Source organism: Alosa pseudoharengus, unplaced genomic scaffold (genome assembly GCF_046254945.1).
Source record: "Alosa pseudoharengus isolate Yale_2024_CS ecotype anadromous, Long Island Sound unplaced genomic scaffold, YU_APseudo_1.1 YU_APseudo_1.1_scf_3, whole genome shotgun sequence".
NCBI lineage: Eukaryota > Metazoa > Chordata > Actinopteri > Clupeiformes > Clupeidae > Alosa > Alosa pseudoharengus.
This window is the reverse complement of record NW_027468718.1, coordinates 5,904,640-6,048,818: the sequence shown is the minus strand read 5'-3', so window position 1 is coordinate 6,048,818 and position 144,179 is coordinate 5,904,640. Positions and strand designations below refer to the sequence as shown.

General features: G+C 41.7%; 3 protein-coding genes and 6 long non-coding RNA genes across 10 annotated transcripts in view; 8 read left to right on the top strand and 1 right to left on the bottom strand.

Moving 5' to 3' along the window:
* Positions 1 to 30,210: 30,210 nt before the first annotated feature.
* On the top strand, positions 30,211 to 33,427 carry LOC143099564 (E3 SUMO-protein ligase ZBED1-like). Its single transcript, XM_076262507.1, has 2 exons — positions 30,211 to 31,098; positions 32,542 to 33,427. Exons 1-2 carry the CDS (start codon positions 30,239 to 30,241, stop codon positions 33,152 to 33,154), a joined length of 1,473 nt encoding a protein of 490 aa, XP_076118622.1. The 5' UTR covers positions 30,211 to 30,238; the 3' UTR covers positions 33,155 to 33,427.
* Positions 33,428 to 35,063: 1,636 nt separating this feature from the next.
* LOC143099563 (uncharacterized) lies at positions 35,064 to 37,681 on the top strand. Of its 2 annotated transcripts, XM_076262505.1 has the most exons (4): positions 35,064 to 35,087; positions 36,024 to 36,170; positions 36,299 to 36,391; positions 36,799 to 37,681. In XM_076262505.1, the coding sequence occupies exons 1-4, from the start codon at positions 35,067 to 35,069 to the stop codon at positions 37,120 to 37,122; spliced, it is 585 nt and encodes a 194-aa protein (XP_076118620.1). In that variant the 5' UTR covers positions 35,064 to 35,066; the 3' UTR covers positions 37,123 to 37,681. The 2 variants fall into 2 exon arrangements, with proteins under 2 accessions (XP_076118620.1, XP_076118619.1); XM_076262504.1 differs by lacking the exon at positions 35,064 to 35,087 and having other exon boundaries at positions 35,155 to 36,170.
* A 10,665-nt stretch (positions 37,682 to 48,346) lies between these two features.
* Positions 48,347 to 96,193, bottom strand: LOC143100084 (uncharacterized). Its single transcript, XR_012981827.1, has 3 exons — positions 96,117 to 96,193; positions 49,733 to 49,817; positions 48,347 to 49,356 (listed from the first exon to the last, which is right to left on the bottom strand). It is a non-coding gene; the product is annotated as an uncharacterized LOC143100084 (long non-coding RNA).
* A 2,679-nt stretch (positions 96,194 to 98,872) lies between these two features.
* Positions 98,873 to 101,517, top strand: LOC143099562 (uncharacterized). Its single transcript, XR_012981660.1, has 4 exons — positions 98,873 to 98,935; positions 99,707 to 99,871; positions 99,953 to 100,022; positions 100,190 to 101,517. It is a non-coding gene; the product is annotated as an uncharacterized LOC143099562 (long non-coding RNA).
* Positions 101,518 to 102,439: 922 nt separating this feature from the next.
* Positions 102,440 to 104,652, top strand: LOC143099561 (uncharacterized). The gene is made up of 4 exons (XR_012981659.1): positions 102,440 to 102,501; positions 103,273 to 103,437; positions 103,519 to 103,588; positions 103,755 to 104,652. It is a non-coding gene; the product is annotated as an uncharacterized LOC143099561 (long non-coding RNA).
* A 1,239-nt stretch (positions 104,653 to 105,891) lies between these two features.
* Positions 105,892 to 108,465, top strand: LOC143099560 (uncharacterized). Its single transcript, XR_012981658.1, has 4 exons — positions 105,892 to 105,953; positions 106,659 to 106,823; positions 106,905 to 106,974; positions 107,154 to 108,465. It is a non-coding gene; the product is annotated as an uncharacterized LOC143099560 (long non-coding RNA).
* Positions 108,466 to 109,406: 941 nt separating this feature from the next.
* Positions 109,407 to 111,638, top strand: LOC143099559 (uncharacterized). The gene is made up of 4 exons (XR_012981657.1): positions 109,407 to 109,468; positions 110,239 to 110,403; positions 110,485 to 110,554; positions 110,740 to 111,638. It is a non-coding gene; the product is annotated as an uncharacterized LOC143099559 (long non-coding RNA).
* A 1,239-nt stretch (positions 111,639 to 112,877) lies between these two features.
* On the top strand, positions 112,878 to 115,434 carry LOC143099558 (uncharacterized). The gene is made up of 3 exons (XR_012981656.1): positions 112,878 to 112,939; positions 113,645 to 113,809; positions 115,058 to 115,434. It is a non-coding gene; the product is annotated as an uncharacterized LOC143099558 (long non-coding RNA).
* Positions 115,435 to 142,117: 26,683 nt separating this feature from the next.
* The window catches only part of LOC143100076 (uncharacterized), a 14,797-nt gene continuing 12,735 nt past the window's right edge, over positions 142,118 to 144,179 (top strand). Inside the window, exon 1 of the mRNA XM_076263016.1 lies at positions 142,118 to 142,305. Coding sequence (XP_076119131.1) covers positions 142,125 to 142,305 — 181 coding nt within the window. The 5' untranslated portion in view covers positions 142,118 to 142,124. The remainder of the gene's footprint in view (positions 142,306 to 144,179) is intronic.

The window sequence follows — 144,179 nt, the reverse complement described above, 5'->3', positions numbered from 1 at the left end:
AACATTTGGTGTATTTCTGATTCAATTTGTGCAAAACTATGGCCTGCATCGCTTCCGCGTTATGGAGGAAATGCACGTCTTCTTTGTGTGTTTCTCGCGTGTTTTCACATGCTTCCTGAAAACTTTGAAAAAAAAGGTTGAGCTTGAATCGAAGCTCTGGGTGTCTGCCAACTAGTGGTGAAGAGTACAAATGAGATTTTACACTGTACTCGCGTCTATCGTCTGTTTTATTCAGTAATGACGCTTGTCGCAATATTGCGACATGGGCGGTTAGAGGGTTAAGGTTTTAAATGGCATGCGCCTCAATACAGATGCAGGCAAAACATCAGTCCTAGTGCAGCATTTGACACTGTAGATCACAACATATTACTACACACTGTGAAATAATTTAAATATTCTCATGAGTGAATGTCTATTTCTAAAATGATACAGGGTTGAATCAAAGAAGTTTAATGTCCCATATCAACAGCAAGTAGCCTACACCATCATAACAGGTTAATTGTAGTACAGGAGAAACTTTTCAATTAATACAAATTAGAGGTGAATATCGGCCAAAATGAGCTTGTAAATATCGGCATATCGAATATCAGCTAAAATTCAATATTGTGTATCCCTAATGAAAACATTAGCCTGTTTCATGTATGTGTTATAACGTCTTGGCTTCCCATTTTAAATCCTCAACTTTGTCAAAAACGATTCAGAACAATCTACTTGAAGTTTCAACTACCATTTAAAAATGAAACAGACAGCACCGTTTTTTTATGGCATATTGATAAGACCACTTGACATTTCATGCAAAGTACAATTGACCACTATAGATATTGATGTGGCTGGAGTGATTGATTCAGAAACATTTTCTAGGATTCTTTAATGTATCAGGAGGCAAATGCAAAGTGGATTTTTAGTTTTGTAGAAGGCAGTGACAGAAACAAACCGGTTGGTTAAACATATGCCAGAGCAGCTCCTCCTGGTATAATTTCTTAATGTGAATTTCTTAAGTGAACACTGCATATGCGCAGTTTGTTGTTTGTTATGTGTAAGGGTTCAATCTAGTGTCAAGGAGTGGGTATCCCAGAGGCAAGAACGTCTCTCTTAAATAGTCTACTGAATTTGACATTGCTTAGAGCTTGCACTGTCTTATGGGGCATAATTAGTAGCTTAGAATATTGGAAGGTTGTTGTTTCAAAATGTTGTGGACATCAACTGGGCATTAATACACTTGGTTTAATTTTATTTTTTTGCAGTGTATAGCTGAACAAACTGGTTGGGTAATGGCAGTGGATGGCAATGGCAATTGAGTGATAGCTGTGTGGTGGTAGGCTCTTTTGTAGGCTTCACTGTGATTAATGTCACCAATTAGTGCGTGGACCACCAATTAAAAAGTGGAGATTTTGTTTTCGAGGGCATGACCATAGATAGCATAGTCTTTTCAACCAATATGTCTAACAAAAATATGCAAACTTAAAATAATACATAAACCTTGTTTACTGTCCTGTCTTAGGCCTACTACACCCCACTTGTGGCCTGTACTTTTAGATGGTGGATTTCTCAACAAATTACCCTGTCTAGCTCTCTGACTGATCAAACGACATAGCTTTTGTTTATGCCATTGTAAACAGTTCAATGTCATCATGTGTCTCATACATTCAACCTCGCCAAATTTAGCAGGTGTGTTAAGACGCAAAAGGTGTGTTAGGCACAATGTTAGTTTCCGGGTCATAATTTTATAACTATCACTAAAAAAAAAAAAAAAAACACCAGCCGCCACTTTGTTACACTGTATACTTAGCCCACTACACGCACACAAGCGGCGGCAAGGAGAGGGCTAGGCGTCTGCAAGCGTATTCGTACCGCAATAATGGACACATACCGTAACATGGGAGCTAAAATAAAACTGACACGCTCACGCCACGCAGGCAGCGTGCAGTGGCCAAAATGCGCAAGGACGCATGCACGTTTGTGCAAACCTGCACCTAGAACTTTCATCGGAGAAACTATTCATGGGTTTCATCAGGTGCCTTTCCACAGGTGTATTAATCAAGCACCATGCAGTCTGCATTGATAATCAAGGTGCTTGATTTTATACACCTGTGGAAAGGGACCTGATGAAACCCATCAATAATTGAGCCTCACCCTAACCCCCAAACGTTTTAAGTTAACGGCATGAGCGATTTCCAACATTTTAACGACATAAAAAACAACTAGAAATATCAGTTATGTCGTCAGCAGTGGTCAAAATGCTATACTATAATAAAGCCTCACTCTAACCTACACAGTTTGTTATGTTCACGGCATGAGTGATTTCTAACATAACAAAAAACAAACTCGAATGTTGCTGGTTCCAAATGTGTCAAACCCATAACTTCTCAAACACGAATGCAAATTAATTGTAACCTTAACTTAAACCAGTGCAACATCGGTTAACGCTTTAGTTTCTCGGGAAATAGTCTTACACTTCAAAATAACTCACTAAAGACAGTAACGTTACTTACTGTTCGTTTGCCAGGTGGCAGGTCGATCAGGGCGTTTCGGCTGCTCGCGACCTAGAATATAAAGTCACGTTAGCCAAAATCAATAAATTAGAGGAATCATTACCCATTTGCTAGCATTTCCTAGCTTGAATAACGACAACACAACCAAAAATACCTGGTCAACCTTTGTAACATTAGTTTCTTTACCACATTAATTACAAAATAAGCGTAGAGGTAGCCTTCTCTTTTTCCTCCTAAAATGACAGATGCGGTCATATGGACGCTGCTAAGATGCTAACGTTAGTGCTAGGTTCGCACGAGGACCACGTTCAGATTCGACTCGTGACTCGTAAAACCAAAAAAGCTCCAGATAAATACAGGTGTTTACCTTATTTTTCTCGGATTAGACTATACATTACTAAAATGCAATGACGAATCAATACATGTACAGTATGCGTTAGATTGTGAGACAAATTAACTTACCTCCGTTCACATGAAACAGGCAGTCGAACTGAACTTTTTCACCAAGCTAGCTAACAGGTGAAATAAATGTCCACGTTGACGCCAACCACACAAAGGCTGTACTGCTAGATAACACTACTTTATAATGCATATGGTTCTCACTCGAAATACAATTAGCCCATTTAAAACTAAAATACTGAATAAACGCCATGCACTTCTTGCTTGCCCTGCACAACTCTTCTCTCCGCCATCATCATCTGATCTGACCACGGATGATGAGCCAAACCATGCAGCGTAGTAACCTTCCGCAACAAGTTTGTGTAGTTGAATTGGATGTTTGATTTCGTTATTGAATTGTTAGCTAAAGTTAAAACATGTAAACGCAAAACTTCACTTATGATCCACTCACCAAGATGTCGAATACTTCACCATGAAATAAATCTGTCAATGTGTGTGCCCTATTTGGTTTAAGCGGATGGATTCAAATGTGACAGTTGAGGTAAAACAGCAGCAGCAGAGCCTACGTCTCAACACAAAGTAGTCCACAGGCTGACAAGCTTGCTGAACAACCCAGACTGCGAAATGTATTTTTATTTGGGCCAGGTCTTCGCTAAACGGACCTGGGCCGGGCTCATTCTTTCCAACGGCCCAAATACCGTAACAGATTGGAATTATGGATCAGAGACAGATCTTGACCAGAACTGGTCCAGTAGCCTACAGTTATTAATGACTTGGCATTTGCTGCGGATCTGGCCCAGATCACATTTTTGTTCCAACCATTCACTTAATCCGCTGATTCTAGCACAACTCTGAAGCCAGTTAGATCAGCTAATTAGTGAAAATAATAATAATAATATAATTTATTTATATAGCACTTTTCAAGCACAAAGTACAAAGTGTATCAGAAAGGCATCTATATACCAATTATGCCCTTGAACATTACAATGCCATCCTTATGGTCAGCTCACACTGTAAGGAAATGTCCAGTAAAAAAACAGTGTTCCATGACTGTGTTCCAAGGCTCCATGACTTTGTTAACACAGGGCATCTGAACACAGAAAACAAATTTGATAATTTTCAAAACAATTTGAATGTTTTGAGAGAAAAGAATAGTCAATCGGTCACATTTGACCGCAAACAAAACAGGAGGGTTAACTCTAAGTTAATGTAAAATAACAACATTAACTTCCTGTAAACTAGGAAACAACTGGCAGGATTTCCAGGATCTTAAGAGCATTTTACACATGATTAAAATTAACTCTTGAAGTGTTAATGGAACTTTTCCCAAATTTGACACTAGTGATTTTACTGTTTTCCAGACAATAAAAAGAATAATCTTACATGTGCTGTGTAGATTTCAGGTTGGTTTATGCCTTCCCCAAATGCAAAACAATACTATGATAATAGTCAAAGTCAAAGTCTGCTTTATTGTCAATCTCTTCACATGTCAAGACATACAAAGAGATCGAAATTGCGTTTCCTACTATCCCACGGTGGAGACAAGACATATTTAACCAATTAGGTCCACAGACAAACATAACATTCAAGTAAACAATATAAAAAGTAAAAATAAGAAGGCACATACAATGAAGAAATAAGAGCAGCAAAATTTGGTTGCAATTGTGCATACAGTAGACAGTCAATATAATAGTGCAAAAGTCAGGCCAATAAATGGCTGAGGTTGACCTAAGTATGCAAGTGGCATAGTGGTGCAAGTTATGTAAGAGCAGCAGAAGTGTGTTCAGAAGTGTTCAGGACAACAGGACAACAACAACAAGTTGCAAAGTGTGCAAGTGTACAAGTGGAGTAGTGCAAGTGCAGTAGTGCAAGGCAGCCATTGTGGGTCCAAAAGTGCAGGATGTTATGTAGCTGAGGGTGGAGGGGGGAGAGAGTTCAGGATCCTAACAGCCTGGTGTATGAAGCTGTTGGTGAGTCTGGTGGTGCGGGAGAGCAGGCTTCTGTACCTCTTCCCAGAGGGCAGTAGATCAAACAAATTGTGAGCAGGGTGACTTGCATCACTCACAATTGTGGTCGCCTTGTGGGTGAGGTGGGAGGTGTAAATGTCCTTCAGGGAGGGGAGTGAAGCACCAATAATCCTTCCAGCTGTGTTCACTATGCGCTGCAGGGCTTTCCTGTTGTATTCAGTGCAGCTTCCCCCCCACACAGCGATACAGCTGGAGAGGATGCTCTCAATGGTGCCTCGGTAGAATGTGGTCATGATGGCTGGTGGAGCACTTGCTCGCCTGAGTTTCCGCAGGAAGTACAGGCGGCGCTGAGCTTTCTTCGTCAGTGATGCAGTGTTGGTGGTCCAGGAGAGGTCTTCACTGATGTGCACCCCCAGGAATTTAGTGCTGCTCACTCTCTCCACTACAGCACCGTCTATGGTCAGTGGCAGGTGTTGGGTGTGACCTCTCCAGAAGTCAACAACAATCTTGGTCTTGCTGACGTTCAGCAGGAGGTTGTTGTCTCTGCACCACGTGGTCAGAAGGTCGACCTCCAACCTGTATCGAGTTTCGTCGCCCTTGGGGATGAGACCCACCAGAGTTGTGTCGTCAGCAAATTTCACTATGTGGTTGTTGCTGTAGGTTGCAGTGCAGTCATGCGTCAGCAGGGTGAAGAGCAGCGGACTGAGCACGCAGCCTTGGGGGGCCCCCGTGCTCAGTGTGATGCTGCTTGAGATATTGTTGCCAACACGTACTACTTGAGGCCTCTGACAGAGGAAGTCCAGTAGCCAGTTGCAGAGGTAGGTACTGAGTCCCAGTTTGTCAAGTTTGCAGATGAGTTGTTGTGGTATTATGGTGTTGAATGCAGAACTGAATTGGATGTAAATTAACAGGAAAGAGATGAAAGAGAAGAAAACAATTAAGTTTGATTAAACAACAATGAACAGAGTGTAATTTAACATGTCTCTTTTGAAAGCAAAGTGCAGTATTTTAAAATAACAGGTTTATAATGTTGAAATCTGGGTGTAAATTAACAGCAAACATTTAGAGTGTGAATGTGCAGGTGTTCCAGGAATGCTGAGGATACAAACATACAAAATCAGTAAAATGAAGGACTTGGTAGAATTTGAATGCTACATTGGAACAGTACCCTGGAAATCCAGAGTTCTCGCGAGAGCACAATAGAATTGTGCACGTTACTTTTACCCCTTGCATTCCGGGGAACCAGCTAAACTGATGAAGACAGCGCTGCAACATTGGAGGACGGTACACATTGGTCGTAGTGTTATCCGATCGTGTCGAAGTCCGAAATCATTCAGAGTAAACATGGTGTAGTGTTATCCAATTGCGTGCAGTGAGATTTTTAAATGCATGCTTGTTGCCGCCCCTCGAGTTGGGCCATTACATTGTTCGTGGCCAGACCCTTAATCTTTCTAGATTACCAGGGTCTGGATTTTCCAGGCTATTGGAACAGTACATCAGTGGGACTTGATGACAACATCCTTCAAATAGTAGCCATTAGGCTATAAGGATCCCTCCATGAGTTTGAGAAACGATGTCAAAGTCCCTTCAGTAGAAGCAGATCGGCCCTATTTTAAAAACCCTCTTGGCTCTAATGAAATAAATTGCTTATTCATTTACAGTATGGTTCATCTCCTGTGTCTTAATTTTCTTGAGAATATTTCTATATATAATTAATGTTTTATTGCTTTTAAGTTTGATATAGGACAAGACAACAATGATAACAGTATAAAATGACACAGTTTATTCAAAATATGAAGTCATAGGACTTAATTAAGGCATAATAAAGGCCCGGGATACAGGACAGTGCAGCAGAGTCACAGTGTGGAAAGAGCTTTAAAAAAGAAATATGATAAAAAGGGGTAAAACAACAGTAGCTCGGGCCTGAAATAACCGGGTGAGATAACCACACATCAATCACAGCATCAATCACAGCATAGGCAGTGTGCACAGAGAACAGCCTGGTTTAGAACAACAGCGGCACACAGACATGTTTTTTTTACAGCACATTAATTACAACATCGGCAGTGTAAGGTGTCAAAGCACAGGTGCAGAACAACTGCCTGGTCTAGAACAGCAGGACATCAGGGAGGGAGGAACAGACATGGCATACAATTATAAGCACAGGTGCAGAACGTCAACAGCGGCACATCAGGGAGGAACAGACATGGCTTTTTTTAAACAGCACATCAATCACAGCACATTCAGTGTAAGGTGTGTAAGCACAGGTGCAGAACAACAACAACAGCCTGGTTTAGAACAGCGGCACATCACAGACAAGGCATACAATTATTAATATTTCACAGCATAAGCAGTGTGAGGTGTCAAAGCACAGGTGCATAGGCAGTGTAAGGTGTCAAAGCACAGGTGTACACAATGCAGTGGCATGACAGTATGACAGTCTGAGGCAGCGTTTCTCAAACTGTGGGTCGCGGATGACATGCCAGGTGGGGCGCAAACTGACGTGAAAAACAGGAGTTTTTATTTTTATTTTTTATCTGTAGCCTAGGCCCAGGTAGCACCCAATGCGCAATGGACGCACTTTGTTATTCATAGGGAAGCGCTGGCAGCGTCAAGGCAGCTTAGTTAGTCCCGACCTGAATAAGATTTTGAACGAGGTTGTGAGAGTGGTGAATTTCATCAAGACCCGGCCCTTAAAAGCGTGTCTATTCTCCGCACTGCGAGGAGATGGGAGCTGACCAAAAGGCTGTATTATTTCACAGCGAGGCAAGGTGGCTTTCCCGAGGTAAAGTGTTGTCGCGCGTGTTTGAGCTCCGAGTCGCCTCTTCTTGGAGGAAGAGCGCATGTTTGAATCTGCAAGCACGTTCACTAATGAACATTTCTTGACGAAGCTGGCCTATCTTAGCGATATATTTGGAAAGCTCAATGAGTTAAATCTCGAGTTACAAGGCAAAGACAAGCACCTACCTCACCTAGCAGATAAGATTACTGCATTCACAAAAAAACTTGAGGTATGGGACAGGCGCCTCGATCGCGACAGTAGGCTATTATGCCTTTGAGAATCTGAGTGAAATCGCTGAAACGTCTGATTCGGGAGCCACTCTTGTGATCCCATGTATTAAACAGTAGGCCTACATCACATCCCTGCAAAGTTTATTTCAAAAATATTTCCCAACCAGCAGTGCTCAGTATGACTAGATTATGGATCCATTTAATGCAGCATGTTGGTATTTCATTGAATATATTGTACAATGCTGTAAAATATTGGCCTATGCTTCCTAATATGTTGCTGGAAAACAGAAATATGTGTGTTTAATTTACAATGGCACATTATGTATTTATTTATTATTATATCTGCAGCACCAGCTGATTTTAACTCTGCTGAAGAGGATATATTTAGAACTTGTCATTATTTCAATAAATTTGACAATTTTAAGCTTGACCTACCACTTTCTTAGAGCGATGAGGGACAGGTGGGGCTCAAAAATGCCCCCTTGATCAAAGTGGGGAATGAAAGAAAAAGTTTGAGAACCACTGCTCTGAGGGAAGAAGACAGTTGTATGACAGTGTGATACAGGTGAGGCTACCAAGTCCCCGAAACTGTCCATGATCCCATCCTGAGTGTGGACCGGTGTTGGTGAGAAGCCTCCACACCACGGCAAGGTCCCGGTCTTTGTGGAGGTAGAACTAAAGAACAAAACACACACACTGAACTATATACACTGCACCCCGGCATAAGGGTGAAGTGAGTCCGGTGCTCAACTCTTGTCTTTCTCCCGCATCTCCCTCAACCAGTCCTCCACACTCCTCCCCGCTGCCGCCGCACAGAAAGTCTCCGACTTGTAGCGGGAGTGTCCAGTCTCCTTCCGCCTGGGTTGTCCACACTGTCCGCACACATGTGGAGTCTTGGCCCTGCTCCCCTTCCTCCACCTGTAGTACAAGGTGGAGTACGGCACATAGGGAGGAGGAGCAGTGGCAGGGCCAGCTGTTGCAGGGTGTGCTGCAGCAAGTGGCGGAAGGAGCTGTGCCGCTGGTGGGAGGAGTTGTGGCGCTGCAAGTGTCTGAGGGAGGATGGGGAGTGGGGGGGCGTTGAGGAGCACCATCACCCACTGCCGGGGCTGCCAGAGGTCCTGGGACTGCGTGGCCCGGGGATAAGGTCCTGCTGCAGCTGCTGGGGGAGGTGGTGCCGCTGGCCGTGGCATGATGAGTCCGTGCACCACCACCTCAGCTGGGGGACGATCCACCGCCGCCGCTGCCACCACCACTGCTGCCGCCGCCGCTGCTGAGCCCACTGCCGCTGAGCCCGCCGCTGCAGCTTGTCGTGGTGGTGGTGGTTGTTGTCGTGGTGGTGGTGGTGGTTGTTGTCGTGGTGGTGGTGGTTGTGGTGGTGGTTGTTGTTGTCGTGGTGGTGTTGGTTGTGGTTGTGGTTGTGGTGGTTGTCGTGGTGGTGGTGGTTGTCGTGGTTGTGGTCGCCCCTCTGCTGCAGCGCCTGGTCCCGGTGCCAACACAGTCCTTGTATTTCATACAAATGAATGACCATGCCCGTTTCACCCGTTTCACCTACCACTGGGAGAGGGTCCTCTGGTTCAGCTCGAAGAGAATATGCGCCCGAGCCGTCAGCCTCTGGTGGCCAAGCACCATGTCGCGGATGTAGTGATAGTGCAGCAGTATGCACCCCCAGCGTGTCCTCCGGCTGCCGTACACTCTGGTGCCAGAGGGGTAGAGGTGGCACAGCTGGGTGCACACTGCTTCCACCACGCGACTGGCACTCGGCCAGGTGGCATGCCCAGAGGTCTGTCCGACCAGGCAGCTGCAAAAACAACATTGACCATAATGAACGTGATGGATAAGTGACATTTGAAGATTAGGCTACATTTCCACATTATTATTTTTTTCTTTTTTTTTTTCAAACTTAGCCTTACTTACCGTTTCAGGCGATGGCGAGGAGGGTAGACAACTCTGGCCCTGTCGTACGGTGACAGGGCCTCGTAGAGCTCAATGAGCTCGTCCACCCTCCTCTCGGACAAGGCCATGTCGCTACGCAGCCCCACTAAGGCCGTGGCCAGCTTGACCACGGCCAGGAAGCCAGGCTGGTCATCCGGTCCTCTGAGCTCCTGCATACACACACAGGCAGAGAATGAATACATGTAGTGAATCTGAACGGTGCTGGCTGGGTGTGTAAAAGGTGAGATGCCAGGGTGAGGGCAGTGTTTGTTTACTCACCTCAGGAGCTGGCTGAGGTGGCGGAGAGGACCGGCCTGGCGAGTGGGGTGCGGGCTCAGGGGTGGGCGGACGTGATGGCTCGGGCGCAGGTGCGTCATCAGCTGGGGTCCCTGACCGCTGATCCCTCAGAGGTGTGAAGTCGCCCGGAAGCGGGATGGTGAGGTCATCCACCTCCTCGTGGGCGACTTCAAATCCATCCTCAGAGGGTGGGGCAAGAGGAACGGCCCCATCCGCGTCCGGAGTGTCAGGGTCCATGCTGATGTCCTGCATGGGTATCAGATTGTTGTTTGATGATATACTCTTCTACTATACCCACTTATAAGCAAGTACAAATCATGTACTGCTCTCATATACTGCTCTTTTTCTCTTGAAATACCCTACTTCCATGTCAGGTTTTCTCAGCCTCTTCCTTCCTGAAGATGGTTATAGTGCTTTTAATTAATGCAATTTATCAAATCATAGAAATATCTCTTATTACAGATTGTTGAAGACAATTGGATGGGATTATCCTTTTTTTCTAATTTTCCCTTCCTATGCAAGAACATCTGAAGGGGCCGCATGAAACCTGCTGGCGGGCCTGATCTGGCCCCTGGGCCTTGTGTTTGACACACCTGGTCTAAATTATGTTTGTCTCTAAACTAAGGCATGTAAAAAGATTTAAAGATTTAAGCATTTAAGTTGCCAAATTTCTGTAAGTAGCAGCACTGAAAAAAAATAGTATGTGGGGTAGTTGGTTTTACTTCAGGGTTCGTACACCTATTCCAAGATCAAATTCAAGCATTTTTCAAGCACCTTCAAGGTCAATTTTCAAGCTTTTCCAGCACTTATATGAATATACTAAACTCAAAATGATTTTTACTTTATCATTTAGAGATGGTTTTAACAGAAAATTGTGTTTGTTAATAGCAGGAAAAGAAATTAAAGGAAAAATGTGTCACCTGTCTGGAAGTAGACTTTGCTTGCTATCTAACTGGCTGAAATTTAAATAAATAAATAAAATAAAATAAGAAAATAATCACTCAACAAATAACTATTCTTTGCTGAATATGTGAACTCAAACTAATGTTAAGGCTCGCTCTTTCATGATAGTCAAGACTGATTAGGTCTCTTTCTTGCCTACAATGGCATGCAGACAGGCCTACATCTGCTCCATCTTTAATTAAGAATACTGCTTCTCCTCATCAGAGTAGTGAATGTTGCATTTACAAATTCACCCTTCGCTAAGTCCCGCCCTCCTTAGTTACTGTTGCTATGCCTGACAAGCTTTAGCACCCTGCACGTCTACTACATAGGGGGAATGTAATTTACAAAGACATCGTACCACACTGAAAGCTAATATTTTGTCACTAGCAACCTACATCTGCCCTCTGTCAAATACAGTTGGAATTTCATTTCTGAAAAAAACCATTCATGAGTTATTTAAGCAGAAGTCGAATGTGCGTTTTGTTTCATTCGACTCTCCTGGCCAGAATGAATGGAACAGGCATGGGGGACGAAAGAAACATACCATTTAAGCTATGTACTTCCCACAACTTCAATATTTGACATCATGAATGGTACTTCAAATAGGTGTTATTTTAAATAGATTATGGATGGTTATGGAAATATCATGCAATATGCCATTTTTTATCGTTAGAACAATATGTGTTCCCAATTATATTGTTATATTTCTATAGTGTAACATGTTATTTCACTGTCCTTTACGTGGGTTAGGGCACCACACATCCAAATAAGTGCACTTCATGACCCACAGGCCTTCAGTCTCTACAGGTTAACATGGCAAAACTCGAAAAGCTTGCCAGACCTCCCGTGCCTAGTGACAGATTGCTAAGCCACGATTGGCCTGTGGCGGTTTTCGGGTGTGGCTTAGCGAAGGGTGAATTGCAGGGTCATAGGCTGCGGAGCTTGTAGCGTTTACCTTCTGACACAGTGAGAGTCACACCTTTGCCTATTATTTCCCTCTCTTCTCCTAACTCTTTCTCCTCATTTCCACCTTTCTGCCTGATTTCCCTTCTCCTGTCTCCTGTGTAAATAACTGACCAATAATCAATATTATGCCATCTATCATATAAATATCTACTATTATCTACTATCTAGGCTACTATCTATATGCTACTATTGGTCCAGACTCTTAGCCTGGGTGTCCCCATGCTGCCTTGCGCGCAATTTGATTCACGCTGTAAGGCAGCCTGGAAACCATGGAGCAAATTTTCGCCTGAGATAGGGAACGATCACAGAACAAGGGGGAAAGCAAAACGATGATGTGCTATGCACAAACGCATTTGATAAGACATCCGTGGCACCCAATAAACGGATCTGGGCATTTTTTTCAAATACGAGAAAATTAACGTTTGGTAAGTGGTGGCGCTAGCCAGGCTATTTCCCCATCTCAGGCGAAAATTTGCTCCATGGTTTCCAGGCTGCCTTACAGCGTGAATCAAATCGCGCGCAAGGCAGCATTCATTCTTTAGGACATATAATAGCTCAACTCTGAGTCAATGTCGGAGGCATCTACAACCTACAGCAGGCCTACGTGTTGCGCGACGGTGCGTGGATGCAAGGATAATTGTCTTGTCAGCTATTTTTAGTTAATATATGAAACAGAATTTGAAGAAAGAAAGGTGACCTCTATGGTACATATACGGCCATAGACATGACTGGTGCGGTTTTGCATTCACATACCATAAAGTTTCGTCTCCTTCTTCAACCTAACTTTCTCATCCCAACTCATTCCATGTAGCCTACAGAAGGATTGCAATAATAATGATAATAATAACTTATTACTATATTGCAGATTTCAGTGTCCACCATGCATACTAGTAGTAGTAGTAGTAGTAGTAGAAGGCAAGCAGTAGGCAGTGTACTGTACATATCTATCAAACCACCTAGATGGTGAGGGTGGCGCAAAACAAGGTCAGGGATCAGGGGTCAGCCTTCATGCATAATAGAATGTTTTGTGGTCGGAAAAAGTTTGAGAACTCATGCATAAGGCTATTGATTTGAAGGCCCGTTGAAACTACAATAAATATGTCTAAAAATTAGGTTTATTGTGTGTGTGGCTGTTCAGTACTGTTCATATTGACATTTTAAAAACAGACTTAAAAAGTAACGCAAAAGTTACTTTCTCTAGTAACTAATTACTTTTGATATACAGTAATTGGAAAGGTAATTTAATTACTTTTGAAAGAAGTAACTAGTAACTGTAACTAATTACTAATTTTCAGTAACTTGCCCAACACTGTCAGGCACCCACCAACACATAAAGTCAGGCACACACCCACACATAAAGTCAGGCACCCACCAACACATAAAGTCAGGCACACACCCACACATAAAGTCAGCCACCCACCAAAACATAAAGTCAGCCACACACCACACACCAACACATAAAGTTGGGCACACACCAACACATCAAGTCAGGCACACGCCACCAACCAACACATAAAGTCAGCCACACACCAACACAGTCAGCCACACACCAACACATAGTAAGGCACACATAAAGTCAGCCACACACCAACACATAAAGTCAGCGATACACATACATTCCACTCTGGCCCGTTTCTGGCCACACTTTTAACATTACCGTTCATAAGTTTGTGGTCTTTCATGGTTTACACTAGTAAGTGTGATTTCTAAAACCAAGCTTTGTATCATAAATGTTTTTTAAATAAATCATTTTATTTTCTTACATTCTATTTTAAAAATAATTATTGTAAATGTTTACCTATTTAGGTCATATGTTTATTGAAAATAAACACTAATTTTCAGCATTTATGGTTTCCTGGTTTGATTCTCTTTGAATTGCATGGTTGCTGTTGGGCGCAGATATTGAATATGGGCCAAATTAGTTGTTTTAACAGGGTGTCTACAGGTATAAACAACTTTTTAAGACCTTTTAATACCACTTCTAAGTGAAATTTAAGACCAAACTTATGATGGAAAAGTGGAAATATACAGTACTTTTTCCAAGTTCACACACTGATGTCTGTTCAAAATGAACAGTAGGCCTATGGTAAAATGACAATAATCGGTTTTCACTCATTTGACCTGAGCCCTGGTCATGGCAGACTTTGGGGTCATAGGGCACACTAAGATGAACCCCCCCAGTCTAAGGATGGGTCCATGGTTTCAGTTTCTATCGCAGACGTGCACATGTATGCATTAAATGAAGGCTCATACCACACGCACATAATTGTATGACTATGTTTGATTTGATGACACCAAATTAGCAAGTATTTCTTCCTGATTGCCGAAATGTTCGTTTTCTTGTTTTCTGTCGGTCTGCGGTTCCTTGGTCAATTGCTCAGCAAATTAGCAGACGATTGACAGAAGGACTGGACATTAGACTCCACAGCTCCACGGACCAGCAGCCCTTGTAGTTTGAGAAATGCTGATGTAGGCTATCAACCATTGGAGGTAGGACTATATTGCCATTAGCTACTTCACCTCATTAAAAACTGTAGACAAACGGGCTCTGACCTAACCATAGACAACGCAGCGCATACCGAGAATATTCTACCTGGCAGAACAGATTCATTCATTCATTCAACCTTTATTTATTCTCGGAGGGTCATTGAGGGAAGCCCTCATTTTCAATGAAGCCGAGATTACAGAAACACTACAGATAACAAAAAGACAGAAGATGCCGGACGGAGCGGCGTAGTCGCCAGCGTTCCCGCGACATCAAGACAAACAAACAAATTTACAAAATAACAATTGACGCACAAGACAAAAGATGCCTGATGGAGCGGCGTAATCGCCAGCGTACCCGAGACACCTGACGGTGGACATACAAGACAGACAACAAACAAAAATGAACAAGTAATAAAATAAATAAATAAGAAATTAAAATAAAGAAAGGTCCGTGTTAACTTAGTCCAACTCTAGCTGTGTAATGGCTGGGGCAGAACTTCGGTAGATGAGATGGCTTGTAGTTGACACGACAGAGCCAGTTGGCCTACGCTCTGGTGAGACGCGCTCATCAGACCATCGCTGTTGACAGGCACTAGGAAGAGGAGTTGATGAGTTGTACCTGAGTGAAGGGACACAGGGATACAGGAGGATACCATCCTCTGTTGTCCGCTTGATGACAGTGCGGCCGGATCCTCGATGGATGTAGCGTTTCCTGCGTAATATCCCCGTTGCCCGGCAGAGGGGTGGAGCACATTTTCGCTGATAGCCCCGTTGAAAGATGACAACTGCAAAAGTTGTAGGGCAGTGTATCGTAGGGCCAACATCAGCAAGGCATGCTCACACTGACACAGTCCAAAGAGAGCTATGAACAAGCTGCGTCCTTCTCTTGCGTTAGGCCAGCTGACAGTCCACCGACTAGATCAGTCACCAATGTCACAGCTGAGAGTCAACCGACTACATCAGCCATTGAAGTTCATAGATTGAATGAGGAGTCTTACTCCCAACTGACAGTCAACCGACTGAATTTTGAAGATTGCCTGTATTTTCGCGGTGACACGACTAAACAAATATTTAAGACCCATCCAATCTGAATTTAAGACAATTTAATACTTTTTAAGACCTTATTTTTAGGAAAAGTGATTTAAGACTTTTTAAGGACCCGCGATCACCCTGTTTTAATATAATCTGGCAGAGTTGTGGCCTGTGCTCGGGAGACATCTGACTTTTCAATGGCGATATTATGGCATGAATATGGGCCAATTTAGGGTCTTCTCCCAGATAGCAAGCATAGTCGGCCCGATTCTGGCTGAGTGCTGGCAGTGTCGGCTGAGGTCCGAGTCGGCTGAAGCACAGTAAACACAGTCGGCCCGATCCTGGCTGAGTGCTGCCACTGTTGGCGGAGTTTCAGGTCGGCTGAGGCACTGTCCCCTTGAATGGGCCGACACTGGCACGCAGTAGTTGGGCTGATTACGGAGTTTCTTATTTGGCCCGATTGGGGTTTGATGGGCTGCTGCCAGTTTTCGAAGCAATCTCGGCAGACGGATTTCATACAGTGTGTGGTCCGATACTTCAGGAACGAACACTGATCAGTATCGCGGCTGTTGGCGGCAAAAATGAAACATTTAGCGGCAGCCGGACACTACACGTACATGGCCCAATTCTGTAAAGTGACTGTCGGCCCATTACATGTGGAAGAGCCACGAGCAGAGCAACTGTTCAGTTTGAAACCAGGACGGCGCGAATTCTGTCTCGTTTTGGACACTGCCTGTGGTAAGTAACATGCACTTTAACTTTACCTGTTATTATGGTTATGGTTATGGATTTAGCAGACGCCTTTGTCCAAAGCGACACATAAATACAAAGCAACATAATAATATTTAAAATTGAACAGGGAACAGATTAGAATGTAGGTCAAATATAGTAAGGAGAATAGTTATAATACACAATAATATCAATTCAATCAATAGCCTAATAAAAAAGCAATGGAAAAAAAAGGAGAAAGGCAATAATAAAACAATAATGTCCATTCAATCAATAATATAAAAACAATGACATGCTAAGACTACATTAATAATAAACAATAATGTCAAATTAATTAACAGCCCAATTAAAATAAAACAACATTATACAAACCATAACACATAAGCGCTTAAACAACTAAGTATATGTTGAATAGGAATGTCTTTACACCCCTCTTAAACGACCCAAAACTACCACAGGAACGGAGAGCACTGGCCAGTTCATTCCACCAACATGGAACCACTGAAGAAAAGAGTCTGGAATTAGACCCAGTTTTCATGACTGGTCGACACAACATAAGCTCACCAGAAGACCGCAGTGGGCGGTTGGGGATGTAAGGCTTGATTATTGAATTAAAATAACTAGGAGCAGATCTAGTTAGTGTCCTATAGGCCAAAGTGAGAGATTTAAATTTAATTCTGGCTACTATAGGGAGCCAATGGAGAGTAACTAGGAGAGGAGTTACATGTGTCCTCTTTGGCTGATTGAAGACCAGGCGTGCTCCAGCATTCTGAATCAGCTGTAATGATCTTGTTACACAAGCGGGTAAGCCAGCTAATAGTGAATTACAATAGTCCAGCTTAGAGATGACCATGGTCTGAACAAGAAGTTGTGTGGAATCTTGTGTCAGATAAGGTCTGATCTTCCTAATGTTGTAAAGCATAAACCGACATGATTTTGCAATAGAAGCTATATGCTCAGAGAAGTTAAGTCGGTCATCAATTACAACGCCCAAGTTTCGTGCCGATGTAGTTGTAGTTAACAAACAGCAACACTAGGGTGGTCCTTATTTCGAAAGTCTCCAATTGTCATGCTCTTAACCCTTCAAATTGTTCCTATATATAAGAAAATACAGCATGCCAATTTTTATGGCAGTAACATAATTTCTGGTAGCTCAATAGCTTTAAACTTTCAGATGATTTTGATGATTTTCATAAAAACAGATAATTTTAATTAGTATTGTAACTGGCTAGTAAAATTCCAAAACAATCTCCATAAAAGCATCTAATGCACCATATATTCCCGAATATGTATTTTAGATAGATATTTACACATCTCAGTTTACTTATTGTAGAAACTAAATCCAAATTAATCCATCCATGACCCGGTTTAGCAGATTTACCTTTCCTGGTGGAATAAATACATTTCTATTGAGACACTCTACCTACCAGTTTTTTTTTTTTTTTTAAATCTGTTCACCTCATAGCAGATGTGCTTCACATTGTAAATGCATCATTACTGTCTGGCACATTTCCTAAGTCCCTGAAAACAACTGTTGTAAAGCCCCCTTCTCAAGAAGAGTAACTTAGATGCCACCATGCTAAACAACTACAGGCCCATATCCGATATACCTTTTCGTCTCTAATCAAGTAACCATTTTCCTAACATCAAATGGGTATTTTGATTACTTTGTCAGGTTTTCGGGCAAATCACAGCACTGAAACAGCCCTTAAGGTTTTAAATGGCATGCGCCTCAATACAGATGCAGGCAAAACATCAGTCCTAGTGCAGCATTTGACACTGTAGATCACAACATATTACTACACACTGAAATAATTTATATATTCTCATGAGTGAATGTCTATTTCTAAAATGATACAGGGTTGAATCAAAGTGAAGTTTAATGTCCCATATCAACAGCAAGTAGCCTACACTATCATAACAGGTTAATTGTAGTACAGGAGAAACTTTTCAATTAATACAAATTAGAGGTGAATATCGGCCAAAATGAGCTTGTAAATATCAGCATATCGAATATCAGCTAAAATTCAATATTGTGTATCCCTAATGAAAACATTAGCCTGTTTCATGTATGTGTTATAACATCTTGGCTTTAGGGATGCACGATATATCGGCGGCCGATATATTATTAGCCGATAAGTGAAAAAATGAAAATATTATTATCGGTCCGATAACAGAATTCTGGCCGATAATTTGTCCTAATATAGGCCTACGTAAGGTCCGTCTGGCTACACTGAGCTACTTGAGCTTGGTTGGCTATACTTTTTCCTCAATATAATGTCAGCGGTGTGAATGTAGGCTATTTCACCACTCTAACAAAATCTGTGGATATGCGTTCATTTGGGAATCTGTGCATCTCAAAATCCTCTCGTGAATGATCCGCCATTTAACCTTAACAGAGCGGAGCTCAGCCCTATCTAGAGCCGTCTTGTGCTGGTGTGTTTGCACTTTACCGCGCTGGTCGGGGAAACAAATAAACAAACTCGTTAGTGGGATGAGTACATAAGTAGGCCTAGTTCTAAGTTGTGTTTTAGTATTATATTTGCATTACTTTAGCTTGGGTTTTGTATTATTACTTAGAAATATGCTAACCATTCATACAGGTCATCATAATAAGTTATTAAAACCTTCGGGGCTAACGCCTTTTATTTCTGCTGCAGCAGGTTGTGCGCAACAGAGTAGACGGACATAAGATACAGTCTGAGGAGTTGCAGCTTTATTCAGTTATCCGCAGTTGAAACTAAACCTAAGTTTCCCTCACAAACTCTGATTTGGTCGCTATACTATAGCTTATTCTAAGCTGAGCCGTTTATGAGCGTTTAGTCCTAAATGAAAACGATTCAAACTCTAGCCACTCACTCGCAATTCACTGACGTCAGGTTCACTTAAAGGAGCCACACATACTGTAGGGCTAGGCTACTGTTATGCTGTTGACTGCCGTACTATTGAGGACATTTGGTGGTAGGTAAAATTACTGCAATACAATTATGCTTATTAAATGCTTTCGCCAAATCACTTTTCACATTTTTTTTTCAAGAGTAATATTATCGGTTATCGTATCGGTATCGGCCACAACAAACCAATAAATATCGGTTATCGTTATCGGCCCTAAAATTCCATATCGGTGCATCTCTACTTGGCTTCCCATTTTAAATCCTCAACTTTGTCAAAAACGATTCAGAACAATCTACTTGAAGTTTCAACTACCATTTAAATGAAAAAGACAGCACCGTTTTTTTTTGTGGCATATTGATAAGACCACTTGACATTTCATGCAAAGTACAATTGTCCACTATAGATATTGTTGTGGCTGGAGTGATTGATTCAGAAACATTTTCTAGGATTCTTTAATGTATCAGGAGGCAAATGCAAAGTGGATTTTTAGTTTTGTAGAAGGCAGTGACAGAAACAAACCGGTTGGTTAAACATATGCCAGAGCAGCTCCTCCTAGTACCTCCTGGTATAATTTCTTAATGTGAATTTTTTAAGTGAACACTGCATATGCGCAGTTTGTTGTTTGTTATGTGTTCAATCTAGTTTCAATCTAGTGTCAAGGAGTGGGTATCCCAGAGGCAAGAATGTCTCTCTTAAATAGGCTACTGAATTTGACATTGCTTAGAGCCTGCACTATGTCTTATGGGGCATAATTAGTACCTTAGAATATTGGAAGGTTGTTGTTTCAAGATGTTGTGGACATCAACTGGGCATTAATACACTTGGTTTAATTTTATTTTTTTTGCAGTGTATAGCTGAACAAACTGGTTGGGTAATGGCATTGGATGTAGGGCTGGGACAACATGTCGACGTAATCGATGACGTCGACGCAAAAAATACGTTGACGCAAAATATGTGCGTCGATTCGTTAAGCATAATGTGTGCCGCTAAATTTTTTAAATTTTACACCTTCAGTGTTTGGCTGGGGGCCACGAAATCATTGAGCTGTGCTTTTCACGCACGCAGCCTTTCCTTGCCCCAGCCACTCTCTCTTGTAACGAGCCCGCTGTCCCTCCTCTGCATGTGCATTTAAAGGAACACGCCACCCAAAATCAGTAGTGATATATGTTCTTACCGTAACTTTCACGAGTTGAGTCGTACCTCTCCCGCGTCGGTAGGTGCACTCAAACGCTCTGTCGCGCGGCGCGAATATGTTAGCATGTTGCTATGCTAGCGGGCTCTGCCGTGGCCGTAGAGAGAGGCACATAGCAGTATTCAAACACCTCCACGTTTTACCTACTTAAATACAGTTGCACGAGTAGTTGATGAAAAATGTTAGGGCACACAACATGAAACGTGACGATTTTCCAAGCGAATAAACATGAGAACTACAATGTGTGGCGCAATAGCACTTGGGAGTACTTCGACCTAGCGTGGTAATATTATTAACACCTAATTGTAGATCCTATCCACCACAGAGTTTAGAATCCATGCTGGATCGACCCTCAGCCTCTCCCTCCCCTCTGAGCGAGAGAGGCACACACACTAGAGATGCGCTGATGGGCTATTATTTCAACCATAACTGCATAGCAAAACGTATCATCCATCAGCCATCCATCAGCACCAAAGTTTGTTGACCAATTTTCAAAACTGCACCTGCCCACCATCCGCTGGTTGTTTTAATGTAGGCTATATGGGTGATGCAGCGCTGCTGACGTGAGGCTAGAAAGCCCTTGCCTGTTCTAGAAAGACTGATCTAATGCAGCAAATATATTAAAAGGCAAAAGTCGTACATTGGCTAGGCCTATCCCCAGAATATCAGCAGCAAACTCAGTCTCTGTCGCGCAAAACAGTCTCCAAATAAAACGCACATCGGCCTGTTGCCTATTCTGCCAGCTTGTGACAATATATCGTCCAAAATGCTTGATTGCATTGCATTCTCCACATTTTTAGCTACATTTTCATGTATCAGCATTTTTGTTCAGTGAATCTTTTGTAAATTGCTTTACAATTACCGTCGGGCCCTTGTCAGCAGACTTCGGCTTGCCTCTTGCCATATTCACTCCTTGTCTTCCGATGTCATTTCTGAGTCATCTACAGATGTTCACCTCCCTAAATAGAACCAACTTCAACCTGTGTTATATCCTAGATGAGACTGCCTGGGTTATTTTGTTTAGATATTAGCCTAAAACACATAATTGTAGCCTACCATTCAAGGAATAGGCCTTTAAAAGAGAGACAGAGAGTGATATGACTAAGAAATGACATCGGGCGATGGCAGTGCGAGATGTTTAGAACGTAAGAGCTAAAACTTCTACAAACTCACTAACATCCACAGCGGAAAAAGAAGGTAAGAAAAATAGTCGGAAAACTTAGATGTGTAAGGCAAGCAAGCAAGTTTGGCGGTTGTTACTAAAAATGTGAACATGCACGTTGCATTGTTGTGCGGTGGACTTTCAGAATAAATGGAGTCGGAGTTTCTTTAATATCGAGGCGTCATATTTGTCCGATGGCCTGCTATAAAATGAATTGCGATGTCTGTCTGAAAAAGACGCGCTCGTGCAGTCAAAATGAATGGGAGTCTTCAGAAGAGGCTTGTCAGTCAACCTGACATAACAGTGTGTAAAGTAGCCTATAATGTGAATGACTTGTTATTTTATCAAGGATTTCTTTCTTTTTGCAAAAAATAAAGTACAATAGGCATTAATTAGTAGGCCATGAGCATGCTGAAATTATGTGGCAAATTGCGTTTTTTATTACAATGATAAAATGGTAAAAGGACGTGACCGAGCTGAGGCAAGCCAGGCAATAGGCCTATAGGCCCGACGGTAATTGTAAAGCAATTTACAAAAGATTCACTGAACAAAAATGCTGATGTGGTACATGAAAATGTAGCTAAAAATGTGGAGAATGCAATGCAATCAAGCATTTTGGACGATATATTGTCACAAGCTGGCAGAATAGGCAACAGGCCGATGTGCGTTTTATTTGGAGACTGTTTTGCGCAACAGAGACTGAGTTTGCTGCTGATATTCTGGGGATAGGCCTAGCCAATGTACGACTTTTGCCTTTTAATATATTTGCTGCATTAGATCAGTCTTTCTAGACCAGGCAAGGGCTTTAGCCTCACGTCAGCAGCGCTGCATCACCCATATAGCATTAAAACAACCAGCGGATGGTGGGCAGGTGCAGTTTTGAAAATTGGTCAACAAACTTTGGTGCTGATGGATGGCTGATGGATGATAAGTTTTGCTATGCAGTTATGGTTGAAATAATAGCCCATCAGCGCATCTCTAGTGTGTGTGCCTCTCTCGCTCAGAGGGGAGGGAGAGGTTGAGGGTCGATCCAGCATGGATTCTAAACTCTGTGGTGGATAGGATCTACAATTAGGTGTTAATAATATTACCACGCTAGGTCGAAATACTCCCAAGTGCTATTGCGCCACACATTGTAGTTCTCATGTTTATTCGCTTGGAAAATCGTCACGTTTCATGTTGTGTGCCCTAACATTTTTCATCAACTACTCGTGCAACTGTATTTAAGTAGGTAAAACGTGGAGGTGTTTGAATACTGCTATGTGCCTCTCTCTACGGCCACGGCAGAGCCCGCTAGCATAGCAACATGCTAACACATTCGCGCCGCGCGACAGAGCGTTTGAGTGCACCTACCGACGCGGGAGAGGTATGACTCAACTCGTGAAAGTTACGGTAAGAACATATATCACTACTGATTTTGGGTGCCGTGTTCCTTTAACAAAATATTCACGATTGTTGAAGGATTGTTATTGCCACATAGAAGCAATGCATAGAACATGGCGGGCTAAATTGCTATTAAATCCGCTTAACATTGTGACCATGCTGCGCAAATTTGTTCAAAACTGCTGCATTAATTAAAGTTAACTCTGCTAAGGTCTCATCACAAGTACATTGAGGAGACCAAACTAAGTTAAGTTATGCAATCAAGCAGTATCTCAAAGCTAACATTAGAATACTGTTCGGATGTCAAGTTTAGCATGCTTACTTACATCTGCTTGTCAATTTCGTTACTCATGTAGGGCTCATTTTATTGACTATTGAATGTTTGCAAAATCCCGATGTAAATGTAAAAGTGTTTTCCAAGACTCAAAAGTGCTTGTCCCAAGGAGAAATAGGTAACGCTTTAGAATAACATGTGCTTATTAGGTATTAACAGTGCATAATAAGCAGTTAACAATTGATTACTAACAGTTAGTTAACTGTTGTTATCCTTTAATAACATTAACTAACTGTTAACATGCAGCTTGTAAGTGATAAGCAGCCTTTTAAGTTACTTACAAGCATATTTGTTAACAGTTGTGTTAACAAGCAGCTTGTTAATGCTTGTTAATGGTGTATAAGACAAAGAAGTGGATAACTAATACGCTTATAAGACCTTTCTTACCTATTTGTAGTAAATTTTGCAGCCCCCCAATCTAAAGCGAGGACCATGTAGCCTAAAGTTCCACAAGCCCAACCTTCTATCTCTCTATCTAGCTTGGTTTAGCTGTGAGAAATACACCTTCAAAATTGTTGCAGTGAGCAGGAATCGAACCCCGGTCTCCCGCATCAAAGAGTGCATCGCTACTTGTTGAGCTACTCTTTTGTAGGCTTCACTGAGATTAATGTCACCAATTAGTGCGTGGACCACCAATTAAAAAGTGGAGATTTTGTTTTCGAGGGCATGACCATAGATAGCATAGTCTTTGCAAGCAATATGTCTAATAAAAATATGCAAACTTAAAATAATACATAAACCTTGTTTACTGTCCTGTCTTAGGCCTACTACACCCCACTTGTGGCCTGTACTATTAGATGGTGGATTTCTCAACAAATTACCCTGTCTAGCTCTCTGACTGATCAAACGACGTAGCTTTTGTTTATGCCATTGTAAACAGTTCAATGTCATCATGTGTCTCATACATTCAACCTCGCCAACTTTAGCAGGTGTGTTAAGACGCAAAAGGTGTGTTAGGCACAATGTTCGTTTCCGGGTCATAATTTTATAACTGTATCACTAAAAAAAAAAAAAAAATACCACCAGCCGCCACTTTGTTACACTGTATACTTGGCCCACTACACGCACACAAGCGGCGGCAAGGAGAGGGCTAGGCGTCTGCAAGCGTATTCGTACCGCAATAATGGACACATACCGTAACATGGGAGCTAAAATAAAACTGACACGCTCACGCCACGCAGGCAGCGTGCAGTGGCCAAAATGCGCAAGGACGCATGCACGTGTGTGCAAACCTGCACCTAGAACTTTCATCGGAGAAACTATTCATGGGTTTCATCAGGTGCCTTTCCACAGGTGTATTAATCAAGCACCATGCAGTCTGCATTGATAATCAAGGTGCTTGATTTTATACACCTGTGGAAAGGGACCTGATGAAACCCATCAATAATTGAGCCTCACCCTAACCCCCAAACGTTGTAAGTTAACGGCATGAGCTATTTCCAACATTTTAACGACATAAAAAAACAACTAGAAATATCAGTTATGTCGTCAGCAGTGGTCAAAATGCTATACTATAATAAAGCCTCACTCTAACCTACACAGTTTTTTATGTTCACGGCATGAGTGATTTCTAACATAACAAAAAACAAACTCGAATGTTGCTGGTTCCAAATGTGTCAAACCCATAACTTCTCAAACACGAATGCAAATTAATTGTAACCTTAAGACATTGCAACATCGGTTAACGTTTTAGTTTCTCGGGAAATAGTCTTACACTTCAAAATAACTCACTAAAGACAGTAACGTTACTTAACTGTTCGTTTGCCAGGTGGCAGGTCGATCAGGGCGTTTCGGCTGCTCGCGACCTAGAAAATAGTCACGTTAGCCAAAATCAATAAATTAGAGGAATCATTACCCATTTGCTAGCATTTCCTAGCTTGAATAACGACAACACAATCAAAAATACCTGGTCAACCTTTGTTACATTAGTTTCTTTACCACATTAATCACAAAATAAGCGTAGAGGTAGCCTTCTCTTTTTCCTCCTAAAATGACAGATGTGGTCATATGGACGCTGCTAAGATGCTAACGTTAGTGCTAGGTTCGCACGAGGACCACCTTCAGATTCGACTCGTGACTCGTAAAACCAAAAAAGCTCCAGATAAATACAGGTGTTTACCTTATTTTTCTCGGATTAGACTATACATTACTAAAATGCAATGACGAATCAATACATGTACAGTATGCGTTAGATTGTGAGACAAATTAACTTACCTCCGTTCACATGAAACAGGCAGTCGAACTGAACTTTTTCACCAAGCTAGTTAACAGGTGAAATAAATGTCCACGTTGACGCCAACCACACAAAGGCTGTACTGCTAGATAACACTACTTTATAATGCATATGGTTCTCACTCGAAATACAATTAGCCCATTTAAAACTAAAATACTGAATAAACGCCAGGCACTTCTTGCTTGTCCTGCACAACTCTTCTCTCCGCCATCATCATCTGATCTGACCACGGATGATGAGCCAAACCATGAAGCGTAGTAACCTTCCGCAACAAGTTTGTGTAGTTGAATAAGTTGGATGTTTGATTTCGTTATTGAATTGTTAGCTAAAGTTAAAACATGTAAACGCAAAACTTCACGTATGATCCACTCACCAAGATGTCGAATACTTCACCATGGAATAAATGTGTGTGCCCTATTTGGTTTCAGCGGATGGATTCAAATTTGACAGTTGAGCTAAAACAGCAGTAGCAGAGCCTACGTCTCAACACAAAGTAGTCCACAAGCTTGCTGAACAACCCAGACAGCGAAATGTATTTTTATTTGGGCCAGGTCTTCGCTAAACGGACCTGGGCCGGGCTCATTCTTTCCAACGGCCCAAATACCGTAACAGATTGGAATTATGGATCAGACACAGATCTTGACCAGAACTGGTCCAGTAGCCTACAGTTATTAATGACTTGGCATTTGGTGCGGAGCTGGCCCAGATCACATTTTTGTTCCAACCATTCACTTAATCAGCTGATTCTAGCACAACTCTGAAGCCAGGAAGATCAGCTAATTAGTGAAAATAATAATAATAATAATATAATTTATTTATATAGCACTTATCAAGCACAAAGTACAAAGTGTATCAGAAAGGTATCTATATACCGATTATGCCCTTGAACATTATAAGCTACAATGCCATCCTTCAGCTCACACTGTAAGGAAATGTCCAGTAAAAAAACAGTGTTCCATGACTGTGTTCCAAGGCTCCATGACTTTGTTAACACAGGGCATCTGAACACAGAAAACAAATTTGATAATTTTCAAAACAATTTGAATGTTTTGAGAGAAAAGAATAGTCAATCGGTCACATTTGACCGCAAACAAAACAGGAGGGTTAACTCTAAGTTAATGTAAAATAACAACATTAACTTCCTGTAAACTAGGAAACAACTGGCAGGATTTCCAGGATCTTAAGAGCATTTTACACATGATTAAAATTAACTCTTGAAGTGTTAATGGAACTTTTCCCTCCAAATTTGACACTAGTGATTTTACTGTTTTCCAGACAATAAAAAGAATGATCTTACATGTGTCGTGTAGATTTCAGGTTGGTTTATGCCTTCCCCAAATGCAAAACAATACTATGATAATGTTAATTGGATGTGAATTAACAGGAAAGAGATGAAAGAGCACTCTAAAAAATGATGGGTTAAAAATAACCCAAATATAACCCAGCCGCTGGTTAACTATTGGACCAACACCACATTGAGTTATCCTAACCCAATGGTCTGGGTACATTATTAAACCCAGCAGATTGGGTATGATTCTAACCCAAAACGCTGGGTTATATCAACACAACATTAGTTAAATTGGCACAATAGACTGGGTAAAGGTAACCAATGTGCTGGGTTATAACTATATACATGTTGAGTAAAATTCACACAGTATATTGGGTATAGATTCAACCCAAACCACTGGGTTATATCAACAGAACTGCTAGTTAAAATTACCAGTTGTCGGGTTTTCCAAACCCAGTATTTGGGTTGCATTGAGAAAAAATGGGCAACAGATAGCCATGCAATGAAATAAAACAGTTATTTCATGAATTATTTATTTGACAGTTTACTTTATTTTTGAACGGATAGCCTACTCTAAAAGCAGCATCAGCATGTGATAAGTTACTTCCATGAAGACAGCTAGATTCCACGGTCCATTTGGGGGTCAGCCCTGTCAATCAAAGAAAGAAAAAGAGTGAATTAATCACTGCTATTTACAGAACCTTATATCAAGACTTTCACAAACCATTATCAGTGAATGATGTTGACAAACATTAAAAATCCCCCAGGAGACAAAATATTAGAGCAACACACTCGGAAACCATGACCACCTCATGCAGTTGTTTAACAGCAGACTGACAAACGTTACGTTCAGTAATGTTAACGTTAGTGGCAGTGATAGTTCTACCGTTAGCTAGCTGCTAGCTCATGTTAGCACATTCAGTTCGTGAAATCCAAGTTGTGTGTAACATTAATGTTACCACCAAAAACCACCCAGTAAGTTACATGGCTATAATATGAAGCTACCATGAATGCATTCATATGTTGTTTGGCGTGATGATTACCGTACGTGTGAAGAGACTACTTCGACTGTATAGCCTACATTAGCTGACACACATGCTGCACTACCACGCATAGATATATACACTAGATGTCGCCTTCTGCTTCTCAGCATGCGTCAACACCGCCGCCATCTTTGTACAGGGATCTGAAGCGCTAAACTAGTTATCCTGTATTGTCAGCGTTATTACCTATTTAGCGACGTTTGGCCATCCCCAGCGATAGAAAACCTTTTTAGCGATTAGCGACAAATTTGGGAACTTCTCACAATGATGGCAGATCGGCTTCTTTGTTGTTGAAACGTAAGAAAATCACCTTTCTCATGGCTTTGTCATTTATGAATTCAGCTACATCTCGTTTGCCCACGGCACTGACCCATGATTATAAAAGTAACGACTGGCGTAGCCTATGTAGTAGCAGAGGTAAATGTTCTACAGATCTACAGCAAATTCTGGTGAGATTACAACTTACATGAGTAAACGAGACGAGGGGTATGTGGCCTCAACCAGAGCCTGCCTAGAAGAGCCTGTTTACTTTCATTGTTATCGAACCTGGTTGCAGTTTACTCATTGTTCCTCTAGGGGCCGCCGCTAGCTAGTGCAGAATGAATGGGAGTCTATGGGGCTAGACGGGTAAAATGTATCTTTATTATCGTCTTAAGCTTAGTTTTCTCTAGACTCAACCATAAATACATGCCTGTCAGTTGGAACAACCCAAAAAACTAGATAATTGCTTGAGATTTTGACGATTTATGGTGATTTTATTTTCGCTAGATCTTTGCCCAGATTGACGCTAATGCATTATAGAGGAGTGGATCACTGAAGCAAGATGGCGTCTCGATAGACGCATTCGTTCCAATGAACAGCAGTAGTCAAGGCGACATCTAGTGTATATGTCTATGCTACCACGAAGCATTTAATTACAGTAACGTTAGCATACCAACCGTCTGCTAACGTTAACCTAGCCAGCTGTTGGTATGCTAATTTTAGTTCGTTTTAAAAGTTTGTTTTGTTTCTGTTCAGCAGTTCATACCCAGTGAACACAGAACTATGTTTTTAAGAGTCTGTCCTTGTGTAGATTTAACATTAACATGAGCAGTAATTGTAAGTTAATGTTAGCTAACGTTAGCTGGCTTGAATGACACAATTCTTAACCTGCTTGAGGCAGAACGAAATTGGCAGGCAGAATATCAATTCATATCACGAAGGGTAGCTTCTATCTCCGGGTGGACTTTTAAAATCCTTCTGAATAATAATAAAAAAAGTTAAAAGCAGATACATACCTTCCAAAATCGCCTGATTTCCACTGCATGTTGACAGCTGCTGGACTGCATGGACGGTTGAAAGAATAACGATTTCCCCCGAACTCTCAAATAACTATGCAGCTGTGTTAAAGTTACCCTGGTGCTGGGTAGTGTACTCACGTCAGGTGGGGAAGAGGAGGGGCGCTGTCCTAAATTATCAACCCAACAAGCTGGGTTACAGAAAATAACCCAACATGAGTAAAAACAACCCCACACAATGACCCACCAGTTTTAACCCAGCGTTTGGGTTGAGAAAATAACCCAGCATTTTTTAGAGTGAGAAGAAAACAATTAAGTTTGATTAAACAACAATGAACAGAGTGTAATTTAACATGTCTCTTTTGAAAGCAAAGTGCAGTATTTTAAAATAACAGGTTTATAATGTTGAAATCTGGGTGTAAATTAACGGCAAACATTTAGAGTGTGAATGTGCAGTAGTGGTGTGTCGTTCGTGAACGAGCTGGCTCTATGTGCCGGCACTTTGAAATGAACGATGGGTGCCGGCTCACCTCTGGGAGCCGTCCGTAGATTTTGACGTTCATGTTTAGAACGTTGACATTGCGCTGAGATGATAGGCTGCCGATCGCGTTTTACGCCACTACTCGTTTGCATAATATTAAACATAACCACACCGCTGTCATGTATTTGCAAAAACTCTGCTTGTTCTGCCTTGTTCTGTTTTTCTTTTAATAAAATAAATGTATGCCTGCCCAACATTTCTCACACATTGTTTTAATATGACAGCAGCCAATCACAAAAGACAATAAGCAACATTCTAAAACAAAGCGGGAACAATAGATAGAAATAGAATTCTAAAACAAAGCGGGAACAATAGATAGAAAAACTGACAGAATGATGGACGGTGGACGTAAACGCTCCAGTATTTGGCTTCATTTCAACAGCATCGGCGACAATACAAAAGCGGAATGTAGGCATTGCCATTCTAAACTTTCATACCAGGCAGGATCCACCAACAACCTCCACAGGCACTTAAGGTTGGTGCACCCTACAGAACAGCTGGAAGGACGCAGGGATGCTCCTCCTGACGAAACCGATGTATGCGCTGCTCCTGCTGCGGCGGCTGCCACATCTGGAGGTAGCAGTAATAGGCCAATTCAACAGAGCTCATTAACTCAGTATCTACCGAAGGCAATGACACCGGTCAGGCAAAATGTAATAGATGAGAAGTTAGCTAAAATGATCGCGACTGATTTCCAACCATTCTCTATAGTAGAAGATCGTGGTTTCATTGAGTTTACGCATGCCCTCAATCCGATGTACGTACTCCCAAGTAGGAAGACGCTTTCCAACTCAACAGTACAACGGCTCTATGAAAGAGAGCACAGCGCAGTGAAGGACAGAGTGAGAAATGCAACAGCAGTGTGCCTGACCACTGACTGTTGGACTTCAAGGAATACCACCTCATTTATGTCTGTAACCTGTCATTACATTGAAAATTACAAAACAGTGTCGTCTCTTCTAGAGTGTTTTGAATTCAGTGAAAGGCACACAGCCGAAAACCTTGCAGACGAACTTAGAGTGGCGAAAGAGTGGGAGGTTGACAAAAAAGTGGTTTGCTGTTCAAGCGATAATGCTGCAAACATCACAAAAGCAATCAGACTTCTGAAGTGGAGCCATCTTCCGTGTGTTGCACACACTATAAATTTAATAGTAAGAGATAGCCTAAAGGTGATGAAGTCCACCACTGATAAGTTAACGGCAATAGTGGAGTTCTTCCACAAAAGCGCTGTGGCCGCGGAGAGACTGAAGTCAACCCAGAAGCAGATGGGGGTGCCTGTCCTTCGGCCCAAGCAGGACTGCGTCACCCGATGGAACTCCACTTTCCATATGTTGAAAAGGGCAATGGAGTCAAAAGACGCCATCGTATCGACACTGGCTATCATGAATTCAAACATTGAGCTACTGACCCAAGAAGAATGGCTGGAGATAAAAGAGGCCTGTGCTGTTCTGGAGCCTTTCGACCAGGTGACTGTGAAGATCAGTGCGGACAGGTACAGTAGACGATTTATTTATGGAATTCTGTATTTGTTTCTGTTTGTTCGAGAGACATTAGTGGGATATCCCAGAACATCCTCACTCTGTAATTTGTAAACAATAATCTGGTGTTTTTAAAATCAAATTCAATCAATCAATCAATCAGATTTATTTATATAGGCCTAGCACAAAACTTGACAAATTCAAGTGCATGAAACAGCTTGACCATTGGGCAATCCCACCACAAAACCTTTCCATAGGCATGCAACGTTTATCACATAAAAAGTGGAATATGAACGCATTTCATTACACCTGACAATTAAACGGAGCTGCGGCTGTTCGCTGATTCCTGAGCTCCCAGCGCAGTGTTGATTTGCGTGTCTTTTTTAGATGGTGAGCGTAAACGACGGAAAGCCCTCTAATTGGACGGGCGAGACTGACAAGTAGACGGGCATAGGCCCGTCCAGGCCCGCCCGTGGCTACGCACATCATTACTAGATCCACGAACAGTAAACGTGCACTCCTACACTCAAAAACGTAACGCAAATAATCCATTAATCTGGACAGACAAATGTATTTACAGCAACAGCAAAACGATGGCCAAATCAAAAAGTAAACATAGCAGATGAATAGGCTAGGCTAGTAGCCTATTCTCCTGGCACAGTGGCCATTGAACCACAAACTGATAAACAATTAGTTAAAATAATAAAATAAACACATAGGCTACTCACCAGTTCAGAAGTTAACTTTCAGCTCAGCAAACCCGTTAACAATAGAGTTGAAAAAGAAAAAGTCCTATGTCACTCTCGTTGGAGAGAAGGCTATGGTAATCCACCCAAACAGAGCCTCCAGGTGTAGGCCTATAGGCTAACTTCTCTGGGTCACCGGTATCGTTGACATTGCTAACGCTAGGCAGCGCTAACTCTTGACGAGCCATTTTTAAAAATAGATTTAATTTAAGCAAATTGGACTTGCGCACAACCAGTTCCCTATTTTCTATTATTTTTTGAGCACCACGCTGCTGAAGGCTTAAATAGGTTAGCTGGGACAATCCTTCAGGAAGGAACACTATGCCTAGCACTTAGTAGTCAACAATCAGAATTGATGAGCTAAAAAATGACTGAACAAACAGATTTCCCAGCAGGCAATGTTCTTTTGTTATTTTGTAGGCCTAAATGTTGAGAAAAAATCAAACAAAATAAAAGTAATTGCGATTATGATTCACAGTCAAAGTATCATTATTAAAGTCCAACATAGGCTAAATTAAGAAAAGGAGAAGAAAATATATAGCATATATATATATATATATACACCAAACTACTTTAAATAAGCACTTATTGTGAATTTGCCTCAATAAATAATACATATGTTCATAAATATGTTGTTGAATAAATATGTTCATAAATATAATAAATATGTTCATAAATATGTTGTTGAATTATTGTTATCTCCTTTTATAGTTATGTGACAGCCTCCAAGATGATCATACTCTGTAAGGGTCTGCAACGAGTTACTGCTAAACTCCAGAGGGATGGAACAGTAACTTTGGAGAAGGTCATAGAGTTGGTCAATGCGCTCTGTGCTTCAATGGAGAGAAGATTCCACAGAATGGAGTTTAACCCCATACTGGCCGAAACAACAATCTTGGACCCAAGATTAAAAAAGCTGGCCTTCCATGACAGCAGAGCTGTTGAGGAGGCAATTCAGAGAGTGACAGCAGCAGCTCGAAGCAGTCTCAGCAGCCAGCAGTCACAAACAAGAGAAGAGGGAGCACAGGCTATCGAGGAGCCATGCACTGCTGTGTGGAGTTTTTTTGACCAAAGGGCAACAGGAGACATAGAAAGAAGGAACCCCACAGCAGATGCCATGCTAGAAATCCGGTCATACCTTGAGGAGCCCCTCATCCCAAGGTCAACAGACCCACTGAGCTGGTGGGAAACCAAGGCTTCAGTGTACCCTCGCCTCACAAAAGTAATGACAGGCAGACTTTGCATCGTAGCAACATCGGTCCCCTCAGAGAGAATCTTCTCAAAAGCGGGACAGATCATTACGGAGAGAAGAAAACAGGATTAGTGGATCGAAGCTGAAAACTTTAGCTTTTCTCAATGCTAATCTTTCTTAACCTGTTGAGGAATAGGCTACGGTCACAATATTAGAATGTTCGCAAACCAAGAGTTCTGCATGCGACAATTAATTTCAGAGATGTTCCCTGCTGAAACTATATAATTTGCGTAGGAACCAGGAAAATAATTCACTCCTCAACAAATTAAAGGCATTTTTTAGGGGTGCACCAATTGCAATTCTATAAAAAAATCTGTTTTATATTATCTGTTACTGTTACTTAATGAATGTTTTTATAGCCTAAGCATTACATACATAAATGAATGAATAAATACATGTTTTCACAGCATCCAATGAAGTGTTTAATTATTGTAATGATTTCAATTAAAGTGTAGTAGCCTACAAATCCATTTAATTATCATTTATTCAACAGGTTATTATTATTTTTTAGAGAGAGCCGTTTAAGAGCCAAAAGAGCCGGCTCTCATTGCTGAGCTGAGCCAAATGAACTGGCTCTTTAAGATGAGCCGTAATTCCCATCACTAATGTGCAGGTGTTCCAGGAATGCTGAGGATACAAAATCAGTAAAATGAAGGACTTGGTAGAATTTGAATGCTACATTGGAACAGTACCCTGGAAATCCAGAGTTCTCGCGAGAGCACAATAGAATTGTCTCTGCGAGACACACTGGCAATGAGCATTGATGCACGTTACTTTTACCCCTTGCATTCCGGGGAACCAGCTAAACTGATGAAGACAGCGCTGCAACATTGGAGGACGGTACACATTGGTCGTAGTGTTATCCGATCGTGTCGAAGTCCGAAATCATTCAGAGTAAACATGGTGTAGTGTTATCCAATTGCGTGCAGTGAGATTTTTAAATGCATGCTTGTTGCCGCCCCTCGAGTTGGGCCATTACATTGTTCGTGGCCAGACCCTTAATCTTTCTAGATTACCAGGGTCTGGATTTTCCAGGCTATTGGAACAGTACATCAGCGGGACTTGATGACAACATCCTTCAAATAGTAGCCATTAGGCTATAAGGATCCCTCCATGAGTTTGAGAAACGATGTCAAAGTCCCTTCAGTAGAAGCAGATCGGCCCTATTTTAAAAACCCTCTTGGCTCTAATGAAATAAATTGCTTATTCATTTACAGTATGGTTCATCTCCTGTGTCTTAATTTTCTTGAGAATATTTCTATATATAATTAATGTTTTATTGCTTTTAAATTTGATAAAGGACAAGACAACAATGATAACAGCATAAAATGACACAGTTTATTCAAAATATGAAGTCATAGGACTTAATTAAGGCATAATAAAGGCCCGGGATACAGGACAGTGCAGCAGAGTCACAGTGTGGAAAGAGCTTTAAAAAAGAAATATGATAAAAAGGGGTAAAACAACAGTAGCTTGGGCCTGAAATAACCGGGTGAGATAACCACACATCAACCACACATCAATCACAGCATCAATCACAGCATACGCAGTGTGCACAGAGAACAGCCTGGTTTAGAACAACAGCGGCACACAGACATGTTTTTTTTACAGCACATTAATCACAACATCGGCAGTGTAAGGTGTCAAAGCACAGGTGCAGAACAACTGCACTGAAAAAAGTGTTTCTGAGCATGTGTAGATATAACATAAATTAAATCTGTGAAATTAACAATAAAAATCTCAGTTTGTATCTTTACATGAAAATGTATTGTTTGAAATTAATCTGCATGTGTTCAAATTACAATAAAATTGTGTGTTTTTTCATTTACATACATTATTAAGTTATCCCAGTCGATATTCTCAAGTACAAACACTCAACAAACAAAAAGCTTGTTTAATTTACGCTGTTCCGTACTCCCGCCAACTGGCACGCATCCGTTGAAAAGAGCAGAAGAAGACCACCGCATTTCCAGAGGCTGGGTTTATGAGTCCACTGAACGTTAAGGTAAGAATACAGTTTGCCAAGTATTGATACCTGGTTATATTTATTTTACTGTCTATGGTTAGATTAGCTTCCATCTTCAAGTTAAACTAAAAGACTCTAGAACAGTACAACTAGTCGAGTCTTTTTGTTTAATTCGAAAATGAATGTTAACGTTAGCAAGTGGCCTTACTCAACTAGTGGACTTAGCCTAGCACTACTAGTCGTGTGTGACGTTAAAACAAAATCCTCGCCAAAATGCATTTGTGTAAATACTCGAGTCAAACGTTAGGTTAAAAGGATATTGACAAAGGCTGCACTTAAGATTGACGATGGTTTAGTTTTCTGGTTAAACGACTTCTTGAATTAGCCAAATTAGAACTACATTTGCTGCCGCTAGGGTGCGTCTGGATTTCTAGGCTATTCTTAAATGGGCTCGCGAATGGGCACAGCCAACTAGCTGCTAGCAGTGATAAACTTGTGTGATAAGGGACCGTAACACTACAACCAACTGCCCGTGGCGAACCCATTCAAAAAGCCATTTGACCCGAAAACTAAACCATGGTTAATCTTAAAAGTGCAGCCTTTGTCATCAATATATTTAATGTAACGAAAGTTTGCCGTTTTTACATCATTTAAAATAAATCCAAGGTACACATAATCATACCTGGGAACAGGTAACATTTAATATACTAGTATATCATGTCAAAACGATCAAATGTTATAGAACTTTCTCGAAGTTTAGTAAGATAAGGAAAGGCCAACAATGTACATGTAAGACTTAAGTCTATGAGAGGCAAGGTCTTTTTGTAACCAGTTCTGCAACCAGCAGACTGATTTATTCAGTGTGGTCTTTGGATTAATTTGTCCATGTCTTTGTTCTGTTTCTCTTGCCCATGTGTGTCTGTCTCATTATGTTTCTACATCTCCATGTCTTGTCTACATCTCTTGGTCTCTCAGATCGAGAAGGAATTCTGCAGGATCACACTGAAGCTATTGCAGTCCTGGGCAAGTTGGACCAACACACACCCAAGCTGTTGCCTGTACAGGAGGAAGGGTGGAGCCGTTGGGAAGAAACTTGATGAGACCCATGACATGTTAAATGAGGCATGTATTTACAACAGTGTGGTAGTAATTAGTTGTATGTAGTAGCTTTCTGATGTCTGTAATGTCATATTTTATATTAATCTCATATTTCTCGTATTAATTAGTAATCTCATTCCATATTTTTGTAGGACGACACAATTGAGTCGCGAAGAGAAGTTGTGATTCGAGGACTCACACTCTACCTTGGTGAAAACACTGGAGAGTTAATGAAGGACTACCAGGTAAAGAAGATATTACTATGCATGAAGGACACAAAGTATAATCAAGAATAAAAAAAACACAAAGTTCAGGACTTTTTTCCATTGTGGTACTGATAATATTTCAGTATTTAATTATTAAAAATGCTGATGTGTAACCATTTGTATAATTATGTAGTTAACAGAACCAAATATATGATACTCTTTATACTGTATAAAGCTGCATTGCTTAATTACTCCAACAAATTGACTTAAAATGGCCTTAAATGGCATTTGATTGAACTCTGTAATACCTGTAGACACCCTTGTTAAGCTACAATACTACTCAAAAGTACCACATAACAATGTGATCATCTGTTTGGAGAGGGGAACAAAGAGTTATGCATCCTTCACATTACTATACAATAAATAAGTCTTATTGTATTTCACAGGTTTTTAATGATGACGATGCTGCGACCATCCAAGAAGCTATTACTACATTTGCCCTCGGCATCTTTGTTGTCAGCAAAGCCAGGGATGGTCTCCCCAAGCAAGCTGGAATAGCCATCGAGGGAGCAGAAGTCCTTTTTGGTATCCCAGATGTGGCACATGCTTGCACCTATCTGATGGGCCTTATCTATGCCTTGGAACTGAGGTACCCTAATAAACTGAAATACACGTTTGAGGTCTTTCAGAAGATCTTCCTAGAGCTAGAGGATGCAAACCAAAAACTGTCCTCCAAAGTCCATGAACTCAAGGTCTGTTTGCAAGCTTAAAATCTATACAGATGGTGTATAGAATGTATTTTGATTTGTTTGTAATAGAATGTATTTTGATTTGTTTTTTTGGCTTTTGTCAAATAAATGTATTTATTTGAGCTAAATGACTTCCAAGTCTTGTTTTGGGTTAAGATGCATAATTATATCTGAGATTGTTTGACTCATGTGGGTTGCTCAGTTTCCAGTGTTGGGCTGCAACCAATGAATTAATCTGTCGATAGTCTTGATAAATTGATTTGTGGATTCGTCCATACAGTGTAAGAAAATGGTGAAAAAAAAATGTCCTAAAATGTCTTGTTTTGTTCTGATCACCAGTTCTCAATTTAAAACATTCACATCAGAGAATCTGGGATTCTTCTTAAAAAAAATGATTTAAAGAAAATTCTAATTGCTGACAAATTATTTAGTTGTTAGCAACTAATTGATCAATCAACTAATCGTTGCAGCTCCTGTCTTTTTATGGTCTACACTTGGCTCCATGGCAGCATATCTTGACATGTGATAAGAGGATTGTCTTTTCGAACACATAGATGACACATACTTAAGTTTTTAAGTAGACCAAACATGATACAAAATATTGTGCCTGATCTACTTAAAAAAGGTAAGGCAACTTTTTGCATCAGATTATTATGTATATAATGCAAGGCTAGTCTTTGTATAGGCTACTTAATTTCTTGAATGTAAGACATGAGTTTTGGAAGTAAAGTCTACTTAACTTTGCAAGTAAAGTCAACTTAGTTTAATTAAGTAGAATTTACTCATAAAATAAGGTTCAGTCATTTACAAAACTAAGTTGACTTTACTTGAAAGATTAAGTTGAATTTACTTGATAAATTAATATTGACTTTACTTACAAAACTCATTTCTTACACACAAGAAATTAAGTAGCCTATACAAAGACCAGCCTTGCTTTAACTACATATTAATCTGATGCAAAAAGTTGCCTTACCTTTTTTAAGTAGATCAGGCTCAATATTTTTATCAGTGTGCCTGGTCTAGAACAGCAGGACATCAGGGAGGGAGGAACAGACACGGCATACAATTATAAGCACAGGTGCAGAACGTCAACAGCGGCACATCAGGGAGGAACAGACATGGCTTTTTTTAAACAGCACGTCAATCACAGCACAGTCAGTGTAAGGTGTGTAAGCACAGGTGCAGAACAACAACAACAGCCTGGTTTAGAACAGCGGCACATCACAGACAAGGCATACAATTATTCATATTTTTTTAAACAGCACATCAATCACAGCATAAGCAGTGTGAGGTGTCAAAGCACAGGTGCATAGGCAGTGTAAGGTGTCAAAGCACAGGTGTACACAATGCAGTGGCATGACAGTATGACACTCTGAGGCAGCGTTTCTCAAACTGTGGGTCGCGGATGACATGGCAGGTGGGGCGCGAACTGACGTGAAAAACAGGAGTTTTTATTTTTATTTTTTATCTGTAGCCTAGGCCCAGGTAGCACCCGATGCGCAATGGACACACTGTGTTCCCTACTTCATAGGGAAGCGCTGGCAGCGTCAAGGCAGCTTAGTTAGTCCCGACCTGAATGAGATTTTGAACGAGGTTGTGAGAGTGGTGAATTTCATCAAGACCCGGCCCTTAAAAGCGTGTCTATTCTCCGCACTGCGAGGAGATGGGAGCTGACCAAAAGGCTGTATTATTTCACAGCGAGGCAAGGTGGCTTTCCCGAGGTAAAGTGTTGTCGCGCGTGTTTGAGCTCCGAGTCGCCTCTTCTTGGAGGAAGAGCGCATGTTTGAATCTGATTGTTGCACTCAGATTTTGCTCAGTTTGTCTACATCAGGGGTGTCAAACTCATATTGGGCAGTGGGCTGGATTTGTTGGAATGAGACCTTGTAGGGGCCGTCATTGTCATAGTCATCATCATTTTTCTGCATGGGTATCAGATTGTTGTTTGATGATATACTCTTCTACTATACCCACTTATAAGCAAGTACAAATCATGTACTGCTATCATATACTGCTCTTTTTCTCTTGAAATACCCTACTTCCATGTCAGTTTTCTCAGCCTCTTCCTTCCTGAAGATGGTTATAGTGCTTTTTATTAATGCAATTTATCAAATCATAGAAATATCTCTTATTACAGATTGTTGAAGACAATTGGATGGGATTATCCATTTTTCTAATTTTCCCTTCCTACGCAATAACATCTGAAGGGCCGCATGAAACCTGCTAGCGGGCCTGATCTGGCCCATGGGCCTTATGTTTGACACACCTGGTCTGTCTCTAAACTAAGGCATGTAAAAAGATTTAAAGGGGTGGTTCAGGATTTTGGACATAAGACCTCATTTCCAAGTAAGCAAGTGTGATATTCATCAGTGGAGACAGTTTTCAACACGTTTCATCCAGTCTTTGTAATTGCAGAGTTCGCAGGTGCTAGGCTAGCGCAAGTCAACGGTATGTGCTAGCCTGCCACTAAAGACAGTCTTACCCACTCCAAAGTACACCCGAGGCAAATTCCAGACAATCGATGTAAATGTCTGTGTTGATAGAATAGTGTAAGAAATACAACTACCCTCGCATCGCGTTGCAATAGTTATACTTTGGTAGTTGGTAGTAGTCATTTTGCATCTCAGCAGCGGACTAATATTACCAAGGCTACTACTAAGTATCCCCATTGGAGTGCGCTTTACTGTTTACTTTTCGGCGCAGTACTACTAACCGGAGCAAGTATAATTCCGTCGTGGTAAGAAACTAGTCCCTCAAAATGGAATGCGATCGTTGAAATGCAAGGATAGAATAACGTTAGAAATAACAGTATCAATACAGACATTTACATCGATAGTCTGGCGTTATAATTTATTTGCCTAGGGTGTACTGTGGAGTGGGTAAGACTGTTTTTAGTGGCAGGCTAGCACATACCGTTGACTTGCGCTAGCCTAGCACCTGCGAACTCTGCAATTAGAAGGACTGGATGAAACGTGTTGAAAACGGTCTCCACTGATAAATATCACACTTGCTTACTTGAAAATGAGGTCTTATGTCCAAAATCCTGAACCACCCCTTTAAGCATTTAAGTAGTCAAATTTCTGTAAGAAGTACAGAAAAAATAGTATGTGGGGTAGTTGGTTTTACTTTAACTTCAGTTTTATAGAGTTTCATTTATAGTTGGCTCTCTTCATAGTAGGCATTGTAAACAAGCCTTACATGGCTGCAGGGTTGTAATTTTTTTTTTGTTATTTTTCTCTCTTCAAAGACCAAACCAGCGCTTTCTCGAGTCAGGAGGAGTCTGACGAGGAGCCTGTGAAGCGCAAACCAGTCCTCCCTAAGGCGCCTTCCATTCCACCTCTACCGTCAGTGTTGCGTGAGGCCATTTCCTCATCAGAAATATCTCCTCCTAGTCAACTTGCCTCTCTGCAGCCGTTTCACGCTATTGGACCTCCTGAGCCATCCTACCATCTTGCCCCTCAATCGTCTCGGCACTAGGGATGTAACGATTACCGGTATAATGGTAAACCGCGATAAAAATGTTGATGATAACAATTACCGTTTTCATTTCAAATATCATGATTATCACAGCTGATTACCATGGTGTGGAAACAGTGTGTTTAATCCTTCCCAGCTTCATCCAAGCCTGCTTTTGACATGGTACAATGAAACTGGTGCCCTACTGATTCTGTTATGTACTTGATGAATTTAACTGTGGCACAAAGCCAATTAAACATGACAGAGGAAAAAGTGAACGGGACAACACACAACGCCACGGTAACGTTATGCTATGAATTAAGAATGCTCAGCTCAGCCAGGTTTGTTTGTGCAGTCAGGATGTAGGCCTATGAATGTGAATGAAAATATGCCCTTCTCCAGTAGCAATAGGCCACCTTAAAATGCACCAGAATAAAGGAATCACATCTTCAGAGTAACCATTTTTTTACCCTCCCTCAGCACCCCCTCTATGAGCACCCCCAGGTGCAGATGAGTTCCAGCGTCCCTGGTTAAATGTTGCACCTTTGATAAGGTTTTGCCTATATATTGTAATATAGTAAATGCTGTCACACTTTTTGAAACTATTTCAGCTTGTGTAGGCCTATTAGTGCTTTCTGAACATATTGAACACACTTTTAAAAATACCGTGATAATACCGAAAACCGTGATAATTTTGGTCACTATAACCGTGAGGTTAAATTTTCATACCGTTACATCCCTACCACACACCAACACATAAAATCAACCACACAGCAACACAAAGTCAGGCACACACCACCACATAAAATCAACCACACACCAACACAAAGTCAGGCACACACCACACACCAACACATAAAGTTGGGCACACACCACACACCAACACAGTCAGCCACCCACCAACACATAAAGTCAGCCACCCACCAACACATAAAGTCAGCCACACACCAACACAAAGTCAGCCACACACCAACACATAAAGTCAGCCACACACCAACACATAAAGTCAGCCACACACCACACACCAACTAGGGATGTTAACCGGTAGCCGTTTAACCGGTGGTTGACCGAATCAACATTGACCGGTTAAAATTTTCTGCCGCCGGTTAAAAAAAACAAAAACAAAAAAACACATCTATTTTTATATACATCTGTTTTTGAATAAGAATAATTAAAAACACTATTTTTAAAGCTCCCGAATGCCAGCCAGCGTCTGTTATTACACTGCGCACACACATGTTATTGGAGTTGTATTGTATGGGGCGATATGATCACTCAATATCTAAAAATGATAAATGTGAGCATGAGCCGCCCCACGGCGGAATTTATTAAGCGCAACCACAGCACAGTGCCATGGCTCTGCCGCAGCAGAGCTCACGTAGCCATTCCGAAAACAATTTATACCGGTTACTATAGTGACTATTTGTACGCCTTACATGACAGGTCCTGTCTGCGCAGCTAAAAAAAATTGCCACTATTAACCTAAATAAGGCTTATGTGAAGCATGTTACCCATTATGTAAACAGTTAGAACATATAGGCCTAAAAACTTTTATTGTTAGAAAAAAAAAAATGAAACTACACAAATCGTTACAAATACAGACAAATGGATAAAATTTACCTTTGATGGGCTATTTGGCGCCAGCTTAGAATGTTTACTTAGAACGTAGCCTATTCAAAAAGCACAAAGCAGACATGAGGTAACAGAATTAGAGACTTCAAGACAGCCGAGCCATGCCGAAAAGCGCCGCGTGGGAACACTTCTCAAAACTCAGCGAGAATGATGTCAAGTGTTCGCTATGTGACACCACTTTAAAATACAGCGGCAGCACATCAAATATGATGTATCATTTGAAAGTGCGACACCCTCACGTCTCAACCAGCGGTGAGCAACGAAGCCAACCAACGGTCCAGTCTATGCTTGGGGGTAGAACATGTAACAAGCAGCGGTCACAAATCATTACTTTTGATAGAAAACGCCAAACCATCACGCCAAACCATCACCTCCAGGATTGAGCATCGCTTTGCCAGCAAGAAGGGTGAGATCCTCGCTGACCTCTCTACTGTCAAGAACGCTGCCATCACCATGGACTCCTGGACAGCGCTCACCACGGAGTCCTACGTGACGGTGACATGCCACTGGATAGACCAGGACTGGCAAATGAAGTCAGCAGTTCTAATGACTAAGAGTATGGCAGGCAGGCACACAGCGGACAACCTGGCTGCATCGCTGAAGGAGGCTGTTGGCCAGTGGGGGTTGACAGGGAAGGTGGTCGCTTGTGTCCATGATAACGCAAGCAACGTAGTGGCTGCCAACAACCCGGAGAGAGTGGACTGGATGTCGGTTTCTTGCTTTGCTCATACCCTGCAACTGGCAATCAATGACGTATTCAAGATCTTTGTCCATAGAGTGATATGTGCTGCAGGAAAACTAGTGCGCCATTTCAGCCACAGCACCGTAGCGTGTAAGGCGTTGGAGGAAAAGCAAGAACAGATGAAGCTCCCGAACCATAAGCTCATCCAGTCCTGCAAGACTCGGTGGAACTCGGTCGTGGACATGTTCGCGAGGCTGCTGGAGCAGCGGTGGGTGGTGACTGCAGTCCTGTCCGACCGCACCGTGACCAAGCTGCCAGAGTCTTGGAGCTCACTGACGAATACTGGGGAATAATGGGCGAGCTTGCACCCCTGTTAGAAACCCTTAAATGTGCTACAACGGTCATGCCATCCGAGAAGACCGTAGCAATCTCCCACATTTACCCCATCACCTACAGCATCGTCAAGAAACACCTGCTCGTTGCTGCAGATCACCGGCCTCGGGTGGCGGAGTTTAAGAGGACGGTTCAACGATCACTAAGTGAACGCATGGAGGTAAGTTATTTTGTCTGTAGCCTAGTATTTTAATTAAGTAGCCTAATGTCATATTGCATAGTCAATCATTACATATTTAATTATTAATACAACCATGCCTATATTTTATTAGGCCTAAAGTAGGCCCATTATATTTTAGTAGACTATAGTAGGCCTGTTGTTATAAAGAAAATTGATTAATTAATCACATGTATTCTGTAGGCATGCAGCCTATGCTTACATGTTCTCTGGCTATATTAACAATTAATTACATTCATTTTATCTACATTCTTCGTCAGGTTGACAGCGAACGCTTGGTTTCAATAGCCAGCGCTGATCGCTTCAGCCCTCAACCCACGGCATAAACACCTCCCGTTCCTGTCACCAGCAGAAAGAGAGGCAGTGTTTGACAAAGTCAAGCAACTCTGTGCTGACGTGGAGCACGCCACGGATGCGATGGGTGAGGAGTCAGAGGACGTGCCTGGTGCCATAGGAGAAGGGGACGGTGCGGTGACAGCAGGTCCATCTGGCTTGAGCTGCAGGGAGAGTGCGATGGCTATTCTACTGGGGAACGACTACAGCACAATCGATGCCGCGGCGGATCCTCAACTTGAGGTGGACACATACAGAAAAAACAGCCGTCCATCACTTGACAGCAACCAGATGGAGTGGTGGAGGGCAAATCATCCGCGCTTTCCCCGGCTGGCGAGCTTGGCAGAGCGCTACCTCTGCATCCCCGGAACCTCTGTACCATCGGAGAGAGTTTTCTCTGCTGCGGGCCTTGTGGTCAATCGCCTGCGCACACGTCTAACTCCGGAGCATGTGGACATGCTCGTGTTTTTGAATAAGAATAATTAATAATAAATAATAGTGTGTGTGTGTGTGTGTGTGTGTGGGGGGGGCAGTTGTTTTTCTTTAGCTTAATGTAGGCCCTTGGCCTATTTCACACGGTGTTTATGTTCATGTTTGCCGTTTTAAACATGTTTCAAGTTCAAGTTCACCGTTGAGTCTCTTGAAAATAAAAATAAATTTAAAAATGTAGAAATGGTTCTGATCGTTATTACACCATTCTCACAATCATTTTGATGTGAGAAGTTAAGTGTTGCGTGTAGCCTATTGCAATCCTGACTGCAATATTGTGACAAACTTCACTTCTTGTTAGTGGCTGCGTGTTGACTATGGCATGATGATAATTGTAACAATGTAATGGCAAACGAAGACAGGAAAGACTAACTTAGCATATGCCTACTTGTTGTGTTTTATTATTCATCTGTACTTAAATGGCATGATGACAGGAACTTATTGCAAAGGATTTTGTGCAGCACGCTACAGAGGCTGTTGGCAATCGGTACGTTTTTTTACGAAGACATTGATTAATATACTTTCCTGTAACACCACCAAATGTAGCGTTCTCTGTTTGTGACTTTGTAACGTGAGCTTTTTATAGCCCGAGCTCGGTGCCGCGTTGCATGGAAGGTCGACGTTGTGCGTAATGTGTGCCTGTGCGTGGGTGCGCAGGGAAAGCAATTATTTTTCTCCCCAAAACAAAACCCTTATTCCTCCACAAGTAGTGGACAATGATTGGGGAAAATGTATAATACAAAGGGCACGAACTAACATTGTGTGACGGGAGCCTAACCATTCTAAAATGGGGGGATAACTTGTTTCACGGGCAGAGAAAGACGCGCGACAGGACACGGGTATCATAAATGGCAGTTATAGAATTTTTGGTGACCGACTTTAACCGGTTAATGAGGCTCAGTGGCCGGAACACCAACACATAAAGTCAGCCACACACCACACATCAACACATAAAGTCAGCCACATACATACATTCCACTTTGGCCCGTTTCTTACCACACTTTTAACATTATCGTTCATAAGTTTGCGGTCTTTCATGGTTTACACTACTAAATGTACTACTGAATATGGGCCAACTTAGTTGTTTTAATATAATCTGGCAGATTGTGGCCTGTGCTCGGGAGATATCTGGCTTTTCAATGGCGATATTATGGCATAGTTATGGCATGAATATGGGCCAATTTAGGGTCTTCTGGCTCTCTTCTGGTAAAGCATGGGCATTTTCTGGCAGCTTTCTGGCGTGCTTTTGGCAAAACTGTTTGGGCCGGTTTTGGCCCTGCATGCCTGGTGGTATGATTGACAAAACTAAGAACAGTGTTTGGGCCATAAAAGGCCCGTTACAATTTTGCTATCTGGGTCAGCAGTGGTCAAAATGCATTGCAATATGGCAGCTGAGTGGAGGGACTTGCCTAAAAGGACTACTTGAACTTGCTGGTTCAAGGACGCATGCATGTGTGCAAGCCTGCACCTAGAACTTTCATCAGAGAAACTAATATTTAGGCTATCAGACAATTAAGGCCCAATCATGTAATGAACCGCAAAAACCAAACAAAAAACAATAGAGCCTACCAATAGAATCAATTGTGACAAAAATCATATGGTTAAAGATCAATGTAAATTATTCAAATTACCAAAAAAAAAAAAAAAAACGGCACAGCGGCCACTCCCCGGTCGCAAGCCAGATTAAACGTATTGATTTATCTCCTCGGTGACTTTGTCAGACATGCTATTCTTCCTCACTGCTCCTAAGACATACAAAAACATACAAAGCAAAGAAACAAAGAGTAAATATTATATCAATATTCAAAGATTCTTTATTAGCCTACATGACATTATAGTAAAATGCTTGCAGTTTGCACAAACAAATAATAATAAATGTGACTAAAGTGGTGGAGTGAGTAGTGAGTGAATGAATGAGAGAGTGGTGATTAAGTAAATTACTGAGTGAAATATTAATAATAAAAATAATAAAATAATAATATAATTTATTTATATATCACTTTTCAAGCACAAAGTACAAGAAAGGCATCTATATACCGATTATGCCCTTGAACAATAAGCTACAATGCCATCCTTATGGTCAACTCACACTGTGGAAATTTCCAGTAAAAAAACAGTGTTCCATGACTGTGTTCCAAGGCTCCATGACTTTGTTTTAACACAGGGCATCTGAACACACAAAACAAATTTGATCATTTTCAAAACAATGACTTTTTGGAGAGAAAATAATTGTAAAATAACATTAACTTCCTGTAAACTAACAGGAAACAACTGGCAGGATTTTCAGGATCTTCCCCTTGTTTAACGGCAGACTACAATAACAATACATTTCTGTTATTATCATTTTCCTGTTGGGTAACAACAAAAAAACGTGACCTTCGTGTTAGTTACAACAGGTCTTTCTCTTTCTACAAACAAGTGCCTATTGAGTTCATCCTCTCTCAAATCAGTATTTAATTGTACCCTTGAAAAATATTAAATTAACCAAAAAGTTGGTTAATAACCACATTAGACTATTTTCACAAGAAAGCTGGTTTTAGAGACACCAACCTTACATTACAGAAAATAATGGTCCAATTTCTTAGCTCTTTCATACATAATAGCATATTAGCCTGGCTCCGCCTGTCTACGTACTACCTCTCGATTTCTTTTCCCTACAGTACTCCGTCTGGAATAGCTTGATTCGCCCTCGTTTACTTCGGCTTCTGGCCTCCAAACCAACCAGCGAACAGAGGGCGTCCCTGAGAGCGATTACGTTACACAGGCATGGTGTTTCAATTACTACGTCCCCGCCCCCGAAGCAGACCGCTTGGAATACATCAACATAGGGAACGAAAATGCTTATAAAATGTTTGCGCAAATGTGAATAAAAGGCACCAAATACGGTTGGTGTGAGTTCCTGAGTATGTTTGATTTAAGCGACCATTCCATTTCTAATTTTAGCTCTTTCTAGTAGTTTAGGCTACTAACAGGAGTGTCACGAACAAAGTCACAGTCGAGCTGCCTGCCTGTGGGGTTGCAAGCTTAACTTTACATGTTCGTCAGATAAACTCATACCTTAATTCTGTCACTTGAAAATACGAACGTATTCCCTTCCACTAAGATGACATGCTGGACTATTTTATACCAGAGAGGGTTAAAGCAGAGCAATCAAGGACCTTTAGCCTAAAAGGAAGTTCCACAGTTAACGTTATTATTATGCGTGTCCTTCACTGGGGTATTGGACGTGAATTGTGTTGGTAACATAGCCTAGTTTTGGGATGAGTCAGTAGGCTAGGCCTAACATAAAGCCTATATTTCTTCATAACCGTTGAGTTAGTAAAAGGACTCAATGTCCTGTGAATTAATAACTAGATGAAATGTGTGACTTATCAATGATAAGATGCAAGCTTGCTTGCTAAGGGCGTGATGCAGAGAAACTTCTCTGTATGGCGAAACGCTAGTTGTTCGTTGTAGTTGTTCATCAAAGCGGGTTCAGAGGAACTCCAATGATTTTAAACCTCAAACTGTGCCTTCCCACCCGGAAATAAACGTTTGCCTATGAATCTAGGCCAGACTCTGCAAAGTCAGAGAGTCTGGTATCCAGGCTACAAGCATAATGGCACCAAAGATGAAAATTTGGAAGGAAAAGGAAAGGAAAGGAAAAGTCCTGTCTATCTAAAGCATATGCCAGTAATGGTATACTAAGCATAATTAAATAATTAAACATTTATTTAATTATGCTTTATTTCATGTCAAAAGATAAAAAAATCAATTTTTTCACATCAGTTACTTATTTGTTTAACATATTTTATCACTTTTTAGTAAGCATTCATATTATTTCACATCACTTACTTGTGGTTTAACAGTCATTGTATTTCATGTAACTTATTTGTGCATGGTTAAACATTCTTTAGATTACTTGTGGTTTAACAGTCATTTTATTTAAAGTCTATATGTCAGGTTAAAAAAAAACATTTTTGAAAAATTAAGAGACATGAAGCAAGATAGTAAGTAGTGATTTAGGAATATGTAGACTGACTCGAATCCTATTTCAGGATCAGGGAATAAGGTAAAGAAGAATTCTCATGAAAAACAAAAACATTGCATTAGACTTCTGCATCACATATGTATAGTAAAATGTAGACACAATAGAATTTCGAAAATTTTATTTCAAAGGTCAGGGAATAAGGCACAGAAGAATTATCACGGAAAAAACAAAAACATTGCATTGGGCTCGTGTATCATGTATGTATGTAAAAAGCAGACACGTTATCTAGTAGTATTTCGAGGTGGCTGAATAAGATACAGAATAATTATTATAGAAAATAAAAATATCAAATTGGGCTTGTGTATCCTGTGTGTATGTGAGAATGAATAACCTGGCAGATTATGTCTAGAGGAATGTAAAGTACAAGGAAGAGTGTAAATGATAATCAGGGAGGAAACCAAGTAACATTCATGAAAAATCAAGTGACATTCACTTTGCTTATTTGTGATTGTGCTTAGGTGATAGGGTACTAGGATTCATGTAGGGGAAATTTGTGCCCAAAGTGTCCATTGCCATTGTGAAAGCATGGGGATATTGTACATCCCACCATAATGCCAATCTCAAGTTGTGGTGTATTCTGCCGTGGTAAAACAGAGTTGAATATCCATAAAGTACGCTTTAGCTATAGGCTTTTAATGCTACCTGGGACTCTGAAGTAATCAAAAGCCTCCCATAAAAGACTATGTGATACTGACCCAAAAGCATTAGCCAGATCCATGACTACGACATGCAGGTCTCTCCTCTCGTGCTTCGCTCGCTGAATCTGGTGCCAAATCATGCTGGTTTGCTCTAAGCACCCGGAAAAGCAAGGAATTCCAGCTTTTTGCACCGAGGTCTCAATTAGTCCTTTCAAGGTAACTGGTAACTTACAACAATAATGTAAAAATAGCATCTGGACACATTTCAACCATTGTAAAGCATGTGTAAAATACTCATCATTTTCAGACGAGGGCTTAACGATAGTCCATCAGTTTTCTGAGCAAGGTGGAAACCTCGGTAGGGGTGTTACTTCTGTTCTTGTCATTTACCCTTGTCACCCTCTCAGGATTGATATCCACAAGACACCTAAAAAGATGATCACCTGATATATAAATCTGTACAGCATAATGGAAGGCAGCTGAGACTAAGTTGGAATTTGTAACGTTAACACACTTTTACTCAATAGAGTTGTATGAAGTACAAGTATTGTGTTGTGCAGTTATTACAGCAGTATGCAGGATTGCTGTCTGTCTTCAGAGGCCGCAATCCTGCATAGTACTGCTTATAACTACATGGTACTGCATAGTACTACACAACACAATACTTTTACTTCATACAACTCTGTTTAAAATATAAAAGATAAGACAATCCCCCCCCACACACACACAGGCACACCACTCCCACCCCCAATACATACCACAAATAAAACAAATTCTGGTTTGAAAGTGTGACATGAACTTACCTCTGGTTGAATTCAAATGGTCACGCTGCCTCCTCTTGATATGGCAGATTCAGACTGTAAAAGGTGGAGACACATGTGGTGAGACCTGTTAGAAATGTAAAAGGTGGAGGCATGTGGCAAGGCCAATTAGAAATGTACATGTAAAAGGTGGAGACATGTGTCTCAAGGCCAATTAGAAATGTACATGTAAAAGGTGGAGACATGTGTCTCAAGGCCAATTAGAAATGTACATGTAAAAGGTGGAGACACATGTGTCTCAAGGCCAATTAGAAATGTACATGTAAAAGGTGGAGACACATGTGGCAAGACCAATTAGAAATGTACATGTAAAAGGTGGAGACATGTGTCTCAAGGCCTGTTAGAAATGTGGCCATGTTGGACCCTTCACAAATGATTCACGATTAAACACTGTCTTGTAACCGAAGACAGACAGGTGGAGTTGTGTTGATCCAGCATCTTCCACACCTCCCATAACACTCCCGACTCCAGCCAAATGTTGCATCCTCCTTACCATGTCCCTCTTATAGTCCCTCTTATAGGTGTACAAAGTACACAGAGGGCTACCCATCCCTTCCACATTGTGTCTTTTGTGTAGTTCACACACAAGTGTTGTTCAAACTTTGGAAACTGAAATCTTTTTATTTTTTGGAAACCTAAATGAGTGTCAGACCTCCTTTTTATGTTGCAGTGTCACCATGCCTTCCTCCCAGTCTTTTTTGCATTTGTTCCTGTTCTTGTTTTAAACACACATTGAAAACTTAATAAAAATTCTATTGAAAACCTAACATGTATCAGTCATCCTTTTCATAGTCTCACCAGCCGGCTGAAATATTAATAAGTATTTTATTGAAATAGTTGATTGCTTATTGAGTTACAAGTGTGTTATTGAAACAGTGGGTGTCTTATCTTGCAGTATTAATCAAATTTTTCACATTTAAGTTGTTATTGATTCTTATTTAGCCTATGTGTTTTTGACATGTTTATGGCTTAGTCTTAAAATGTTACCAAGGCTGTGTGGTGGCCACCTTTATGCTATTTCTCTAAAAGAATTGAACAGATTTAATCCATTGATCAAACTTTTAAAATTTAAGCTGTTAGGCTACTGAATGTAGTCTGAACATATATTTATATATTTGCTATACGTTTATTGCTAGTTTTACAATGATCAAAGTTGTGTGGTAGATTTGGGGGGGGGGGGGGCACCTTCATCTTCATCTCACCAAACGAACTGAAAAGGACACTGGATCTAATGTCCACACACAAAAAGGATACAAAATGCATAGCCTACGTTTTGACAATGTAAGTAAAGTATATTTAGCGTGATACAGGCAAATGTAGGAATCCAATAACCGCTCATGTCCAGCAAGGAAACAAACGTTCAATGTTAGAACTACCAAAGAACATATTTTAGATCGATGTTGCAAACTAATTATACTCGCAATATATAATTGACACTATAATGTAAGCATGCTAACACTCGTTTTTGGTTTGTTGTAATGTTTCCCGTTCAATAATGCACTCGCTGCTGTCTATCCCATTGAAATAACACGACACGCAAAGAGCTGTTTGGAACTGTTGAAGCGTACGTGAACTGCGTGGCGGCGACTTCAAAGAGTGTCGCAACTCTCTTTTTCTATGGCTCTGCTGAAAAACCATTTTGTGGAATGATGCATCATAGTTTGAAAGCAACGATGTGACTCTCTGGTAGGCTAGCATAGGCCTATAAGTCACATCACGCTGTCTGCCACTTGTCTGTAGCTGATCGAAATGACATAAGCCTAAAGCTTTGATAAGGCTATATGTTTAGCCTATTGAATAGCTCAACGATATAGAAGACAAACCATGTTGTAGAAAGATACATCATCATAGGAGATTTGCAACGATGTGACTCAAAAACAGTCTTTGGTAGCATAAGTGATATCGCTCTGTCTGCCACTCGTTGTCTAGCTGTATGGCACGTCCTCTGAAACGTCCTTAAATTCGGGACCATTAGCCTATCGCTCGTTTCAATTTGGGACCTTGCAGTCGGAATTGTCGTTTGTTAATTCAGAGTCACGAGTCCAAAGTAGCCTGGGCTATTCGAAGCATCAGTTTATTGCACATACTTTTTATTATGTCATTTTGAATTTGAATAGCCACAACATACCCGTGTTTGTTGGCGTATTGTTGCAAAATCTGCGGAATCATTGTATGCAAGCAAACTGCATACAGGGAGTCTTTATAGTTGAGGTCAGACATGATAATCATCTAAACATCTTGCGTCTTAACCCGTGCTGTGCCCTGATTCAGTGCTGCCAAAACTCTGCTTACCCTCTCTGCCTCTGGTCCTGTGCTGTGCTGTGTGAGAGAGGGAGTGGCGAAAGCCATTGTTTGCTTCTTTTACCGATATATTTAACAGTATATTTTGCTTTTTGTATCAAAACTTGGCACTGCACTTACTCGTGCCCGTAGCAAGACACCTGCCAAGTTTGAAATCAATCGGACTAACGGTTCAACAGATATGCAAGCCTACAGTGCTGTGTATAAGGGGAGTGGAAACAGTAGAGCGGAGAAAGCCCATGTGTGTTCCTGTTACCGATATTTTCAACAATATCTTTTGCTTTTCTTATCCAAAAGTCAAATTTGGCACTACACTTACTCGTGCCAGTAGCAAGACACCTGCCAAGTTTGAAATCGAACGGACTAACGGTTCGAGAGATATGCGGCACACACACTGACACAAAGACAGACTTTCCTGCCAAGTGCTGGCAGTACAGGGGACGCAGGGGATACGTCCTCCGCAGTGTTGAAGAGACGACAGTTGTCCCCCTTACTTTTGATAAGGGAAAAAAGCCTTATAGATACATTAAATAAATAATAACCTATAGCTTTATGCTAGGCTACATAACCCCGCCCCCCCCATTAATACCATCATGTTACTATTCACAGCCATCTTAGACTGCACAATCTCGTATTCACTCTGTTGGATATCTGAAGCCAGTTTGTCTACTAATAGTTCTTGCCGTCAATCTTTCTGTGGCAAATCTGCCTGCACATTTGCGGTCGAATACTGATCACATGTCCCTTGTGTTACTGTGTGTAGAGAATGACCTGAAACAGTTTGGAATTGCTAAAGTGTTCTCAGAGACTCTAGAGGAATTAAAAAATCTTGAGAAAAATGGAATAACTGTTGGCGGTGAAACAGTCAAAGGGGGTTTATATTATATTGCAGGAGATGATTTGGGGTCATATAGCATTGGTGGGTTCACTGAAAACTTTAGCCGTTCTGTGTACCTTCTTTTGCAGATAATGTGAAATCACAAGAACCGAGTTTGAGAATGATCCAAATGTTTGCGGTCCATAGCGCACTCCTGAAAGGTACGATTCTGCACTCCTACAAGCTGAAGACGGACAAAGCAGTAGAGGCATAAAGGTAAACTCTGTTTGCAATGCTCTTGAGTCTTTTCATGTTTGCCAGCCTGGTCTCCCACCCTGTTTAGGCCATGACATATTTGAGGGTGTCTTATCTTATGATGTTGCACTGTACTTGAAGTACTTCATCAAGGAAAAGAAATGGTTTACACTGTTGAACCGACGCATCAAGCAGTTGAAGTACAAGGTATCTGATGCTCTCACATAGCCATCTGCTGTCAACTCTGAGGGGTCCAAGCTTCCTGGTCAAGCTATCCAGAACTGGAATTTATCAAGGTTGCAGCCTGTGTTAATTGTGGTGACAAAGTCCAAAATCCAGAAGATGATGTGTGACAGTTAATTCTGCAGCTTAAATATGTTTTTTTTATATGATTTGTGCACAAAAGTAGCCTATCTTGATATTTTAATTCAAGAATATTTGGAATCAAGAAAGTGGTTATTTCCTGAGACTACACTAAAACCCAAACACCATTTCATGCGTCATTATCCGGCACTAATTTTGAAATTCGGCCCCTTGATTAGAGTATGGACCATGCGTTTTGAAAGTAAACACAGTTACTTCAAGAGATGTGCAAGGCATTTAAAAAACGTTAAAAACATATGCCTAACATTATCCGAGAGACATCAAATGTTTCAGGCATATCTTTCAGCTGGGCAGTCAGCTTCTGCAAGTCAAAGCCAGTTGTGCTTTTTATCACAGCCTTTACAGTGATGCAATTAAACAGTGAGAGAGTTTGGCTTTTCAGAACACAATACTAGTGTTTCCACAGACATACAGTACAAAGGTACTTCATATAAAAAAGGATATTTCCTTGTGTCAAACAATGATGAGTCCATCGAGTTCGGAGAACTTCTCATTATTTTAGTTCAAAATGATGCAGCTGTGTATTTCGTGGTGGATACACATAAAGCTGACTATCATTCTGAATACCATCTGTACTCAGTGACAAAACAGAGTACAAGGTTGCAATGGCTTGACCTCAATGACTTGGTAGATTTTTATCCATTACCATCATACATTGTTGATGGACACCAAGTCATTCCTCTGAAACACAGTGTGTTATTAGAATAAACATTGTCTTGATCGCTGGAGAGTTAGGGTAACTGTACAGTAATGCATATTCTTAACAAAAGATGCTATTTGGTAAATGTAAAAGTGACACCAGTTTCACTTTTATATGAAAATGTTAAAAATAATGTAAACGTGTAAATCCTCACTCATAATATACTCAAGTTGAAACAGTGTGTTGACGAAATAACATGATCCCAGTCACTGGTGGAGAAATCATACTAAAATGTATGTTTAAGTAGTAAAACTGATAAAATACAATTTGAGAAATAGTTTTTCCCTAAATCCTTACTCAGTCGAAGTCCAAGTTCCTTTTATTTGTATATACTGTATTGATACTTGACTAATTGTAAATGTCTTGCATTTTGAGAACTGATATCATTATTTCTTATTCTAGAAATGCCTGACATGGAGCAAACATTTCTACACAGTGCTATAACTGAGGTCCTGCCTGACCTCTCAGAGATCAATAAAAACATTCTAGAACAGCATTTACAATCCCTCGGGGTCGAGACATCTGACTTTCAGTTCATCGAGGATGCCGATTTTCTGACAGCGTTAAAGGACAATTCCGGCGCAAAATGAACCTGGGGGTTAATAACACATTTGTACGAGTTCGACCGTTCGCTGGGATTTATTTTCATGCTAGTCGAATGTGACCAGTTTTATTGCAAACCGCTAATTAGTGTTTAACGCTAGCCTTCGGGGCACACGTACAGTAGAAAGAAATCGCTATTTCAGTAGCATAATGAGGGTCTCTACATGTAAACCGAAGCATTGAGAACTTTGTAAGTGTACAGGCAGTTTATTAAAAAGAAACACATTACCGTTCACGTCTGGTTCACATACAGGCAGGCGCCTTGGGAAAACGAAACTCTGGGATGTGAAGTGAATCTCATGTGAAACGTTGTTGCTGAAAGAAAGGACTGTGCAAAAGAGAAGCACTGAACGCAACAGGAGACATAAGAGATGGCAGGCTATTTGAACGAATTTGAAGACATCGAGGATGAACCCTTATTGGACGTCGGAATATAGCCTACCAACGAAGAGCTGCGGAGCTCCGTGAAAGGGCTATGAGAGAGAGAGAGCTACCTGTAGTCAATGCTGCACACAGCCTCGCACTTCTAGAAACTGTAGGCTACCTGCGGACATTGTGAAGCTATAGCCACCGAAGAGGAGTGCCTGTGTTGCATGGAGTGGGACCTGTTGCGTCTTGACCCCCAAGAGACGCAGTGTTTTGTAGAGTCTGAAGATTCCCCCTCATTGATAAACAGGGCTGTAGTTGAAACTTTTTTCCATGTCGCGAAAAGAAATTGGAGGCGGCGATCCATACCAGAGAGACCAGATGGACATCCACTAAGTAAGTACACTATACAAGTTATGTTACATCGGAGCTTATTTCTGATAGGCCTATATTGAGCAAATTACATGATTTTAGTTCACATCGCCTGCCTGTATATGTGAACAACCAGACGTGAACGGTAATGTGTTTCTTTTTAATAAACTGCCTGTACACTTACAAAGTTCTCAATGCTTCGGTTTACATGTAGAGACCCTCATTATGCTACTGTTTAAGTGTGGTGCTATTTTGAGCCTTTTTAGTGGTATAGAAATAGCGATTTCTTTCTACTGTACGTGTGCCCCGAAGGCTAGCGTTAAAAGCTAATTAGCGGTTTGCAATAAAACTGGTCACATTCGACTAGCATGAAAATAAATCCCAGCGAACGGTCGAACTCGTACAAATGTGTTATTAACCCCCAGGTTCATTTTGCGCCGGAATTGTCCTTTAAGGCCCATTCAAGCCTGAAAAGTACTTGCTGCTTGGAAGTTAAAATGTAAGTCAAGTTTTGTAGTACAGCAGAGATCATCAAATGGTGGACCGCGGTCCGAGTCCGGACCCTGACGTGACCCTATCCAGACCATAATAGCCTAATTTAGATTTTCATGTAAGATTTCAAAGCTGCGCTAAATGTTTCGTAGGTTAGGATAACAGCATTTACTTCAGTAGCTTCAGGAACCATCATTTCGCTTGCTACTACTCAGCCAGTGAAATCTGTGCATTCTGATAAAGTCGAGTCAGTGAGTAAAGTTATGGTGAAGAGACTAACCTGAAACGAGCTAGGAGACGGGACGAGAAACAATCAGATGGATATCAAAGTTAGCGATAAGTAAGCTATTTTCAAATCATGGATTGCTCAAAGAGGAGAAAGCTAGACAGCGAGAACGGAGCTTTATATAACGATACAGGGAAATACCACGCAAAACTGTCACGTCCATAAACGGCAACTAAATAGGCTGCCATGGCATCGCGTTTGCGCGGATTTGCCCTGGACCGACTCTTCTACATATTCTGAGACAGGCGATTTTTAAAAGCACCAATTTGAAGCACCTCTACTCAGGGCTTAAAAAAAACGAAATTATTTTTCAAACGTTCCGTTCCGAACGGTTCAGGTAGGCCTATGTTTAACGTTTTCGTTCTTGCATGCGTTCCGCCACCAACATATCGGTCCTGAACCGGTTCGGAACGCAAAATATCGTTCGTTCTTAAAGTTCCGGCAGTGTTTGGCGGGCCTATCAAGTCTATTTTTGTGGACTTTACCTTAGAATAGACGTACTCATTATTTCCCCTTGATTTAGCCTATACCGTAGCTATGCCCAAAAATAATAAATCACAGGCGGCATCCAAAAACATTCAGATGGGCTATCCATCCCATAGCCTACAGACTTACTGTAGGCCTAACCTATGCCTATAAATAATTTCTTATCAAAAATATTTCTGGATACGTGCTAAACTCCTTACCTGGTTGTAGCCTAAGTTTTATCCATATGGAGATCTTCAAAGGCTTGCGCTACAATTCCAACCCTGTTTATAAACGAACCTGTCTGTTGCTGACAAGGCCTATCTCAAATTTCCCGTTTAACTCTTCTACATAGAATAGGCTATAATTGCGCAAACATTTCAAATCCCGACTTTAAAACGACAAGGCGTGGACAGGCAAAATAGGCTATTACGCATAGGCTACAAACAATTTCCAAATCAGTTTCAGTAGCCTACGCTACGAGCTGGCCTAAGATCCGAAGTGGCAGACGGATAGGTTACATTACAACAGCAAGACAAAATATACACATTTGGACCAAAGGTCCATTTATTGTTTTTTTTTTTTCAAACTACAGAAATCAAATTAGGCTGAATATATAGAGAACGAAAAAAAAACGTTATTAACCGGTTTTGTGGATTTCAGAATAACGATTCTGTTCCAGAACAGTTGAAGACCATTTTGTTTTCGTTTCCGCTCCTCGTAAAATTCCGTAAAATTCCGTTCGTTTTCGGCATTTTCGTTCCTTGAACCGGTTCGGAGCCCTGCCTCTACTAGACAAAGCATATATTTTGAGCAAGCGGTAGGCTACCCATTCAACAATGAACTGAGACCACAGAATATTTTACGATTTAAGAGGGCAATATGATTGATCCACCACAATCTAGTAACATCCATTTACTTCCCAACAACGAGATGTTCCTGGGTTTCCAGGATTTTGGGTCAACATAAAACAACTAAAAAAATTTAATTAAACTTGCTGATTGATGGGATCAAGGAACCAGCTGTGGAATATCCATCCTTGTCTCAGCTCAAATTTTATTTTAAGTTCAAGTTAAGATCTTAAAAATAGCCAAGGCAATATCGTTAATATCACACCGGAATTCTCCTTTAAGTATTGCTGCCCCTTTCCACTGCTCTTCATGTTGAGTCTAATTATAATAAAAGATAATTGCTTTCACAATATTAATTTATCTCTCTCCATCACAGCAAGGTTACGGCCAAGGTATCCTGCTCTGCTGTCCGACTGCAAGTGTTCCTCCGACTGCATCTATCTGAAGTAGAGTTGCCAGTGGCCACCAGTTAAAGGTGCAGTCTTGTGATTTGAACCCTTTATCTGATGGAGAAATGGCATGGGAACCTTTTCATCTGATGGGGAAATGGCATGGGAAATTTTGTTGGATTTTAAAGATATTGTGGGGCTTGTGGTTGCTCCAACACACACAGATGAGTCAATCTTGAAGACAAGATTGCAGGGCACAGGTACCAATAGAGTATCAATAACTCTTTCCTGATGTTAAAATACTACCAAAACATCATTATTTGGAGCATTATCCACAACTAATCAGGGCTTTTGGTCCTCTTGTGGGACATTGGACCCTACGATTTGAGGCGAAGCATTTTTAAGCAATCCGACACACTAACTGTTTCAAAAATGTGCCCCTCTCCCTAGCCACTAAGCATCAGCTAATGATATCCTATCACTTGAGTGCCTCAAGTTAAAAACCGGTCTTGATATCGCAAAGGTCTCAACAGTTACTGTGGATGTTTAGAAAGAGGAAATAGGACAGACTATTGAGGAGAAATTCCCCAGTACAATTACGGGTAACCTTACCAATTATTTATCAATCAAAGGTGCAACCTTTGGGGTTTATAGATCTACAAGTGGACTGCCTGATTTTGGGGAGATTCTTAAAATTTGTGTTGTACATTGTTTTGATTGAGCTTGAGGAGCTGGCAGATGGCCAGAGCTTTGGTAGACTATTTTATTGGAACACTCAGAATGGTGATATTAAAAAGACACATTATCATAAGTTGTGGTGATGTTAAAATTCAATTTTAATTGTCTTGCTTAATAAACATTTCCCATTTACTCATTCACAGTGTGAAATGGTTGTTCCTGCCACAGTGGAGCTCAGAATCAGACTAGGCGAAGACAATTTGCAGAGATTGATTCTTCGAGACTGTATACCAGAGTCTGTCAGCGAACTTGCACTACACATAAAGAGTCAGTGTGGAATAGAAGGGGACTTCAGACTTTGGATCCTGACTTTGATAATGTACACTATAAAACCTAATTGTACATCTTAAAAATAGAAACGATTTAACCTGACTTAATACTGATTATTACACAGCTTTTCAGAGTGCTGCAGAAAGTTCTATTCAATTGAATGGGTATTCCCAACGTTCGGCGGTCTGTTAAATCTATATAATCACCGGCAAAGTATATAATCATCGCTGTCAACGGGTTTTGTGCTTCTGATTAACGTCTTTCATATCACTCCGCAAGAAGTCTGTTCGCTTATCGGAAATTCAGAGCCGTAACGTAGCGACACCTGGTGGAACAATGGGCGACTTTCCCATTAATTTTAACATTTACGGCAAGTATGAAACTTTTGAGCGCTGGTGAGCGCTGGTGGCCAGACCAGTTTTTGACTGAGAAAACAGAAAAAAGAAAAAGGGAAACGTGTAGGCCTGCTGACGAAAAGTCAAAGAGGCATAAAGTTTTGAAGGACAAAGAGGTAAACAAAATAGAGGAGGACAGACACGAACTGCAAACCAAAAGGAGCACTGCATGGGCGATCAAAGTGCTCAAGGACTGGTTAGTGGAGACGGAGATGTCTGAAAATATGGAAGAATACGAAGCAGAAAATTTAAATAACGTTTTAAGATCGTTTTATCCTTCTGTTCAGAACTCCACAGGTCAACCATATTTCGTTGTGAGCTACGTTGCCTCCGATGCGGAATATGCCGTTACTATGGGAAATTTAACATTCTGAGCATCCGGCATTTAAGTCCAGCAATAACGTGTTTAAATAGGTCATCAAAGGTCCCCGCAAGGGTGGACAAGATACCAGCCAGCATCATCCTCCCATCTCCAGCGCTGACATAAAGCGACTTAAAGAATTGGCTGCCCTCTCTACAAATAGAGCCTTAGGATTGGTCTGGGAGGTTTGGTTAGATGTTCAGTTACATCTTGCATGGCGAGGCAGGGAAGGTAATAGATACCTGACCATGCAATCTTTTGAAATTAAAAAGGATGAGAATGGGAAGGACTACATCACGCTGTTCCACAACGAGGAAACAAAAAATCATAAAAACCCAAGAGACCCGCAACAACAAAACTACCGTGGGTGTATATTTTCTGAGCCAGGCAACCCCGACTGCCCAGTGGCCAGTTTTAAAGCATTTTATTTGCATCCTCTAAGAAAGGATCAGTCGATCTTGAACCAGCAAGAAATCTGGTATTCCAGAGAGGCAATGGGTCACAATGCCCTGGGGCTTATGATGGCCAACATCAGCCAAGCAGCTGCAATTTCTCGGCGCTACACCAATCACAGCCTGAGGAGCACCGCAGTGCAGCTGCCGTCAATAGCTGGACTAGAAACGAGAGACAATGACCGTCACCGGGCATAGGTGCGAGAGAAGAAAGTCTTATTATGAGAATAACTTGTGATTTTGTCAGGCCAGTAGAGTATCTTATTGAGTCATCACAGTGTACCTACATGTATGTGCCAATTCTCACATCAATACAGATGCTGTTGAAGAAACAGGATATATGTGAGAAAATCAAAGAGACAACTTCACAGTCTGATGTGGAATCACGTCGACCACCAATGAGAGAGCCATGTGGCGCCAAATGTCGAAGAAGGTGTACAGACCATATTACAGAGGAAAGACAGAGGGAGATATGGAGTCAATACTGGGAGATGACCTACACAGAATGACGATCATGGATGTTTTACTCAGTTACCCCAGTGCCAACCAATTACCCCAGTGCCAACCAAAAGAACAACAACCGGCCCAGAAAGTCGCCGTGGCCGCTTATTCATCTACCGCCTGCAAAACCAGAAAGGAGAGCCAAGACAGGTCTACAAAATGTTTTCCCTGTCATCATTGGGCTACCACCCTAAAAATGACAGTCTAGTCATATCCATGGTGGGGAAGTTGAACACCAGGCCACTGGTTCCATTCAAGGATCAGAGAGGAAGGCAGGCTGCAGTTAACAAGATGGACATGAAGACCCTTGATGACCACATTGAGTCCTTCCATCCTTGTGTGAGCCATTACAGACGGCATGCCCCAAAATCGACGGTACCTGCCAAGTGAAATCAAAATAAAGATGATGCATTCAAACTACCTGGATAAAGGAAACGCCTGCTCCTATGAAGCATACAGGAAGATTGTAAAAGACAAAAAATCAGCTTTGGCAAACTTGGGGAGGAGCAATGTCAGGACCAAAGATTCTAGAGCGGAGCTCTGTTCTAGAATCTTTGGAACACGCTGAACATGCGAACTGCCACACAGCGGAGACTGAAAGCTCAGATTGCCCAGAGTGCCTAAGGTGGAACAAACACAAGCAGTCTGCCCTAGAGAGCCGGCAAAGCTACCAGCCAGATGCAGAGAGGGACTGGCCGGTGTTCTGTCGAGTTGAGCTGCTTTGTCGAGATGAGCTACCGTAGCATAATTCGATAGAACGTATCTGTCGATCTGCGCTACCTATCTAGTTGAGCTATCTTATTTTCTTTAGTGGCATTGGGCAGTCTTAATAGACGGTGGGCCAAGGGGAGATTTCGTATTTTCAGACGATATAGGGCGGGGGATAAACAGTTTTTTTACATAACCGCTACACTTTTCAACAAACCAAATGAAAAATTGTTGAAATTTGTTGAAAAGGTAAAATTTCTCCAGGTGTTAGTGGTGACGCGTAGATAACGTCTGACCAACCAATTTTCATTAAGAGATTTTAGCCCAGGAAAGATTGAATTTCACTCATTCTACCCATTTATGCTAAATATTCAGCTTGATAATACACACAAAATGTGTATGTAGATGTTGTCCTTTCTTACCGTTTATTTCAACCACTTTATGTCATACGTCATCAGGCATTTGTTTGACATCTTTAACAGCCTACATCATATAAGATATTGTATATTGTAGCCTACCCTTCATTTTCTCAACTTGGTGAACACAACGTCATAGCTTCCTATGAGTTGACAACACTCATCCACTATAAAATAGAAAGCGTGGGGAAAAAAGTGGGGCTTTCGGATATGATCATTCTGAGGTGCAGGACAAGGTACTGTTTTACATTTGCAATATGGCCTAAAATGTAGTTAGGTTACAGAAGAGCATTGTGATCACACATAGCATATTTCTCCCCATTTCGCACTAAGTAGATTGCAACTAACGTTGACTGCATTAGAGATGCAGATGCAAGCCAAACTCGCTTGCTTTATTGAAGCAAGCAAATCCCCACTCAAATTGTAGCAGATTTGTAGGGGAATCTTCTGCCATGCGTGGACCTTGTGTACGGCATCAACTAGCCTATTGGTCTAACGTCCTGAGAGAGAACGCAGAGAGAGCAACGCCAACGACAGTTGACTAAGACAAGAAGAAGAGCACGAGAGAAGATACACGACTAGACAAGAAGAATAGAGCAAAACCGCAATTAAACGAAGAAGTGAAGAGAAGTGAAGCTGTACATGTTGCTGACCCTAAAGCACATCCTTTATCATATTGTTTAAAAACCCAAATGTTTGAAAATATTTGGCATAGGCTACATGGCACAACTTTATCCAGTTAGAACTAGCTAGCAGCTAAGAATGTCTCTGCTATATGCCAGCACAACTGGATCAGAATAGCATTAGGAATCTAACTCAATTGGCCAATGTAAGTTCTAAAAATATGGAATAATTAACCCCGTTAGCACTGTTTAACACAATGGCTTGGACGTGCAAAGCTTTGTGGTGCGCTGCTTGATAACAGGGCACAGGTCCTGCAACATTATCGTTTACAGCATGCTAGCAATGTTTCGTCCATTAGTCCACTGCCATGCCTGTAGACTGTGTTTGTTTGCACATTTCAGTCAGTAAATGCACTTGATATTGATTTGACACGGTCACACACTCATGTGCAAACACATGAAATGTCTTTAAAACTCTTGCCACCAAACATCAGCACAAGATGGCATTTCACCTCAATGCACCATCATTTTTTGTACACCCAGTGTACAAGCCTCAAGAGTCACCTCTGTCCAGGTTGCTACTCTGGCACAAGTGGCAAAATACTACATTGTTACCAAGACAGAGAGCCAAACTGTATAAAAGGTTTCCATAAATGGCACAGCATTTAGTTTCTGCAGGCCAGGAAGGAGGACTTCCAACATTTTGTATGATTGAACAGATGCTACTAGTGAATAAGTCTGTTAAACTGTTTCCTTTCTTTGCAGTCAGTACAACACATAGTACATAGTACACTTGAGATCGTACGAGCTGACTAATACTTCAGACTTCGCTGTATTCCACCCATCAGAACTGAATGGCACAGTAAGTCTGTCAGCATATGCTACTGACACAGCAATTGCTATTGACACAGAAAAGGCATATCAATGTTTCAAACTCAGTTTGAATCCAATCAGTTGTCAAATGTTGTTTCTCAGCCCTGTCCCTTTTTAAAGGTTGCATTTTTATATACAGTTTTGTTTAAAAAAGTGGATAGGGTTCGTCGCATCGTGGCATACCACGAAACATTTGCCTCAGTGGGGAAAAAAAACCCCACCATCTCTGTATTGTGGCACGAGGGAATGGCTGGGCGAAATGCAGAGGAAATTACATCACCATACACAACTGCATTGGAGAAGGAGCGGGACGTAGACCACACCATATTGTGGGTGGACCACTGCAGTGCACAGAATTAGAACTGGTGCCTTCGTCACTCTTGTGAACAGTGACGCCATTTCAGGAGGACATCACGCTAAAGTTTTTTGAGAGGGGACACACGTTCATGAGCGCAGACAGTTTCCACCATGGTGTCGAGCAGCAAATGAGGACCCATCCAGGTGGTGTGGTCTACGTCTTCGAGTACTTGGTGTGAGTGTTGTGGCAAGCTCCAACTCCTCATTAAATGTAGGTTTACTAATTTGAAATATCTGTCCCATGCAGCATTAACTGCAGAGTCAAATATTCAGTAAGTGCACAATAGTCTGGTGTCGCATCATCTAAGTGTTTAATGCTACAACCCCGTTAACAAAAGACAGATTTATGGATTGAGATATTCCATATACTCTATATGGATGGTATTCACATATTATTTATCAGGGTTTCCAACAGAGACAAATGAGATGGGAGCAATGCTGTTGAAAGTGTCTAAGCGTCCCTCCTCCTTTCTTTAGTCAAGAAGCCCAGGAGTCATGGCCAGCATTATATAGCCTACCTCTTCTGCCCCAAGAGCTTCAGGAAGCTCTGCAAAGAAAGGATCCATCTATAAATAAAGGAACAAGTCCCATTTAAGAGCACTGTTAATTCAAGTGTTGTTCGACAACATAACAAAGTATTCATGGTATTTAGTGTTATCCCCTTGATTTATGCTTCAATAGTGTCAGGAACATGCATCTAGATTGCTAGCATATGTTTACTATTACTTATTTTAATTATCTGAAAGCTTTCAGTCTAAAGATGATCTTTGATTGGTGATCTTTCAGGTATTCAAACCATAAAAGATACACCGATGCCCTGGGATGTCTGATCACTAGGTTTCAATTCATGAAAGACCACAGCTCCTCTGGCTATGTATGTATCATTCCTTTGTATTTTGATATTAACAACTTTTTACGCAACATTTCTGCTGAGTGAGCTTCATAACTTTGTCTATACCTACAGGAAACCTTACTGGAGTGCCTAAGAAACAAGTTCAAAAAAGAGAGGTCTCCTTTGCTGAACTTAGCAATTGTCCAGGATAGTGCTGGGCGGTATACCGGTTCACGCCGTATACCGGTGTATATTTTCGTTATGATATGAATTTTTAATATACCGTCACACCGGTGTATTTGATTACACAACGTTTGGAACGCTGTGCCGCGCGACAGTGTTTCAGACACAGGTTTTTTCACCTGGTGGGTCGTCTACTTCCACCCTTTTACACGGCACATGAACGGTTAGAGAATTCTTGTCGCAATTCAAAATTCCACTGGAGCTCCAAACAAATTTGTACACGCAGCCTTACAACACTGTTTACAGCTCTTGGTACACAGCTAATTTAGATACACCAATGGTGTGGGTGCTTGAGATTCTTTAGGAATTCGCCGTCTTGGTTTGTAGAGAAGTTAATATTAAGTGACACATACACGCAGGAGGACGGAAACACAGGACTGGTGGTAATAGGGGGTGTTCCGATGGCTGTGTTAAGTTAGCTATCGTTAGCTAGCTAGCTATAACGTCAGAAAGTTGAGTAAAGTTAAAAACAGATCAAACAACTTAGCACTTAACGTTAAGTATATCTTACAGTGGGCAGTGCTTCGACTTGGCCGGGATGACGCGGTATCACGTGACTATAATTTGTATTTTCCCAGTGAGACGCTGCAACAACCCAAACAACCGGTAGATGGCTCAAGTGAGCAGGGTGTCTCGTAAAAAGAAATGGAGCCCTGAAAACCCTACACAGACTTCACTACAGACTTTAGCAGACTGATTTAGAAATAATTTAATAGCCAGAAATATGCCTGCCCTGCCCTAATAAAGAAATATTTGGTTAACTGCGAGTGAATCCCGTTTGCAGCCGTAGAAGAAATGCAGGACAAATTAAACATTCTGGTTTTCTCCGAGTGCAACGATGATAGGCAGACATCTGGACAAAATAGAGAGCATATTAACCTCCGTTGCTCAGCCAAATGCCTTCCTGTTACGTCCTGTTATCACGGAGTTACAGGCGATAAACGATTTTTGATGGTCACAAGTTTACTTCATTAGCGGTTTATTTTTTGATTATTAAAGAGTGTTTTTCATTTAAAGGTTTGACTTCGTGCTTATTCAGTAGAGCATTTAGTGTTCTTTTTTTTTATTTATTTTTATTTTTTTTTATTACATTTGGCTGACGCATTTTTAACCAAAGCGACTAACAACATGGTAAACAGTTTAAGTTTTAGAGCGATTCTCAACAATATTAGGACAATTTAAAAAAAACATAAGAATAAGTACAGTAAGAATAAGTGCATCAGTGAGTGCTGTTTTTAACAGTTACGTGTCCGTTTAAGACGGCTGGTGAGTGCTAAGATCAGCAAGACTTGTTGTAGTGTTGCTATGAGAGGAGATGTTCTCTAAAGAGCTGGGTCTTCAGGAGTTTTTTGAAAATGGAGAGGGATGTCCCTGCCCTTGTAGGAACTGGCAGTGTGTTCCACCAACGAGGAACAACAGATGAGAAAAGTTTGGATTGGCCTGAGCGTACCGGAGGTAGAGCTAGACGTCGTTCGTCTGAGGAGCGCAGCGGTCTGGAGGTAGCGTATGTCTGTATGAAGGCATTCAAATAGGTGGGAGCAGAACCGGAGACTACTTTGTAGGCAAGCGTTAGAGCCTTGAATTTGATGCGGGCCGCCATAGGTAGCCAATGTAGCTGGATGAGTAGCGGGGTAACATGTGCCCTCTTGGGTTGGTTGTAGACCAGGCGCGCCGCCGCGTTCTGGATCATCTGAAGTGGTTTCACTGCGCAGGCTGGGAGACCTGTCAGGAGGGCGTTGCAGTAGTCAAGTCGTGAGATGACTATTGCCTGAACCAGAAGTTGGGTGGCATCTTGAGTTAAGTAAGTCCTGATTTTCCGTATATTGTAGAGTGCGAAACGGCATGACCGGGCGACTGAGGCAACATGATCTGAGAAGTTTAGTTGGTTGTCGAGAACAACTCCTAGATTTCTTGCAGTCCTGGTAGGTGAAACAGACAGAGAGTCAAATTTGATGTTGATGTCGTGGTGTATGGTAGGTTTAGCTGGGAGGACCAGCAGTTCAGTCTTTGAGAGGTTCAGCTGGAGGTGGTGTGCCTTCATCCATGTAGACGTCCAATCTCAGACGTTCACATTGCATGTTTGTTTGTAATGGATGCAACCGCGAGATAGGCTACGCGTTTGACCAGTTGTTAACAGACATGAACCAAGACGTAGCCCAGCAGAAATCTAGGGACTGTTCGTTATTTATTGAAGGGGCCACCGGAATTTTGAGTGCTTCAGTCAAAAGTTGCATGACCCTCCCTTGCCTGCCTTCCTTTTCAAATGTGTTGCGCCTGTTTGCACAATTTCACAAATAATCATATGTGATTAATAATATGACAAATAACCCCTGTGCACGGGGACCGAAACAATGCATGCCAACTTTTTCCGTGTTTCTCATTTTAACGATTTTAAATGCGTCTTGACGTTTTAATGTTTTCCCGTAGAATATCCCATATTTTAATACTCTCATAACAGCCCTGCCATCGGGCCTGTCTCTGTGTTGCCCTGTTGCTACCCCTTGCCCTTCCAACGAAACAAATGTCAAATCATCGTTTTCCTTGCTTGAAGGCGAACTTAGTGTGATGTTAACCTATTTAAGTTTAACGGCGTGATTGTCGTGAGAGCATGATTCATTGGCGCTTGCATGTTCGGCCTTATGTCTACGTGCGCACCTGAGGCTACTCAGCTACTAGAGAAAGAATTTCCCCTGTTTGTATGTTCACTCCAAGTTGGCCTACCATAATTTACCAACTCTGCGCTGTAGCCCCTAACTGGCTATTTATATTTTTCTGTGAAATAAGCAAATGTATTTGTTCAACTTTATGAAGCAGAATTATGCACTATAGGCTACTTGGAACATAACACATTTGCCAAAGGACAGATGTATGTTATAGTGACAAGTTTTTTTCCCCCATGCATTTATTCTAGGCTACTGTCAGTGACTGCCGTGAGAGAAGCGGGTTCTGTGTTTCATTCATGTCAGTGACTGACGCGAGAGAAGCGGGGTCTGTGTTGCGTTGCGTTCATTTATTTTCAATTGGGCGTGCCGTGTCGTCCACAGCTCAGTTCTGACAAAGCCGAATTTACTCCTTTTGAAACAATGAGTGCGCGCGTTTGTATGGTTATATTGCTTGACAGGGGGGATCCCAAGCAGCTTTCAGCCATAAGGCTACTTTGAGAACATTTCCTAATTCACCCGACACTAATATTCAAAATGTTGAAAACTATTTCGGCATAGCCTATTAACTGACCACCCGATTCACGTTGACTGGGGGGCAGGGGGGCCCATCAGACATTTGTTCCCAGTTAATACGGCCCTGCCCCCAACAAATCACACCTTCCCACCAGCTGTGACAGCTTAAAAGAAGTCAAGAGGACTCCCAACTCACAGACCTATTCACAAACCGGTTTTGTGGCATTTTGCCTGTTTTGAAATCCTATGCGGCTACGAGCTTCCAATCGTGAGGAAGCAATTTTGCATTGTAGGCATAACTAACATGCAATAACGCCACCAACAACAACCAAAACTAGGCTACTCATTGTCAACATGTAAATAAAATGTAACATTATTGTGAATCAAATTAAAATGTTCTCTTTTGCAAACGTAGGCATAGGCATAGTAACAGATTAATTTAATAATGTTACAAAGATACTACATCAATCCAGTATGTTTCATTAGGCTACTAGGCTATATAGGGACTATGTCTACTTGTTTATTTTTTACGTAGCCTACAATGGCCAGTTCAGACAAAGCCGAAATTACTCATTTTGAAACATTTGTATGGTTATATTGGTTATATTGCTTGACTTAAATCCCAGAGAGTAGGCTAGGCTACCGCACCCCACAGTGATGGGCCTAGCGGTCTTACGCGTTCAGTATGGGGTATAAACAAGCTGAGAATTTAGCGGTCACATCTGCCTGTCACAGACGTGGGGAGCTGAAGCTTGGGATACAGTTACTACAGTAACAGTATTTTATTTTACTTCTTATGGAATATATATTTTATTCACTTTTATAAAGGCTTTGTTTGAATGCTGTTGGAACAAATAGTAGTTGATTATAAAGGCAACTTTCTGTTGCAATATTCTGTGTGTTCTGGACTGCAGGTAACTTGCTAAGCCAGTGGTTCTCAAACTTTTTCTTTCATTCCCCACTTTGATCAAGGAGGCATTGACTGATGATAGTGGAGATAACGTGTTATCCCGAGGCCTTTGCAAGTCAGCATCTCCGACGGTAGTCTATTAAAAATATAAGTTTTCGATGTCCCAAACGGAGAGCCATACTTTATTGTTTTAACAATCTCTATGCTACTCACCAAAATGTAGGCATGGGAACATGATTAAGTATCCAACTGTCGTGTGTTAAATTATTGTGATTACGAGCCAGTGGTTTTCAAACATTATGCGTGACTCGGACATCTATGCAACAGACTCATATCGTCCTCGCATTGCAAAATGAGGACATACAGACTGCTCAGATAACAGGTGTACCTCCAGTTATGCACGGTTTTAGTCAAGTCATTTAAATGTGCTGGTGAAACAGTTGTGTACTCTGGGCACAGTTCTGGGCACAGTTCTTCCAGAGCTTCGTGCCAAGTAATAAGTGCTGAGTCGATGTTTGTGTGAATGAAACGAAGCGTATAGGCCATAGTGTGACATGCGTAAACCAATGGTGTAGAGATGACGCCACAGGGTTTAAGGCCTTTTCACACAGAGATCCCGCTAAATTTGCGGGAAGAGGAGACGTCTTTTTGCCGTCTTTTTGTGTCTGAAAGCGAGATGAAAATTTGCCGGCCTGCTGATCTGTTCACATGATGTGTCATTTTAGGGAGCCAGGAGGCAGGATCAGCTATAGTAAATAAAATTGTGAAGTGCAACAGGGGGCGTGTAGAGTGATAGTCGTAGGCCTTATTATGCGTGCGTGGGCCTTCAGATACAGCAGGTGTGTGATTTCAAAAAACATGGCGGGAGAACCGACTGCACTTTAGTTAGCTTGCATTTGCTTTGCTGTTGCTGTTAGAATGTTAGATTCTTGCGATAGATGTCTTCAGACGATAAAAAGTAATTTGGAAGGGAAATTGAAGAGAAGAGTTGCCCCTTGCGTTCGCCGTGATTCCCCTTTGAAAATCAGAGGTTCACAGGCTACTGTGGCCTTGGTCAGTGGCGCCGCCAGCCGTAATCCTGTACGCACTGTGCATACAATTAATTCATGAAATCATTCAATATTACAACGATAAAAAATAGCTTGTGTATAAGGGGTTTGCACGGCGTGTCATCAGATCTGGACGTTGCCATATTGGAGATACTCACCTCATTAGAAAGCATTAGGCACTGAAGTAAATCCCTAACATCGTCAAGGAAAATGGTTAATTATTGCCGTGTTTTAGGTTGTACCAATAGGTCAGACTGAGAAAAACATCTGGTGTAGGTATCGACTTCCAAAAGTTATTAAAAAACCAGGGAGAAAGGAGAATAATGCCAGAAGTTATCAGAAGAAGGGGGGCGCTTGTGGTTGAACTTGGTACTTCGTCTCCCTCACCCAACTCATACGGATCTGCGCTGCCAATAAACTGTAATTCCTTGAAACATCACGCCTTTTCTTGTGGTCCAAGTCCTGCCCTATATGCCTTTGCATCTTAGACGCATTTTGATGAGCTTTTCTGTTGTTTAGACACGGCTACAATCACGTAAGATATCCAAAGTGCATAATACTCCATTGTACTTCATTCACCGAGTACCGCCAATATGGCCGCGCGTGCTGGGTTACCATGGTTACCGGCCAGAACGTGACGTCTGTGCAAACCCCTAATTGTCTTAATTGAAACATGCTTTGCGCACAAATGATAGCCTAGGGCAAAGAGAATGGACATCTCAACATAAGGATACATTAGAAGATGATGATTGGTGTAAACTTTGTCACACGACGTGATAAGCAGTTCTGGCGCTTAAAAACGCAACGTTCCATTCAGTCATATATCATTTAAGCGTAGGCCTAGTGCTCGTCATGAAAAGAAAACAGCAGCTTAATATTTTTCAGGTGTTTAACAGTAGGCCTAGGCGCACTGTAGCAGTTGTGCCGAAGGCAGTGAGATTATTAGGCATTGCATCCTGTCACTCTGTTTGGAACATCGCAGTTCAGGTTGATAAGATTCAGTTAATGCGAGTATGGATCGTCTCAAAGTTTGGGACAACCAAACAGCAGTGTAGGCAAAGCAAATCCTAATTGTTAGGTTACCATAGCTGTCTTTTCTCTAGGCCTGGGCCTATCGGAAATCGCGACATAAGCACATTGGTTTCTTTTTTTTTCTGTCTTGTTCGCGTGTTGGGTAGTGAAGCGATAATGCATTTAAAGAAGTACATCATGTGAGCCAGAGCTTGGTAGAGGGAACACAGGGTGCCCGCATTGATAGCTATTTCTTAAGAAGTGCATCAAGTCAGTCGGTTGAAGTCCAGCGACAGGAAGAAACCCACAGTTCGCAGGACATCAGTACCCCTGTTGTTGAGGTAAGTTCTAGCACTGAGGCAGAGAGAGAGGCCAGTCAGCCAAGGAGGGAGAAGATTAATGGTCATAGGCCTGGGGTTAGATGGCCAGGCGCAGCAGAATGTAGAATGTGGGAAGATGTTAATAGTGATTTGGTCAGTATCCTGGGTCAGCTCAAGGGGACGGCTGAAAGCAAATTAGAGAAAATGGGAGACATTATTTATAGCTATGGTAAGGAAAGATTTGGGACTATTGAGAGAAGGACAAAACGGCAACATGAGGTAGTTAAATCTAGGCGCCAGCAGGAGATAGATAAACTTATCAAGGAGAGGAGGCAGCTTAAGAAGCAGTGGAGAAAAGCTACAGATGATGAGAAGGAAGGTATTGACTGTCTACAGGCAGATGTGAGGGAGCGGTTAGTTGTGCTAAGAAGAGCTGAAAATATTAGGAAAAATAGGAAGAAGAAATCACGAGCCCGACTAGCATTCTATAAAGACCCATTTAAGTTTGTTAAGTCTTTATTCGTAATGCAGAAGAGTGGTAGTCTTTTGGAACCTAAGCAGAAGCTTGAGGAGTATTTAGAGGGAGTGCACAAAGATAGGGAGAGGTTCAGGGAGATGGTACTTCCTGCTGATATCCCACCTATTGGTGAATTAAGTAGCCAATGCGACGATAGTCCACCAAGGTGGAAAGAGGTGCAAGAAGTAATAAAACGTGCAAGGGCCTCTTCAGCCCCGGGACCTAATGGAGTGCCCTACCGGTTGTATAAGAGTGCACCAGATGTTTTAAGATTTTTATGGCAATTAATGAAGATAGTTTGGAAAAAGCAGAGTATTCCCAAGGCTTGGCGGAGGGCTGGGGGAATATTTATTCCCAAAGAAAAGGACGCAGTGGAGATTAATCAATTTAGGCCAATTAGTCTACTGAATGTTGAAGGGAAGGTTTTCTTTAGTGTGGTGGCACGGAGACTGACAAATTACCTTGAAAGGAATAAACTAATTGATACCACGGTGCAAAAAGCTGGAATTCCTGGCTTCTCCGGGTGCTTAGAGCATACCAGCATGATTTGGCACCAAATTCAATTAGCAAAGCGTGAGAAGAGAGACCTGCACGTTGTGTTCTTGGATTTGGCTAATGCTTTTGGGTCTGTGCCGCATAGTCTGTTGTGGGAGGCCTTTGATTATTTCAGAATCCCAGGTAGCATTAAAAGCCTAGTAAAAGCATACTTTCTGGATATTCAATTATGTTTTACTACAGCTGATTACACCACAGGTTGGCAACAACTTGAGATAGGAATCATGGCCGGATGTACCATCTCCCCACTTGCTTTTACAATGGCAATGGAGGTCATTATTAGGGCCTCAAAATGGGTAGTGGGCGGGGAGAAGTTGCAGGGAGGGCCACGCCTCCCCCCGATTCGGGCTTTCATGGACGACATGACAACCTTGACGACAACCGTTCCATGCACCAACAGGTTGCTGGGTAAGTTCAATAGTAATCTGCAATGGGCCAGAATGAAGGTGAAACCAAGTAAGTCTAGGAGTCTCTCAATTATTAAAGGGAAGGTAACAGATAAGAAGTTTGCTATAAATAAGGAGGTGATTCCTAGCCTGGCTAACGTCATACCCTCATCTCAAATGAGACGGGGTCTGGAAACTAGGCATTCATTTTCTCGTATTTGAAACATGGTTTACGAATGCCCAGAGCCGTTTATTGGGCGCTACGAATGTCTATCAAATGCGTCTGTACGTAGCTCATAACGGCTTCGGTGTGTCGTCATCGTCTTGCTGCACCCTCCCCGCTCTGTGATTGGTCCCCTATCTCAGGCGAAAATTTGCTCCATGGTGTCCAGGCTGCCTTGCAGCGCGAATTAAATCGCGCGCGCAAGGCAGCATGGGAAAACCCAGGCTAGGTGATTCCCACAGTTCTGGAGAAACCAGTGAAGAGTCTGGGAAGGTGGTATGATGCAAGCCTTAGTGATAAATCACAGGTTGAAGACTTGAGACAGGTCACTAGGCAAGGTATTGCAAAAATTGACAAGTCGGGGCTGCCAGGTAATCTCAAGCTGTGGTGTTTGCAGTTTGGTTTGTTGCCTCGGCTAATGTGGCCATTGACAGTTTATGAAGTTCCTCTGTCAAAGGTAGAGAGGTTGGAAAAAATGATCAACTCCTTTGTCAGAAAATGGCTCGGAGTCCCACGCTGCTTAAGCAGTGTAGCCTTGTATGGGAAGGGTATTGTAGAGTTGCCAATATCTAGTCTGACAGAGGAATTTAAGTGTGCTAAGGCTAGATTGGAATTGACTCTTACTCAGTCCAAGGACCCAGTGGTGAGGAAAGTTGCACCCTCAGTTAATGCAGGGAGGAAGTGGAACCCAGAGCAGGCAGTTAAGCAAGCTCAATCAGCATTGAAGCATAGAGATATAATGGGCCATGTGCAGCACGGGCGGGGGGGTCTAGGGGTGGGTGCAAGTAAACCCTTGTGGAGTAAGGCTTCTGCAGGAGAAAAGAGGAAAATGGTAGTGGAGGAAATGCATAGACAGGAGGAGGCTGTAAGATGTACTAAGGCAGTGTCGCAGGCAAAACAAGGGCAGTGGGTGAACTGGGAAGGGGTGGAAAAAAGACAGATTAAATGGAAAGATCTATGGGGCATGGAAGCTGGTAAGATCAGATTTATGTTAGGTGCTACATATGATGTGCTCCCATCTCCCAAGAATTTAAGTCAATGGTTTGGTGAGGATGATAAATGCATACTTTGCTCGTGTGTGGGCAGTCTCCACCATATCCTATCAGGATGCAAGGTAAGTCTCACCCAGGGGCGGTATACGTGGCGTCATAACCAGGTATTGAAATGTGTGGCAGCGGCAATAGAGGATAAAAGAAGAGAAGTCAATTCATTAGCAGCTAGTAAAGGGGTAAGGCAAATTAACTTTGTACGTCAGGTAGGGTTGGGCGATGTCCCCTAAATTGGCATTTGACGATGTGTACAGTAAAACATTGTGATGGACGATGATATCGTGTGTGTGTGTGGGGGGGGTAGTAAACACTAATTAATTACCATGTCTGTACAGAAATACATTTATAATGTTCTACATAAAAAAAAAATATATTATATAGGCTATACGGCCTGATGAAAGAGGACAGCTAAGAGAGACATACTGACCAGGCTACCGTGTGGAATATCTGCTCCAATCGTCGTGAAAGATGGATAGTCAATCTGAACATGCGCGCCTGCAGGTGTACGTCCGTACGCACTGTGCGTACCATCAAGCTACTCAACAACAGAAAATTTCCCTTGTGTGTGTGTGTATTCACACCAAATTGGCCTACCATACCTTCCCAACTATGCACAGTATCCCTTTAGCTGCATGCCATCAGGCTATTTACCATTTTCTATTACGTAAAGTTAGTGAACACGTTATCAAAATTAACGTGCACGCATTTTGTTTGAGCAGGAGAGAGAATACGCACGCAGACACGCAATAGGCTACTTGTTGTTTTCTTTTACTCGGCTATCTATATGGTTATCAGCACACAATGTTGAGCTAATTCACTAACTCAATACTCATCATGGATATCACGTTTAAACAACAAAAACAGAAAGGATGTAGGCAGCAAAGCTAGGAGTTATTCCAGATGGGCAAGAACAAGGTAGGCAATTGGTGTGCTTGTCAGAACGTTAGACTGCACTAAGCCAGACGTCACATTACGCAAAACTAAAGGTAACTTTAGCCTGTATAGGGCTGTATCAAGTTGTCCAAATGAATAGGTCATTATATACATTTTCGTTGTATGATTGCATGTGGATGTTGTTATGCTATGTAGGCTACTTTTTTGCTGACCAATGCACGGATCTAAAACGGACAAATATTGTTCACGAGTGAATTTTTTTTTTTTGCGGGGGGGTGATGGGTGTGCGTACCATAGCATTTATTCCTGCAGGCGCCCCTGAATCTGAACACTTGCGTGTGCACCAACCAGCGGAATATTACACATTGTCAGCCTTAGTTGGGCCTAGCAAAAAAGCTACTTAAGACTACAATCGTGGTCACTCATTTAAAATCTTCAGTAGTACGCTATGCAGCATCCAACGTTATCAGGCTACCGTCTATGCTGACTATGAGGGCGGCGGGAAGTGAAAGGGCTGCGATCGCGCAGTCCAGACTGGAGGACGAAGTAAAAAAACGTTTACAAATAACGAATCCCGATTACCACTCCGCTGCTGTCTGGGACTTTTGCTAAATGCATGAAATACAAGCCTTACAGTGAAAGACGGATAGGCTACCTTCTGATCCTATAATTAACGAAAGAAATGGTTTATTTTAACACAGAGGAAAAGGACGCATTTGGCGCTCGCTGTAGCCTCGCAAAATATTTGAGCGCTAGAATGTAGCCTAACAATAATAATTCAATAGGACTATTTTCTGCTAAAACATTAGACTACATATGTTACGTCCAATGTAGACTATAGGCCTGCGAGACATGTAGGCTACAAAAAGACAATAAGGCTACACATTCACGTCAGTCAGGAATTATTTGAATAAGATGGTAGACTAATAAATCTTTTATTTTACAAGACGGTAGACTAATACGTGATAACTGTTTGACTGACAGCCTTTAAAGTAGGCTCAATTTCATTTCCAGGGAAAGTTTTTTTATATGTTATAGCCTGTTACAGCAGGTTACAGCTGTTGACTGGCATGTGGGGGCGTGGCATCACGATGGTTGCTTTCCATCGTGATGTCTGTCAACCATCACGATGGACGATGATATCGTCTATCGGCACAACCCTAACGTCAGGGGGATAAACCTTGTTCCGCGAAGGCCAGGTGTAAAACCGGCCAATTGAAAAATGGGGCGGGCTGGGAAATGAAGGTTGATCTTGGCCAGCAGATGGCGGTACCTCCACATATAGTGAGTACTAAGCTACGTCCTGACGTAATTCTATGGTCGGATTCAGAGAAGATAGTTTACTTCATTGAACTCACTGTTCCTTGGGAAGACAGAGTGGAAGTGGCCAATGAGCTGAAGAGAGCTAAATATACTGAAATAGCAGAGGAGGCAGCTAAGCGAGGTTGGAGTGCACGATTAAGGCCTATTGAAATCGGTGCACGTGGGTTTGTGGCCAGATCTGCTATTGGCTTGCTGTCTGAATTGGGCATTTGTGGTCGAAGTCTAAGGCAGGTGGTTAGTAACATGTCCTTAGCAGCAGAACGGGCAAGCGAATGGTTGTGGGTAAGGAGAAGTTACCCTTCCTGGGGCGCAAGCTAAGGTAAGCTAACTGGCTCATTTGTTTTGGTCGTGGGTAAGGAGAAGTTACCCTTCCTGGGGCGCAAGCTAAGGTAAGCTAACTGGCTCATTTGTTTTGGTGGTGGGTAAGGAGAAGTTACCCTTCCTGGGGCGCAAGCTAAGGTAAGCTAACTGGCTCATTTGTTTTGTGTTTGTGATGGACTGTGCCTAGGTTGATGGTACTTGGCTAAGGTTCTTTATGGTTTATGGTTCAGTCCACATCAACGGGACGGACCGACCTAGCCAACTTAGACCATGCCTAGGTTGGTTAAGGGTATTTGGATGCTTGTTGTGGTAATATGGGGCAGCATGGGGCGTAAGCTAACTGCTAACTGCTGGCTAATTTGTTTTGTGTTTGGGATGGGGCCTAAGATAATGGGCTAAGCTAACTGGCTAATTTGTTTTGTGTTTGTGATGGGCTGTGCCTAGGGTGATGGTACTTGGCTAAGGTTCTTTATGGTTTATGGTTCAGTCCGCATCAACGGGACGGACCGACCTAGCCAACTTAGACCATGCCTGGGCTGGTTAAGAGTATTTTGGGTATTGGATATTTCAATGTGGTAATATGGTGGCAGTATGGAGGGGAGTGTCTCCAGGACGCTGGTTTCACTGTTAAGCCTTCATGAGGTGTCGTGGGCCTAACTTAACGAAACATCGGTGAATGAGGGTGCCCACTTGATAACTCCAATGACATGCCGCATACTATATAGGCTACTGCTGTTGGATAGGCCATTTGCATTGTGCTTGTGACCATTTGTTGGCGGATTTGTGGGTAGTGTGCTTTTTAAAGTTAAACTTGAGCAGGGGCTTCTGAATGTGTTTTTACCTTGGATTTTGGCACAAGGGATTTTAACATCTAATCCTGTGTATTAATGTAATGGCCAGAGCTGCTGCTCTGTAAAGGTATTCTGTCCCACCCAAATTTGCTGAACTACTTGCGAAGTAGCCTATTCATCACAGACATCACATGTATCACACGAAAGAGCTTTTTCTCAGCTTTTAAACAATGTTAGTGGTTAGTTGTTGTGGTAAACGGTTCGCGAGAAAAGTAACTTTAATCTAATCATATTTTTTGCGCCTGTCTCCCTACCCATTCATCTTGGTGGAATACTTCGCGAACTTTACCTCAACACATGACAACCCATATATCAGAATAAACAGCAGACCTTACCGAACACAAAGGTGTAAAGTATGCCCCTGTACAGTTAGCCATTCCAGAGTAATAGTAGAGTAGTTTTAAATTTGCAGCAATGTCTCCAACTTTGCGGTTCCTAATGTGTTTAAATTGTTCAATAGGTTTACATGATTTTATAACAGGCCAAATACAAAACAAATGTTACAAATATCGCCTAGATTCACTAGATCACTAAATTCTCCCTGATCTACAATCCAGACTTCTGGAAACAATGTCCAAAATGGTGCATTATGAAGAATAAAATTCATATTATGGAGCTTTATAGTCAAAAATGTTATTTCATTAAAAGAAAGAACAAATATGTATCTTTATCTGGTATAAATCCCATTAGGATCATCAAGTGCCCACATGGTCATTTGGGGGTCCAAATATGGGGTTCCAAAAGAGTCACCTCTGCCGGAGAGGGTTTTTGGACCCCCATAAAACCCCCGCCAGTGGTACCATACCCTTCAAATTCATTTTGGCAAGAGCAAGGTTCCCACATATAACAAATAATCCTGTTTAGAATAAATATGATCATTAATTGTGGTGCTAAGGCCACCCAAAAAGTGAAAAATCACACATGCCGTCAACATTTTTTAGGACTTTGGTGACCCACCTCTCACCCAAACAGTAAGGAATGTTGATTCTGCCTCCATAATTGTGTAGTACAAACTACAATGAACTACCACACCAGTTTCCAGCCTTCTACCACTATTAGAACAGACGTTATGGGCTTCCAAAAATGGCAAAAGATGAAATGTGAAATTCCAATGTGTCAATTACAGCCGTGGCACCGGAAATTCAAATGGACGCCACGGGCAAACCGTTTGAGATATTGACCTGAAACTTCAGATTCCCTTGTTTGGTAACATAAGGCATATTTTCACCGCTTTTCAGCAAAATCTGAGAGGTGTCATGTACATGGGTGGCTGAGTTGGCGTGGAATGACCCTACAGATTAATTCTGAACAGTTATTTCTCTACTGGCTCAATTATCACACCACTGTTTTGATTTGCGTAGCTGCATTACCCCAAACACTGACAATAATGTAGACACCAAATTTCGATTTTCGTTACCACCGTGTAGTCAAGCCTTAAGACATACCCAAGTAGCCTAAATCGAGGTAATGTTTAATTATGCATGATTTATTTTGTTATTGAATTCGTAGGCTGGGATTACTCTCGGCAAGTCTCCTGCTTTATCAGTAGGGGCGGCAGGCAGAGCGATGTACAGTGGCAGAGCGACGCACAGTGGCTGAAAGTGGTACTAAAGCTTCACGCAGCTTCACGCCTCGTAATGCGCGAATGAAGTGGTCATTTGAAAGCGATGCCCACTGTACCTCCATGTCTATAGAGTTCTTCTCGGAATGTTTACTTCGGAGTCCACTAAATATTTTTTATACAGGATGCCACTGCAATTTGGCACTCCTTGGCGCTTCCTTTCTTCTACTGGAAGAACTCATCCAACCAACGTTTTTTTATTTACAGTATAGGTCGGTGCAAGATTAACTCCGTGGCAATCAGATGAACGGGCGTAGTAATATTGTGCGTGCTTCGTCCTTGTTGACTGTGGGCCAATCATGTGTCGCTATGATCTCCAACTTCAAACTGAAGATTCTAGAGCTTTAGATCCTTGCTTCCAACTGACAACTCACACATAACAGTCGTTTGTTAGCTATCGATAGGTTACTTTATTGTGTAAGTGTGTTAACGTAAATATAATGTTTGCCTGGGTTGAGTGGGCTGATGACACGGATAAGGGGAAGCACAGCATCATCCATGGTTCCAACATCAGGGGATTCGATGTAGATAAATGGATGGATGGACTTATTGATCAAGAAATATTTGCTGTTGAGTGGCAGGTGGGCAAAACCGCTCTAAAAAGTGGATTGCCAGTCTATCAGGCAGTTGTGAAAAAAATTGCAGGTGAGTTTTTTTTTTACTTTATAAATCATAACATGTTCAGGTTAAATTGAAATTTATATGCGTTTGCCCCAACATTAACGTTAGTGTTGTGAATGTTGTCTTCTATTTTAAAGGGCTAAGGTTAATGTTAACTAACTGTTCGTAAATCGCAAGAGACAATTTCTCACGTTGAGCACACGAATGCGTGTGTCGTTTATTTTAATAGGAAAAAACACTGAAAAACAAAAATGGCGCTGTCCAGCAACAAAACAGGCATGGGGCTACACGTCATCACACATTCATAACATTTAAAGGGACCGCGATCCCTGAACAGTTATAGTTACATGAAGTAACTACAGACAGAACAAAGTGCTGTGTTTAATATGAACGGTGTGTAGAACCACACTTAATAACAAAGGTGAATTATGCCGGTCACATTCACTACACACGTCCCCCCAGAATTCACCATATCAGAAGTAAAATCAACAGTCAACGGGGAGGTGGGCGTATTAACCGGCCACAACGGCTGTGCTGTACCGGAGGTCGATGAGACCCAACTGCGGCAGGTGTCCCGTCATGACACGGGTGTGGGGCATGGCGTGTGGGAGGCTTGGGAGAGAGGGGAGTAGGGGGTGGGGGCAGAGCTGGAGGCCGTCCGCGTCGTGGGGGCTGGGCCAGGTCAACTGGCCTGGCCACATCCAAGGTGGACCTCGTCCGGGGATATCATCAGGTGCCGGTGCACCCACTGGACATTCCCAAAACAGCCGTGATCACGCCATTTGGTCTTTTTGAGTTCCTGCGCATGCCATTCGGCCTTAAAAACGCCGCCCAATCTTTTCAACGCCTCATGGACTCTGTTCTACGGGAGCTACCTTTTCTTTTTGTGTACTTGGATGACATCCTCGTAGCGAGCACGTCCAAGTCTCAGCACCTGGCGCACCTCCGAACCCTTTTTGAGCGACTTAGCCAACACGGGCTAATTGTCAACCCCGCCAAGTGCCAGTTTGGTCTCTCCACCATTGATTTCCTGGGACACAGAGTCACTAAGGACGGTGCAGTCCCTCTCCCATCAAAGGTGGAGGCAGTAACACAGTTCCCACGCCCGCTCACTGTCAAATCCCTGCAGGAGTTCCTCGGCATGGTGAATTTTTACCACCGCTTCATCCCTCGAGCTGCTCAGCTTATGCGGCCCTTGCACGAGGCCTTGAAAGGTAAGCCCAAGCACCTTGTGGACTGGTCAGAGAGCAGGGACAAGGCTTTTGCTGCCACTAAGGCAGCCCTGGCGAATGCCACCATGCTGGCGCATCCTTCTTCAACAGCCTCCATCGCCGTCACCTCGGACGCCTCGGACTACGCTGTCGGTGCTGTCTACGAGCAGTGGGTAGGCGGGGCCTGGCAGCCGCTGGCTTTCTTTAGCCGTCAGCTGCGTCCCAGCGAGCGTAAGTACAGTACTTTCGACCGGGAGCTGCTGGGTCTCTACCTCGCCATCAGACATTTTCGTTCCCTGCTGGAAGGTCGACACTTCACTGCTTTTGTGGACCACAAGCCACTGACTTTTGCCATGGCCAAGGTGGCTGAGCCGTGGTCCGCCCGCCAGCAACGTCATCTGTCCTACATTTCAGAGTTCACTACGGACTTGCAACATGTTGCTGGTAAGAACAACTACGTGGCGGACTGCCTGTCACGGGCTGTGGCGGGGGCAGTCCATCTTGGCTTTGATTACCACCGCATGTCAGCAGATCAGACCACAGACCCGGACGTGCAACTCCTGAGGACATCAACTACAGGGCTGCAGATCGAGGACGTGGTTTTTGGAGATGCTGGCACCACGCTCCTGTGTGACGTCTCCACAGGCAGTCCTCGGCCAATCGTTCCCACAGGATGGAGACGACAAGTTTTTGATGCCATCCATGGTCTCTCCCACCCAGGTTCGAAAGCGTCACAGAGACTGGTTGCAGCAAAGTTTGTCTGGCACGGCCTCAAGAAGGACGTTAGGGACTGGACTAACACCTGTGTTGAGTGCCAACGGGCCAAAGTACACCGTCACACTAAAGCCCCGCTAGAGTTGTTCCCGGTTCCAGAGAGACGTTTTGACCATGTGAATGTAGATCTGGTCGGCCCTCTGCCATCTTCTCACGGTTTCACATACCTGTTAACCATGGTTGACAGGACCACCCGCTGGCCTGAGGCTGTGCCACTGACGTCGGTGGCAACTGTTGAGATGACACGGGCCTTTATCGGAACCTGGGTTGCTCGTTTCGGCACCCCTTCGGATATATCCTCTGACCGAGGCGCGCAGTTCACGTCTGAGCTGTGGAATGCTGTCGCACAGAGCCTCGGGGTGAAACTCCACAGCACGACTGCGTATCACCCGCAGGCTAACGGACTCTGTGAACGTTTTCATAGGTCAATGAAGGCTGCCCTGCGTGCCAGCCTCAAAGACAGCAACTGGGTCGACAAACTCCCGTGGGTGATGCTGGGCATCAGGACCGCGCCAAAGGAGGACTTACAGTCCTCATCTGCCGAACTTGTTTATGGACAGCCGCTGCGGGTCCCAGGGGATTTTGTCCCTAGCACCACGGTTCCTTGGTCTGCTACTCTCCAGCGGGCAACTCTATTGGACAATGCGAGGCTTTTCGCACCTGTCCCTACTTCCCGTCACGGCCTCCCTCAGTCGCACATTCCCACTGGGCTTCAGACGGCTGACTATGTTTTCATTCGCCACGATGCCCACAGAGGACCGCTACGCCCGCCCTACGAGGGCCCATTCCGTGTTTTGGAGGCAGGAGACAAACATTTTGTGGTGGACATGGGCGGCAAACCGGAGCGACTCTCCATTGACCGCCTCAAACCGGCTCACTTGGATGTGGCCAGGCCAGTTGACCTGGCCCAGCCCCCACGACGCGGACGGCCTCCAGCTCTGCCCCCACCCCCTACTCCCCTCTCTCCCAAGCCTCCCACACGCCATGCCCCACACCCGTGTCATGACGGGACACCTGCCGCAGTTGGGTCTCATCGACCTCCGGTACAGCACAGCCGTTGTGGCCGGTTAATACGCCCACCTCCCCGTTGACTGTTGATTTTACTTCTGATATGGTGAATTCTGGGGGGACGTGTGTAGTGAATGTGACCGGCATAATTCACCTTTGTTATTAAGTGTGGTTCTACACACCGTTCATATTAAACACAGCACTTTGTTCTGTCTGTAGTTACTTCATGTAACTATAACTGTTCAGGGATCGCGGTCCCTTTAAATGTTATGAATGTGTGATGACGTGTAGCCCCATGCCTGTTTTGTTGCTGGACAGCGCCATTTTTGATTTTCAGTGTTTTTTCCTATCAAAATAAACGACACACGCATTCGTGTGCTCAACGTGAGAAATTGTCTCTTGCGATTTACTGCAATTTCCACACGCGTGACGTTCCATTTACATGCACGAGCAGTTTCACTGGACCTCTAAACAAACTTTCGAAGTGACATTGATAACATTGCATGCAGACATGTGGCATCATCTCTACCTAATAAATTATTTTAAAATGTTGGCTATAACGTTGGCCGTTTAAACAAAATCTCAGTGAATATTTCACACCTAGGCTGGCTGCTGAGTGAAGGTTTTTTTTGGCTCAAAAGTAAAGCCATGACATGTCCGTGAATTTAAGGATTTTAACAGCAGGCTGCTAAGGTAAAGCAAGCATTAAAAAGCCACTCATATGGTCACCACTATTAGATTGATTTGCTTAGATCCAGACCTATGCAATGCCATGTCATGACTTTGGTACTCTATTATGCTTATACTATGTCTCTGTGACCTAGCCAGAGATAGAATCTTGATGAGCTTAAAATCTTTGTCATTACAATTGTTTAATGGTGGTCCATGATTACCTTTATACGTCAGAACGCCATGCTACTTTGGAGCGAATAGTCCGGGAGGTGGTTGAGCCACAAAAGTTGGCACCCAAGAGGGCAGTGAAACCAAACTCCTGATATGCCTCAGAGGAAGATGAGGAGATTTTTAGAGATGAGAGCAAAGAGGCGAAGAACGGATATCCAGATATCCTCTGGGAATTTGGATCTAACACAAGAGGTTTGCGATTTTTTTTGGTGGTCGACATATTTTTGACTTGAGAACATTTACAGCATCATTACACACACATACTGAATACCAGTTATTTCTTCTCAGATTTTGTTGGACTTAAAAGTTGTTGGGGAGGATGGTGATTCAATCATTGATGAGCTGCGCCGACGACAGCCAAACCTCCCCAACATAATGGACCAAATGAAGCGCACACTACACAAGAGGGTTGAGAACATGAAACATATTTCCTCTATCTGAATGGTTGCCAAGCAACGTCAAGACGTAGCTACTTTAACTTTTGTATCAAGTTATGGTAGCGCAGTAATATAGAACGTAATGCGGTCAAGGTGTATGTTTGTGCTGGATTTTACAACGGCATCGAACGCGATTCAGCCAACTATCAGTTTTAGGACAAACAAATAAATGTTAGTGTAAATTTATGTTCTTTTTTATGTTTGTTGTAGATGCATCATGAAATGAGGTTGCGTTTTGGTCAGGACCTGGAGCTAACCCTTCAAGATACAAACACTCCTTCACCAACAAGGAGCAAATTTACAAAGAAGTGCTGCTATACTTATTCTGCCTGCACTTTTCAAGGAGAACTCCAAGTTTCTGTACTGCTTAGATGAGGTATGTGTTTAAATCATCATTATAATTGACATTACATTATATTATCAATTACCTAAAGCATAAACTCTCTTTTCCATAGGAACCACCAAGCCCATTTCCAACCATAATATTTCATGATGCCGTGACTCCCCTCCTTGCTGTGAAAGCATCTATAAAGATGGATGGATTCACCATCACAAGTTGCGAGATGGATGTGCCACATGCTCTAGTGTCTGTTTGACGTCTACTTCCTGTTTGCCGTAGAGTACCCCAGGCAAATAAAACACACACTCACTATTATAGAACACTATTCCTTTAAAATTTCAAACGGACAGAAAAGGTTGTCAATTCCAGTATAGAAAATGTACAACCAACTTTTCTAACGAATTATGGTGTTGTTAGGTCTGAATGGTAAATATGTTCAACAATGAATGCTTTTGTTTTTTTTAAATGAATAAATAAATATCTGTTTACTCTACTTAACAAAACAATTTACCCAGTAATGTTTTTTTTATTGAATTGCTAACTGAAATTGGAATTGTATGATTGTTTTTATGTAAATCTAATATATTTCTTTCATATTTCTCATTTATTTACACATAGCATGTTTTGTTGACTGATGTTTTACATTTTTGTGATTTATCTTTACATGTAACTACTCTTTAAATGAATACTCTTCAAAATACATTATTAAAATAATAGCTATAACTTCATGAAATTATTGGTAGTTAATCATTGAAGTGTTGGTAATTATCATAGGGTCATTCCATGTCAATTCGACCAGGGCCCACGTACTTGGGTCTCAAAAAATTCTGAAAAAAATACCAGGTGTACCTATGTTACCATGGAGACACATTGTTCTGCCTCTTTTTTTTGTCAGTTCACAAGTTCACAAGCCCATAGCGCAAGAACTAAACCCAAGGATTAAAGTTCTCCGTCATAGGACGGATTTCCGTCAATTTGATTTTAGAAATGTCATATTTGAGATCGATGCAGATCCGATGAGAAAAAAAATAGGAGGGGGTGGGGAACTATCACCTTTGCTTTTCCTTTTCCAACTACAAATATTAGGTCCGATGAATTAATGTGTGTGATGGTAAATGTTTAAAGACCTAATAGTGTTCTTGAGAACTCTCTGTGTCTCAATCAGTGACCGCTCAAGAAGATGGCCTACGTCAGCCATGAGTTTCGCTTTGTTTATGTTGTAGCTACACACCTGTCTCGGGCGTTTGCTTAAAAAAAAAGAACACGTATGGAGGACTATAACGGTCTAAAAGTTGGATTATAGTGACACATTAGAGACAGCTGATGAGGTTGGCCAATCCGTTTAACTTTTTTGGATATGATAGGCTATTGTGAGCTCTATGTGCGAATTCGGAGAAGAAGCGTAGGCTGTGTTCTTTCCGTGCATCAATGTAGACAATTTCTTAGGCTACTATCGCAAACTCTTGTCAGGGGAGGTCATTCATTTTGGGTGTCACCTATGACTTGAACAGATAGCCTGCTATGCCACCCGATGTAGGCTACTATTATTGTTACAGTTTTTAATCAATGCAACTAACATTATGTGTAAAGCGACGCAATATAAACCGTAGCCTATGCAATTTATTATCCCGTCTGTTATGACATGTACAACAATGTTTTTCACAATTTGCGACGGAAGGTTTTGACTGAGCTTGTTAGCATAAAAAAATAATAATAATATCACTGTCATCATCGCAAACTGTTGAGTAAGGGGGTCAGTCTGTTTGTGACGCACAGACAGCCTTGTAGCCTATTTTGCTTAGGCCTCACTTTTAACTACAGTAGGTTGTGAGTGTATGTTGACAAAAAATAACCATACAATTAAAATAGTCAACTTAACTTTGCTATAAAATATTATTAATTTATAGCACAAAACCATAACCAGTAGGTCTACCAGAACCTCGCATATTAGCGTCATGATTTGTGTGCGTCTATTTGGCAAGGCCACTAGCTGTCATGGACGCGTTGTTGCTAAAGGAAGGCAGGTGTCAAAAGTTAAAAAATAAATGGAGATGGGCAGCTGTTGGAAACGGGGGAGAACTAACAAGCCATGGTTTAAAGAAATTAAAGTGCCAGGGGTTCGCTTTTGCGCGGTTTGCTGCAAGAAAATTGTTTATGGATGCAATAGGAAAACGTTTTATCACGCCACCAATCAGAAGACCGCCATAAGGTTAACGTTCGTGCACTTCAGGACATCTTCCCTACCTGGTGCAATTAGCTACCACGACAGAGGTAGGCTACGTTTATCTATGGCTGACCGTTTTTACGTTTAGAAAGTAGGCTACGCATGTTCTTTCATAGCGCAACACGACCTGTCCCTCACCATATCGCAACCTCTTGTCAACCTTATACAATCTGTTGCTGAAGACAAAAGCACCGTCTCCAGATTGTCGTTATCAAATGCGCAGACCACTTGCATGAGCACACACAGTATTGCTGCTCATTGGAAAACTGAGTTGTCTGTAAAACTCAAAATTACCATGTTTTCATTAAATGAGAAATGGAAATATGAACAATATCTAGAATGTTCTGATTCGTTACTTTGATGAGGAAATGGGAAGTCTTGCAAACTTGATTTTATAGATTTTACTTGGTGTTGAATTGCATATTAACAAGAAAAAAATCTCCCCTTTAAACACTTTTGGCCTGAAGTAATTAAATAAGAGTGTGTTAAAGCCTTTCTACAATATTGCTGCAGTAGAAAAGAACAGCAATGGCTAATCAGCAATGGTCAGGGATGGTACTAAAATATATTTTTGTTCATCAGGAAAACTCAATCTCAATCAAGAACACTCTCAATTCGCCTTATTCACATGGCGGCCATTGGCGGCTAAAACGAGGCTACAGGGTAGGCCTACACAAACCATAGGATTGTTATGTTCTATGCATTCACCTGTAGGTGGCATTAATCATATAGTAAGTGTACCCTGTAGCCTCGTTTTGGTTTAAACAATGGCCGCCGTGTGAATAAGACGAATACTCCCTTTTGTACATTAAAAACCAATAGGTCGCAACCGCAAAAGGGGTGCTATCGTATCGTATAGGTAGATATGAACAACGTATGACTTATGGCCTGAAAAAAGTTCAGTCAAACGATTTTTTTTCACTTTAATCCCTGACTAAACCATGTAAGAGGCTCACATTTTGCATGCTGGTACATAAATAGGAATAGCATGTAGCAAAATCATCACGTTTGGTCTGGATGATCCTGCATGGTCATAGCTGTCCCTCAAAGTTGATCAAAATTTTATTGAAGTTTTTGGCTGGGCTCTATTTAGGCCTTCAGAAGACATATTTGTACTCAACATAGTAAGGAAAATAAATTAAGAGCCTAAGATAAGTAAAAACACTCTCACAAAAAGTAATGAACAGAAAATAAATTCCTTCAGGGTCTGAACAGCAGACCTCACAAGTCTGAAAAATCATTTTGGTTCTCATTTTCAGAGCACCCAAACACCTTGTGGGAATATACAAAGGTTATTTTTATATTTTTTTCTTTATTCTCCATGACCCCTTCTTTTTAAAAACACAACTTTGACTTGTCTTATGCAAATCTTTCTTTTTTTATTTTCCACCCTGAACATGGGCAAAATGCACCATTGAGATCAATATGTTTCTATAGAGTTACCACAGTGCCATCTGTGTGCGTGTGAGAGAGACAGTGAAAAAGAGAGATCATCTAGGTTGCCTGCATCGGATGCGGCAGCAGCAGGCTGTAACGTAACCATAGCTCTTCATTTTTGCCATCGTCAACGTTATTGTTGTTTTCAACCTCCACTGGTGGTGTCTCCGTAAAGGTCATTCACTTTAGGCAGTGTGGCGATGTATTTTTTGGTTTCCTCTCATAGTTTTTCTGCTATTGCACCTGCTAGGATAACTTCGACTTCGCTCCATTTTTAGCACAACGTCCGTCTCTCAGTTCAACCCTTAACATTCCTGGCTGCGTCTTTCGTCTTTCCCGGTCAATGGAATAATCCATTGTAGTACGAAAAAGGGAGGGAGGGTGCCGAGACATGTACTGAATTTGGCATTCTGGTGCTTTTTTGTTGGCTTAGAAGTATGATTAAAACATGCAACTAGTACACATTACTTGTAAAAACTATTCCCACAGCCTTTGTATGGAATGTGCATTCATGTGAGAATAAATTCAGATGCAACTTATGAGTATGTGGTGTTACGGCAAAAGGCTTAGCTTACTAAACCGAGCTACACAGTCCGGCCATTGAAAGCAGTTCTACAATGAGTACACTCGAGACAGTTCTGGCCGTTTAACTGGAATTAGCAAAATGAGGGAACTTAATGTTACCCTTAACCTCCTTGACACACAGATAACTCTCAGTTCAAACATGTTTGTGCCGTTCAGTGATGTTTGCTAAAAGATTTAATATTTTTATAGGTGCTTTCTGTACTCAAGCCGGCGCACCTCCATTAGATTACATGCAATCGAAACAAATATTTTCCCCCTTGGTGGCGTTTCAGCCACGGTAACCACAGCAACTGGGGGTGGTAATCACGATTATGACTAGTTGCCAATTGTATGTATATAAGACGTCTGCAGAGCCCGTCTACGGAGAGCCTGGCCACTCCGTATTAGGTCCCATTGTACCGAATTTAAGTTGCGGTTCCATTAAAGTTCCACTGGGGGCGATCGCCATGAGTGCAAAATGAATGGAAGTCGATGGAGCAAGACGGCTAAATTTGTTTTTTTCACCTGATCGTCGTTGACAAATCTCAGATTTAGTAGTTTGTGTAACTTCAGCATGGGTTATAGGTCAAAAGTTGAAAGAACGAGTGCTTATGTCCTTTTGATTTCTTACAGGTTGGGTCGTTGTTGCCCATAACACGCTAGCATTGTGCTAATGAATGACATCATTGACACATTTGAAAGGCTTTTTAGAACAATTAAGTGACTAAAAAATCTAATACTCAACCAAGTGTATTTTCTTCACCTCCCCTTTCGAAAACAATATTCAAATTACTTGGGAAAAATTATATCCCGAGAAAAGTGGATTTTGAGGAGTACAGCTCCATAAAGACGCAGCTTGTTCACTTGGGCAGGAGGGGCAGAGCCCTACTAAAGATTCATCCACTAGAAAAGTAGATCCACAAAATATTTTTTTTAAATAAAATGTTGTTTGTTTATTATTGTAATCGATGGCAAAGTACTCAATCATGTTACTTTTTTGTATGATTTGCAAAGAAATTTCGAAAAGATTGCAAAGATCTCGTCCATATCCATAGTTGTTGTAAGCCTACTGCCCTGAATAAATTGAACAGCGCCTGCTGTTTGTGTAAATCTGTCGACCGATAATGGAACTGCAGCTAGAGTGCAGTTAGTAGAAGGTCAGGTGTGCAGATCATGCCCCTGCCCACCCTATACGACGTCAGATTTTACTGTAATATGCCTACTGTAGGATACTGTAGTATGCTTAATGTATTAGTCCGCACAAAGTTGAAGTAGTTTGAGTTTGTAGTTAAATTAGCTATCAAAGACCTAGGACCTGATATGCCCGACATTAACATTGTATACCAACAAATATGATAAGAGTCGGTCATATAATCGGACATTTTCATGTTCGTGGGAGGCCATGTCTGATAAGAAGTTCTGATTGTCCTGAACGCAATTAAACGTTCTGTTTTCCATGCCTGCTTTTCCGATCTTCTGGAGGACAAGGGGATGTTTGGAGTAGGCTAGTGTAGGTGTGTGTGTGACATGAAACATTTTTCAGAGAAGGCAAAAACATGAGGCAAGCATCTGAGTTGTGCGAATTAGCCATGCTGGGGAATGCTAAGCACAACTCGATGAGGGCTACAGTGTAAGTGCGAAATCATTCACCTGAGAGTGACACAGATAAAGTAAGGCTGATTGCAGACATTTGATGGGGCTAGTGTCATGAAAGGAGCATCTGGTGGAGTGCTATGCACATCAATTGAACTTGGTGATGGAAAAGGCTGTGTCAGCAGCATCCTCAGTGCGTGTCTTCTCGGATCCTTATGGTTTCTCCGCTTTTTTCACAAGATCTCCGAAAAGATTTAAAAGCTTATTTTGGAGTGTTTCGAAATAATTGAAACATCTGGAGTTTTTGATACAATCTCAGTTAGAGAGGCTAAAGGGTTTTCTCGAATGCTCTTAGATCTCGAGTTTTTATTCCTTTTAGACCTGTTCTACAAGATCATGCCCCATGTGTGCTCTATGCACAGCTGCAGAAAAGAGCAATTGATGCAGTGGAGGCACACAGGGTTACAGACAAGTTTGTGACCAACATGAGGTAACATACCGGTGTCCAGGATAAGCGCAGGTCCGCTTCTAACTATGAACTAACTAACTATTGCCTATGAATCATATCATAGTTTTCGCCACCGACAGATTTTCATTCACTGGCCATCTGTCTGCCACCATCCTATTTGATAGTTCAAGCTTCCTCAAATTTTCCAAATCATTCCCCAAGGAGTTCGTAAAAAAAAAAACTGCCCTTTTACGTGTATGTGCCACTTAAAATTAACTTCTATACAAACCACGGTGGACACGCAAGCACTCATTCCATGGTATACCCCCCCTCCCCTCATACACACAGAATATGTACCTTTTTAATGAATAGCCTACTTTTAATTTACTCTTTAAAGTTGAGCTTGAACACAAAAATGTCATTACTTATCATTTATTTTATGAGTAAGCCTACATGACAATAAACTTTGATTTCACAACAAATTCTTGGTTAATTTGTTTCCCTCTTGAGTTTTTCCCCCAAAGTAGTGATCCACTGATCTGAGCTAATGAGCTGATTACCGGTACCTACCTTGTAGCTTTTATTTGTCTGGAATCTCAAAATTTTAAACTTCACTTCTTATGAACAAAATAACATTAAGTAGGCTAACCACAGGTTAATAATGCATGAACAAAACAGTGTTTTGACCGCAAGTGGTAAGATTATGGGATTCCATTCCCCAGATTTCGCTCATAGCCTAGCCATAGAAAGAAAGAGCCGTAAAAATGAACAAAATCTCTGTGGACCACCCTTAATAGAGTATCCCAGTGACGCCACTTCCATTTGCCTCCATGGGACCTATCTTTCAAAACATTTTGAACGCCAGTCTATAGCGAAAAAGAAATGATTTTCTGGTCCCGGTTGACTTGTGCCTTGAATTACCCATATGATGTTTGTCAATTTTAAAGACAATTTTTCATGTAAAGCCATTTGCAGTTTGTTTCGTAACTATTGAATTACAACATTGTGAAAGATCGTAATTCCAACGACTACAAACCCATCAGTCGCGCTACTGACGTTAGCTCATTCACAGCCACACTAGATTGTACAAGCATACCAGCAACAGATCTTAATTGGGCTTTCCTTGCTGACGAAAATACCATGAGTCAGAAGATTAAACACATCAGGTAAGTTGTATTCGTCCATAGACTGTACATTAGATACTGTTAAGTGACATAGCAAGCAGCAAGATGCAACCGTTAACTAGCATAACAGCTAGCATGCTAATCTTATCGTTTCATTACGTTGGTGACATACATCGTTCGAGACGAGAGATGTAGTCCACTGAGCGGATTCGCACAAAACCAACATAACTTTTTAAGTCTATCGAACAACAGTACTTTCTTGACGTGAAAAATTATCTTTTAAATTCACACACATCATATATGAAATTCGTGGCACAATTCTAACTGGACCAAAAAATAATTATTATCTCTCCATTAACTCCCGTTCATATTTTTTTGAAAGACAGGTCCCTTGTAGCGGAAGTAATACGGAAGTCACTGGGACACTCTATGTGCTTCCAGCTGCCGGTAACCTGGAACTATGCCAATTTTTTTTCTAAACTTGGATCATCAGACTCTGCCCCGCCTATGTCAACCCAGGAGCCGCTACTGGCTATTAAATTGCTATTTAATCCGCTTAGCATCGTGACCATGCTGCGCAAATTTGTTCAAAACTGCTGCATTGAAGTTAACTCTGCTAAGGTCTCATCACAACATAGTAGGCTACATTAAGAAAGTTAAGTTATGCAGTAGGCCTATCTCAAAGCTAACTTTAGCATACTGTTTGGATGTCGAATTTAGCATGCTTAGCCTACTTACACCTGCTTGTCAATTTCCTTGAAGGACTCATTTTATTGACTCTGACTCTGAATGTTTGCAAAATCCTGTTGTAAATGGAAAAGTGTTTTCCAAACTTCAAAAGTGCTTGTCCCAAGGAGAAGTACGAACATTTATTTTAACTATGTAGAAAATGCTTTAACTATGTAGAAAACAAATTGCATCCACACATCAGCAGCCTTTTAACTGTGTTACAATTGCAAGGGTTCCCTCACAAACGTATTAAAGTGACAGGCACTCAATTAGGCCTATACACTACCAAGACGATCCTAGGGGAACAAGCTCTCCAAAAAAGTTCAAGCTCTGAAAACAATTCTTGCTCATTAAGAATCATTGGATGATCAGGCTCAATTCTCAATACTTGCATTTCCTTAAAGAGTGAAGTGTTTCTGTCATTGTGATTTTGAGGAAATGTTATATTATAGTGTTTCCAGAGATGGCTATAAGATGAAGTCAAATATATCTTTGTTGGCTCTCTAAAGGTTTTCCATTCTTGTTTTCGTGTTGAGACTTATGAGAGCATAGCAAAATTATTAGGCTCTAAGCAATAATTGTGAATTGTTTGCATTGTCTGGATGAGACCACAGCAAAATTATTAGGCTCTAAGTAATAATTGTGAATTGTTTGCATTGTCTGCAAGGGTATAAATATCTCCTCAAATGTGTAGAGTGCAAAAATGACTTTGAAAGCTATACTTGGTACCAAAGTCAGATTTATTTTTTTTAAATGTTTAATTTTTGTGTCAGATGTTGCTCAATTTATTTTGTTGGCTAGGCTATGCTATTTCAATGCAAAACTCTGAACTATTTAGTTTTTATAAAAATGTGCAACTACACATTTTCTTTACAACTTTGAATTGTGCCTGTTATGTGAAAACATAAGATATGCACTTAGAGGGACACCAGGCAAGCCTGATGCTTTTTCTCTACGAAACTTCCCCTTCGCTCGGTCTGAAGCTCTTTTCCTTTTCTTTGCATCTTCCATTTTCCGTTTTTCGCTGCTTCTTCGCCGGCTCTGCCATTATACACACGTTTGCAACAATCGCTAGCGTTTAGTTACCCTGCCTCTGTGCTGTTAGCCTGGCCCTTACCGCCTGTGACTACGAATTCTCTTCGTCATACAGTCTGGAACAAAGTAATAATAATCTGTCTCCGTAATGGGCGGATGCTTATTTTGAGGTTTAAAATCATTGGAGTTCCCTTAACCAATCAGCAACGTTTGGTAATGACGTGTGCTGTGCGCCGGAGTTCAGGCTTTTACGCTTACCACTTCCGCTTCAGGCTCTTCTGCTCTCAGTAGTAAACAGACCGCTGGCTAGTATGCAGGCTACCTGACCGCTAGGGCAGTCTCTTCGTAGTGGATATATCTCTAACTTGCGCCAGCCACAGACCGAGAGTTGTATACCAAAAGCGTCACGTCGCCGAGATTATATCAGCTCTTGTCACACGCCAGTTTTCCCTGTTATCTCTTCTCGTCGCTTATCAGACGATTGTTGTTCTACGCAGCCCCGTGACTTCGTCGGAGTTTACTTTGTTCTCCACGGGCTGTTCAGACTACACTCTCGGATAAGTTGGATTGTACTGACGACCTACGTGTTATTTAACCTGGAGCTTGCCTTGGCATAAAACAACGCAGCCTACCTTGAGCCACGCTCGGTGACTGGCTAACGTTACTGTCCACAAGCACGGTAGCCTGGAGCCCAGCTCGGCCACAGGCTAGCCTCTGTCAAACACAAACACGGAGCGGTTTACCTTGAGCCCAGTTCAGTAACCGCTAGTCCCAGTCAAGCACAATCACAGCAGCCTTATCTTGAGCTCCGCTCGGTAACAGGCTAGCTCACGTCAAGACACACCGCCTCGCCTTGAGCCCCGCTCGGTAGGGTAGGGTAGCTAGTAGCTAACCTTTCATTCCTTAAGTAGGCCTAGGCCTATGCCGCATTGATTTTGTTAAGGTAATTTAAGAGTAGGGGGGAGAATAACGAGCAGCAAACGTTTATTTGAAAACATGATAAGTAGTGATGCATGTAGTAGCCTAGCCTACACTTGTGCGTTTAGGTTTAGCTATCACCATCTGATAAATCAAACTTTTCCCAAAGCCAGTTGGAAGGAGAGTTATAAGACGTCCTTGCCATTTATAAAATTGACAAGACAAGCCTCTTGTTCCTGCTTTAATTGCGTAATGCCCTCGAGAGTTGAGACAACTTCGTGGATAGCTTCTAGTGTCTCTTCCTCCGTCGCCATTGTTGCTATGCTGTTGAACTACAAGCTTCGCTGGACTACAAGCAACTCGGCAGGCAAGTTCCGCGTCATCACTCAACTGTTCGCTGATTGGCGCGGTCGTACGCGAACCGCATACTGTCGGTTGGGCCAGACTACGTGCGAGGCTGAAATCAAATTTTGGCCTGAAGTACGTAGGATGGTAACACCAGGCTACTGTGCTGTGGATGCAGGATATAATTGATGCTGCTTCGGTCGGCGGGTACGATACACTGGACTTGCAAGCGAGATATTCTTCCTACAGGCAGTGGGGGCGGCGAGAGAGGCTTCATTCGCTCTGTAATGAGTCATTTAACCATATACCGACTTATGAAGATGAGTAATTAACACAAAAATGTTGCCTGGTGCCCCTGTAAATGTGCACTTGAACCCAACGCAATGTCTCATCTTTAATGCTAGTTTGCATATTGAGCTGTTTTTTGTTTGTGTCAGGCTCTTTCACTATTGAATGTTGTACACTTAAATACGGATCGACCGATATGTTTTTCAGGGCCGATACCGATATATCAATTATTACCAAAATAATTTGTCAAAAAAGGGCGGTAGATAGGCTAGTAGCCTAAAGGCGATATGCAGGGAAAATGTACCCTAATTCAAAATCATTTAATTATGCAAACTTTTCTTTCTTGTTTTTTTGTTTACTCTATCAACTTGCATCACATTGTTTTCATGTTTAGCCTATCATGTTAGTCCAAGAGCTGAGTGATAACAATTAATGGGCTGTGTTGTTAAGGGAAGGGACCTGTCACAAAGAGGATACTCGCGATTGTGTATGTGAGTGCAGGAGCGGGCGAGAGCTAGGGAGGTGCACGTGTGATGATAGGCAAGCGATAGGTTGAGTGTAACACACGTTTTAAAATAGTTGTTAGGCTATTTAAGCATGCAGTTTGTGTCCGTATGCGTCTATAAGCTAAACCTTTGTGAGCCTAAAAGGCACGTTAATAGCCAGCTCAAGACGACATTTAGTCCAGGTCAAATTTATTACAGTCGGCCCTGGGGGGTGTCCAGCTTTTCTATCAGTCCGTTTCCAAAAGGAGCAACTAAACTTTTTGACGTTCGCTATCGCATAATTTGGGACTTGTCTAACGGAACGTTGTTTGGCTAAGACTACCAAATTGTGAGACATTTTATCATGACGTTACGTTTTCCAAATGGCGAGAGTTTGGATTATGTTTCAGTAGGCTAGTTAGACACCTATCAAGGCACTAGTTTGTAGGCTAACTAAACAGCACTAACGTGCCATCAGCTAAAAGCAGCGGCTCTGGCGAAATGGAGGAAGTGGGCGTTTTACTTATGGATCAAAGGGACAATAGCTTGCAAAGTGGTGTTTTTGCAACTTCATTGTAGAGTATTGTGATTCATTGCAACTTCAGCAATGTACGTTATCATCTTACCTTAGAAAAATGGCTCCGTATCGCTGAAGCCCAGTCTGCTACTGCCCATAGACCGTAAGAACAGCAACTGCCTCGAGTCCCTCGACGAGAAGCCAAACTTTCGAGGAGGAACTTTCTGTGCATTAGTCTTCGATCCTGATTGGCTGGATTCGTGCTGAGTAACAAATCAGACTAAGACATAAAGCCTGTCAAACAGGCCAATCGCCCTCACTGCTCCGCCTCCTTTTATCACCCCCACCGACATTTAAGAAAACACTTTTTAAGAAAAGCTATTTAATGAAAAAATATTGTTTTAAACGACATTTTTGCCTTGGAATTTGTTGGGTGGGATAGGCCTATGTGTTGCTCCTCTGGGAAGAAAGAAAAGAGTCAGTGGCGAATAGCGCCCCCTGCCTGTGACACATGCACAACTCAGCAAAGCCTTTATAAGGGCACACCTGGGGGGTATTCCATCAACCTTGCCAAAGGCCAAAATAGCTTATTTCAATAAGTCTCACTAATTTTCAGTTCAGCGAATAAGGACCGGGACCTTGCCGTGGTGTGGAGGCTTCATACAAACACCGGTCCACCCACCCTGCAACAACTCTTCTACAGGACAGTGACACTACGTTTCTTTAAAAAAAAAAAAAAAAAAACATTCTATGTCTGCTGTGATGTGATGTATGTGGTTTAAAAAAACAAAACATCCACACCACTGTGTTCTGCATCTCTACACTGAACAGTTATGCCGTGTCTCTGCTCTGATGTTTTTATTTTTTATTATTGTTTTGTAGTTTAAAATAAACAATCTATATGTATAATATGTAGAATATATAACACACTGTCATGTCTATGTGCTGTTATGTTCTATGCACTGACAAGTTGTATAGACCTACTATGTAACATTTAGCCTATGCCTACGTTTCAACAAGAACGGCCAGACCAATACTGTTGACAGGAGCATAAATTATCTATTTCTACAGTAAGGAATTTCCGTTGCCTACCACAGGAGTTCATCAAGTCTGAAGTAGCACGTCAATGCAAAACAATCCATAGTTAGGCCTACGAGTTATGATGACAATAATGCTAGCCGCCAGCCTTGTCAAAGTTAACTTTGCTAACGTTTTGCTGAGCCTACCCTATTGACTACATTTGTTGCACACTTAAAAAAATATCTTGAAAAGTATTTAGAAGGTGGTTTCATTTATTTCCATTCCAATAACTTCACACATTACATTTCCGTTTGCACTTGTAGGCTATGCTGCATTAATTTCTTTGTTCCTACTATTTAGTTTATTTTCTGGAACTTCTATTTCTCAGAGCCGTGTACGGCTCTGCTATTTCTTATCCTGGACTGCCACCTGCTGGATAGAAAAAGCAACAGGTCATTATGTGAACAAAAATCTACACGTTTGAATGGCCAAAAAAAAAAGATAAATCATAGGTGGTATTCCACACATTACCATGGTGTTAGGGTAGCCTACTCTGCACATCTCATTGACGGTGACTGCTAACTTCAGTCATTTGCATTTATCATGCTAAAAATCTGACACCAGGCACTATACTGATGCCTGACCCAAAGGGACAATTATAATAAAAGAGAGGAGTTATGTGCTGGCCCCGGACAAGGAGCCAGGTGCCTCCTCCTCGGACCCTCCACCTGTCGCTAAAGTGCTTGAGCGCTGAGGTCGACTCTCCCTGTACTGTAAGTATACATTTTGATGTGAATGCTTGTGAGTAATGTATGAGTGATGCACTGTGCTAACGCTGTGATGTGTGTTGTCAGGGACGCCCCACCAGCAGTGGTCCCCTCTTCCTGTCTCTCCTCCTCTCAGCAACCACTTCAGTATGTATAGTTTTCTTTAAAAAAAAAAAAATTCTCTTTAATAAAAATAAACATTAGTTGCTTAAATACTCTGTCTGTTTTTGTGAAGGACAAAAATCACCATAAAAGCTGGTTGAAATAAAGCCATGTTTTAATAAACAGTAAATTAATAAACACACCATAAACACTGGTTGAAATAATTAAGGCATGCTAAATAAAGCCATGCTTAGATAAACAATTAATAAATGAACACACTATAAAAGCTGGTTGAAATAAAACCATGCTTTAATAAACAATTAATAAATGAACACATTATAAAAGCTGGTTGAAATAAAGCCATGCTTTAATAAACAATTAATAAATGAACACACCATAAAAGCTGGTTGAAATAGAGCCATGCTTTAATAAACAACAAACAAATAAACATTTATTACAATTACAAATAGACAAATGGCATAAAAAGCATGTTCATAAATGCTTTGATGGGAGAAATCAACACTGGTCCTTTAACCGGTCTTCTGTGTACCCTTTGATTGACACGTTTGTCTTATTTGTATGGCCGCAAACGGCCTTGCGTCCCATTTTTCACTACATTTATTCGGGATAAATACTTCGAGGGCATCGTTTAATCCAATTTTAGGCAGGGCTGCGGGGCTAGGTCTAGGAAAGCGGCAGCCAGGCGCCCGTGGGCTCCCGCGCACGGGACGGCAGCTCACGCCGCCATCGGGGCCAACATCGAAGAACGGTAACTGGCCACTGCTCGGCCACTGCTCTTTACCTGTGTCTTATCTGTGTCTCATTTGTCTGACCCGTCATTGGCTTGTCTTATTTGCATGTCCCGCCTTTACAACAAACCTTGCATGTTTTCATTGGCTTGTTCTATTACATTGTGGTCCGTGATTGGCTGAATTCCCCAGCGTGAAGTTTTGAGTTGAAGTTCAGCGTACGTTTGTTCCGCTGTAGTCACTCTATTTTTCACTGCTCGCAAGAAAAGTTCTTCATATCTAAACAACACGTACGTTACGTTTTTTGTCTGTGGTCGGACAACTTTAGCAGTGATGTAGATGCTGTAGCGAAATTCGAAGTGTTAATATACGAACTTAATGTTTAAAGTGTAACCGCGAATGCATTGAAATGAATGGGCACAGATTGTGTAGCCTCCTAACGAGAGCTCTCGCGTTGGGAAAAATGCATAAAATGAAAATCTGAAAACGTAGTTATCTTCGTAAGACCATTGGGTAGCTGTGATATAAATGTGATATAAATGTTCTAAGCGTAAATATACAAACTTTCTGTTTAAAGTGTAACCGCGATCGTTTCCCATAGGAATGAATGAAAACACACAGTCTCCTAAGGAGACCTCTCAAATTCGGAATAATGCATGATATTAAAATCTGAAAACGTAGTTATCTTCGTAAGACCCTTGGGTGGTTGTGATATAAATGCTGTAGCGAAACTTGAAGCGTAAATATACAAACCCTATGTTTAAAGTGTAACTGCGATTTCCATAAGAATGCATTGAAATGAATGGGCACAGATTGTGTAGCCTCCTAGAGGCCTCATTGTGTTCAACACAGCATGCATCACTTCAAGTCAGATCTGCTCAGATCTTGCACAGGTCTGCATGAAGACGAACACGCCTTTCGTGAATCCTAATGGTCTGATGTCCTGACATTAACATTGATGTTACCAATGTTATCCCAAAACCCCAGGGGAGGCAAACGGCTAATGTACATTAACAGTGCAATTAGTCAGTGAAGTTTATTACAATGTTTTTCTATTACAGCTATCTGGATTGGGTACGACAGCTGACGGTGATAGATAGCTGGGTCCAGGATAGGCCTCCTGAGGAGTTATGTGCTGGCCCGGAACAAGGAGCCAGGTGCCTCCTCCTCAGACCCTCCACCTGTCGCTAAAGTGCTTGAGCGCTGAGGTCGACTCTCCCTGTACTGTAAGTATACATTTTGATGTGAATGCTTGTGAGTAATGTATGAGTGATGCACTGTGCTAACGCTGTGATGTGTGTTGTCAGGCACGTACAGGGACGCCCCACCAGCAGTGGTCCCCTCTTCCTGTCTCTCCTCCTCTCAGCAACCACTTCAGTATGTATAGTTTTCTTTAAAAAAAATTCTCTTTAATAAAAATAAACATTAGTTGCTTAAATACTCTGTCTGTTTTTGTGAAGGACAAAAATCACCATAAAAGCTGGATGAAAATAAGCCATAGTTGTTTGCCGTGTGTGTGTGTGTGTGTGTGTGTGTGTTTACAGACATTGACTTCCCCTCCACAAGGACCGGGACCTTGGCGTGGTGTGGAGGCTTCATACAAACACCGGTCCACCCACCCTGCAACAACTCTTCTACAGGACAGTGACACTACGTTTCTTTAAAAAAAACAAAGAAAAAAACATTCTATGTCTGCTGTGATGTGATGTATGTGTTTAAAAAAACAAAACATCCACACCACTGTGTTCTGCATCTCTACACTGAACAGTTATGCCGTGTCTCTGCTCTGATGTTTTTATTTTTTATTATTGTTTTGTAGTTTAAAATAAACAATCTATATGTATAATATGTAGAATATATAACACACTGTCATGTCTATGTGCTGTTATGTTCTATGCACTGACAAGTTGTATAGACCTACTATGTAACATTTAGCCTATGCCTACGTTTCAACAAGAACGGCCAGACCAATACTGTTGACAGGAGCATCAATTAGCTATTTCTACAGTAAGGAATTTCCGTTGCCTACCATAGGAGTTCATCAAGTCTGAAGTAGCACGTCAATGCAAAACAATCCATAGTTAGGCCTACGAGTTATGATGACAATAATGCTAGCCGCCAGCCTTGTCAAAGTTAACTTTGCTAACGTTTTGCTGAGCCTACCCTATTGACTACATTTGTTGCACACTTAAAAAAATATCTTAAAGTATTTAGAAGGTGGTTTCATTTATTTCCATTCCAATAACTTCACACATTACATTTCTGTTTGCACTTGTAGGCTATGCTGCATTAATTTCTTTGTTCCTACTATTTAGTTTATTTTCTGGAACTTCTATTTCTCAGAGCCGTGTACGGCTCTGCTATTTCTTATCCTGGACTGCCACCTGCTGGATAGAAAAAGCAACAGGTCATTATGTGAACAAAAATCTACACGTTTGAATGGCCAAAAAAAAAGATAAATCATAGGTGGTATTCCACACATTACCATGGTGTTAGGGTAGCCTACTCTGCACATGTCATTGACGGTGACTGCTAACTTCAGTCATTTGCATTTATCATGCTAAAAATCTGACACCAGGCACTATACTGATGCCTGACCCAAAGGGACAATTATAATAAAAGAGAGGAGTTATGTGCTGGCCCGGGACAAGGAGCCTGGTGCCTCCTCCTCGGACCCTCCACCTGTCGCTAAAGTGCTTGAGCGCTGAGGTCGACTCTCCCTGTACTCTAAGTATACATTTTGATGTGAATGCTTGTGAGTAATGTATGAGTGATGCACTGTGCTAGTGCTGTGATGTGTGTTGTCAGGCACGTACAGGGACGCCCCACCAGCAGTGGTCCCCTCTTCCTGTCTCTCCTCCTCTCAGCAACCACTTCAGTATGTATAGCTTTCTTTAAAAAAAAAATTCTCTTTAATAAAAATAAACATTAGTTGCTTAAATACTCTGTTTTTGTGAAGGACAAAAATCACCATAAAAGCTGGTTGAAATAAAGCCATGTTTTAATAAACAGTAAATTAATAAACACACCATAAACACTGGTTGAAATAATTAAGGCATGCTAAATAAAGCCATACTTAGATAAACAATGAATAAATGAACACACTATAAAAGCTGGTTGAAATAAAACCATGCTTTAATAAACAATTAATAAATGAACACACTATAAAAGCTGGTTGAAATAAAGCCATGCTTTAATAAACAATTAATAAATGAACACACCATAAAAGCTGGTTGAAATAGAGCCATGCTTTAATAAACAACAAACAAATAAACATTTATTACAATTACAAATAGAAAAATGGCATAAAAAGCATGTTCATAAATGCTTTGATGGGAGAAATCAACACTGGTCCTTTAACCGGTCGTCTGTGTACCCTTTGATTGACACGTTTGTCTTATTTGTATGGCCGCAAACGGCCTTGCGTCCCATTTTTCACTACATTTATTCGGGATAAATACTTCGAGGGCATCGTTTAATCCAATTTTAGGCAGGGCTGCGGGGCTAGGTCTAGGAAAGCGGCAGCCAGGCGCCCGTGGGCTCCCGCGCACCGGACGGCAGCTCACGCCGCCATCGGGGCCAACATCGAAGAACGGTAACTGGCCACTGCTCGGCCAGTAAACCTGTGTCTTATCTGTGTCTCATTTGTCTGACCCGTCATTGGCTTGTCTTATTTGCATGTCCCGCCTTTACAACAAACCTTGCATGTTTTCATTGGCTTGTTCTATTACATTCTGGTCCGTGATTGGCTGAATTCCCCAGCGTGAAGTTTTGAGTTGAAGTTCAGCGTACGTCTGTTCCGCTGTAGTCTATTTTTCACTGCTCGCAGGAAAAGTTCTTCATATCTAAACAACACGTAAGTTACGTTTTTCGTCTGTGGTCGGACAACTTTAGCAGTGATGTAGATGCTGTAGCGAAATTCGAAGTGTAAATATACGAACTTAATGTTTAAAGTGTAACCGCGAAAGCATTGAAATGAATGGGCACAGATTGTGTAGCCTCCTAACGAGAGCTCTCGCGTTGGGAAAAATGCATAAAATGAAAATCTGAAAACGTAGTTATCTTCGTAAGACCATTGGGTAGCTGTGATATAAATGTTGTAGCGAAATTCTAAGCGTAAATATACAAACGTTCTGTTTAAAGTGTAACCGCGATCGTTTCCCATAGGAATGAATGGAAACACACAGTCTCCTAAGGAGACCTCTCAAATTCGGAATAATGCATGATATTAAAATCTGAAAACGTAGTTATCTTCGTAAGACCCTTGGGTGGTTGTGATATAAATGCTGTAGCGAAACTTGAAGCGTAAATATACAAACCCTATGTTTAAAGTGTAACTGCGATTTCCATAAGAATGCATTGAAATGAATGGGCACAGATTGTGTAGCCTCCTAGAGGCCTCATTGTGTTCAACACAGCATGCATCACTTCAAGCCAGATCTGCTCAGATCTTGCACAGATCTGCATGAAGACGAACACGCCTATCGTGAATCCTAATGGTCCGATGTCCTGACATTAACATTGATGTTACCAATGTTATCCCAAAACCCCAGGGGAGGCAAACGGCTAATGTACATTAACAGTGCAATTAGTCAGTGAAGTTTATTACAATGTTTTTCTGTTACAGCTATCTGGATTGGGTACAACAGCTGACGGTGATAGATAGCTGGGTCCAGGATAGGCCTCCTGAGGAGTTATGTGCTGGCCCGGGACAAGGAGCCAGGTGCCTCCTCCTCGGACCCTCCACCTGTCGCTAAAGTGCTTGAGCGCTGAGGTCGACTCTCTCTGTACTGTAGGTATACATTTTGATGTGAATACTTGTGAGTAATGTATGAGTGATGCACTGTGCTAACGCTGTGATGTGTGTTGTCAGGCACGTACAGGGACGCCCCACCAGCAGTGGTCCCCTCTTCCTGTCTCTCCTCCTCTCAGCAACCACTTCAGTATGTATAGTTTTCTTTAAAAAAAAAAATTCTCTTTAATAAAAATAAACATTAGTTGCTTAAATACTCTGTCTGTTTTTGTGAAGGACAAAAATCACCATAAAAGCTGGTTGAAAATAAGCCATAGTTGTTTGCCGTGTGTGTGTGTGTGTGTGTGTGTTTACAGACATTGACTTCCCCTCCACAAGGACCGGGACCTTGCCGTGGTGTGGAGGCTTCATACAAACACCGGTCCACCCACCCTGCAACAACTCTTCTACAGGACAGTGACACTACGTTTCTTTAAAAAAAACACAAAAAAAAACATTCTATGTCTGCTGTGATGTGATGTATGTGGTTTAAAAAAACAAAACATCCACACCACTGTGTTCTGCATCTCTACACTGAACAGTTATGCCGTGTCTCTGCTCTGATGTTTTTATTTTTTATTATTGTTTTGTAGTTTAAAATAAACAATCTATATGTATAATATATAGAATATATAACACACTGTCATGTCTATGTGCTGTTTTGTTCTATGCACTGACAAGTTGTATAGACCTACTATGTAACATTTAGCCTATGCCTACGTTTCAACAAGAACGGCCAGACCAATACTGTTGACAGGAGCATAAATTATCTATTTCTACAGTAAGGAATTTCCGTTGCCTACCATAGGAGTTCATCAAGTCTGAAGTAGCACGTCAATGCAAAACAATCTATAGTTAGGCCTACGAGTTATGATGACAATAATGCTAGCCGCCAGCCTTGTCAAAGTTAACTTTGCTAACGTTTTGCTGAGCCTACCCTATTGACTACATTTGTTGCACACTTAAAAAAATATCTTCAAAAGTATTTAGAAGGTGGTTTCATTTATTTCCATTCCAATAACTTCACACATTACATTTCCGTTTGCACTTGTAGGCTATGCTGCATTAATTTCTTTGTTCCTACTATTTAGTTTATTTTCTGGAACTTCTATTTCTCAGAGCCGTGTACGGCTCTGCTATTTCTTATCCTGGACTGCCACCTGCTGGATAGAAAAAGCAACAGGTCATTATGTGAACAAAAATCTACACGTTTGAATGGCCATAAAATAAGATAAATCATAGGTGGTATTCCACACATTACCATGGTGTTAGGGTAGCCTACTCTGCACATGTCATTGACGGTGACTGCTAACTTCAGTCATTTGCATTTATCATGCTACAAATCTGACACCAGGCACTATACTGATGCCTGACCCAAAGGGACAATTATAATAAAAGAGAGGAGTTATGTGCTGGCCCCGGACAAGGAGCCAGGTGCCTCCTCCTCGGACCCTTCACCTGTCGCTAAAGTGCTTGAGCGCTGAGGTCGACTCTCCCTGTACTGTAAGTATACATTTTGATGTGAATGCTTGTGAGTAATGTATGAGTGATGCACTGTGCTAACGCTGTGATGTGTGTTGTCAGGGACGCCCCACCAGCAGTGGTCCCCTCTTCCTGTCTCTCCTCCTCTCAGCAACCACTTCAGTATGTATAGTTTTCTTTAAAAAAAAAAAATTCTCTTTAATAAAAATAAACATTAGTTGCTTAAATACTCTGTCTGTTTTTGTGAAGGACAAAATCACCATAAAAGCTGGTTGAAATAAAGCCATGTTTTAATAAACAGTAAATTAATAAACACACCATAAACACTGGTTGAAATAATTAAGGCATGCTAAATAAAGCCATGCTTAGATAAACAATTAATAAATGAACACACCATAAAAGCTGGTTGAAATAGAGCCATGCTTTAATAAACAACAAACAAATAAACATTTATTACAATTACAAATAGACAAATGGCATAAAAAGCATGTTCATAAATTCTTTGATGGGAGAAATCAACACTGGTCCTTTAACCGGTCGTCTGTGTACCCTTTGATTGACACGTTTGTCTTATTTGTATGGCCGCAAACGGCCTTGCGTCCCATTTTTCACTACATTTATTCGGGATAAATACTTCGAGGGCATCGTTTAATCCAATTTTAGGCAGGGCTGCGGGGCTAGGTCTAGGAAAGCGGCAGCCAGGCGCCCGTGGGCTCCCGCGCACGGGACGGCAGCTCACGCCGCCATCGGGGCCAACATCGAAGAACGGTAACTGGCCACTGCTCGGCCACTGCTCTTTACCTGTGTCTTATCTGTGTCTCATTTGTCTGACCCGTCATTGGCTTGTCTTATTTGCATGTCCCGCCTTTACAACAAACCTTGCATGATTTCATTGGCTTGTTCTATTACATTCTGGTCCGTGATTGGCTGAATTCCCCAGCGTGAAGTTTTGAGTTGAAGTTCAGCGTACGTCTGTTCCGCTGTAGTCTATTTTTCACTGCTCGCAGGAAAAGTTCTTCATATCTAAACAACACGTAAGTTACGTTTTTTGTCTGTGGTCGGACAACTTTAGCAGTGATGTAGATGCTGTAGCGAAATTCGAAGTGTTAATATACGAACTTAATGTTTAAAGTGCAACCGCGAATGCATTGAAATGAACGGGCACAGATTCTGTAGCCTCCTAACTAGAGCTCTAGTTAGGAGGCTATGTTGTAGCGAAATTCTAAGCGTAAATATACAAACTTTCTGTTTAAAGTGTAACCGCGATCGTTTCCCATAGGAATGAATGAAAACACACAGTCTCCTAAGGAGACCTCTCAAATTCGGAATAATGCATGATATTAAAATCTGAAAACGTAGTTATCTTCGTAAGACCCTTGGGTGGTTGTGATATAAATGCTGTAGCGAAACTTGAAGCGTAAATATACAAACCCTATGTTTAAAGTGTAACTGCGATTTCCATAAGAATGCATTGAAATGAATGGGCACAGATTGTGTAGCCTCCTAGAGGCCTCATTGTGTTCAACACAGCATGCATCACTTCAAGTCAGATCTGCTCAGATCTTGCACAGGTCTGCATGAAGACGAACACGCCTTTCGTGAATCCTAATGGTCTGATGTCCTGACATTAACATTGATGTTACCAATGTTATCCCAAAACCCCAGGGGAGGCAAACGGCTAATGTACATTAACAGTGCAATTAGTCAGTGAAGTTTATTACAATGTTTTTCTATTACAGCTATCTGGATTGGGTACGACAGCTGACGGTGATAGATAGCTGGGTCCAGGATAGGCCTCCTGAGGAGTTATGTGCTGGCCCGGAACAAGGAGCCAGGTGCCTCCTCCTCAGACCCTCCACCTGTCGCTAAAGTGCTTGAGCGCTGAGGTCGACTCTCCCTGTACTGTAAGTATACATTTTGATGTGAATGCTTGTGAGTAATGTATGAGTGATGCACTGTGCTAACGCTGTGATGTGTGTTGTCAGGCACGTACAGGGACGCCCCACCAGCAGTGGTCCCCTCTTCCTGTCTCTCCTCCTCTCAGCAACCACTTCAGTATGTATAGTTTTCTTTAAAAAAAATTCTCTTTAATAAAAATAAACATTAGTTGCTTAAATACTCTGTCTGTTTTTGTGAAGGACAAAAATCACCATAAAAGCTGGATGAAAATAAGCCATAGTTGTTTGCCGTGTGTGTGTGTGTGTGTGTGTGTGTGTGTGTGTGTGTGTTTACAGACATTGACTTCCCCTCCACAAGGACCGGGACCTTGGCGTGGTGTGGAGGCTTCATACAAACACCGGTCCACCCACCCTGCAACAACTCTTCTACAGGACAGTGACACTACGTTTCTTTAAAAAAAACAAAGAAAAAAACATTCTATGTCTGCTGTGATGTGATGTATGTGTTTAAAAAAACAAAACATCCACACCACTGTGTTCTGCATCTCTACACTGAACAGTTATGCCGTGTCTCTGCTCTGATGTTTTTATTTTTTATTATTGTTTTGTAGTTTAAAATAAACAATCTATATGTATAATATGTAGAATATATAACACACTGTCATGTCTATGTGCTGTTATGTTCTATGCACTGACAAGTTGTATAGACCTACTATGTAACATTTAGCCTATGCCTACGTTTCAACAAGAACGGCCAGACCAATACTGTTGACAGGAGCATCAATTAGCTATTTCTACAGTAAGGAATTTCCGTTGCCTACCATAGGAGTTCATCAAGTCTGAAGTAGCACGTCAATGCAAAACAATCCATAGTTAGGCCTACGAGTTATGATGACAATAATGCTAGCCGCCAGCCTTGTCAAAGTTAACTTTGCTAACGTTTTGCTGAGCCTACCCTATTGACTACATTTGTTGCACACTTAAAAAAATATCTTGAAAAGTATTTAGAAGGTGGTTTCATTTATTTCCATTCCAATAACTTCACACATTACATTTCTGTTTGCACTTGTAGGCTATGCTGCATTAATTTCTTTGTTCCTACTATTTAGTTTATTTTCTGGAACTTCTATTTCTCAGAGCCGTGTACGGCTCTGCTATTTCTTATCCTGGACTGCCACCTGCTGGATAGAAAAAGCAACAGGTCATTATGTGAACAAAAATCTACACGTTTGAATGGCCAAAAAAAAAGATAAATCATAGGTGGTATTCCACACATTACCATGGTGTTAGGGTAGCCTACTCTGCACATGTCATTGACGGTGACTGCTAACTTCAGTCATTTGCATTTATCATGCTAAAAATCTGACACCAGGCACTATACTGATGCCTGACCCAAAGGGACAATTATAATAAAAGAGAGGAGTTATGTGCTGGCCCGGGACAAGGAGCCTGGTGCCTCCTCCTCGGACCCTCCACCTGTCGCTAAAGTGCTTGAGCGCTGAGGTCGACTCTCCCTGTACTCTAAGTATACATTTTGATGTGAATGCTTGTGAGTAATGTATGAGTGATGCACTGTGCTAGTGCTGTGATGTGTGTTGTCAGGCACGTACAGGGACGCCCCACCAGCAGTGGTCCCCTCTTCCTGTCTCTCCTCCTCTCAGCAACCACTTCAGTATGTATAGCTTTCTTTAAAAAAAAAAATTCTCTTTAATAAAAATAAACATTAGTTGCTTAAATACTCTGTTTTTGTGAAGGACAAAAATCACCATAAAAGCTGGTTGAAATAAAGCCATGTTTTAATAAACAGTAAATTAATAAACACACCATAAACACTGGTTGAAATAATTAAGGCATGCTAAATAAAGCCATACTTAGATAAACAATGAATAAATGAACACACTATAAAAGCTGGTTGAAATAAAACCATGCTTTAATAAACAATTAATAAATGAACACACTATAAAAGCTGGTTGAAATAAAGCCATGCTTTAATAAACAATTAATAAATGAACACACCATAAAAGCTGGTTGAAATAGAGCCATGCTTTAATAAACAACAAACAAATAAACATTTATTACAATTACAAATAGAAAAATGGCATAAAAAGCATGTTCATAAATGCTTTGATGGGAGAAATCAACACTGGTCCTTTAACCGGTCGTCTGTGTACCCTTTGATTGACACGTTTGTCTTATTTGTATGGCCGCAAACGGCCTTGCGTCCCATTTTTCACTACATTTATTCGGGATAAATACTTCGAGGGCATCGTTTAATCCAATTTTAGGCAGGGCTGCGGGGCTAGGTCTAGGAAAGCGGCAGCCAGGCGCCCGTGGGCTCCCGCGCACCGGACGGCAGCTCACGCCGCCATCGGGGCCAACATCGAAGAACGGTAACTGGCCACTGCTCGGCCAGTAAACCTGTGTCTTATCTGTGTCTCATTTGTCTGACCCGTCATTGGCTTGTCTTATTTGCATGTCCCGCCTTTACAACAAACCTTGCATGTTTTCATTGGCTTGTTCTATTACATTCTGGTCCGTGATTGGCTGAATTCCCCAGCGTGAAGTTTTGAGTTGAAGTTCAGCGTACGTCTGTTCCGCTGTAGTCTATTTTTCACTGCTCGCAGGAAAAGTTCTTCATATCTAAACAACACGTAAGTTACGTTTTTCGTCTGTGGTCGGACAACTTTAGCAGTGATGTAGATGCTGTAGCGAAATTCGAAGTGTAAATATACGAACTTAATGTTTAAAGTGTAACCGCGAAAGCATTGAAATGAATGGGCACAGATTGTGTAGCCTCCTAACGAGAGCTCTCGCGTTGGGAAAAATGCATAAAATGAAAATCTGAAAACGTAGTTATCTTCGTAAGACCATTGGGTAGCTGTGATATAAATGTTGTAGCGAAATTCTAAGCGTAAATATACAAACTTTCTGTTTAAAGTGTAACCGCGATCGTTCCCATAGGAATGAATGGAAACACACAGTCTCCTAAGGAGACCTCTCAAATTCGGAATAATGCATGATATTAAAATCTGAAAACGTAGTTATCTTCGTAAGACCCTTGGGTGGTTGTGATATAAATGCTGTAGCGAAACTTGAAGCGTAAATATACAAACCCTATGTTTAAAGTGTAACTGCGATTTCCATAAGAATGCATTGAAATGAATGGGCACAGATTGTGTAGCCTCCTAGAGGCCTCATTGTGTTCAACACAGCATGCATCACTTCAAGCCAGATCTGCTCAGATCTTGCACAGATCTGCATGAAGACGAACACGCCTATCGTGAATCCTAATGGTCCGATGTCCTGACATTAACATTGATGTTACCAATGTTATCCCAAAACCCCAGGGGAGGCAAACGGCTAATGTACATTAACAGTGCAATTAGTCAGTGAAGTTTATTACAATGTTTTTCTGTTACAGCTATCTGGATTGGGTACAACAGCTGACGGTGATAGATAGCTGGGTCCAGGATAGGCCTCCTGAGGAGTTATGTGCTGGCCCGGGACAAGGAGCCAGGTGCCTCCTCCTCGGACCCTCCACCTGTCGCTAAAGTGCTTGAGCGCTGAGGTCGACTCTCTCTGTACTGTAGGTATACATTTTGATGTGAATACTTGTGAGTAATGTATGAGTGATGCACTGTGCTAACGCTGTGATGTGTGTTGTCAGGCACGTACAGGGACGCCCCACCAGCAGTGGTCCCCTCTTCCTGTCTCTCCTCCTCTCAGCAACCACTTCAGTATGTATAGTTTTCTTTAAAAAAAAAATTCTCTTTAATAAAAATAAACATTAGTTGCTTAAATACTCTGTCTGTTTTTGTGAAGGACAAAAATCACCATAAAAGCTGGTTGAAAATAAGCCATAGTTGTTTGCCGTGTGTGTGTGTGTGTGTGTGTGTGTGTGTGTGTGTGTGTGTGTTTACAGACATTGACTTCCCCTCCACAAGGACCGGGACCTTGCCGTGGTGTGGAGGCTTCATACAAACACCGGTCCACCCACCCTGCAACAACTCTTCTACAGGACAGTGACACTACGTTTCTTTAAAAAAAACAAAAAAAAAAAACATTCTATGTCTGCTGTGATGTGATGTATGTGGTTTAAAAAAACAAAACATCCACACCACTGTGTTCTGCATCTCTACACTGAACAGTTATGCCGTGTCTCTGCTCTGATGTTTTTATTTTTTATTATTGTTTTGTAGTTTAAAATAAACAATCTATATGTATAATATATAGAATATATAACACACTGTCATGTCTATGTGCTGTTTTGTTCTATGCACTGACAAGTTGTATAGACCTACTATGTAACATTTAGCCTATGCCTACGTTTCAACAAGAACGGCCAGACCAATACTGTTGACAGGAGCATAAATTATCTATTTCTACAGTAAGGAATTTCCGTTGCCTACCATAGGAGTTCATCAAGTCTGAAGTAGCACGTCAATGCAAAACAATCTATAGTTAGGCCTACGAGTTATGATGACAATAATGCTAGCCGCCAGCCTTGTCAAAGTTAACTTTGCTAACGTTTTGCTGAGCCTACCCTATTGACTACATTTGTTGCACACTTAAAAAAATATCTTCAAAAGTATTTAGAAGGTGGTTTCATTTATTTCCATTCCAATAACTTCACACATTACATTTCCGTTTGCACTTGTAGGCTATGCTGCATTAATTTCTTTGTTCCTACTATTTAGTTTATTTTCTGGAACTTCTATTTCTCAGAGCCGTGTACGGCTCTGCTATTTCTTATCCTGGACTGCCACCTGCTGGATAGAAAAAGCAACAGGTCATTATGTGAACAAAAATCTACACGTTTGAATGGCCAAAAAATAAGATAAATCATAGGTGGTATTCCACACATTACCATGGTGTTAGGGTAGCCTACTCTGCACATGTCATTGACGGTGACTGCTAACTTCAGTCATTTGCATTTATCATGCTAAAAATCTGACACCAGGCACTATACTGATGCCTGACCCAAAGGGACAATTATAATAAAAGAGAGGAGTTATGTGCTGGCCCCGGACAAGGAGCCAGGTGCCTCCTCCTCGGACCCTTCACCTGTCGCTAAAGTGCTTGAGCGCTGAGGTCGACTCTCCCTGTACTGTAAGTATACATTTTGATGTGAATGCTTGTGAGTAATGTATGAGTGATGCACTGTGCTAACGCTGTGATGTGTGTTGTCAGGGACGCCCCACCAGCAGTGGTCCCCTCTTCCTGTCTCTCCTCCTCTCAGCAACCACTTCAGTATGTATAGTTTTCTTTAAAAAAAAAAAATTCTCTTTAATAAAAATAAACATTAGTTGCTTAAATACTCTGTCTGTTTTTGTGAAGGACAAAATCACCATAAAAGCTGGTTGAAATAAAGCCATGTTTTAATAAACAGTAAATTAATAAACACACCATAAACACTGGTTGAAATAATTAAGGCATGCTAAATAAAGCCATGCTTAGATAAACAATTAATAAATGAACACACCATAAAAGCTGGTTGAAATAGAGCCATGCTTTAATAAACAACAAACAAATAAACATTTATTACAATTACAAATAGACAAATGGCATAAAAAGCATGTTCATAAATTCTTTGATGGGAGAAATCAACACTGGTCCTTTAACCGGTCGTCTGTGTACCCTTTGATTGACACGTTTGTCTTATTTGTATGGCCGCAAACGGCCTTGCGTCCCATTTTTCACTACATTTATTCGGGATAAATACTTCGAGGGCATCGTTTAATCCAATTTTAGGCAGGGCTGCGGGGCTAGGTCTAGGAAAGCGGCAGCCAGGCGCCCGTGGGCTCCCGCGCACGGGACGGCAGCTCACGCCGCCATCGGGGCCAACATCGAAGAACGGTAACTGGCCACTGCTCGGCCACTGCTCTTTACCTGTGTCTTATCTGTGTCTCATTTGTCTGACCCGTCATTGGCTTGTCTTATTTGCATGTCCCGCCTTTACAACAAACCTTGCATGATTTCATTGGCTTGTTCTATTACATTCTGGTCCGTGATTGGCTGAATTCCCCAGCGTGAAGTTTTGAGTTGAAGTTCAGCGTACGTCTGTTCCGCTGTAGTCTATTTTTCACTGCTCGCAGGAAAAGTTCTTCATATCTAAACAACACGTAAGTTACGTTTTTTGTCTGTGGTCGGACAACTTTAGCAGTGATGTAGATGCTGTAGCGAAATTCGAAGTGTTAATATACGAACTTAATGTTTAAAGTGCAACCGCGAATGCATTGAAATGAATGGGCACAGATTCTGTAGCCTCCTAACTAGAGCTCTAGTTAGGAGGCTATGTTGTAGCGAAATTCTAAGCGTAAATATACAAACTTTCTGTTTAAAGTGTAACCGCGATCGTTTCCCATAGGAATGAATGGAAACACACAGTCTCCTAAGGAGACCTCTCAAATTCGGAATAATGCATGATATTAAAATCTGAAAACGTAGTTATCTTCATAAGACCCTTGGGTGGTTGTGATATAAATGCTGTAGCGAAACTTGAAGCGTAAATATACAAAGCCTATGTTTAAAGTGTAACTGCGATTTCCATAAGAATGCATTGAAATGAATGGGCACAGATTGTGTAGCCTCCTAGAGGCCTCATTGTGTTCAACACAGCATGCATCACTTCAAGTCAGATCTGCTCAGATCTTGCACAGATCTGCATGAAGACGAACACGCCTATCGTGAATCCTAATTGTCCGATGTCCTGACATTAACATTGATGTTACCAATGTTATCCCAAAACCCCAGGGGAGGCAAACGGCGAATGTACATTAACAGTGCAATTAGTCAGTGAAGTTTATTACAATGTTTTTCTGTTACAGCTATCTGGATTGGGTACGACAGCTGACGGTGATAGATAGCTGGGTCCAGGATAGGCCTCCTGAGGAGTTATGTGCTGGCCCGGGACAAGGAGCCAGGTGCCTCCTCCTCGGACCCTCCACCTGTCGCTAAAGTGCTTGAGCGCTGAGGTCGACTCTCTCTGTACTGTAAGTATACATTTTGATGTGAATACTTGTGAGTAATGTATGAGTGATGCACTGTGCAGTGGCGTAACTACAGTATAGGTGCAGCAAGTGCAGTCGCACCAGGGCCCATGACCTCACGGGGCCCGTCGCTACCCCCGCCCTGCCTCCTTTTTTTTTATAGAACTTTAGAAATGTTAGAGCACGGAGTGAAGCGTCACTTTGACGAACTATCGGAAGATGAGCGCTTAACCGATGCAGAGAGATACTTCAAAGTGCAGGTATTTAATGCAACTCTGGACATCATAATCAGTCAGCTCTCCCAAAGATGTGCAAGCATGCGGGAAACTTGTTATGTGTTTGAGTCTTTACGTCCTATGATCCTTCAACTGGCAGGTGATGATGAACTGCTTGAAAAGGCAGTATGTTTATCAGACCATTATAGCATGGACATTGCACCGACATTCCCAACACAACTCCACTCATTTAGGTCTTGCTTTAAAGCAGAGATTTCACAGAAGTCATCTATTTTTCAACTTGCCAAAATGCTGGTGGTAGATTATGACAGTGTAACATCCACATTCGGGGAAGTGTGTACTGCTCTCATGTTGTTTCTGACATTGCCTGTGACTGTGGCAACAGCTGAGCGATCTTTTTCCAAATGTTCAACAATTGCTGGTGTACAGGCTATAATCAATTAGCTAAATCATTTGTCCAGCTGTTTAAAAATTTTTTCGTGTTACATTCAAACGCAAAAGGTGCTTTGATATCTTTTTTGTTTAAACGTCGGCAAGCAGGCATGCTGCGGTTGCAATGAATGAGGATAATTGGTTTTATCTGCGGTGTTATTTTTTGCATTTTGAATGTGACTCGCTCCAGTCTCAACAGCACGTCTACTTTTTTGCACGGTGCTTTCTTAAAGGAGCTGCACCATCTTACAACAATTGCATCTACATTTTCATATTAGAATGTTTTGTCAAGTGTAAGCTTAAACTACCGTGATCAATTTAAGTTTCCGTGCCCCCGCTGAAAGTCTCTTATGGTCTTATGCGCTTATCGTTACACTATCAAATCTATAAGTAACCGTGACAAATAGGATATAAGATATATAAACTCACGCTATTGTATTATCATATATGTTTGGTAATGGCTCAGCTTTCTCTGATTGTTCTACTGACTTGGAAACTGCATCATGGAAGCAGTAAGTCAAGTCGCATCAAAAATAGTAGTGGCACCAAAGTGACACCTTGTGGTTGTTTGTGTCAACTACAGTTTGTGCCATTTCTGCCGAGAAAATGGGGATCGTGATTCCTGAAGGAACCCGTCCAAACTTAACAGGGACCCACTGTATATTCCCCGGCAGTACTTCCTACATTTCCCATGACCACTGTGCCGTAATGCTACGTCGGCTGCACGCAGTTTGCAGTGAAACCAGCGCGAGAGACCATGGAAACGAACGGAGCGTCTACCAGAAAACACAAGGAATTAGAACAGTGGTCCCCAAACTTTTTCTTCCGAGGGCCAGCTTACTATGCCTGGCTGTAAGAGAGGGCCAGAGACTCGGAGTATATCAGTAACCATAAATAGATTAGTGCTGTGAACAACAGCAGTCTACCTTAGTTGAATATTCCATTACATTTAATCTATAGGCTTTTGCAATTTAATACCATTGTTAGCTGTGTTTATATTGCCATCATGCCATATCAGTGTAAAATGTAACTCAAATTAAATAATACTAATAAAAAGACTTTTGCATTCTCAAAAGTATTAGCAGGTAGTCCCAAAAGTATATTTCATAAAAAATGTGTGAACTCTGAACTCTGAAAATGTAAAGTTCTCAAACTATGAGAATTTTATGAAGTGCTGAAGTGGTCTGAAATGACCACCATTCAACATTTGAACAAATAAAAATAATTATCCCAGAAAGTCCCAGAAAAATGACTTGAATATAAGTTAGTTAGTTAATAACAATTAATTGATAAACTTTTAGAATACTTTGAGCACTGATGCAGTCAGCATAGGCCTCTTACATTGTTTGCAGATAGGCCTACATTTCATTCCGTTTTTGATGGCAAACGCGAAACAGCGCCAAAACAACCACCAGTGGACAAAAAGAGTATTACATGTGTACTGTTAATACTCGCTTTAGAGAATGAATGGGGGAAATTGCGGAGGTTATAGTTTGACGATGTCGTACTCCCGTGCGGGCCAGTTGCTATATACCACGGACATGTTTTGGGGGGCCATCCAAAATGAGGTGGCGGGCCTAGTTTGGGGACCACTGAATTAGAAGAACAAACGGAGCCAGAGCAAGGAGCATAGACTGAAAGAGGAGGGAGTTAACCAGTAAAGTGTAATGGTGACAAACTGTTTCAGCAAATCTACCTTTTATTTATTTGTATATTTATTTGTTAGTACTTGTTTATTTAACTAATAACTGTGAATAGTGTTGATGATTAATATGTGACACATTGACCGTTCCGGTTACCATAACAACCGGAATGTTTACTGCCTCCTCAGTTGATGTTTATGCTGAGTGAGGCAGGTATGTATAGCGATTACGCTCCGACCAATATCATATTGAATATGATAATAATTGATAAATACTAGATAAATATACACAAAATATACATGATTTTCTTTTGTATTGTTGGATAAAAACATGTAACATATGTAGATACACTGTTCTCTAACTGTATTGAGTCCCGTAAGATATTAGCCTAACGTTGTTAATCTTAATTATAAACTATAGCCAAGGCTACTAAGTAACGTCAAGAGTATTCAATTTGCTGTTATGAATTAATTGTATAGGCCTACTGTTATGAATTAATTGTATACTGTTTGTTGTCTTTCTTAATGGGGTTTCGTAATGTCGGGACAATTTATCTTAGGATAACTAATGTTTAAACCATAGATTATATACGTTGGAGAGAGATGGCGTTGGAGACGCGGCGCGCGCTGAGAACGCAATTTAAAAGTGAAAAAATACTTAGCGAACGGCTTATTGCCTATCTACCAACATTATATGGGGGAACGGGAACTCATTGTTTTTTGTCTTATTGTAGGGCTTGATCTGACTTTATCCCGTGCCTCCCTGTTTTGTGTGTACATGTTGGTTGACAACAGGTAATTAGGCTTGTTATGTATTGTTCTTTTATTTTTCTTCTGAGTTGATGTTTATGCTGAGTGAGGCAGGGCTTGATCTGACTTTATCCCGTGCCTCCCTGTTTTGTGTGTACATGTTGGTTGACGACAGGAGCTGCAAACCCCTTAAATAAAAGAAGCAGTTAACGCATTGGTGTGAGCGTCTACGTCCTTTGTGGTGGAGCTGGAGAGATTCGCTACAAAAGTAAAGTAAAAAGTACATACATGTAAAAAAGTACATGTACATACAGGGACGGATTAAACAAATATGGGCCCCTGTGCACAATATCAAAAAAGCCCCCCCCCCCCCCTCCCCCTGACCGCGCCGCGCGCGCCGCGGGCGCGTTTGCGCATGCGCGTGCAGCCAGCGCTTCTCTCTTTGCTGTCGCTGTGCAGGCTGGTGCACACAATGAAAATGTAGTACATTATGTCATATATTATAACTCAGGCCCACACAGAAATTAATTCCAGCAGCTGTTTTTATTATTAGGCTGTAATTTCCCTTTGCTGTCCAAACAGTCTACAGCAACATTTTTCACTAAACGGACCGGACACAGTTGTCATATCTGACGGACCGGTAGCAGGGACGTTGATAGTTTTTTGTGAGAGGTGGTGCTGATCATATTACGGGGTCTTCGGGGGTGTCTCCCCCGGGAAAATTTCGAAATTCTGAATGTTAAATATACCCTTTTAACGCAGTTTGGAAGGGGCATACAATCTTTAACAGAGCAAGCAGGGCCCGTTTTCTGTCTGACTCAGGTGACGTGAACATTGGCTACCTGCATGATAAGGTTTTCACTTCACTGCTGCTTGCATGGAGACATATTTCACGTTAACAGTGGAGATGTTAGCAAAACTATAGCGTTTGGTAAATGGAGATGCAGAACATCTCCCTAATTAATTTCTTTGCGCAACAGCCCACATTATGCGCTCACTCCAGCGAGACGAGTGAAATAAGTGTAGGCCTATCTGTCATCGGCATCGCCATAGGCTATTTGCTACGATATAAGCTACTGTTAGGCCTACAACAAGTCGCGATTTATTAGGCTATCCAATCGCTATGCTGTTTTCATGAACATTGCAGGAATCCACTTCATTCACCTACCCACGAGTGGGTCAGTTTCACTTTCGCAGACACGCATACACATTGAATGAGCACTCATAGCCTACCACTTCCACCTAATGTTATGCCTCTATATTTTATGAATTAAGAAGTATTTATTGATCAGGAAAACATTTCGTTTATTTTTCTTTCGGTCCGCGGTTCCATAACACCATTCAGTTGTGCCGCAAATTAACAGACAGAAGCACCGGGCATAATCTAGCCTAAATTCATGGCAATTTTTTTTTAAATCCGAGGGCCCCCATTGGCTGAGGGCCCCTGTGCACGTGCACACTTGGCACAAGCCATGATCCGTCCCTGTGTACATACCACAAATGCATAATGCATTACGAAATATTAACGCAATTAACGCATTGTGTTTACCTATTTCCTTTGTGGGGGGCTGATGTCATGTAACGGAGGCCGCAAAACCTGAAGCAGCAAGATCGTTTATTTTATTGTCTATGGAGTTAGCTGAAGATGGAACGTGAGGAGCTTGTAGGCGAACATTTTCAGTTTTAAAAAGGTAGCCTGATCAGTTATCACCACCACCACACGCATCACGCACTGTGCATAGGGCACCAAGAGACAGAGGAGGGACCAACAGTTAGCCAATAAATAGTAGCTGTACTGCAAACTTTTTTTCCCTCTTGTTAGAGAAAGTATACAATGTCAACATGCACCAACAGCATGTTACATAAAGATGAAGAATGCATTGAAATGAATGGGCACAGATTGTGTAGCCTCCTAAAGAGGCCTCATTGTGTTCAACCCAGCATGCATCACTTCAAGTCAGATCTGCTCAGATCTGGTGCTGAGCCGCTACAGCATCCAGTTTGCCCAGTACCAGGGTCAGAGCTTCAAGTGGCTCTTGGAGAACGACGTTGGCTTCACCAACCACGTGGTGTCCACCCACCAACGGGAGTGGGAGACCAACACCTCGGACCCCCCCCCATGGCCCACAAGGACGCAGTCGCCCGGTACTCGTGCGCCCACCCAGAGTTTGCCGCCCACCTGAAATTCCACCGGGCGCACGAGGAATCCCGGGCTCGTGCCAGTCACGGTGTTTCCACACACCGACATTTCGCGGCGCTCTCATTGAGGTTGAATGGAGACGAAATTCGCCCTGGTTGGGCGAAATGAAAGCGAATCGCCGAGGCAGGCAAAACAAAGTTGGCCAAAGTTTAACTTTATTTAAATGAGGACCATTCGAGAACCAATCAGGTCCGCGTCTTTGTGTTTGGAGGCGGGAGTTACAAAAAAGTCTGACCAAGATGGCGGAGACTACCTAAACTGTAACACAAAAATTTGTATGTGATTAAAATGTTTCTACACGAACATTGGCACTTGTATCAACAGGAATTGTGGTTTATATGCCACACAAACTTAGTCAGAGAACATACACCACTAAATAGACCACTATATATGTTAGTTTAAGCACTCAATCTTTTTAGCTAGCTGACTGGCGAAATGCTAGTATTTTAGGACATTGGATTGCATTGTAAACCTAGCTAGACAGCTAGGCTACATGCTGCAACACAGGTATGAAATATATTATGTCTTATTGACCTTGTTGTTTCTATGAACATGAATTGTTGTTTATAGGCAACATCAACTTAGTCGAGGCATAAAGACCCCTGGATATCTTCATTAAGTACTTAAACATTTGAATTAGCTGATTAGCCTAATTAGCTCGCTTGCCACCACTAGCTAGACACTGCAGTCAAAAGCTTAGCGGTTTCGCCGTCACGCCCCCAAGGCGAAATTTCGCTGGCCGAAAATCGCGAGGTGTTTCGCTGTGTGAAAACCCACCGTCAGCCCGGGCGTGAGGGCGAGGCCCTTGTTGGCTGTGGTCCATTTAAAGAGGACACCCTGAAGGACCTGTACGAATCCTCTGATAAGGACCGCCAAGGGTGAGTGATTGTGTGCTACACACAATGGATTGTGAATTGTTGTATCATATTATTGTTCACTAATGTATTGTCTGTCTGACCTTGTATGCCTTGTCTGTGATGTGCCGCTGTTGTTGTTGTTCTGCACCTGTGCTTACACACCTTACACTGACTGTGCTGTGATTGATGTGCTGTTTAAAAAAAGCCATGTCTGTTCCTCCCTGATGTGCCACTCTTGACGTTCTGCACCTGTGCTTATAATTGTATGCCATGTCTGTTCCTCCCTCCCTGATGTCCTGCTGTTCTAGACCAGGCAGTTGTTCTGCACCTGTGCTTTGACACCCTACACTGCCGATGTTGTGATTAATGTGCTGTAAAAAAAAAACATGTCTGTGCGCTGCTGTTGTTCTAGACCAGGCTGTTCTCTGTGCACACTGCCTATGCTGTGATTGATGTGTGGTTATCTCAACCTGTTATTTCAGGCCCAAGCTACTGTTGTTTTACCCCTTTTTATTCTATTTCTTTTTTAAAGCTCTTTCCACACTGATATGCTGCACTGTCCTGTATCCCGGGCCTTTATTATGCCTTAATTAAGTCCTATGACTTCATATTTTGAATAAACTGTGTCATTTTATACTGTTATCATTGTTGTCCTGTCCTATATCAAACTTAAAAGCAATACAAAAAACATTATATAGAAATATTCTCAAGAAAATGAAGACACAGGAGATGAACCATACTGTAAATGAAAAATCAATTAATTTCATTACTTGGACATATGAATATGCAAATCAGTCATCATTTATTTACTCAATACAACTGTTACAAGCATATTTTAATCATTTTTATATTTATAGAACATATTACAACACTTTCCACACGTTATAGATATATAAATATGCAAATCAATCATAGTTTATATACTCAATACAACTGTTACAAGCATATTTTAATAATTTTTATATTTATAGAACATTGTTACAACACTTTCAACACGTTTCACAGTAAGCCTCCAGCGGGATTCGAACCTGTGAGTAGGAGTACTGTTCTGCATGCTAACCAAACGTCTTGGGTCGGCTTTGTGCGGGGCAAGGAACGAAACAGAGAAGAATGCGTGGGGTCCGCCAGAGGAGTCTTCTCTGTCGGCCAGCCAATCAGAGCCCATGCGTCTAAAAACGAACATACACGATCTTCTAAAAACGAAACCTTCCGGAAATTCAGCCAGTCAGATCCCCATGTGTGTAAAAACGAACATACCCGATCTTCTAAAAACGAAGCTGAGCGAAAGCCCCTAGCAACGCATAGAGACCACCATACACACAGTAAACGCGACGAGAGAGGAGACGTGCTTTTCGGTGAGTCCATAGAACGAATAACTTTATGACATATAAAACTATGACTGTACTGAAAGACTCAGCGCAACCGTGTTTTAGTGTGTATCTGCATCACGTTTTAGAATAGTTGTTGTTTGTCCGTTTCGTTGAACGCGTTAAAAATAGTTTGGTGGTTTGTTGTTATGCTAGTTACTGTATCGTAGGTTTATTGCTATGCTAGTTATCGTCAAACTTCTGACATTTCGACGGACAACGTTCATCTATTATCAAATTATGGCGATCTATGCCAGGAAATGTTGTATGTTGGGAAAATATGGCTATTTAAGCTTGGGAATATGGTTTGCAAGGCATAATTTCGAACATACAAAGTTCTATATCCATATTTCTCCATGTGTTTATTCATGTGTTTACTCCATGCAAGTGTTTATTAAATTATAGCCCACGTGCAAAAGGAATGCATTTTATCCATGCATTCCTGTGCATTTGGTATCATATAGCAGGCCTATGCTGCTGTTAATACTGTTCATACACTTAACTGCATGCATTATGCATATATTGCCACCCCCCACCCGAGCAGCAGCAGCACCACCAGCAGCAGCACCACCACCACCACCGCTGCGTCAAGGGGTGGGGGCCTTTCCTGCCCTCTCGGCTCTGCTTGGCAGGTGTCCCATGGGCCCAGGCGAGCTGCAGGCCAAGGTCAGGAAGCTGATGACCACACCAGCCCTTTTTTTCTGTTTTGCTTGAAATGTTTAATGTATATGTCTTAACAAATGTACTTCTCCTTTTTTTTAATTTTTTTTTTTTAAGTATATTTTTTTGGGCTTTTTATGCCTTTAATTTGACAGGAAATGAGTGGGAGAGAGAGTCGGGGTGATATCCGGAAAGGACCACGGGGCGGGAATCGAACCCGGGTCGCCGGCGTACGGTGCAGGTGCCCCAGCCAGTGTCGCCATGGCAGGGGCCACAAATGTACTTTTCCAATAGCGCTGTCTACAATTACCCGAGACCAGCCCCCCTCGGTTCCGCCACCCCCCTCCTGTGATGTGACGGACGAGGAGCTGGTCTTTGAAATGGGTATCTGCCACCACGCTATTGTTTTGTATTTGCTTGTGAAGGAAAAGCTGGTGCATAATGGATTAAGGTAGGTTGAGAGGTAAAGTGTCATGCATGGCCAGGCCTGGCCTGATGTAGACTGTAGATGTAAAACACCTTCGCCATGATTTATGCATTTAATGGTGGTAGTGATTTCACTCATTTTCCCATTGGTGAGCGCCCTGCTTGTAGTAGTTTCACACATCCACCTCTCCTCCACGTCTATCTACCCTGTTGCATGTCCTGGCTTTTAGCACTAATAAATCCACCCCATCTAATGTCCCTCTTCATCGGCCATTAGAGACCTGTAGTTTTCAGATTGGTCGGTCTGCATCTGCATCTGTTAAGCTAGGTTGTGTGTTGCGCTGGTGTGTTCTGTGTCCTGTGCCTGAAGCGGATGTACAGGTCCTTCAGGGTGAGAGTCTCCCGCTCCCCGTGGTGACGCCTCCTCCAGCACCTCCTCCTCCTCCACCGTCTCCTCTCCCTCCCGCGCGGCTCCCAACACCACTACCTCGTCATCGCTTGGCTGCTCCACCTATGCGTGTTCCTGTCCGCGCTCCCTCTCCGCCGCTGGCGGTGATCCAGGAGCCTCGGCGCGTCTCTGTGGAGGAGACACCATCCGGGACCTTGTGCACAGGGGGGTTGCTCAGGTTGCTCGGGCAACTGCCCATATGCCTTTCTCGACTCACGTTGCCCTTCCGAGGGGGGAAAATACAAAATAAATAAATCGTACAATGGATGCAGAATTTCACGTAGGCCTAAATAAAATTAAAATTTCAGGCCCGAAACTGAAAGTCAGTAGGGGAAGGGCAAACTCTGTTTAGCCTATAAGCGCTTTCAGATATAACCTCCGGAGTATATGAGGAGGTTTGTCAAACGGAGGTCCTACCCTTCGGATGATTCAGATATGATGCTAAACTGCGGACCTAATACTGACCTTACACGGACGTATGTGTGAACGACATACACGCACATTACAGAATCTCCGTGTGGTTGTCGAGTGAGGGGTGGGGGCTTGTAGAGTTCACAAGATGCTGAGACATGACGCAGATTATATGGGCCGCTGCCTGTCACAGCTGCTTCTTGTTTACAAAATATAGCCTATCATTATGTAGGCTAAAGAAGAAGAAATCTATTGTGCAAAGGCTAATACTTGAAGTAGGCTAGTCACGTAAGTGGGCACTTGAAATTGACCTAGCCTACAGTATTTGTATGTGTGCTTCAAATAAACACATTTATCTGTTTTCAACGTTATGTACCAGAATTAGCTAGGCTATAGAACCCCAAATCTGGTTTGCGTTGGAGAGAGAGAGCATGCACAAACTTTATGGTAGGCTACCAGCCAATTCAGTAGGCTAACTCAAGACTTCAAGATCATACAACGTTTTTAAGCAACAAACAAAATACTAACATTAATAACAGTGAAGTTGTTCGTTTTTTCATGGTTTATTTTTTCCAAAAGCATCCTCTCCCCATGTGTAGCATTTACGTAAGGAGCTTGGAACAAAGTTGGGTTTTCTTCGTTTTCATTTTCTCTAGGCATATATGCTCAGCAAATATCAGCGAGCTCAGCAGGTCATGAAGGCTATCAATGAACAGAAAACCGTGTTGGCTAACAATTTATTAAATACTCCTGTTATTGTCGTCAACGACGTCGCTATAGGCTACTGCCTTTTCAGCGCCTTCTGCTTGACTGATGATTCAGTCTTCTGAATTCGTTTCTCCTTGCCATGCAGTTGTAGCCTAACGTGTCTCTAACGTTCCTTTCAGGTGTTCTATCAAAATGTTGTATGCCCTCATGGACAGTAGCTCCGTGATGTCTGCATCTTTCCAGGTTGGAGATTTTCTGGACAGCACTATGCCACTCCATCATAACACTGGCATTTAAGTCAGATCTAACCACATGGACGCATGAAAGAAACGTCACCAACACGCCCTCTCACTAGGTGTGATTTTAACCGAATGTTCTACTCCTCGTTCAGACACAGCACATTTACATAATGTCCGGAGGAAATACTAGGTCGGGGGTAGTATAAACACCGGGTGAATTCGGACTTCCATATGACCGGTTATGTCGTTCAGATATACGGCCCCACCGTTTAACATCGGCAGAACCTCCGGTCTTACACGTATGTCTGAAAGCGCTTTATGTGCTGCAGCGCTGCACACGACCGACAGTGCCGGGCCCTCTCCTCCTGGACCTCTCACTGCCCCAGCAGAGTGTGAGGGTGCCCCCCCCCCCCCGTCCCCCCGAGCCCCGGACGGGTCCTTGCCGTGGTGTGGAGGCTTTCTACAAACATCGGTCCACCCACCCTGCAACAACTCTTCTACAGGACAGTGACACTAAGTTTCTTTAAAAAAAACAACAACAACAACAACAAAAATGTGTGTCCCATTCACACCTGTATAACACACTGTCATGCCTTTGTGCTGTTCTGATTCTACGTCTACTGTGATTTATGTGGTTTAAAAGTGTGTCTGCTCTGATGTTGTTTTTATTTTTTATTATTGTTTTGTAGTTTAAAATAAACAATCTATATGTATAATATATAGAATATATAACACACTGTTATGCCTTTGTGCTGTTATGTTCTATGCACTGACAAGTTATACAGACCTACTATGTAACATTTAGCCTATGCCTACGTTTCAACAAGAACGGCCAGACCAATACTGTTGACAGGAGCATAAATTATCTATTTCTACAGTAAGGAATTTCCGTTGCCTACCATAGGAGTTCATCAAGTCTGAAGTAGCACGTCAATGCAAAACAATCCATAGTTAGGCCTACGAGTTATGATAACAATAATGCTAGCCGCCAGCCTTGTCAAAGTTAACTTTGCTAACGTTTTGCTGAGCCTACCCTATTGACTACATTTGTTGCACACTTGAAACAAAATGTCTTCAAAAGTATTTAGAAGGTGGTTTCATTTATTTCCATTCCAATAACTTCACACATTACATTTCCGTTTGCACTTGTAGGCTATGCTGCATTAATTTCTTTGTTCCTACTATTTAGTTTATTTTCTGGAACTTCTATTTCTCAGAGACGTGTACGGCTCTGCTATTTCTTATCCTGGACTGCCACCTGCTGGATAGAAAAAGCAACAGGTCATTATGTGAACAAACACGTTTGAATGGCCAAAAAAAGGATAAATCCTACAGTAGGTGGTATTTCACACATTACCATGGTGTTAGGGTAGCCTACTCTGCACATGTCATTGACAGTGAGTGGTAACTTGGTCATTTGCATTTATAATGCTAAAAAATCTGACACCAGGCACTATGCTGATGCCTGACCCAAAGGGACAATTATAAAAGAAAGACACGTTGAACTGTAAAGTCTATAATGTTTGTTTGGCTGGGTATTGATTCACTCATCCTTAAAAAACAAGTTCAACCCAAACATGTTTTTAAGATATGTTTATAGCAATGCATGTTGATTCATTTAGATTAATTAATAACAGAGTATGTTAATTAATTAGATTGCATTTTTTAACGGATTGACAGCCTGAATTAAATATTCAACTTTTTACATGGTACATGCTTGTCCCTTCTTTTGTATTCGTTCATTTTTTTTCATTTTGTTCATCATAAGCTATACGTCCACTGCTGGAGGCAGTATGCAGTCAGCTCAGTCCTCGGTGCCAGGAGGAGTCGGTGAGACTGCATACTGCAGCATTACCACCACATCAGGGACTTGGTGCTGGCCCACCAGAGGCTGATGGCTCGGGCGCCATTTCAGCTCTTCGAGCTGAACCAGAGGACACTCTCGCTGTGGTAGGTCAAATATTTTAAGATGACCCTATGGTCATATTCAATTACCTACTGCCAGAGCTGAACACATAATAAAGAGTGACTTTTCTCAGGTTCACCAGGACGCAGCGGGAGAAGGAGAGGGCTGTGCTGGCTCCAGGACCAGGCGCTGCAGCAGAAGGACGACCACCGGCGGCAGCAACGGGCTCGGCAGCAGAAGCGTCGGTGGTTCGTCCAACAGCAGCGGTGGTGGTGCCTCGACCCATCAGGCCGTCGCCGGCGGCTGCCGCAGTAGCACCCTGACCCGCTGCAGCTGCAGCAGGACCTTACTTTGGGGCCGCACGGCCCCACAACTCCCTCCGCCACCAGCTGCACCACTGGCTGGCCCTGCAGCACCAGAGACTGAGTGGGCCAGGAGGAGGAGGGCAGAGACTGATCCGGCTGCAGGTGTCCAGGATTGGCAGTGTGTGGACAGCCCAAGCGGAGGGAGACCGGTGATGAGTTTTTTTTTGCTCCGCCGTAGCGATTAAGAGCGTGGAGGACTGGTTGAGGGAGATGAGGGAGAAGGATCAGGGTCCAGCCCCGGACTGACTTCGCCCATCTGCTGGGGCAGGTGTATATACTGAAGTTCAGGTGTATATAGTTCAGTGTGTGTGTGTTTTGTTCTTTTGTTCGACCTCCACGAAGACCGGGACCTTGCCGTGGTGTGGAGGCTTCTCACCAACACCGGTCCACACTCAGGATGGGATCATGGACAGTTTCGTGGACTTGGTTGCCGCACCTGTATCACACTGTCATGCAACTGTCTTCTTCCCTCAGAGTGTGTACACCTGTGCTTTCACACCGTACACTGCCTATGCTGTTGTTGATGTGCTGTTGATGTGCTGTTGTTGTTTTAAAAAAAAAAAATGAATTGTATGCCATGTCTGTTCCTCTCTGATGTGCCGCTGTTCTAAACCAGGCTGTTGTTCTGCACCTGTGCTTGGACACCTTACACTGCCTATGCTGTGATTGATGTGCTGTTAAAACAAAATGTCTGTTCCACCCTGATGTGCAGCTGTTGTTCTAAACCAGGCTGTTCTGTGTGCACGCTGCCTAATGCTGTGATTGATGTGCTGTGGTTATCTCACCCTGATGCCATGTTATTTCAGGCCCAAGCTACTGTTGTTTTACTCTTTTACTGAGAATTTTATTTTTCATTTTTAAAGCCCTTTCCACACTGATATGCTGCACTGTCCTGTATCCCAGGCCTTTATTATGCCATAATTTAGTCCTATGACTTCATATTTCTAATAAATTGTGTCATTATACAGTACCCTCCAGAATTATTGGCACATTTGGTAATATTGACCAAAAACAGGTATAAAAAATAATCTTTTGGGAAAAAATTAGGAAAAATCCACCCTTGAAGGGAAGCAAATTTATTCTGAAAAAAAGGAAAATCTCATAAATATTTTTTAATGAAAACAAAATTATTGCCACCCCTAGAAAAATCTTATATAAAACCTAACAGAAACATATTCCTATCTACTTTCAACTTAATTAAAGGGGAACTATGCAGGTTTTTTAGCTTTACCTTATTAATTTACCTTAACTGAACAGCTTCAGAGTCATTGGAATGGTTATATGGTGGCCGTCTCGCTTCCCCTTAGTGCCTGTGAGCGGTAACATTTTGAATTTCCCCTTGGGGATCAATAAAGTATCTCTATCTATCTATCTATCTATCTAGCTATCTAAAACCACCCTTGCAACTTTGGGCCAGCTGGCCGACGGCCTCAGTGTCAGGAAGTACTGTTCAGTTCAGCAAAGTTAATTTAGGTGCAAGATGCAGTTTGTCTAGACAACATGCAAAGTTAGTCCAGCTGCAAAGTGCATTCTACCACCAGAGAAACACCACAAAGCCTTTCCTCGTCTTTGGAGGATTTGACTCTGCAGGGCTCAGTTCTACCAAGCACCAATCCTTGACTTTGAGAAACAGCCTAAGTTAATCAGTGTCTGTGAACTTTCAGAAGTAGTTCATGACTTTCTTTTTCACTAAGGTATGAAAATAAAGTGACACAGAGGCTAAATCCTAGTCATTTCAACATCAGAAAGACAAGAGAATACAAATTTAAATAAAAAGAATGTGTGTTCACATTTGTTGGTCATGGAATGTCTATAAAAACTAGGTACTCTGTTGAAAATGCCAATGTTTACAGTTAAAACAATGATTAAAAGGTTCTAATCAACTGGAAATGTGACAAACATGCTTGGACAAAGACCCATGGTTATCTTACCCCCACGTACAGTATGGAGGATTGTAAGATAGGCAAAAAATTCCGCTGTTGGAGAGTTACAGAAAAACGTATCATCTTGGGGTCACCAAGACCCCCAAAAAATCTTCAAAAGTGACTTCACTACTAATACAACAGATTATTTAGAGGGCATGCCAGGTAACTGCCACTGTCCAGTCATTTAATTACCAATGCAAATATCAGGAATTACTGAATGGTACAGTGACTTTGTCTGGAAGATGAAACAGAAAATAAATGAGTCGAACAAACAAATGTTGCCTGTGGGGAAAGCACCCAAAACAACACTTGAAAGTGAAAATGAAACAGAAACTTCCTTTACTCACAAGTAATGAGCCACCCACAGCACTGAGGGTCCCTCACCTCACATGCAACTGAGTAGTGCATCTGTGTAGTCAAAACTGATATCTGCTCAGTAGTTTATTCGAATCAGTCCTGTTGCATTCATGTAATCTGTCTGGGAATAATGGTAAAAACATTTTGTACCATCACAATAGTCCTCCACCTCATGTGTTTCACATTTCATTTATTTTTAAAACAGGGATCTTTAACATGGGTTCACCCAGTCTTTGCTCCCTGTGTCTGTTACCACTCCTAGATAGATCGATAGATACTTTATTGATCCCCAAGGGGAAATTCAAGAAATTCACTCCTGCCTTCTTTCCTCAGTCAACTCATTTCAATGACACACAATGGATATGTTTCTTGGAAATCAGCTTGCAAGAGAAAGGCAGAAGGGAGGAAGGAAGGGAGGGAAAACAGGAGTTGACAGACTGCAGGCCAGACAGTGACGAATCTCACCATTGCAACACTCAGATAAATAGAAATGTATGATACACTAGGAGGGGGTTGTGATGTCTGATGTAGCAATGTGAGGGATTGAGCAAGACCATGTGAAAGAGAGTGCAATGCTAATTCATATAGAGATCATGGAAAGCCTTTGAAGCACAAAACAAAGCCATATACCATAATGACATGTACTGGTATTGGCAAAAGTACATCAAAATGTATTAAATAAAAAATCTAATTTAAGTGTATCCAAAATAAACTACAACATACCATGTCATATATCAAAATACAATATTCTTTTGTATTTTGAAAACACTAAAAATACTATATTTTGAAATCACTAAATTTTGCAAACCTTATATCCATATCTGTTTATTTAATCCATTCCTTCATCAGTACACTGACTCTGTTGATTAAGTGGACAGTGTTTGAAAGCATCAGCATTTCTCTGCCTACGAGACATGCCAGGAAATTACTCTTTTCAGAAAGGTGCCAAATGTTATCTGTCAAATTTAAAGTAAAGAGGAAAATGTTGCTCAATTTGCAAATTCCCTGAGTGTCAAGGGGTAAAAAGTGGAGACACGTCTCTTACATTGTCAGTGCATGCCCAGATTGCTTGATATTTCACTGAGTTACGCTGTTGATCAGGAATGATCATGGTACTTTATGTTTTTTTTTACTGGGTGTAATCTTTAATATTCATTGTACATTTTCATTGTATTTCATTGCATTTTATGCAACCATTTGAGCAATGTTGTAGTGCAACCACAGAACAGGTTGGATCCGATTGGATGATTCAAGTTATTAAGAAACTGATGATTAAAGTTCTCAAGAAACTTGAGATTGGTGAGAGGGAGTGTATTGAGCAACCTACACATTACTCATCTTGCACTGCATGGATTGTCTTTCTGAATCTCAATATCATGATAACAACAAGTCTGGGAAAATTATAAAGTCAGCACCAATGAGAGGCTACATTCATTGTTTTGCACTTTTATGATGCGATCAAAAGTAATGGTTTTACCATAAATATTTGCCAATATTTTTGAAGGTGCTCTAAGTGATGCCATGCATTTTTTTAGGCTTAACATTTTATGTCACTTACTGCAAACATCACCTAACCAACTGCTAGCTGAACCGCTAGCTGTCTGTGTCCTGAATACACTGTAAAAAAATGTGATTTCTGTGGACAGCCCAGGCTCCAAAAACGGCAACAAAAACAACCCGGGCAAACGTAGCCCATAAAAACATAACAAACTGTTCCAGCAAATCACAGACGAGATGCGCGTTTAGGAGAGTTTGTCACATGCGTATAATCGTAAAAGATTTCAAGACAGAAACATTGAACATCTTTTAATCTGTATTTATGACAAAATACTGTAGATTAGATTAATATTTGAAAAATTATGATTGATAGTCCAATAATGTCATTATTAAGTGAAGAGTACATGATGACTTGAAAAAGATTGGGACTTGGACTTGGACTTGACTTGGCTTGGATGTAACTTGGACTTGGACTCGACTTGCCCTTCTCTGTCTTTACTTCGGACTTGGCTTATCAGACCCTTCATTTTATCCACGACAAATAAATAGTCCTGTAGAATAGAGTATTGTTAGAATACTATTGGGTTGTAGAGAGTAGCACACTAGAATAGAGTATTGTTAGAATACTATTGGGTTGTGGAGATTAGCACACTAGAATTGAGTACTGTTAAAATACTGTTGGGTTGTGGAGGTTAGCACACTATAACGTTACAGCACAGGGTAATCCCAATTTTATGGATCAAATTTATTCCAATCCAACTCAAAAGTTTTGAACAACACAAAGTGAAGGTTTTATCCAGATCAAAACCAAGAATAGAATATAGCTGCAAGCAGCAATGTGGGGGCCTAGCAGTGCGCTAGAATAGCAAGAATGGCGTTGCGATGGCATGAGCAAGCACTCACAGCAAGTTTGATTGCAATTGGATAAAGAATGGCTGAGAAATAAGCTCATTTACTTTGTTACAGTGCCCCTAGAGGCCAAATTACACCAATGTCCTTGTGCATTCTCACTATCAGCTACCATGTCCCTGGACTTCATTCACCAAAGAGTTGCTGAGATGTGAGCTCACTTTCTTTATTTCAGCACCACTAGAGGCCAAATGAGACCAATTTCCTTGCATGTCCTCACAATCAGCTACTTTGTCCCTGTATTAAGTTTGGACTTCATACATCAAAGCGTTGCTGCGCCCCCTTTAGAGGCCAAATGATGCCAATTTCCTAGTGCGTCATCATAATCAGGTAACAGGTCCTTATACCAAGTTTGGACTTTGTACATCAAAGCATTGCTGAGATACAAGCTCACTTCCTGTATAGCAGCGCCCCCTATAGAGGCCAAATGATGCCAATTTCCTAGTGCGTCCTCACAATCAGATACCAAGTCCCTGTACCAAGTTTGGACTTCATACATTAAAGCGTAGCCAAGATGTTAGCCCACTTCGTGTGATTGGCTGTCACAGGCAAATAAATTTGAAATAAAAGATTCTGACATGTATTGTTTGTGCGGCTCGGTCTGAAGATCATCTTTGCCAAGTTCTGTGAAAATCGGAATCGGAACAATGAAACTTTTCGTAGAGTTTGGATTTTATATCCAATATGGCGGAGGTCCAATATGGCGGAAAGTGACAGGATAGGTGTCGATGAACTCGGTATGGTCCAAGGATTCAGACGCTACCTCAATTGTGAAAATCAGACAAAAGAGTCAAGGATCACGCACATGAACGCATGTCCAACATTGGGCTGGTGGTGGCGCTAGAGCGTTCAATGTATATGCATAACAATTGCTGTGAGTGATTGGGACATAGTCCTGACTAATGGTATCGAGTCTTGTTATGTTAACTCAAAGCGTCACCTAGATGTTTGTCCACTTCCTGTTTGGCGGCTTCGTCACCATATTTGATTGGCTGTCACGGGAAAACAAACTTGAAATTGAAAAATCTGGCAAGTATATTTTGTGCGGCTCGGTCTGATGATCATCTCCGTCAAGTTTCGTGAAAATTGGAAGAAATTTGTAAACGCTGAAACTTTTTGTAGTTCGGACTAATTCCAATATGGCGGAGGTCCAATATGGCGGAAAGTGGCGTAATAGGGGTCATTGAACTTAGGTCGTTCCTGGGACTCCAACGGTGCCTGATATATGAAAATCGGACGCACCGTTCAATGGTCACATTGTCCAGCGAGTCCAGTTTCGACCATCACATACCAACAATTCAGGATATAATCTAATGAAATACGATTTTCAAACCCTCACCCCCATTGGGCTGTACCATTTCTCTGGTACTTTCAGACTGTGTTCTTTGCTATGATATAATACTGACGAATTAAAACAAATGCACAGTGTAGGCTGCAAACGCCTAAATGGATTGACAAGTGGTGGCCAACTGACCACATTTGTCTAATATTTCACTGCCTTTGTAACATATTGATAGCCAACCTTAGAAAAACATTGAGTAGCAATATCGCTATGGTTTAACCGGAGGTCTCCCTTCCACTCAGCGGCCACGACCATCGCTGCTGCTTAGCTTAAAAATCGTCCTACAATCACACGCCATAGGAGGAGTTCCATAGATATACTGACACGGGGAGAGGTTTAATGAGGCCATTTATCATTTTGTGCAATTTCATTCTTAATGTCTTAAAGCAACACCAAAGAGTTTTTTGTACCTTAAAATAATGTTTCCAAAATCGTTTCAGTGGTTCATCAACTTGTAACAGGGTGAACGGCACTTCTGCATTCGCTTTGCGGCCCTTTATCGGCTATAACCGCACTATGTAAGTTTGCCAGATCGGGTAGCGGATCTGTAGTTCGATAGAATGAGACATAAGAAACTATAAAATTGGACTTGCATCTGATGTTGCAAAACAGCGTACTTTCATAAATCGTGCAACAGATTCTACCTTGTCTGTGGACATGTTATTTGCAAAGCCGGTGCTGGATAAACAAATTGCGTGCGTGCAACAGAGGGAAAGTTCTTTGGTGTTGCTTTAACAAGAGGGAATCTGCACTAATATTCAGGGAATTTCGCATGTAGATGGTTCTCAACCTTTTTTAAGCAAATGCCCATACACCCATAATTGCAACGTTACCTGCAGTTTGTTTGAAACGCTATGTGAACATATTATAATAAATGGACCTGAAATGTCTTTCTTTGTTGCCATTATTAGAGATCAGCCTTTCTTAAAAGCATATTGCTGCACAATGTTTTGTGATAGAACACCGGGCGCACAATCCACTAGGCTACATTATATGAAATGCCTAGGCTAAATAACGTGAAGATATTTGTTTTCCAACCGTGAACAAGTAATTTTTTTATTTGCTTGACGTTTGGTAGGCTTAGCTATCCAAGAAATCCAAGAATCAAATGAACCAAAGGCAGGCCTTAGGCTAGGTGAACTTGGCTATTAAACGGGAGACTTTCTGTGGCCCATCTGTAAACAATTCTGGGTCTTAAATTTAAGTAGTATGTTTGCCATTTCCGTGCTATTGGTCTATGCATGTCCATGTTTGCATTGCACTGCTATACCAAAAAATATTTTTTGACTGTGGCGCGCAATTTTACACACGGGACACACCTTGAAACAGTGTTTACCAAAATTCTACCCTTCCCATAACGTGTAAGCAGGGACGGATCATGGCTTGTGCCAAGTGTGCACGTGCACAGGGGCCCTCAGCCAATGGGGGCCCTCGGATTTAAAAAAAAAAATTGCCATGAGGCTAGATTATGCCCGGTGCTTCTGTCTGTTAATTTGCGGCATAACTGAATGGTGTTATGGAACCGCGGACCGAAAGAAAAATAAACTAAATGTTTTCCTGATCAATAAATACTTCTTAATTCATAAAATATAGAGGCATAACATTAGGTGGAAGTGGTAGGCTATGAGTGCTCATTCAATGTGTATGCGTGTTTGCGAAAGTGAAACTGACAAACTGAACCACTCGTGGGTAGGTGAATGAAGTGGATTCCTGCAATAATCATGAAAACAGCATAGCGATTGGATAGCCTAATAAATCGCGACTTGTTGTAGGCCTAACAGTAGCTTATATCGTAACAAATAGCCTATACCAGCCTGCACAGCGACAGCAAAGAGAGAAGCGCTGGCTGCACGCGCACGTCACTTGCACGCGTATGCGCAAACTCGCCCGCGCGCGTCGCGGTCAGGGGGAGGGGGGGCCTTTTTTGATATTGTGCACAGGGGCCCATATTTGTTTAATCCGTCCCTGCGTGTAAGGTATATTGTGCTTGCTAGTATGATTACAGTAGTTTCTTTTAACTTGTCGACCAGCCAGCCACGGCCACATGACCTATATTTCGAAGGAAATTTGACTGTGAACCACAAGTGTAAAATCATGTGTAGCCTAAGCCTATATAAAATGGAGAGTGACGTCACCAGTCGAAATAGCTGTACCCCCCGAAGCTCACGGTATAATTTGAACACTGATACCAAGTAAATACTTCTGGGTTATAAAACAGATGAAATGACATCAAAATAATAACTTCATATAGCTCGACTTACCCCACGTTTTTGTACGTTTTTGTAAGCATGTTCATAATCCAACGCTATCATGTGTTTCTCTATGGCAAAGTATGTTCATAATCCGGTTTTGAGATCCCTGCAAATTTCTGCATGGCATCCAATTCGAGACTCACATTGCATCCCAATTTATTCGACAAAGAAACACCTTTTTGCCTTCACTTTGTTCATGACAATGCAGTAAAACGTTGTTCTAGAATCATCATGAATGTACACACAGAACATGCCAAACTCGGGTTCAGTCAGGTCAGATTAGTTTGTGTCACAGATATGGCATGGCAAGGCAAGGCAAGGCAATTTATTTATGGAGTCAGAACAACGACATAAAGATTGTGTGCCCAATATGATTTGCACAAGTGTAGAACCGTTTTGTAACTGTGGAATTAAGTCTGTGTGCAAAAAAAATGCATACCTGCAGAAATATTTTGTGCACTTGTGAAGAACCGTTTTGTAACTGTGGAATTAATTTGTCTGTGTGCAAAAAAAATGCGTACCTGCAGAAATATTTTGTGCACTTGTGAAAAACATTTGTCCACAGGGATTTAGTTTGAATGTGTGTGGAACAGCTTTATAGCTACAGGCATGGGAGAAGTGCGACATCTATCTTTCGTGTGCAAACTGGATCTACGAAGCTACAAAACTTTTTTACAGACACAAATTTTGGCAGTGTTTTGTCGTCGTTTCTGAAGAGCCAATCAGTGAATTTTGGCACTGTCTTGACAGTTTCTGCAGAGCCAATCAACACATTGCATCACCTACTGACTAGCCAATCAGGGGACGTCCTGCGTCACATCTCTCGACCAGGGTCGGCAGCAAAGATTCTAGAACAGAACTGGTCGGCAGGCACAGAGCTAGCGAACTTAGGTCGTAAATCTAACACAGTGTTCACTAACCTTTTTGAGCCCAAGATCCCTGACCTCGCCCTGAACAAAGGCAAGATCTACCTTGAAGCGTCAAAAGAAAATCAAAGCTAAAATACTTCCAATTTAAGGCCTTTTATTTAGGCAAATGTATCAGCTCAAAAAAGTGGTGTTTATTTCCATAATCTTTGTTTAGTGAACGCATAAAACCGTCAGTTTGTAGGCTAAGCAGGAAGAATCAAGAATTACGATCTTTGAGTTTGTTTATCGTAACCTAGCAACCGAGGCTTTAAGTGTTAAACATTATTGCAGTTTCAGTAGCTGTGCTGTAGCACATTGGCTAGAGGAGCGAGCTTTGATCTAAGGAACTTTGGTTCAAGAACAGCATCAATCATTCTGCCCATGTTAGTTTTGCACTTTCTGCAGGTACGCATTTTTTTGCACACAGACAAATTAATTCCACAGTTACAAAACGGTTCTACACTTGTGCAAATCATATTGGGCACACAATCTTTATGTCGTTGTTCTGACTCCATATTTATTTAAATAGCGCATTTCATACCCCAGGTAGACACAATGTGCTTTACATAGCTAAGGCATTACCTCAAATAAAAGTAAGCAGGTATAAAACACATCACAAAAATATCACAGTAGTAGAATAAGTAAAAACAATAAAAGCAGGAAAAAGCCATAGAGGGTGGTCTTCAATTGGGTTTTAAAAGTGGCAATGGTTGGAGCAGTCTTAATGTGCTCAGGGAGTTTGTTCCATATCTGGACTGCATGGTAACTAAAAGCAGCTTCACCCAGTTTGGTGCGAGTAGAAGGTATGCATAATACCTGGCTTTTCTGTGGTCTGATATATATGTTGGCCCCATCCTATGCAGTGCTTTAAAAACCAGTAGCAGTACTTTAAAATCTATCCTAAAAGAAACTGGCAGCCAATGCAGGGACTTAAGTATAGGGGTGATATGTTCTCTTCTGCTTGTCTTTGTTAGGACGCTGCAGCGTTTTGAACTAATTGAAGCTGTCTAATTGTCTTTTTTGGAAGTCCTGTGAAGAGCCCGTTGCAATAGTCCAGCCGGCTTGAGATAAAAGCATGGACAAGCTTTTCCAGGTCATACTGGGACATAAGGTCTCTCAGCTTGGCAATGTTTTTCAGGTGATAAAATTATGTCTTGGTTACAGCACTCATATGATAATCAAAGTTGAGGTCACTATCAATTATGACTCCAAGGTTTCTGACTTTAACTTCAAGCCCTTTTGCTCTAAAAAGTGTAGTCATTTTGTGTCTTTCATCCTTCCTCCCAAATAAAATTACTTCGGTCTTCTCTTTATTCAATTGCAAATAATTTTGTGACATCCAGCTATTTATTTGGTCAAGGCAGTCACATGGTGAGCCAAGGGGATCCGTATCAGTGGGTGACAGGGCTAAATAAAGTTGCGTGTCATCTGCGTAGCTGTGATACGAAACCTGAGTGTTTTTAATAATCTGACCCAGTGGGAGCATGTAGAGATTAAAAAGAAGTGGCCCCAGGATTGACCCTTGGGGGACACCTGACGTCAAGGGTGCTGGAGATGAGGTGTAATTACCAAGGGCAACAAAGAAAGTTCTCTTCTGCAGATAGGACTTCAGCCAGTTGATCACTCCGCCTGATAGTCCAACCCAGTGTTCCAGCCGGTGTAGGAGTATGCTATGGTTGTATCAAAGGCTGCACTGAGGTCCAGTAATACAAGGACTAAAGTTTTGCCAGAGTCTGTGTTGAGACGTCATTTAGCACTTTTATAAGAGCAGTTTCTGTACTATAATTGGCTCGGAAGCCTGACTGAAACGGATCAAGGCAGAAATTTTCTGTTAAAAAATTGTTTAATTGATTAAAAACCACTTTCTCAATAAGTTTCCCAATAAAGGGCAAGTTGGATACGGGTCTGTAGTTATTTAATACTGATGGGTCTAGGCTTTTCTTTTTGAGCAGGGGCTTTACAACAGCCCTTTTCAGGGATTCAGGGAAGATTACTGACTGTAGTGACCAGTTCACAATTTGGAGTACACTGTCAGATAGTAGATGAAAAATATTTTTGAAAAAGTTTGTAGGGATTGTGTCTAGACTGCAGGTGGAGGAGTTTAGGCTTTTTACGTTTTTTTCTAGTGTATAAGTGTCTATCAGAGTGAACTCTGACATGAGGGGTTTGTTATCCCTTGGGATGGCAAGTTCAGGACAATGAGCAGACCGTAATTGAGATCCAATGTTTGATCTGATGTTCTCAATTTTGCATTTAAAGAAGGAGGCAAAGTCATCACATGATCTGCTTGAGAGCAGGTAATTTTTCAATATGGAGCGCAGAAAGGTCATTTTTCATAAAAAAAAAGGCATTTATTTCTGTTAGGCGCACACCACATGTCTGTAAATTGTCAGCCCCAAAGCCCCCCTCCACCATGGTTCTTATATTGCCAGATTCAGGACAGTCTGCCCTACACATACATGAAAGTCATGTCCAGCTGACAGAGATACATTTCAAAATAAGAATGGTATAATACGCTTTTTGTCTTTGTATTATTTAAAAATCAATGCAAGTATTAATATGAATTGGTGGCAGATCTGGGTAGCCTAGACTGTTCTGAAAAAATATAGCATGTGTAAATGGCACTTACAATGACCAGGATAAATCCTTATAACTAAAGGTAGTGGCCAAAAATAGAGTAGGGCTCATAGGGCTAAATAAAAAAAATGGCATTTATTTCCGTAAGGCACACACCACATCATTTTCACATTTGCTCAGCCCCAGAGAATCCCTCCACCATGGCAATGATATTGCCAGATTCAGGACAGTCTGCCCTACACACACATGTGCCAGCTGACAGTTTGCCGTGGTGAGATACATGTCAAAATATAAGAATTTTTATAATACACTTTTTGTATTTTTATTTCAAAATTAAATCAATGCATGTATTAATACATGAAATTGGCAGATCTGGGTAGCCTAGACTCTGCTGAAAAAAACAATGTATAGCATGTGTGTATGGCACTTACCTGCTTGACCAGGATAATGCTTCTAACTAAAGGTAGTGAAAAAGCCCTTAAAACAGTGTAGGGTTCTAAGGGTTAATTTCTTAATTCAGAGCCATGTTACTTACAGCCAAGTACTTGGAGTGGATATCAGAATATAGTTTGGCCATCAGTATAAGATTAAATATCTGCATACAATATTTGTAGTATTTATATTGTTCTTTAACATCATTTGACTAAGACTGATTAAGTAAGGTGCATTATCATAATGTACTTTTTATAGCATTGGCCTATTTATGGAAAATGTGTTTGAGTGGACAACAAACTGACCTGTGTATCTGGCTTTACACAATTTATTGCCATTATTAAAATAGGCTATCTTAATCTTCAAAACTGTTTGAGTAGTTTTCAAATAGTAGTTTTGATTCCCAAGTAAAAGTCTGGACCCAGCTGCCCTATAAAATAATCCTGGGTACGCCCCTGCCCCCCGCCTCCCCTCCCGTCCCGTCTCCCCTTGAGTCAAGCTAGTGACAGACATGTATACAGTTATAGTGACAGTGCCTCATACAGTAGCCCACATTAACATGATGAACATGACACTGAATTACCATTCAGGGCTTGAAAAACAGAAGAAACTTCACCAGAATGAGCAGAAACAGCAGTTAGGTAAATTTGTGTTCGTTCCATGATGTCATGCATCTCTCCAGCGCGTGTTGTTGGTCTACCAAAGTAACAGGGATGATCTGTTTGCAGCTTGCTTGCCAGCCTTTCCCAGTCACAGTAACCTATTTCACGAGAATGAACAGCGGGAACAGCAGTCGGGTAAACTTGTGTTCGTTCCATTGATTTCTACACGCATCTCTCCAGTGCGTGTTGCTGGCCTAGCCTAGGCCTACCTAACAGGGAAGTGTGAATCCCCTGATCTGTCTGCGGCTTGCTTGCCAGCCTTTTACAGTCACGGTAAGCCAGTACCTCAGTAGCATGTCCTGTTTTTTGAATGCGGGCGACGTAGAAGCGTAGAAGCGTAGAAGCGACTGTGAGACTGTTATCAGCGTCACGCAGGGGCGGAGCTTGAGGGGGTGCGGGGGGTGCGGCACGCCCCCGGCCCTGGACCCGCAGGGGCCCGGTGCGAGGGCGCCCCTCCCCCACCTCCGGGTAAGGTGGGACGGGCCTCTCCCACGGCACAAGGCCGGAGGAGCTAAGATCATGCAAACGGTTTATGCAAACGAGTTAAATGCAAACGAGTTATGACTCAAGGTTGCTGAAAAATTTTGAAATTTACTTTGATGATTTAGTAGGTGTAAAATATTGAATAAAATGTTCTGCTGTATGACTGGCTTTATTTTAACTCTCATATTGAACTTAATTTACAAAATTGGATCAACGATATTGTCTCCTACAGGCGTCAATGAGAGAACACTTACACTTACATGATTTTGGTTTCGATTTTCTAATTGGAGTAAGTCTTTGTGACAACACGTCATGATACATTTGATAATGTTTGATCGTTGTTTTGGTATGAAGCATCTTTTACGTAGCCTAATGAATGCGCTCTAGAAAGTGAAAGTAGCCTAACCTAAAACACATAGGTTGGTGAAAGAACTGTAAGCTCAAATTCAGCTCATTAAAGCATGTTTAGACACACACATTTACACTTAGGCCTACTACACATGATTTTAAAAACAGTATCATTGCAGTTGTTATGATTTGATTGATATGTGACCTAAGAACAATCTTACATTTAAAAAGTTGCTGAGGTCTGACTTTGTGGTGCTCAGAAATTAAATTATTTTAATCTTATTTCATGTGATGAAGGACTTTGAAAGAAGTTTGACAGGTTTCAGTGCTGAGTAAGGTTAACCCTAAATATTTGAATATTTTACTAGTAGGCTAATATATTTTTCATGACCATTATGGCAAGCAATAGGCTACCTCATTTGTAAGTTGCTATCTGCAAATCATGAGCAAGTGACCTGATAATAATCTAAGTTATGAGCACGAGAGAGACTATTATACTTTCTTGCCCTCTACATCACGGTCATAGCGATCCTAAACAACTTTATGCCTCCTTTTGAACGCGTAGCCTATCCCTTTTCATTACATGGATTAGCAGCCAGATACGTGAAGAGAACAAGTGGAGAAACATCCAACGCAATGCCTTAGTAGGCCTAATGTTATTAGGTTGGATTTTGTAGTCACTGCAAATCTAACACCCTCGTTTATGAAACTGGAAACAATTGAACCAGGAGACTTTGCCAAATATTTGTAATATTTGTAATTGTAAGAGTAGCCTAGGCTACGTTATACTGACACCATGTAGGCTAACGTTAACGTAATGCTCTGAATTCGCGGCCAACATCAAATCCATAGTTCTAACTATTTGATCATCAAGTCAAAATTTCCTGGTCAACTACAAATAATTCCACTACTTTTTATTTATTAGCTAGACTACTTACCACTTCAACACCATTGACTGTATCTGTTTAAACTGTAACTGTAACAGTTCAACTGTTCAAACTGTAGCCTAAGTGTTCTCTGTAACAGTTCAACACAAGCATAATATTGCGAGCTCAATGCACGTGTGAGTTGTTACGGGAACATACACAGACACCAATTTTAGGAAAAGGGCTGTTGACTGGTCTTCAGCTATTTTGCTACGGTTTATTACACATCTAGAAGAATACATTTGAGTCTTTATAGGCTCTGGCTTATGGAGCATAAAGTTATGATCAAAAAAATTATCAGGGACGAAAAATCCGAGGGGGCACGTGCCCCCTTAACTTCAATGGGCATGACGCCACTGGTGAGACATGCTTTCTGGTCCTCGTACATCTAATGTTGGCCTTACACTATACAATTTTCCAGGGATTTCACAGTCGACGACTACATTTCCAAAGTCGGAATGAAATCATGGGAGTTTTTTACTTAACATCAATAGCACTAGTTAGGCGGGGTCATATGTTCTTGCGAAGCAGAAGCATCTGGTGCACTTGAACTTGCCATATCGATTGATGGGTAAGCCAAGAATCAATCCTCGAGGATCTTTGATTTTGAGAAACAATTAGGCTACACAAATAATTTGTTTGCAAGTTTTTGTTTCAATTTTGTATTTTTATTTCGATTAATTGATTTTTCTTTGAATTTGAAAAACAGACAAATGGTATGGTATGATGTGAATGATGATCACTTGAAATTTGAGCATTCACTCTTCTTGGTAGTAGAATTTATATGAAACACTTTTCACATAATATCATCATAATTTTGCATCATAGAAATTCCATGGCATTAGTTGGCGTCATGGACGTGACAGGTGTGCGTGGAATTGCTGCCCATTGTTTGAACATATTGGCACAAATTAATCTCCATAAGAAACAGCCCTCATGTAACACGAACGAATTCCCAATCCACCAGTTTTGTTGAAATCACGTGACTTCAAGGAAATGTCGGGCAGAGGTCGCTGTCTGCTGTTGCGTATACATTCAGTTTCCTTTCCCGTTATGGCCATAGACATATGCAAATCGAAACAGCAACCAGATTTTGTAGGCTATAATAGCCTTCACAAGAAGGTGGCTCTCAATCGCAGGGTAACCACGATGTGTGTGCAGGCTAAAACCATCATGTTGTTATTTGTCACTGTCGCCGAATGCAGGCTTAATCCAGATTCGCTCTACATTACAGGTAAGAGACTTAACCTATGCAATTTGATTTAATTGTGGTCGTATTTAATAGGCTAATAGGGAGGAAATTGGATGGGGAGGGTATATTTCTGACCATTGATGTTTAATAGACAGCTGACAGGTTTTGTGCACTTCATATCACAACGCAAGTAGCCTACTTGGTTGACCGCTGTCTCGCTATCCGGCAAAAGATTCTTTGGACGCCGCCATTGGCCGAATACTGGCGCCCTTTCACTTACATTGAACACATGTAAACAAAACCTCAATTATGTGCTCAAACTAACGCCGCTGACTTATGACAACAACCATTCCACTTTGATACGAAACTACATTTTTGTACAACATTTATCCAGCAAAAATGACAGAATTTGGATCAAGTAATGTGGAGAAATATCAATATTAAGAAAATTGCCGCTGCTTGACGCCGAGTTAATGGCATTTCCCCTTGTCCATGACTCACGTATAACGGGAGCGTACCTATGTTCCCCGGGTCCTATGTTCCCCGCTATTTGTATGGGACCGGGGAACATAGGACCCTTTTTGTAGAAAAGGGTCCTATGTTCCCCGCCTTGTATCTGACCACGGAAATTGCATGGGATATGCTTGCGAGTGCACATTTTGTGCACAAACGGTAGCAAAGTGTATTTTTCTATCAATGTTGCTTGCCGTAGCACACCAGGTAGACCTACACATACGCGCACGGTGCAATATTGACACAAGACAGAAGGGCGATTTTCCTAACTTCCACGTTGAGTATAGCGGAGTAAAAGAATAGATGAAGAACATTTTTTATAACATAGGCCTACAATAGTTTTACTTGTGTAGTGCTTCTTTACTGAATATAACGAGTTCAAAGTTAACATTCTAGGTAACTTCGCATTGTCCGCTTCAGCACTAAATTGAGGACAGCAACACACACGAGCTGCACCTCTCACAGAAGAAACGCGCTACAACTACATGCCTTTTTAAGTTGATATTTAATTGGTTTGTTTTGTTCATTTTTCCGTTCAGGGGGGACTGCGCGTTGCTCCGAAGCCCCTTTGGTCTGACTCGTCAATAATCCAAAAATGTCCCTTTGGGTCTACAGCCCAGTAGTTTGATATCTCTTTGTTCCATTAAAATTAATTAATTTTTCTTTCATTCCCCACTTTGAGGGGGCATTCTCGAGCCCCACCTGTCCCTCATCGCTCTAAGAAAGTGGTAGGTCAAGCTTAAAATTGTCAAATTTATTGAAATAATGACAAGTTCTAAATATATCCTCTTCAACAGAGTTAAAATCAGCTGGTGCTGCAGATATAATAATAAATAAATACATAAAACACATATTTCTGTTTTCCAGCAACATATTAGGTAGCATAGGCCATTATACAGCATTGTACAATATATTCAATGAAATTCCAACATGCTGCATTAAATGGATCCATAATCCAGTCATACTGAGCACTGCTGGTTGGGTAATATTTTTTAAATAAACTTTGCAGGGATGTGATGTAGGCCTACAGTTTAATACATCGGATCACAAGAGTGCCTCCCAATCAGACGTTTCAGCGATTTCGCTCAGAAATCTCAGTCATAATACTGTCGCGATCGAGGCGCCTGTCCCATACTCAAGTTTTTTTGGTGAATGCAGTAATCTTATTTGCTAGGTGAGGTAGGTGCTTGTCTTTGCCTTGTAACTGGACATTTAACTCAAATGTATCGCTAAGATAGGCTAGGGGAGACCGGGGCTGGTTGGAACACTTTTCACTCTCGGTTATATTTATCCGTCTTACAATGCGTTGAAATGGTCAAATTATGATTAACTGAAAGCTTGGGATCTCAGCTACAAAATGTATATTTTCAATGTCAACAAATGATCCCTTGTTTTGAGTTATA

Excerpts from the sequence above, each read along its gene's own strand:
- LOC143099564 (XM_076262507.1), top strand. The coding sequence starts at position 30,239 with ATGACACCGGTCAGGCAAAATGTAATAGATGAGAAGTTAGCTAAAATG. Across the intron at positions 31,099-32,541 it reads GTGAAGATCAGTGCGGACAG|TTATGTGACAGCCTCCAAGA; the intron begins GTACAGTAGACG and ends CTCCTTTTATAG.
- LOC143099563 (XM_076262504.1), top strand. The coding sequence starts at position 35,934 with ATGTCTTTGTTCTGTTTCTCTTGCCCATGTGTGTCTGTCTCATTATGT. Across the intron at positions 36,171-36,298 it reads CCCATGACATGTTAAATGAG|GACGACACAATTGAGTCGCG; the intron begins GCATGTATTTAC and ends ATATTTTTGTAG. Across the intron at positions 36,392-36,798 it reads AGTTAATGAAGGACTACCAG|GTTTTTAATGATGACGATGC; the intron begins GTAAAGAAGATA and ends TGTATTTCACAG.